The sequence below is a fragment of the Phoxinus phoxinus genome, assembly GCF_949152265.1.
Source record: "Phoxinus phoxinus genome assembly, chromosome: 5".
NCBI classification, from domain to species: Eukaryota; Metazoa; Chordata; class Actinopteri; order Cypriniformes; family Leuciscidae; genus Phoxinus; species Phoxinus phoxinus.
The window spans coordinates 9591651-9735829 of NC_136880.1; the positions used below are offsets into that span (position 1 = coordinate 9591651).

Consider the following 144179-nt stretch of genomic DNA (forward strand, 5'->3'; position numbering starts at 1 on the left):
CATGTGGTGTATTGGATTTGAAGGTAAACAACTTCTTTAAGAGGTCTGATTTTCAGAAATATAACCAAAACACAGACACATCAGAATCCATTAGCCTTTCATTGAAACATTTTTATTTGAAAAGTCTTTAGATTGGTCCTGTTAATGAGGTCTCTACTTGCAGTCTGGAAGTCAGTGAGGTTTTAACAGAAACTTTCAATATGTCAACTATTTCAACGACGACTTGGGTGAAACACTTCAGAACTGAATACCAAGTTGGAATGTATGTTTCTTCTGCTGTTGAAAATTAAATGCCTGTTTTTAATAAGATAGTTAGCATTTGCATGCATTTTGTATTGGGAAACTTGATGTTTTTACTGTCATTTGTGTAGCTGACCTGATATATTACAGATTGTATTTCATATGGCAATGATGAGAATCATTGTATTGTGCCATATTGTAGTTTTGTTTCAGAGTGCAATTACCTGCAAAAGTTTGACTTAAATCTTCAGTTTTAAGTGTGAATGTTTGAATTATTGAATGTGATTGAAAAATGTGGAGCTTAATAAAGTGTTTTTGAAACATTTTCTGCCATTTCTGCCAGTATGGTTTGAAGCAACCCCAGAGGTATTGGTATTAACACTGAATAGTGTTATTGCTAAAGTGTTTTAACACCTGTTGTATTAACACTTGTGTTGGTGACAATGTATTACTCATTAACTACGGTGGCCCAGTAGTGCACAACACAACGAAAATTTAAAAAGCAAACATAAGTTCACAACACAACAAATTCTCGATATGTGACCGATCACGGAAAGTAGGGACACAAGTCGGCATCGAAACTTTCGAGCAAAATGAGAAAGAAGCATTTTTTTTTTTTCAAAATTGGTGATTTTCACTTTTTTGCAGAATCTGTTAGTTGAGATCACGAAGAAGCCTTTCCATGTTTTAGATAGCAGTATTGGTATATTTAAAAGCTTACATTTTGAAGTTGAAATCGGCTTGTTTTTCTGAGATTCTAGCTCGCAGTAGGGGCGTGTCATTGTCTGTGTGTATTTCCATACTGGATAAGCCGGCTTTTGTTTCTTTTGTTATTGCCCCCCACCCTCCAAGGGAACAGCGTGGTAGGGCTGGGCGATATATCGATATAAAAAATAAGTTGATATATTTTTTAATGGGATATGGAATTAGACCATATCGCATATATCGATATAGTTCACATTTGCGCTGTGACCCTTGCTACAAGCAAGCTGCTGCGTGCTTTTGAAGCAGTCTGCGTCTCAACAGCCCAGTGTACAACGCGACAAATACTCACATTAAATGTTTACGCAGAGGAACAGGACACTGCAGTTCTCAAAAGTTCATTATTTGCATGTGCTTTAAAGCCTTGTCGGTTAAACATGTCATTCGCTGCTGAAGCGCTGTTCTAACATCCGCTTAGAACACCCGACGCGCGCATGCACTAAAAGCCTGTCTAACAGCGCTGGACTAAGTTATCTTTCAAGTCTTTTTGAGCTAATACTGTCAAATACACTCAAGGTTTACATAAAGAAAGTTGGTTATGTCTAAACTGAAAGCAAACCGAGAAATTTGAGCGAAATCTGCTTGTCATATGCGTACATATTAGACGCGTTGCTTTCAGGTCTTAAAGAGACAGTAGCCCTAATAGTAAACATGATGCCGCTTGTCCTTAAAGGGATTGTTCACCCAAAAATAAACATTTTGTCATTCTTTACTCACTCTGTTGTTCCAAACCTGTATTCATTTATTTCTTGTGCTGAACACAAAAGAAGATATTTGGAAGAATGTGGGTAACCAAACAGTTGCTGGCCCCCATTGACTTCCATAGGAAATAAATATAGAAGTCACTGGGGTACATCAACTGTTTGGTTACCCACATTCTTCCAAATAAATTCAACTGAAGAAAGAAACGTATTCAGGTTTAAAACAACTTGAGAGAGTAAAATGATGACAATTACAAATTTGGGGAGAACTATCCATTTAATGTTAATAAAACAACAAAACACAGAGGACATCACACACTGCTCTTGACTGAGAACTTTAATAGTAACTTTAATAAGAATCAATGTATAATTTATACAGTGAAGTCCATATTTGGCTTTGACTTTGACTGAACATTTGCTCTCACTTTGCGGAAAAAATATCGGGATATATATCATATATCGATATTCAGCCTAAATATATCGGGATATGACTTTTGGTCCATATCGCCCAGCCCTACAGCGTGGCTTCTTATTATGCAGCGCTCTAGCCGGCTCTATCTGATATCAAAATAGTTACTGTCATGACCGGCTTTGCCGTGTTGCTGGGCAGCTTGTTGTTTGTCTGTGTTTTATGGTTGCCGTCCGTCTGTCTGTCTTAGTCCTACAGGTGGAGCTGTAGGCTGGCCGTGAAGGTTAATGGATGACTGGTTAAAAGAGGCTTTCCGGGAGCTGGCGAGTCTCTCTCTCTCTTTCCTCTTCGGGCCGTCGGTCTGTGCGGCCGGTGGTTGCCTCGCTCGTCGCACTTACCTCCTCTCCCCACCCGTTTCATTCTACTGATGTACACTACACTTTTGGTTAACCATTACATTTACTGATACACTTCTATTTTCTTGTTAAATAAACATTCTTTGTTAAATGTAGCGATCAGTGTGGTATCCCCTTTCATGTTGCGATCACTGTATGAGCCCAGTGGTCGTAACATTACCTATACATTTTTATCGGTAGATGCTAAGAGACATTTATTTATATATTACCTGTTTGCAAACTTTTTTTTTCTTTGATGGCACATTTTCCTGACATTTTTGCTCCCCCTGTGCTTTACAGCTTTACATAGCCTTTACATGGGGTATGGCTTATCTAAATGAGATGTAAATGAGCCCTATTGTCACTCCCAGCAGCAGAGAGAGGTGAGAACTGCACAATCTTGAGAGGCCATTTTCTCCACTTTGAACTTTTTTGAGTGCCTACCTTCAAATGGCCACAACTTCTCCAAATATTATCAGATTTCCATGTGTTACACATCGTTGGAAAGCTTGGAGACTACACTTTCATAATAACTCAAAATGCCCCAGAACCGACTTGTGTCCCTACTTTCCGTGATCGGTCACATATACCTCGATATCTTTACAGGAAAAATAACCCCCCAAAAACTACTGCAAAAACAAATATGCCAAATACCACAAAGTATTTTTTTTTTTTGAAGTGCAAAGAGGTAGGCAGTTCATGTAGGAACAAAGTGCTTCTGCGACATTTAAAAAAAAAATCCCTGTATACAAAAATAATAATTTAACTGTAAAATAAAGGAAGAAATAATACATATTGCCTTTTCATTCAAAAATAAATAATCTCAAGGTAGGCAGTGCAGGGTTTCCCGCAGAAAATGTGATAGTTATGGTGGTGGGGTTTGTCAGAATTATTATTATTTTTTTCTGTACCTCCATGAAATACCTTCAAGTTAGCCTACGTGTGGCCACTATACACATCAGCATAAATGCTCCTGATAAATTATTTGTTATTAAAGCATTAACATTCACAAACCACTGTTAATTTAACTTAAAAGCAAGCAGGCTGCGTGCATGGTTTGCCATGACTTAATGCGCGCAAAGTGCACTTCCTTAATAATTCCTAAAAAGCTGACATCGCAATCTCTTACATCTCTGTTATTATCAATGATGCTGACTGCACAATGAATCTTTCATAAAATCTACACTTTGTTTGTTACAATCAGAGGATTTGCCAGCAAGCAGAATTCAGCACTGAACAAAAAGTCAGTTTTGAGCGGTGAGGGGATTCTATCTTAAATGCTTCTGATTGGCCATTGGATTCAAGAAATCAACACATACACTGTAAACCCGAATGTTCAAAATAATTAATTGTAATAAGTAGTGTAAACTTAAAATGTTCTTAAAGTTATACTTACTTAAAAATGTTGAGTGCCAGTAACAATTTCCTTCTTTTTGAGTTTATTAAACTTGTAATTTTTGAGTAATATGAACATTTTTGTATTTTATGTAACTGTTACTTAAAATTATTAACTCAGAGTTACTTAAAACTATATGGATTTATGTCTTATTTTGAAAAAACAAATAAATAAATCAAATCAAGAACGAATTAAGAATAAATCAATTGCATCAGATAAATTTGTATATATATAAAATATCACACACACACACGCACGGGCCTATATACATTTATAAAGAATTCATTGTTAGTTCGCATGTTACAAGGTTTAATAAATTACATTTAAAAAAAATATTTTGTAGTATTTTGTAGTATTTGCGTGCACTTCCTCTTCAAACAGCAGAGAGCAGACCGGAGCCGAGGAGAAGAGCGGGAAACTTGACCGGAGAGGAGCACTCAGCTCTGGCCAGATGAGTTGTGAATGTAAGTAGTCAACATAAAACTTTCTTGAATGTTTGTTTCTGGAGGTTCAACGTGTTTCTAAGACGGACAATGTGAGTCACGTTAGCAATGTAAAACGATTAACCGTTAGGTCAGCAAGCTAACATGCAAAGCCATCCCTCCAGTTACCTGTATAGGCTAACGTTACATGGCTAGCTAGGCTAATGTAATTGTAAAAAACTGGTTGAGCCCAACGTGCAGCAGTGGATAGTAAGGTATCATGTACTGCTCAATAAAAACTCGAAATCTGTGCTGGAGCTGTGCCAGTGTTGTGAGTGAAAGCAGAAGCTAACTCCATGTGTTCCTTATGCTAACTGAAAGCTATTCTCTGCAAGTTGATTTAGCTTTTCTTTTTTTTTCTTTTTTATATGATAAGAATTTTATGGATGCTACCAGCCCAATTTGACCTAACTTTGACTTATTTGTGTAATAAAATATTTTGAATAGTCAAACAGGCATCTTACACATCTACTTTGTTTTAATCAATGTTGTTGTATATTGTTGTATAATTTTAGTATGATTATGACTGCAGTTTTTGATAGTTCTGATAGAGGTTTAAACTTCATGACAGGTGTCCTGTAAAATATTTTTTGTGTGTGTGTTTTCAGGTTGGTGCAACAAATATGACTTGGCACTGTAAGTTGTGTTCAGCTTCTTTTACCACTAGAACCTATTTATTTAAACACTGCAGACTGCTGCACAGCCACTTTTCAAAAATTAGCCCACTCCCATGCCTCCATGATGATTGCATGTGCACATTTCAGACACTTAGTGCACTGAAAACTCATCTGTCAAGATATCATACTCAAGATCATAACAGCAATGCAAAGGGGATTCAGGAACTTGTGACTTTCAACTGTCCTTTATGCACATTTCAGCAACCTTTTTCTGAGTCTGTACTCCTTTGTCACATAAGATCACACTTAAAAAAGCATGAGACAGTGCTATGCCCATACAAAGGTTGTAACTATAGCACAAATGTATACTCTTCTTTTAATTCCCATAAAAGTAGAGTGCATCAAGCGAGTCTTGCATCAGACTTTGGTAGTAACATTGTCTTTGAGCATACTCAGAATCTCCAAGACACAAACTCTAACGTCACTATTGATGTGGATGAAGAGTGTCCAGTTCAGAGCACAGAAATGCCGGTGTTATGGATCAACTGGGGATCATGTTAACTGGGGAAACGCGCGTGCACGCAGTTAGTTTTACCTGGAATTCCAGCAGATGTTAGACGGCTACAGATTTGTCACAGCAATTTTCCCACTGAGCAGATTTAAAAGCTTTCCATATAATTGGTAAATTAAATTTTCCTTTCAATGTTTATCATGTCAGTGCTCTGATGTTTCTTCTGTCGCTGCTCCGCTGTATGTTTCAGATGTTGTTTGGGAAGTTCTCAATTTCGCGACACGCAGATCACGCCCACATCATTTTGTTACATTCGTTTCAATTAAATTTGTAGCTAAATGACAACTGTAAGTAGCAATATTAAATAAAGTATTTACATTGTGTCTTTGCAGTGCGTGTGTATTCGCAGATTATTTGTGATTCGTGGTTTGTGCCTTAATTTAAATGGTGCAGCAATGCACTGTGGTTAAAGGAGCATGCTATTTTTGTGGTTAAGTTATTTATTTATACTGAGGAATGAGTTAAAGCATACAGGAACATGACACTCCATAATGTTCCTTAAGAGTGGTGAAAAGTGATAAGCAACCTATACAAATATAATTGTATAATTAATGACATACAAGTAGGATACAGTGAATTACCCACAGCATTTATTTAGGGGAATGTTCAAGGCAAGGCAAGTTAATTTAGGCCTATATAGCACATTTCATACACAATGGTAATTCAAAGTGCTTTACATACAATTAAAATAATCAAAAGAAATAGGAATATAAAACAGTTAAAAATAAAGAAATGAGAATAATCAAAATAACTAAAAATAATTAAAACAGTTTAGAATAAAGAGTAAATAAGATGCAGTATAAACAGTCGGACAAAACTAAAAATCAACAAAAATATACTGAAGCAACAATAACAAATTCACATGCATGCAGGACAGCTGTATTTGCCAACTGTGGACGGATTACCCACACAGTCCCAATGGTACCACCTTCCACATTCTGTACATTCAATCTAAGGAAGGAAGAACAAACATTACAATAAGTTACACGTTAAGTGTGGTGTGTGTTTTGCAATATTGATAAATTGTTCTTACCCATTGCACGGTTTGGCCTTTATGCTTATGATGCTCTCCACATGAACGACAGAGCTGTGAAAGGTCATCTATAATATGTAGAGGGAGTCATGTCATGCCCAGAAAACTTTATATCTAAAAAAAAGGTAGTCAAGGCTCTCACCAGTTTCTCTCAAAAGCCTTTTTGCAATTTCCAGGCGCAGTAAAATAACACCTTCCTTGTTTGAAAACTTCATTTCTTCCTCCATAAGAAGCAGCTCTGCTAGCTGATGTGAGCAGTTATCCATACATTAATATCAATACAGACTATAAAAATGCATACATAAAAAGTACATAAAGCTTACTTTACAAACAAATGCACCACATGATGTGGAATCCAGTTGGGTAGGATGCACAACTGAGTGGCATCCCCACCTGGAAATGTTTAGACCTTTCATCCGAAGGAAAGATCTAAAGAAGTGTGTACAAGTGCACTCATTAAGCCGCAATACATAATATACAATAGATACATCAATGTTAAGAAACTTTGCAGACAATACTTGCCGTGTGGCATCCTTGCATTTGGAAATGGCTGCTTCAGTCGCACCAAAAGGGTCAATATATACCGATTTGGACAATTTTGGGAACATTGCCTAAAACAAATGTGGTGGCGATTTTATGATATTCATTGTCTTTAGTAAAATATAGATGATTCAACAGAATGTCACATGTGTGACTCTCACTTGTAGTGAGAGAAGATTCTTTTTATGTACCTGGGGAGGCAGAAGGGAGAGACACTCCAGAGAACAGACGAACAAGGACCTCTGACCTAGATGTCAGAAGGCCATTTGGTGAAGGGGGGGCTTAGTGACGAATCTAAACTAGTGTTATGGCTTCCTTGTCTATGGAAAACCACTGGATGGAAAACTACTGTGGGAGGAAGGCTCTGCGGAGAAGGCCTTGAAACTTATAGATAAAAGGTGGTTCAGTCTGTCTGGGGGTGTGTCACTCTTCTGCACAGGGTAACAACTGTGTATTAGACTGCTCCTATTCTTGCAAGAATAGATACTTCTATTTTATAATTTGACTCTGAGTCTCCCTTACGCAGTGATGTTTGTTTGATGAATTTTTGCCACAACACAAACATTAACTCATTAGATAATTAATCTTAAGTATGCATTACCATCTATTCATGCATCTACTTCTGTGTCAGTTTATAAAGTTACTTACTATAAAGGTCCAATGGTTTTTGTTGATACAAACAGCCCCGAAAAGAACATCATAACTGGATGGATCAAGCTACAAACAAATACAAGCAGATTTAAAAACTGTGTGTTTAAATGCAAAAACCTTTTTCAAGCCCTTTTGGCTTCCATTCCAGATTGCAGTCATCTGGTATGAATCAATTAAATATGCCCGTTTCATTCCTGACACATTTAATCGGGTTTTAAGATTGTGTAGGAATCCATTCACAACCTATTAACAAAAATAAAGGCTATTGAATTGGTCAAATTCAAATTCGAAATCAAGGAACCAAAACAAAAAAGGTAACCACACAATTTGAGAATGCAACCTTACCTCACTTTCTAAACAATGGCCTGGTGCCAGCCCATCAGGTTCTCGGTATACAATTTGTAGGGGCCCATTTTACTCCACAGCACTTTTTGTTTCTTGCCCTCCCATATATAATGTATCACTAAAATAAGCAAAATAAATACAAAGTTAAATTCTGAGCTATGGGACAGAGACATAACTAAACCACTTTTTTCACCTTGTTCTTCAGAATATTGTGTTTGTGCTATTGTTGGAGGAACAGGAGGACTGACCGGAAGAGCAAGAGGACTGACCGGAGGAGCAGGAGGACTGACTGGAAGAGCAGTTGATGGGATCCATTTTTTTGGAATGTGAGGCTCGGGCTCCACATACTTTATTAAGTGATCGATGTTAAATTTGAACTTTTTCTTTCCTTTTGCAGAAATCACATCAACATTTTTCTCTTCTATATTAATGATTGTAAATGGACCAAGCATGTCTGGGTCCATTTTTCCACCCTTTCTGTTCTCCTGTCTCACATTCCTAAATCAACACTTTATCCCCAGCCATGAAGTTGTCCTCCTGCCCCTTTTCCAGCTTTCGCTTCCGTATTTTCTCCTGACTCTTTGCAATGTTCTCTTTAACAACTTCCATTGTCTCCTTCCTATCGCTCGACCCCTCATAGAGCTGCTCACTTGCAACCATGGCTTCCACCTTTCCATGACAGATCTAAGACATTCACAATAATTATTCACATCTTTTAAGATTAAGTGTCATTAGAAAAAAAAACATTACATAAATCACTAACCTCATAGTCATTTGGTACCTGACATGGATACCGTGCCTCTCTTCCAAACATTAAAAAGTATGGGGAAAACTTTGTACTTAATTGTTTTTTTGTTCGTAGTGCGAACATTGTTGCATTCAGATGCAGGTGCCATGTGGATGGATTTTCCCCAACCATTTTTGTCAGGCTTCTGGAGATTAACAATAATAAAAAAAATTATGAAATGTTTAAAAACTACAGAACATGTGCCTGGACATATATGTGATTTACCTTTGAATTGTGCCATTCATTTTCTCAACAAGGCCATTTGTCTGGGGATGATATGGAGAACACAGACTCCTGGTGATGCCCAGTCTCTCACACAGGCTAAAATTGACCTTAAAAATAAATAAAAACACTTCAGATATTTCTTATGGTCATATACATTTATTATGACTTGATTTGTGTTGAACCAACCTTGTTGACAAACTCTCTTCCCTGATCTGTTAGAAGACGCTGCGGTGCTCCAAATGTATAAAAAAAATCTAGGATGCACCCAGTGACCTCTTCTGCTTTTTTGGTTTTGAGAGGATAGGCTTCAGACCACTTAGTAAAATAATCAACCATCACACAAATATATTGGTGGCCATTTTCCGTTGGATTCAACTTGCCAATCAGATCCATCCCAATTAATTCCAGTGGTTCTGTGACCTGAGAAGAAAATCAATGTTTTAAACATTCAGAACTAAGTCCATTACAAAAGTTTGTTATATTTGCAATTTTTTTTACATACAACTATAGGATTGTAAGCCTTCTTCTCCTTTATTGACTTTTTCCTAGCCTGACACTGAGGACACTGAGCTATCTGAAAGAAGAGAGGTTGGGCCATGATCATTTTAATTGATTTAGTGTATAGTAAATGCTTTTTTAACATTTAACTTACCCACTTACGGATGTCCTGTTCCATGCCAGGCCAGTACAATCTAAGAATTATGGCATTGTGGGTTTTCTCAACTCCACAATGTCCACCAAGAGGGCCTGAGTGGAATTCCATAAATACATTGTGTGCCTCCTCGGGTGAAAGGACAACTTTTGCTAAATGTTGACTCTTGTCCTTTTTTCTCCTGCAGATGTAATGCAGCTCTCCATCTAATATAATAATATTATATTAGTAAATAAAGGTCACAGTTGTACTACCTTATTTTGGTGAGACCAACTTCATACACCATACCTTTCAGTGTGAAATTTTCACATCTTCTCTTTATATAATAGCGCTCCTTTGCTGAGCAGCTATCAGGAAATTGGTTATCCTGCAATTTTTTTAGTATTTCTGTAACTTTAACTGGATCCATTTGCTATGGCTATGGCATAACAACAACGACATCAGCTACAATAATCACACCTAATTTATAGACCTTTTCATCTGCTCCTAATTGTTAGCAGACGACAACAAAGCAAATGATAAAATGAATTAGAGAAGTTAATTTGTTAATGAGTTTCATGGCACCAGTCAAATTAAGAGAACTGACATAATACAAATTTTATTACATAAAAAGAGGCCCACAACCATTATATTGTTGTTATAAAACTGATAGACCATTATATCTATCTATATATCTATTAGGGCTGTCAAAAGATTAATCGTGATTAATCGCATCCAAAATAAAAGTTTGTGTTTACATAATATGTGTGTTTACTGTGTATAATTATTTAGATATATAAAAAAAACACACAATCATGTATATATTTCAGAAAAATTGGTTATATTTATATATAAAATATTTATATATAATATAAATTATATAAATGTATTTACAGTATACAAATGCAATTATTTCTTAAATATATACATGAATGTGTGTGTATTTATACATAATAATTATACACAGTACACACACATATATTATGTAAACACAAACTTTTATTTTGGATGCAATTAATCACGATTAATCTTTTGACAGCCCTAATATCTATCTATATATCGATATATCTATCTATCTATTTATCTATCTAAAAAGAGGACACAAAAAAGTAAACAATTAATTGATGTAATTGATGTTTGGGAGAGGTATACTTGTATTCCAACCCAGTCTCACGGCAGTTCGTGAAATAGTCACGAAATTTAATCTATTGATTCGTGTTCATGGACACGAATTGCCCCATTTTTTCGTGTCACTCGGCACGACTTTCAATCTAATGTATTTCAATGGGACGTATTTTTCGTGCCTGCACCACGTTTTTCTTTCGAGAGCACAGTATTGTTTTTTCTCAATTGTTATTCATTTTGCAAACTTTAAGAGCACTCTAATCAAGAGATTTTAATCCTCGTTTTTATTGCTTTATATTCGTTAGGCTACTCAACATTAATCTATTTATTCGTGTCCAAGGGTACAAATATCCTTCTTCTTTTTTCGTGTCACTCCGCACGACTTTCAATGTATTTCAATGGGACACGTATTTTTCGTGCCTGCACCATGTCTTTCTTCCGAGAGCATACTATTTTGTTTTACAATTGTTATTAATTTTGTAAACTTTAAGGGCTACATTACTCACTCAACATTTAATCAGGAGATTTTAATCCTTGCTTTCTAATCGGTAAGCTACTCAACACGAATTGATTCGTGTCCTAGGCACGAATTTCCTTCTTTTTTTTTCGTGCCACACAACACGACTTTCAATATAATGTATTTCAAATGGGACGTATTTTCCGTGCCTGCACCACGTTTTTCTTTGCAACATAGGCTATGCCGTTTGGTCATTTCCCCCCTCACGTCCAAAGCCGACGTTGAGGGTACCCCCATTCGTCACTTGACAACGGAGAGGGTCGTCCGATAGATTTGAGAAATCCCTCATCTTTGAATTTTGAACTTTAATTATTTAACACTAACTCTTTTTCCTTTTCTTTTTTATATAATTTAATACATTAAAATTACATAATTACAGGACGGTAAATTTTCTATATGCTTAAAACATTCATTAATTTAGGAGGGATATTTGATAATTTTCGATCACATATTGTCATTTCCCCCTCAAGTCCATAACGTTGAGGGTAGCTAGCTGAAACCCTTTTCTAATTCGGTAATATCACGATTTTTCCTCTCTTTTTAATATAATTTTGGACTACATTAAAACGACATAATTGCAGGACTGCATATTTGCTGTAGGCTTAAAACATGCCTTAATTTATTGTGGGATATTTTATAATTGTCGATGGTATTTCAATTCGCAATGGCTTATAGTGAGCCTACTTAGTTTTGTTTTTTTTTGTTTTTTTTTTGCGCCAAAAAAATGAAAAAAAGAATAGCCTACTTTTATAGAACTTTCATCTCAATACTGATTATGAAGTTGTAATAAATTAATTATAGCCTATAGCCTACTGCAGAAATGTTTATATTACTTTATATGGACATCCTTTGGCAAAGAGATGGATGCATTCTGGGAAGTGATATGTGTTTAAATGTAATGGCTACATACTCGTGTTTCCTTCACTTGGACATTTGCTGACCCCTTTAAAATTTTGAGCACGGATATAAAATATTAAGACTGTACTTTTTAATTATGATTGATATTTTGGCGCAATATTGTGCAACACGTTACTGTGTGTGCGACCATCGCAGGAAACCATTGCCCAGCGCGATTCCACCACGGTAAGTCGCTTACAACAGTCTAATAAGCAAGATGAATTCATAAGCATTATTTACACATCCAAAATTAGTACAATTACGATTTTATTAAAAAAAAACATGTTCTAGTCCTAGATATAGGTTCTATATATATATATATATATATATATATATATATATATATATATATTAATAAAAATGAATTTAAAAAAAAATGTTACGCGACTTTTAACAGTAGCACAGGAAATAGAAACAACGTGATATGTATTTATTTATCCTAAGCATTTATAAGAAAATGGGAATCACTCACTATTAGGGTACACTTTTTAAATCTTATATCAACATAACACTACATAATTAACATTTTCTGTTGTTCTCCCTGCAGATCCTGTCAAACATATCACCTGTCGAACCTATCCGAACCTGATTGTCAAAAACCCAAATGCACTTTTAAGAGCCAACCTCTATCTCTTCATTTTCTATATCTTACATCCTCTCTGTTCTCACTGTATCTATATTTCTGTCCATCTCTTCAATCTTTATCTATCTCACGGTCTTTATCTATTGCTCTTTCTTTCCTCCCTGTCTGTCTTTGTCTACTTGTCTGTCTTACCCATCTTTGTCAGCCTGTCTGTTTGTATCTGACTGTCTGTCTGTCTGTCTGTCTGTCTGTCTGTCTGTATTTGACTGTTTGCTATAATGCCAGGGGGGTCTACAAAAAAGATCTGCCCCTTTTGTCAGGGAATAATATTTTGCGCTCAAAGAATCTGCTCTCATTGTAAAAAGGAGCAGCCTCTCAAGCAGCGCCTCAAGAAGAAGCTTCAGAGGTTTGATGAGAAGCGAGAGGAATGGGTGGTTGGTCGTAAGAAAAACCACAACACTGCATCCATCAAGGATGAAGCCACTATCATGGTACGTACAATTTCATACATGACAGTAAACGATCATCTAGGAAGTACATTCAGTGGTACCATTTGTTATTGAGCATGCCAGCGCAAGATCAGAAAGGCATTATTTTTTGCCAATATAGATCAATTTGAATATTTTTTTTCCCAATGATACTTTGTCCTCCCTGTGTCATCAGAATCAATTTAAAAGTATAATTTAACTATCAACTTTGAAGGCACACGTAATTGTGATTTGTAGTTTTTATTTTAGTGGTGGTAATACAACCATAAAGTTATCACATCTTCACCGTAATACATCACATACCTAAATGATCTACCAGAGCAAAATTTTAACACACAGCAAATATAATTGAAACTCAGGAATTCTTGAGTTCATAACATATACAGGCATGCATTATGAAGGAATTACAGGTGCAATTTAATAATCAAACTTTCTTATCGAGTGGATGAGAAATAACACATGAACTGCATTCATACTGTAATTTAAATTAATATTCTTAGTTATTTTTTATGTTGTTTTTCTATTACTTTAAACAGCAAGCACACAATTTTGTCATTGCAGCTTGAGAAACTCCATGCCATTGGCTACAAACCTGTTCTGCTACTCGGAAAGGGGAACAAAAAAAATGAAATTAAGTGCGAAATATTAACGCGCATTCATGTAAAAATGAATTCATAAGCATTATTTACACATCCAAAATTAATACAATTACGATTTTATTAAAAAAAAACATGTTCTAGTCCTAGATATAGGTTCTATATATATATATATATATATATATATATATATATATATATATATTAATAAAAATGAATTAAAAAAAAAATGTTACGCGACTTTTAACAGTAGCACAGGAAATAGGAACAACATGATATGTATTTATTTATCCTAAGCATTTATAAGTAAATGGGAATCACTCACTATTAGGGTACACTTTTTAAATCTTATATCAACATAACACTACATAATTAACATTTTCTGTTGTTCTCCCTGCAGATCCTGTCAAACATATCACCTTCTAACCTATCCGAACCTGATTGTCAAAAACCCAAAGGCACTTTTAAGAGCCAACCTCTATCTCTTCATTTTCTATATCTTACATCCTCTCTGTTCTCACTGTATCTATATTTCTGTCCATCTCTTCAATCTTTATCTATCTCACGGTCTTTATCTATTGCTCTTTCTTTCCTCCCTGTCTGTCTTTGTCTACTTGTCTGTCTTACCCATCTTTGTCAGCCTGTCTGTTTGTATCTGACTGTCTGTCTGTATCTGACTGTCTGTCTGTGTCTGACTGTCTGTCTGTGTCTGACTGTCTGTCTGTCTGTATCTGACTGTCTGTCTGTGTCTGACTGCATTGCAATGGCCACCAAGCATAAACTTGATTCAAAGGATCCCCACTACCAAGAGGGGAGACGCATGGCTCTGGAGCTGAAACATGAACACATTCTAGCTGAAGCCAAGGTTAAAGTTTTTGTACACCTCAATCATTTTATAACAAACATAACAAATTAAAGTAAAACGTGATGAGGAATATGTAAGAATGATGAGTGCAGAAGATTTAATACAGGTATATTGCATGATGCATCCTACCATGCTCTGTGACATGTGTTAATAAGGGAATATAATAATAATAGTATATGCAGTTCCATCCCTCTGAGTTACAGAGACTTGGAGAATCTATTCCAAGGCTCATTTAAGCTGTTCAACACCTTACTAACACACTATGTTGTGTTTTCCTTTCACAAGTTACCTGCCTTTTGGTTACCGTACTTTTATCAACATCAGTCTTACAAGAAATATTCACTCCAATACACAGAAAGCAGCTGATGAGAGGAAACGTGTACGAGACCCTCCACACACCTCTAAAAGAGACTCTGTAGGACGTGGTAAGCCGAGGGGGAGGCGAGGAGGGCGACGCCAAGCCTCCGCTACAGGTTATATCTGGATTATTTGACATTTGTAGGAATTTACTATGACAATGTTGGACCAACTCAAATTAGAACAATGTAATTGTTTATTTAGAGTTTAAAATATTAAAATATCTAAAAAGACATTAAAAAGTAGATAAACCTTTCAGTGACACTATTGTAGAAGACACTACCAACTACCTAACAAAAATATGTCTGATTTCATAAATTGTTTAGTATATAGTTTGAAAAGAAGAACAAGAATAGAGTGTGATAGCCTAACTTGTTCTTATTCTTCTATGTGCTGTTTTACAGCCACATACCCCACGGTTGAGTGCTCCCTGTCATCCAGTGTGGAGGTTCCACTTACTGCAACCTCAACAAAACTAAATCATCAAGAGGAATTTGGTAATTCACAGTGATGAATTAATTTATGCATGTACAGTATAAAAAAAGTGTTCATTCTAATACTGATCAGTTGACTTTTAATTGTTCCTTATCTACAGTAAATGATCCCTTACCGCTTTATTTTTGGATTTTCTTTACAGAAAAAAATATGGAGAGGCTCTCTGATATTTTGGCGTCATGTTCTTCTGCTGCTCAGCCTCAAAGTAGCTCTGCATCATCATGGTCTTTTCGGCAGCAGAAAGCCTCTGAGCGCTGGAAAGAAGCAAGACCATACCACCTAAAATGCCTTATTTCAAAAGAGGCTGTTGGTCATCCCTTGTGTTGCCTTTGCAACGAGCCTGCTGTTATTAGGTTGGTTTTCATTAATACCAAACTTCAATTACCCAGGGTAGGTTTGCTGAGTGCCCTGCTTTATAGGCTAAGATGCATGTCTTTTGGGATGGGAGAAGACTTAGATACCCAGATGAAAAACACATTAATAAGAAAAGTACATCTAGGACCTTCTTGCTGTGAGGTTACAGTGCTAAACACTGAGGCACTATGCAATCCTATACAATAAAATCAAACCTAGTAAAACTGAAATAGCTTAAATATAGTGTACAGTACTTTATATGAGTTATTCACCTGTAATAATGTATTATATTATAATATTGTTTTATTTTCTCCTTAGGTGCAGAGTGTCTTCCTGAGGAGTGGTTCTGTGGGGACTGTGATGTATTGCATCACAAAAAACAGCCACTCCACAACAGGGAATGCGTGATTCGTGGTTTTTTTGAAGCCATTCCTCCGACCACATGCATCATTAAAGGGGAAGATGGATATTGCACCCATGAGCAAGGTACGTTCTCATGAAAGCTTTAATTTTGCTGCTCAATGTGTGTCTGCAGACAGTTATAGATAATCTAAATAATTGGTTTTCCTTCTTTTTGCCAGCTTGCATTTTGCCAACTGTGAAGGTGCCAGACTGCTCCTGTGGAGGCACAAACTTTACTGTGTTACCAGGCAAACCAGTGATTTTAATTACCATCAATGGTAAAATATATATATATTGTAGATTTTATGTTTTTCACACTTGTGTACTGTGGAACTTGTGCAATGTCTCTCAACCATTCACAATGTGCATAATGAGCTAAGTGTTGTAAAATTAAGTATGTGGTAAATGTGTATTATATTTTTAATGATTTTTTTGGTTCCAAGGGCGTTTTGACTTGCATCAGCCACTGTATGAATGTCAAACATGCCAGCAGCAGTGGACCCCTGACTTTAAAGACCTCCTAAGAAGTGGATATTGGCCAGCCTCCATCACCAATTCCACACTTTATACACTGGACCTCTTGAGCTCCCTCCAGGAACTCAAGATCATCTCTCCGGGATTCTCCAGACAAGCCTTCGCAAAGCTGCTTGAACATCGCACTAAGTGTGGAGGAAGAGTAAGTGTAAATGTTATTACCATTTTATAAAAAAAAATTCCATAAGCAGACAATATCAAAATACTATTTCATTCTATATATTTTCCAGTCTGGACCTATCAACGGCGATGCACTGCACGCAGCTTCTTAGAGCTTTCGTATGCATCATTTGAGGAAGACCAGCTCTGCTGTAGTGCTCCTTTCACTTGCCCAGCCTGCACGCCGGAAATGTTGGCTGTTTCAGCAGATGGAAACAGAAAGCTATATCGCTTTTGCCGAAACGGAAGGTGATCTTTCTTCCAGTCTTTTTATTGATTTATTTTCTTACTTCATATATTTCATGAATGGATTTTCTATTTTTCTTTCTTCCTCAGCTCTGATGATCCTGGCTTTTTTGAGGGGCTCTTTGTGGCTGAAGACAGTGCGGTGTCTAGATTTGTTGACACCATACAGAAAGCAGTGAAAAATGCAAGTTGACAAAATAGTTGTTACAATAATAAACGTAACCCCCACTTCAATTACTCTTGCCTACCAATTACAAAATCAAATTGAGAGAATAAATGCCATATATTGAATGCCGCCATTGCTTTTATTTGATTTGTCGTGTTTGTTATGTGTGTCATAGACACAGGGAAGAGGCACATGTGGGGACTCCCAGTGGACAGCAGCGAGGGAAACTTCAAGGAGGGCTTCAAAATTGGATGAAGAGGGGATGGAGGTTGCTGTATGTCGCCATGGGTTCCTTTTGAAAGACCTTAATATGTACAGGGGGGAGATATTTGCCTACCCTCTGTACCTTCAAAGGGAGCTCATGCCAGCCAAGGCACAATTCTTCGCTATGGACGTGGCATGCAAATACTGGCCATACCTGGAGAAAGTTGCTAGTGTCCTTCCTGCTCTTCAGGAATTGACCACTATGAAACCCTTTCTCAGTGTAATGCATGCTCGAGCCCATGCTACTAAGTGTGAGGTGTGTATAATATTTTGGCATCATATGTACATTTGTAATATTTACAAGCACATTAATGATATGAAATATAAGTTAAGCTACACTATATTATCTTGTCTTTTTGCATAACCATTTCTTGCATGGAATGTAATGCCCTTTGATCCAAATTTTGGTTTGTGATATTGGGCTGTATAAATTAAATTAAATTGAATTTCTTCCACCCTTTACTAACAGATTAATTGGAGTGGCAGGAACCAGGAAGGAGCAGGGACAACTGCTGGTGAGGAGGTGGAGCAAGTGAACAGCTACCTCTCACGTTGTGCCCTGACGACCAAATATATGTCCAAAGCAGGTGATCGAGTTTGCAATATTCGTGTATACTTTTTTTTAGATTGATCATCATAACCTCATTATTTGCTTTCAACAGCACGGGTGGACATGCTTACATTGCATGCAATGGGGTGGAACGAGAAAAAAAAATCTATCTTTACATCAGGCACTTTCCACAAGATATGTGAAGGTAAGTCTCATATTAATTGTTTTGTGTGTCATTTTGTTGTGTTTACTTGGCCTGTTGTTAATCATACAAAGTTTTAATCCTGATTATTGTATAACACTGTTCATCAGACTTGTCAGAGACTCCATGATGAGACTGCAAGGCTAGCTGACCAAAAAAACAGAGCTAGATTGCACAGATGAAGTGGTGTCACAGTGGCTATCTGATGTAAAGGAATGGGCAGCTGGTGGTAAGCATGACCAGATAAAAGAAACAACAAACATCCCTTTCTACAATCTAAATTTTATGTTTGATATTAAAGAGCAGCAAAAAATAGTAGGCGGATCATCATCTAATGTGATTCCACATTTATGTCAGGTTTATTAGTATATTCCAGTTCCCTGCAGGAAGTGCACATACAAAGTTTAAATAAGTTGGATTAAAATTCAAACAGAGAAACGGTTCTGTGTTGTTTTAACAGTGAATTTGCTTTCACTATATCTTCTACAGAGACACCTGATACATCTCATGCCAGTCAAGGCACAACACACAGAGGAATGCAGCAATCGATTGAGGGGCTCTACCTTAGTGTGAGGCACCGGAAGCAAACCCTCTACCGTCAGAATGGTATAACTATATAATATATTAGGTTTTAAATTCAGGCTACTGTATGCATCCTACTCCTCCAACATGGAATTAGCAAATAATGTAGTAGCACAGTTCAGCTCAATCATTGAATTCTGTTCTTTAAATGACCAGTCTGTAGGATTTAGTCGTATCTATCAGTAAGGTTTGACGATTGCAACCAGCTTCCCTCACCTCTATCTTTCCAAGCTACGGTAGCCGACGAGAAAATGTGAGAGGTACTATCTAAACCCAGTGTTTTTTTTGTCCGTTGTGGGCTACTGTAGGAACATGGAGGTGCAACATAGCAGCCTCCGTGGAAGGGGAGTGTATTTAGATAAAAAACTGCCCATTCTAAATGAATTAATGCACAATTATTATTTTCAGGCAATCATGAAAAGTGTGTGTTAGTTATTCCTGCAAATAGATTCCCCCAAAAATGCTACACACTGGACAATTTGTTTCGTATGTCAGTTTACATTATAATTTTCACATACTTCAATAACTGCAGCTTTGCTTTTCAATTTTTTGGTGCTATAATTTTTTTCTTGTTGAAGAGTTCTGTCAAAAACATCTGCCTCTGTACGTCATGTCTTTCTAGACAGCAGCAAGTTTCGCCATCGCCTTCGAAGGAAGCTGGCAGAAGACAAAAAACTCCTTCTTCAGGAGATACAGAAATACAATGATCTTGTACTGGACTCTGCAACAACCATTGACGTAGCTGTGGTGGAGCATTCCCTAACTGGAGAGAGCACTGTGTCTCAAATATGGCCGTGGGAGGTTCATGGCAGTGGTATGTCTGTTTTTAGATGCTTCACAGGAATTTATTTACAGTTCTGCTTTATAGAGCATACTGAACTAAGGCATGCATGTTACATATTGAGTGTTGTAATATTAATTTAGTTTAATGGTGTATTTTCAGTTTTCTTATGTATCAATTTGATAAAAAAAAGTCAATGTTTGTAGTGATTATGCAAGATTGTCTCATGTATGCATATAACTGTTATTGATTCTTAGCAAACATTTCAATCAAGAAACGAGTGCACGACCAAGTGATGTTAACAAGGCGACTGCATGAGGAAACAAGAGTTTTGGTTTTGGAGATGGCACAACACTGCACGTGGTTGCAGAGCCTGGCAATGGTTCTCAAGAACAAGTTGGCTGAGGAGGGTAAGTTGAATTAAAACCCTGTCCATCTAATGTGTTAAAAACATACAACAAAACACATCAGTCACAGAACTTGGATGGAGTAGTACGGTTATGGCTCTCTTTGCCGTGGTCCTTTGGGATATACATAAAATGGGGATTAAAGTTGTTACTGTAGCTGTGGTAACAAGTCAGTAAGGCTATAAAGATTCACATTTGCTTGAAAGATGTGCAGATTTGTTATACTATGTCTGTTACTGGAAAGCGGAAATGAACAAAAGAATTTGAACATTGGAATTTGTGTCCTGATGTGTTACATGGGGTTAGCATAACATCAAGATTAATCTTATTATTATCTCCTCCAGTCAACATAGAAAACTTTGCTGGTCAGCAAGTAACAAAATGTGTTACTTCAGCACAACTGTAGTGAAGAAGAAAACTGTTAACTTAAAACAGCTATCAGACATATATATGCTGCTTTGGGCCTCCCTCCATAAAGTCACCTCAGTGAGCCATGTTGCCTTAAGTTGTTTTATACAGAAGCTAGCCTGGTCCCATGTCAGCGATACACATAAAAATGCCAATCATCCTGCTATGTAGATTTGAATTGGTGATATCTTTTTACTCCATTTAAGTTATTTGGCCTTATGAAGCAATCTTAAAGGTTGTATCAGTGATTTCAGGCCCAAACATAAATTATCACATTCATCTAATCTTTCCTAACGATCCGCTAGCTGACCGCCCCATAAGCAAGCCGTCAAAAAAACGCGTCTCTGTAGGCAGCCTAGGCTCTGAGATCTGCACACAAAAACAATTGCGCTTACCACAACTCAAAACCAAAATACATAGTGTTCCAACCAATCATGGCGGGTGTTGTGAGGTTTTGCGCTCGTGAACGGCTGCCTATGACGGCTGCACGCGAAAACCTCACAACATCCACCCCTGTCGGTGATTGGTTGGAACACTTTATTTTGGTTTTGAGTTGTGGTAAGCGCAATTGTTTTTGTGTGCAGATCTCAGAGCCTAGGCTGCCTACAGAGACACGTTTTTTGACGGCTTACTTATGGGGCGGTCAGCTAGCGGATCGTTAGGAAAGATTAGATGAATGTGATAATTTATGTTTGGGCCTGAAATCACTGATACAACCTTTAATATAGTTTGTCTTTAATGTAATCTCGTTTGTATTTTGAGACGTAGACCAGGGAAATGAGGGACTTTGCTGTCTCTTAATAAGAAGACTGTCAGAGGTGTCAGAAAGGTTCCAAGTGGTCCTCCAACAGTACAAGACTGCCTTAGGTCCTGAGGCCTCTGTCCTTCTACATGTTGAAGAGGAAGATCAAAGTGGCCTCAGTAGTCCAGACACCAGTGAGGATGAAGAGGAAAACACAATTTAGGTAATTTATTTATTATTATGTATCTTTGTTTCTTGGAATAACCCCCTGTTACTGTTATTCTTAATAATTCATTTGTGTATTTTATTAATGCTTTACACACCTTACTTATTCTAAAACAGCTGAAATTCATCCTCTTGTCCTAATTCTTGCTTTCTTGTTTTTCTGTATTTCCCCAGATGGAAGCTGCACGAAGGACTATGTTGAAGGAAATGGACTTGCCCTATATCTGTGTATTATTAGTATGCTGATTGATTAAAAGGCTTGTTTAATCTGAAACAGAACAGATTAATAAAAAAATTGTAGCAAAAAAAAAAAGTTTAAGTAAATAAATAATGAATGCATTAATTCATAAAGCAGAAGAACAGAATAAGACATACCATACTGGACAGGGCTCCCAGTCAACCAGCATTTCTGCTTTGCCCTAATGTAAGAAAAGACAAAAAATAAAATCCATTCTTAGCATAAGGCTATTATGTCTGATTATAGGCATTGAGTTTCACTGATTTTCAGAAGACACTCCTTCATTAACTGTAATTCAAAAAGACTGAACACATAAAAAGTATCAACCTAACAATTATGGTATGTATAATATGTATTTGCCAAAACACACGGAAGTTTCTAAATCCTATATTACACTGCATACTGCCTACACTCTGCAGTTCCTTTATGACTGTCTAACCTTTCTCACTCTTTCTCTTAATACACTCCTGATGGGGAAAGCCTCTAGGCGAGTATGGTAGGAGCAATCTGTGAACATCAAAAACACATTTCAAATATTTTTTAGATAGTTAGATTAGAAACAAAATAAACACAACTATGAATACTTAAGTAGTGACCAGACTTGCAAGGATGACAAGTGATGTTTATCACTAATCAAAACATGTATCATGGAACCAAATTACTCTCGGTTCCAATGTGGTATGCTTGCTTGAATAACCATACTACTGCTAAGCCACAGCTCACAACTAAGAACACTGCTGCTACTTCTACTACTTAGCAATGCATTTTGGTCAAATTTGACTAATTAAGCCTGTTGGATTTTATAGCTTGTCAATTGTAATAATCTCAATAATACTAATTCCTATTCTATATCTATTATGAATAATCATGGTTACGTGTGCTACGCTGGACTAGCTGGACTGGTCACGACATTTACATACAGTATTGTTGCCCTGTTGTTGATTTGACTGTTTGTATTGTAAATATTGTATTTATTTGTAAGTCACTTTGGATAAAAGCGTTTGCTAAATAATTAATTAAATAAATAAAATTGTGACTACCGGAAATTGTCTGTTGTAGTAGTTAAAAAAAATAAGCAATTGAACTAAAGCGAATTAACAGGGGTTAAGTTGCAATGTTTAGCAAAGTATGAATCATTGCATTTACATGCACTTACTCTTTTGTGGCCTTTTCCTTTCAGGCATATGCCTTGGTCCCCCTGTGGGATATAAGATTACAGTCCAGTCATATATCCACTCAGAAAAAGAAAAAAAACACATTTACAATAATTAGACAGAATGCACTTTTTAATGTCTTTTCAACATAAATATGTGTCCCTGGTGTGTCTAGACACCCCTGAAATATGAGAAAAGACCATCCTCTCAGTTAATGTGTGTGCAAACACGCTGTTTAATTTGGCTCCAGATTTTACATCACATGCAGGCTCATTGGAAAATAGTAATCATAGTAGGCTTTTAGAATACTCCATCTAAAATGACCTGTTTCAGATAGGGTCTGCATAAAGGACCAGTTTAAGATAAATAAGGACTTTTTTAGGATCATGCAAAGCTACTCTAGTGGAGTATCAGAATAAAAATATAGAACTGGAAATTAGTATAATAGGTCCCCTTTAAATTCTATTTAAGTAATTAATTTACTTATTAGAGAATCTGCTTGACTAATGAGTTTCATTGAGTTTCATAGTTACCAAGCTATGGCAACAGTTATCAGAACCACCAATAATTACCCTAATAATAATAATAATAATTCATTACATTTATATAGCGCTTTTCTGGGTACTCAAAGCGCTTTACATTGAAGGGGGGATCTCCTCAACCACCAACAATGTGCAGCATCCACCACACACCAGCTTACTGGTGGAGAGGAGACAGTGATGAAGCCAATCAGTGTATGGGGATGATTAGGGGGCCATGATGGACAGGGGCCAATGGGCAAATTTGGCCAGGATGCTGGGGTTATAACCCTACACCCCACCGCACCCTACTTTTTCGAAGGACACCCATTTTTAATGACCACAGAGAGTCAGGACCTCAGTTTAACGTCTCATCCGAAGGACGGACAAACATTATTTACATACCTGACTTTTTTTTTTTTCGACTTGCGACTGTGCCCCTGGCTGAGTCTGTGAAGACGTCTCAGGTTACGTATGTAACCCTGGTTCCCTGAGAGGGAACGAGACGCTGCGTTGAGACGCGGTGGGAACGCCTTGCGTGATTGCGTCGTGAAGCACATCTAAAATCAGTCCAATGGAAACGGGAGACGTCATGGGCGGGTGACGTCACCGACCAGGAAGCTATAAAGCACTCCCGCGATCAGAGAACACTAGCTTTGAAAAAGCCTGAAGCAAGATGATCACATGCAGGGAGTATGGCAAAGCAACGCAGCGTCTCGTTCCCTCTCAGGGAACCAGGGTTACATACGTAACCTGAGACGTTCCCTTTCAAGGGAACTCGAGCTGCGTTGAGACGCGGTGGGAACCCTGTACCCACGACGCCATATGACAAATGCCTGTACTGTATGAAGACCATGCGCACACTATAAACAAGCCCCCTAGACCCTGGAGTGGAGTCTAGGTCCAAGTCATAAAAAATAGACAACTGTATGCGGTAAGGACATCCTGCCGCATTACAGATGTCGTGGAGAGAAACTCCTGAATTTAAAGCCATACTCCTAGTAGAGTGGGCCCGGACAGCCAAAGGTGAAGGCTGTCCAGCCGCTACATAAGCAAGTGAGATAGCCTCAACTACTCGCTTGCTCAATATCTGTCTTTAGCTTTTCCTGATTAAGGTGGAGGACAGAAGACCTGCAGCACAATTGACCCGCAAATTGAGTAGGGACCTAGGAATACAACCCGGCCTGGGGTGAAGAAAGACTACCACCATACCAGGTGCAAATCCAAGTACGTGCAGGCCTCATTCTCATGTACCACGGAGAAGATGAAATAAGGATCTCTCCTCAGAGATAACCCAGCAAAGAAACATACATTGCAGAAATCAAGTACTGTACCATAGGGCAGATAGCAAGATTCAGAAGGTGTTCTGAACACCAGGCAGAGAACAGTATACATTTCAATTTTCAGTCTTCTCGTGGAGGGAGCTCTAGACTGGAGTAAGGTCTCCACGACCTCAGTCGAGAGACCTGAATCTATGAGCTGGGCCCCCTCAGAGGCCGAGCCCACAGTATCCATGACTCCAGATGAGGGTAACTCCCGGGAGCAGAGATATCGGGAGATGCGTACAGGTGTAGCCTCGACCACACCTAATACATCGCATCCAGTCCAAGCGGAGCTGGATGCGTCAGGGATAACCACAAAGGCAAAGTTTTAACCGAAGTTCTCCCAAAGAAGCTCCACCACCTCGGGGTGAAGTCTCCATTCCTCAGCCCCTGCCTCAACAGGATATCTGCTCTGATATACGAGACCATCAGTGTGTTGTCCGGAAGGACAGGTGACCTCTCGGTTCTGACAGGAAGTATTGAGATTCTCGGAATACCGCCATCACTTCTAGCCAATTATGTGCCAAAAGGAGATGGTCCTGCCAAAGACCCTTCGCCGAATGACCACTCATGATCACCCCCCACTTGTGAGGGAAGCATCCGTCGATAGCATAAGCGTCAACAAGAAGCCCCCAACACTGGGCCTGGGCGAGAAACCAAGGTTCTTTCACATGACCGAGGCACGTAGGCATAGCCGCGTGACCTTGATCATGCGAAAACGGATTTCCCCTCGGAGAAAACCCCTTGGTCCTGAGCCACCACTGCAGGGGTCTCATGTACAGAAGGCCAAAAGTAATTACGTTGGACGCAGCTGCCACAAGACCCAACAGTCTGAAACTGTTCCACAGTGAGTGACTGGCCTAGTTTTACCCCATTTACGGCGAATCATTTATAACACCTGGAAAAGTGGTCCTCTGAGCTGGGAGGAGCACACTCTTCTTGGCGTTGAGTCGCAACCCCAACATCTTAAATGAGACAGAACGACATCTCGATGCCGAACTGCTATCTGCTCAAATTGAGCTAGGATCAACCAATCGTCGATAGTATAATACGCAAATGCGCTGGAGTCTCAGAGGAGCCAGAGCTGCATCCACGCATATTGTAAAGGTGTGGGGTGATAAACCTAGGCCGCACGGAAGAACCCGATATTGGTATGCTTCGCCCCCGAAAGCAAACCTCAGGAACCTCCTGTGATGAGGATGGATAGATAAGCGTCCTTCACGTCTATTGTGACAGACCAGTCCTCGGGCTGAATCTGTGACACAATCATATTAGCGTAAGCATACTATGAACATGAGATTCTGAAACCTGCCGTTTAATTGACGCAGGTCTAGAATAGGACGCAACCCCTCATCCTCATTCGGAACAATGAAGAAGCGGCTGTAAAACCCTGACTGTCTGCTGGGAGGAGGAACCCCTTCTATAGCTCCTTTTTGCAAAAGTGTCAGCACTTCCTGCTCCATAACCAGAGCCTGCTCGAGGTCCACCAATGTGGGGAGGACCCCTAGAAATCTGGGCGGACGAGAACCGAACTGAATTCTGAACCCTTTTCTATAGTGTGCAGGACCCACTGAGAAATATGTGGCAGTAGTTTCCACGCTGCCAGAAATTCTGCTAAGGGCACCAGTCTCTCGAGACTGGCCTCTGGATTTGGTTGAACAGTCACTTCAGTGCCCTGAAGCGGCGAACCGGCAGGGAACAACCGAACTGACCGTTCTACGACCCTCCTCGGAGGATCGTTTGGGGACGCTGACACCTCGGTGCCCTGAACGGAGGACCGGCAGGGAACAACCGAACTGGCAGCGCTGCGACCCTCCTCAAAGAGTCGCACCCCATAGGTCGCCGAGGAGAAGCGATTTCTTAAAACCTTCCCTGCCCCGGAGGAACCTTCAGAAGCCTGATAGCCTCAGGACTTCTTGTCTAAGTTTTATTAGAGATAACGACAGTCCTCAGATCTTGCCTACCTCTAACTATCTTAGCTCCAACGACCCTCCTCGGAGGATCGTTGGAAAGAGCAGGCACCTCGGTGCCCCGAAACGGCGAACCGGCCGGGAAACCGAACTGACTGCTCTACGACCCTCCTCGGAGGATCGTTTGGGGACGCTGACACCTCGGTGTCCTGAAACGGTGAACCGGCAGGAGAACCGAACTGGCAGCGTTGCGACCCAGAGGGCGCCGAGGAGAAACGATTTCTCAAAACCGTCCCTACCCCGGAGGGGACCACCCTCAGAAGCCTGCAGCCTCGGCGTCAGGGCTTCTTCTTCCAAGCTAAATTAGAGATAAAACAGTTCTCAGATCTTGCATATCTCTAACTGGCTAGACAGCGACCGCCACCCAGGTCCCTCTCGATTGTGGATGAGCCCGAATGGCGACGCTCTAATTTGCAGCACTTTAAGCTGCGAGGAGCTTTAGTAGGCTGAGACTGCTCCCGCCCAGCAGTCTCAGGAACATTAGATCGGTGAGGAAGACACCTCTGGAACGCCGCTGGATAGAATATATCTTCATTTTGTTGAAAGCGAAGCGTTCAGAGAACAGACATATATATATTATTATTAGTTTATTTTTTCCTTTATTTTTCTTTACATCAGAAAAACTTATATATATATATACATCACTCCGTGGCCACCAGCAGGAAAACAACCGAACTGGCAGCGCTGCGACCCTCCTCAGAGAGTCGCCCCTCACATACATCCATGTCCTTATATAGTTTACCCACCAATGCTGCCTAATAATATTTATCTATTATTTATGATGGCTGGTGGATAACGTCGGGGAAATGATGACGCCGACTCGGGAGAGAGATAGCTAGTAAGCGTCTCTTTAACCCGAGGCACTGTCATATGACATTTAATACTCAAAACATTACTTTAGTAGAAGTTTTGGGGATAAACACATAAAATAGAAACCGGTTTATTCCACGATCTCAACTCCTCAGTGTAGAGATAGGAAAAAACGGCAATCCCCGACGAGGAGGCTGAGATATAGAGATTTAATTATATTCTCACTCTCATAATGTTCAGTTGGCCAGAAAACATTTAACTTGGCAATCAGCACAAAATAAAACCTTTTATAAGCTCCTCTTTATACAACAGAGTTATGAGCTGACTTATTTATTTATTCATTGAAAACTCACACACATCTGCTTTATTCATATAAATATATATATATATATAGGCTATACACATATATTGTTTTTAAACACTAACGATCACCAATTCCTCGGAACTGGAGATCGCAGCACGAGAGTCTCATCGCGGGGAAAAGAAAACGCAGCGCGTGCTTCTCCCCGAGATAAGCCACTGGATTTAACACGTGAAGGCAGAGATAGGGCGCGCCCGTCTCAAACCTCGCTGTTAGATCCATTTGCGCTCCCCAAGATGCGCGTCGCCGTTGTGCCTCGGCAGCAGCGGGACTCGCGCCTCGGGAAGCGCGCACCGAATCGTCCTCCTCGAAGAACGCCCGGCGGGAGCGAGGTGATTAACAGACAACCTCTCGCAACTCAGTCAGCCCCCTCGAGAACTGACTGGGTATGCTCTACTCCCAAACAAGCAACGCAAAGCTGATGCGCGTCCCCAACCGAGATAACACGAGGGTAGGGAACAACACAACGTTTTGAATTCTTGTTTCTTCATAATATATATCTAGATACTGAGACAGACAACAATAAATAGACATGGACAGACAGAGAGCGCTTGCTGAAGGCAACAAAGCTAGTGTTCTCTGATCGCGGGAGTGCTTTATAGCTTCCTGGTCGGTGACGTCACCCGCCCATGACGTCTCCCGTTTCCATTGGACTGATTTTAGATGTGCTTCACGACGCAATCACGCAAGGCGTTCCCACCGCGTCTCAACGCAGCTCGAGTTCCCTTGAAAGGGAACAGCTGTGGGTTTGGAGAAAGAAAATTACTCGTATACCAAATAAATATTTAACTTATTATTTAAAATTCTTGAAGATCACAACATCGCACAAGTGTGGCAGTACATGTATTAATAGGTGTAAAGTACATGCATTCTTATTGCGATTTAATTAAGGTTGCTCCATTAACTCCACGTGTTTCATTTTCTCATTTATGTCCATCCTGTTTGTGATAATCCTAATTTGTTTCAACAAGCGCTGATCCTGTTCATGGGAGACTGACATTCCCAATTATTTTGAATATTTGAATTATCCTAATATCTTTAATAATAAAATTTGGCCTAGTAATTTCAAGATTTGATTAGTAGTACTTATTTTACTTTTAGATTTATAATGGACTCACAAAATTACTTCCAACAGCCCTAGTACAGAAACAGATAGACCTATCATCTATCTAATTATGTAATATCAGATCAACTTTTCTAGCAGATTATACATTGAAAATGAGAACCCTTGTAGGTGATGAGACACAGGGCCCACAACCCATCTAAATTATCCAGATAGAAATGTGTTGCCCATTTTCAATGTGAAAGTGCCCAAGGAACAATCACTCGGCAAGATTGCCCAGCAACATTGCTCAAAAAGTTGCCCTGTGTATCATCACCTAGTGAGTTTTACTTTATCAAGCAGCAAAAAAGTTATAGCATGGTGTGTGAGTTCATTTCGTTGAAAAGAGCCCTGACCTGCATCAAGCTCTATGGGGGAAAAACAATGGAAGTTAAGTAAAGTTAAGGTAACCCATGGGTCAAACACTTTTGGCCTTTACAAATATAAACTGTAACTCTTTAAAAAATTTTCTAATTACCTTGCCCCTCTGTGGATTCTGGCTGCTCCACTTGCCCCTCCGTGGATTCTGGCTGCTCCACTTGCCCCTCCGTGGATTCTGGCTGCTCCACTTGCCCCTCAGTGGATTCTGGCTGCTCCACTTGCCCCTCCGTGGATTCTGGCTGCTCCACTTGCCCCTCAGTGGATTCTGGCTGCTCCACTTGCCCCTCAGTGGATTCTGGCTGCTCCACTTGCCCCTCAGTGGATTCTGGCTGCTCCACTTGCCCCTCCGTGGATTCCGCCTGCTCCACTTGCCCCTCCGTGAATTCCGGCTGCTCCACTTGCCCCTCCGTGAATTCCGGCTGCTCCACTTGCCCCCCCGTGGGGCTCGCCTCGCAGGGTGTGAGCTGCAGAGTAATCAGCTGATCCTCATTGCCACTGGAATCCTGGGTCCATCCTGTGCAAGTTAACAAGTATTGTGTTTTGCTTATTTAAGTTAGCCTGCAGCGCCACTTTTGAAAAATCCCGAGAAATGGCATACCCAAACTAAGAACAGATTCATTTCATGTACCCTTTGCACTAAAAGCACAAGTATAGTCTCATTTGAAAGCTGACACCTGGCACTTTATTGGAAATGTAGAATTAATTATTGTCATAATGAAAAAAAGTTTGTATGAATAGCTTCAAAGTTGTGTAAGTTATTAGAAATTTATTTTTATGAAACATCTTCATGAAAATTAAATTGAAGTTGGCACTGGAGCAATCTAGAATTGCACTCCAGCTAAAGCCACATGTCTGACCATGTTATATTTAAAATTTGAAGGTGATAAGTCTAAAACTCTGCATTTAGTTAAATGTTTTTTAAGATCTGATAATTTGATTAGAATTTAAAATGCAAACTTGTGTTTATTGTCATCTATAAGCATCTATTCAGTCTATTGTCTCTGTTGTTTTGTGGTGCAAACGAGCCCCATTCAGTGTCAAGTCTCTCCTGCTCACATTTCACACATCTCCAGCCTGGTTATGGCCCTAAATATGCTTTTCTTTTGTTTGCATTATAATGGCTAACGATCTGGCTATTTACGCTGTTTCACCCCCTAATTTGTTGTATCAAAGTTCTCACTTCACATTGAAACTGTATCAAATGCCTTTCTTGAATAAAGAAACAGTTCAGTAAGCATTCCTATTTAGAAAAATTCATAAAAATAACAGCTAACGTTAGATGGCAGGTGCACCTGAGCTAGCTAACGTTAGCATGTTAGCTTAGCACACCATCAATACACGACATTTATAAGATTAAAACCATGTTTGTGCTCCAAACTTACTTTACAGCTCAAGTCGAGTGTTTTAAATAACCTTCTGCGAGCTTATTTGGCTTCAGATAAAAAAATCAGACAGAAAATGTATTCTTTTATTAGTATTATTAGTATTCTGCACGATTATAAAGTCTATATCGATTACCATTACATTATAAATATAATCTATTATAATAAAAATACCTGACATGGCTCGAAGAACACAGGTAAATCAAATATCATTGCAATCATGTTTATTGTCTTCAAAACATCTTTATCTGCATGTTACAGCGATCTCTGATAGCTCTGTTTATGTGAGTGACGTCCTGGAATGTGCATCATTGGTTCTTCTTCGTGCTCCCATATTTGGACAAAACACATGTGCATAGAGCCATAGAGCGCCCTCCGGCTGCTGGTATGGATTGAAAACACAGTACATCAGAGTATCCAGCGCTCTTTATGATAAAATCGACGCATTTTGATATAAATTCAATAAATATTATTCCTGTCTATAGAAATCTGATGTGAACCTATGAGAATCTATCAATATTTCTCCAAATCTGCACATTTTTGAGCCAAAAGCCCTGAGGGACGTTGTTTTGTCACGCGCTGTCATGACAACACCACGGGAGTTTTTTTATGAATGGAGCAGCTGACGCTCATAGGCAGTGGGCCAAGTCTGTTTTTCTCCTTTAGTTTTCGATTTGATAGATCTCCTCCAGGGAACTGGTTAATTTTTTATAACTGGCTTTATAAATAGTTGTTGAGCACATTACTGCTTGTTTCCAACGTCAATTGTTGCACATTAAAAATATAACGTAGATATAATCTCGCTAGCTAACCACAAAATGTTAGCCGGAGTAAGAACCAATCAAAGCTCGTGTTGTTACCTTGTCAACTTGAGTTGACCAATCACGTCATTATTTGAACCTGTGCCCGAAGACCCGGATGTGAACTGAACTCGCGGGCGCGGCGGCCGGTCAGTGGCGAGTCCACCGTTTTTTGGCTACAGTGTATGGCTGCACCACACATCGTGGAAACGGTAGGTAACTGATTAGCACTAGCATTATCCGAAACATTGTAAAAAGTCTGAATGCATTGGTCTTGGCATATGGTCGCCGAATGCTACACACGTGGGTAATGCTAAGCTATTTGTCGTTTTAAATGTAGTATACGGCAAGTTGGCTAGTGTTAGCACCTGAAGTAACTTTGTATGGTAGGATCAGCTTTTTTCTCTGTGGATACCGCAAGCTAATTATTTTTTTAACTGTGTGTTGTAAAGAGTTTATCAAGGGCTTATTTGCATTTGTCTTTAAATGTTGACTATGACGCTGAAGTTTTTTTTCGTCCAGAAGAAGAAAGTTTTAAAGTTTTTTTCCATCGTTCAGCCCCTTCCGTGTAACTAGCTAACAGTTATATGAATTTATCTTATTTGAAGTGAAGCTTATGTACTGCGAGAGTATTTCCCAAACATCTCCAGGAGTAAGTTACACGATACACGTTGTCCTGCCTGTTTTAGACAACTCCCTGCTCCAACACAGATGATTTAAACAGCTTCCATAGTTCATAATGAGTTGACAGTTTGAATCAGCTATGTTGGGGCAGGGAGATGTCTAAAACACACACGGTTATATAGTTAGCTTACGTTATCTCCTGATTCCTGTCTAATCGCACATTGTATTTTGTATATTTTGCATGCGTTTCCTCTCCTGATGGTGAAGCCGACATCTGTAGGGCAGAAGGCAGACGCTCTTGGAACACCTCACTTGGGTGAAGTAGGCAACGTATTAACGGTATCTCCATGAGGCAACGTCCACGTTGGATTTATTTTGTATAGTTGGCTATACAATGGCTATGTATAGTTATGTTATAGTAAGGCAAACATCAGATAAGGGGTTTTCAAAGTCTGAGACTGCGTGCCTTCAAACAAAGTGTGGGAAACGACGTGCCCCCCACCACATTTTTAGTTTACTTGGTAAGTTTCGCTCAATTCCTGGATGCCTTTGGGATCATAATTATATATTTTTTTATCCCATAGGCACTCAACATTTGAGCCAAAATAGCCTAATATTGCTGAACATAACTTCTTACTGCACCAAACAGTTATAAACAAAGGTCTGTCCTAAGGCATTTATTAGTTTCAGCCTGATGAGGGGAAAACAGTTCCCAAAACTACTGTATCTGAACTCTCACACATGTGGGCTATTCTGTGTGATCTCCTTTTGATAACTAATGCAAGTAATGTAATAGTTTCACTTCCATTGATCCTCCCCTGAAACTGTTTGGAGGCCCGCCACACACCTTGAAAACCCCTGAGTTAGATTATCAACGGCTAACTAGGGCTATTTAGTGAATTTACAACACCAGACAAAAACGAACTTGAACCAGATTAACTTTTATTAGTGTCATGTTATTTAAAGATGTACTCAGGCCATGGCTGCATGCTCACAATGTTGTGTGTTTCATCCTTAGACAGCGTTGGTGCAGTTCCTACATATGGCGCTTTTCCACTGCATGGTACGGTACGGCTCGGTACGGCACAGCACGCTTTGGCGCTTTTCCACTGCATGGTACGGTACGGCTCGGTTCGGCTCACTTATGGCGCATTTCCACTGCATGGTACGGTACGGCTCGGTTCGGCTCACTTATGGCGCTTTTCCACTGCATGGTACGGTACGGTACGGCTCGCTTTAAATGGTACCACCTCTGTTGAGGTTCCAAGCGTACCATACCGATACTAAATGTGACGTGAAAACACTGCAGATCACTGATTGGTCAGACAGAATCGTCACTTCAGCGTCATTGTATTTGCGACACGAGACACTAAACCTGCTAGATGTAAATAGCCAGACAACAGCCAACGCGGTAGCACCTGTTTTTACCACCGGACCTACAAACTTAAAAATTAAAAAAAAAAAAAGTGACTACCGAGCCAGTAGAGGTGGCAACTATTAACGATCAGTCCCACCCACTTTGAAGCGGTACTAACTGCAGTGGAAAAGCAACCGAGCTAAAGCGAACCGAACCGTGCCGTACTGAGTCGAGTCGTACCACGCAGTGGAAAAGTGAAGCGAGCCGAACCGAGCCGTACCATGCAGTGGAAAAGCACCAATAGACACATGTCTGTGCATGGTAGCTGGTGCTTTCTACATGTGCAGTTCCCCCCCACACATTGTAATGCTTTGCACTGGCAATGCACAAGCTCCAAGACACTTTTTGGTGCTGGTGGAAATGTCATCCAATGAACTGCATAGAATTCCCCCTCGATCCTCCATCCATGCTGCATTAGGGGAGGTATGTCTGGCAGGCTTTGCAAACTTCTCCTGTAGAACAGAGGAATAGAAAATATTTTGGTATATATTCCAGTATGAATAGGATGAATTGTCAGGTAGACAAATATGACAAAGAATGTGTTTATCAAAGGTGGTTACTTTTAATCTAGTTATCTCAATGTTTAGATTTGTATGAATACCATGTAATGTCTTTGTTTCAAATAAAACATTCCTTTAAAAAAATGACTTTTGTGTTCAATTCATTGTCAACCTTACACTATTCACTGTAATCTTATATTGAATATGCTTTTTGCCCTTGTTAAATCTCCAGCTTTTCAATAAAATTAAGATAAAGTGTTCAAAAATATACATGAATAAAAAATCACTTTGTGTAGTTAAGATTCACTGGTAGTGTGAGGTTTATTTAACATACTTTCTTAAACTAACTACAATACACACATACATAGCCAAAGTTACACGATCAATACACAATTATTTTAATAGAAAATTTGCTAAATTTATGGATTTGATACATACCTTCAGTATCTTTGGCTGACATTTCTCTCCTCCTACATGCTCTTGCAATGTGATCTTTATTGGTGAAGAGCATGTAGCATTCCCTATGGAAGCCCACATTAACTGGCACATCTTAGGCTCTCCAGGTTTCTGTTAAATTGAATGTTGCTATGGCTTTTTCAGCTATTAAACTCTCAGCAGTGTTGAGGTTAACCCATTTCTGGGCACACTGAACAAATGATGCCCAACTTGTTTGAGAAAATAAGGTTATTGGGCTTTTTGCCCTAGAGGCAACATGTATACAGCACTTCATATTGTCGCACACCGGCTGTCAATCGCGTCCAGCTTTGTTGTTATGCGGTCTATGTAAATTTCTATGTATGTCACGGGTGATCAATAACCTTAGAGGTCTTCTGACGGTAAGTGCACAATGTATAGTATAGCTCGTGTAGACAAAAAGTATATAAAGACTATTTAAATCGCAGGATTTCGTTATAAAGAGAGCAAAGTTACTGTATCAAATATGTTGGTTGTCAGGGAGACGTGACAGGTTGTCAAGGAGACGGGTGATTTGTTTACGTTTTCTGGCGCTACGATTTAGTAGTTCTACAAATTTGCCCGTTTAAAAATGTAAGAGTTTAAATCGATATCTTCATAAAATGTGCACACATCAACGTTGGAAACAATGATTACACTACTTATAAGAATTTTTACATGCCATCTGTAAACAAATAACTTAGTTCCTTGGCAGGGATCTGTGAAATTCACAATTTCGGGGTCCGGCCCACGGCCTATCATAATTCATATTAAAGGTATCGACTCATTTTTTCATTACATAAATCCTGACACAAATTAAGACATAACTGTCACTATAAGTTTCTCAGAATACAATAGTGGTCAAATACTGAAACGTGAGACTTATATCTTTTTAATGATGTATAGTTTGTCAAGGTAATAACATTAAATCTGATAGTAACTTTGAACTATTAAAAAAAAAAACGCTTCAGTGCGTCCTCGCTCTGACTGACGGTTAACAGGTTTAAACAAGTGTAAAGCACACATCATTACCGAACATATAAGTATAACAGTTTCATTTTCCATCTATGAAGGACCACCACCATTAATGCATGCATGAAGGTGGTGGTCCTTCATAGACGGAAAATGAAACTTATACTTATAAAAGACATGTTCGGTAATGTTTTAAGTTTATTGGAAACCCCAACCAGTAACAGAAACAAAATCCCTTCTGTTTTTAGTGGTGAGCAGTGGGCCCATTCCTGGCAGCCAAAGGATTCACTCCAAAATAATGAAAATAAATAAAATGTATGTTTTGAACTCCATTTTGGTTTCAGCCTATTTATTAAATTGTTTCTGTGCTGCATTTGAAGTCATATCTCATCTTTCTGTAGTAATGAAAAGGGGAACATCTCCAAGAATATGACCTGGAGTTTAATCTCGAAAGGGAATGTACTAGAAATGTACTTAATCCAACTGAATTTTCTTTTTCAGATGTTATTCAAAAGCATGTTTCATATTTCATGATTATAAATTGCACTGTTATTTTATTACAGTTGACGTGTAATTTGATTTCATGTTCTGTTTTCTGTGCTTTTAAAAAAATAAGACTGTCCTTCTTTATACTCGCACATTATATCATATCTTTTACATTGTCTCTCTCACTCTCTTCTACTCCAAACTCATCAGCTAACTGGGTGTTTTATGTCTTAAACCAAATGTAATTTCATCTCAACCCTCTTGAACCAATCGTGTCATACAGTAGGTCCCTCCACTGTGGTCATCAGGAGAAGAGCTCCACATTCATCTAGATCTCAGCATTGCTACTCACCCCTTCACCACCACCAGTGTCGGCTCCATGTAGGGGATATCCCTTTTCATATCATGCATTTCTCTTAAAAGAATGTCTTGGTGTGGTCCAATTGCCAAAGACTATAGTTTCAATTTATGCACCTTGTCAATAAATTTGTTTGATCATTCTTTAAGTCTATAGTGAGTAATTAAGCAATAAATAAGCATTTGGAATATTTTCACTTATATTTTTGTGAAAGAACACAAATACACTACAATAACACTTGCAAAAGATGATCATTTTTGTTTTTACTTTTCCATACATAAATTAAATTCAAAACAATATGAGGATGAAGTGGTTGAGACAAAAGGAACAGACTACATTGAGCATATTTATATGTGAAATTTGTTTAACTTTACAAGTGGATTCTTTTTTAATTAAAATGTAGGTAAAATTTAGATATTCGAATTATCCATATATAATTTAATCAGGGCTCTCATGTTTTTATAAAAAAATTGGAGTGAGGTTACATTTGTTAGGAGAGGAGCCACTCACATATTTGAAACAGTGGCCCCAAGTTTTTGCTTGCAGTTCAATTTTATCTATTGTTCTTGACCAGCACAAACTATAGCAATTGGTCAATCTGATTAACAGACTAATTGATCCAAATAAAATATATGATTTTATCTTCTAGAACTGAACAGTTTTTGTCACTAGTTAAAAAGCCAAATATTGATTTATTGAGAAGGTCTTGATCTGGAGAGTAGCCTATTTCACACATTTTGTAATTCTTTAATATTATGATATTGTTTGTATACTTATTGCATCTAATGCTGACATATATAAGTGGCAGTTTATTACATTCATCAGTTGGTAAAACAAACATTTGCAGGCCATAATTAAATAAATAAACATAATGGTAAATAAAACTTTTTTTTTTAAGTCGCTCTTTGAAGGGTAGCATAACTCCCGCCGACAATCTTGAATTCATGTCTATTGTAGCCTACCAGCTAAAACCACAGATTTGAAGTCTTGGCGATTTATTTTTTCATCCTAATCATATATAAATATAGCATAATGTATGTTTCGGCTGTATAATGTATGTTTCTTAATATAGAATAGTAAAGACACATAACATTTATAACATTATTCCTGGTCGGGAAACCAGAAGAACTACAAGTATGGTGACTGATTTGTACACTTTTTAAGAAGTTCAATGGCGCGTCTCTCGTGGGAATTGTAGTTTATATAGTTTTTTTCCCCAACTGCTTACACACAAAATCTTTTTTATGTCACACGATTTTTTTAAACCTCTCACTCAAAGTGCAAAACTGCACACCACATCTACAAAAACAATAAACTATTTCTCAGCCTTTGACTTAGTTTTCAATTGCATAAAACACTTTTTTCAAAACACTAGGCTACACACAATTTTGTGTGTGCAGTTTTGGGAAAGTTTTGAAAAAAGGTGACATAGTTTTGAAAATGTGTGCAAGCAGTTGGAAAAAAACTGTAAATAGTGTACATTGGAGACGCCCCTGATGGTTGTTCTACAACTACAATAACAGTCAAATATACTTAATGACCTGATAGCCTCGCGATTTTTTTTTCATCTTGATCATTTAAATATAGTATAATGTATGTTTCAACTGTAGGAGATTGTTGATATAATACACTCACCTAAAGGATTATTAGGAACACCATAATACTGTGTTTGACCCCCTTTCGCCTTCAGAACTGCCTTAATTCTACGTGGCATTATTATTATTATTATGTCTTTATTTCAGACCCATGGGTCCATATAAACATACATCATAAATTAACAAACAAACACCAAATACAATTTAAAAGACATACAAGCTTTCTTTCCAATGCTTCCAAAAACAAGAACAATACCTTGTATCACTCAATGTAATGTCATTTAAGACCCTAATAATACTATTTTTTGAAACACTCAATCTACATATAAAATTATACATACATTTCCTTAAAACAGCATTCAACGTAGGCACATTATTACCCACAAACATTTGGCTTGCACTTGACCACCTTGGAAGCTTAAGCAAAAATCTAAGTGCATCATTAAATGCCACCTGAAGCTTTCTCATATTTGCTTTAGAGTATTTACACCAAAGGTGGGCTGTATATAAAGAAGTACAGTATGCCCTAAATAGAGTTATTTTAACCTCATCTGTACACATACAAAATTTACGAGCAAGCATATTAGCCTGCCCATAAAGTTTACAGCACTGACGCTGCACATCATCATCATCGTTTAAATCATTTTTAATGATGTGACCTAGGTATTTTACTTTATTCACTACATTTAAAACTTGGTCATCTAAATAAAAAGAAGGATAATTTAGTTTAAGGTCTTCTTTGGCTTTAACAATCATGATAACACTCTTTTTAACATTAAATTTTATGTCATGCTTCATACCATAGCTTGAACAAATTCGAAGCAACTGTTGTAAGCCGGCACTGTACGGAGACATAATGACAACATCGTCAGCATACATCAAATGATTAATGATACTATCACCTATCAGGCATCCAGTCTTACACTCATTTAATTCCACCGAAAGACCATCCACATATAGGTTAAAAAGAAGGGGTGACAATAACCCCCCCTGCCGAACCCCATTCGTCGTATAAAACGGCTCCGATACGTTATCACCCCATTGCACTTTTAGAGTTTGATGTATATACCAAAAATGTAAGATTCTTATCATATATGGGGAGACCCCTCTTTCCTGCAATTTTGTAAATAACTTAGTATGGTTAATTCGATCAAACGCCTTGGAAGCATCTAAGAAACACATGAAAACTGTGGAATTATGAGCATTGAACTTACTAGCTACCTCTTTTAACGAATATATGCATAAATCAGTGCCATGCTTACTTTTAAAGCCGAATTGATTATCCGTAGTTGTTAAGTATTCTTTGACCCTATCCATGAGGATTTGTTCAAATATTTTCGAGAGGACACTCGCCAAAGCAATTGGCCTATAGTTTTCTGTCCCGGTTATTTTACCTGTTTTATCTTTAATAACAGGCACTAGTAAGACTGTTATCATGGAATCAGGTAACACTCCATGAAATAAAAAACCTGTAAAACACAAAGCAAGTAACACTGAGATCCTAGAGCTAGCGTGTTTCAAATGTTCAGCTGTTATTCGGTCTGGACCACCAGCTTTATTATCGGCCAATTTCTCGATTGCGTACTTCACCTCATCAGGTGTAATAATCATACCTACATCATTTGATACATGACCAACTTTAAATTCCTTCCTCTCAACACAATTAAAAAGACCTTCATAATATTTCCTCCACAAGTTGACAATATCCTCAGCCCCAACTGCCCCATCCATGCTATTCGGCATAGGTATTTTCCTGTTATTTATAGCCTTAACTTCTTTCCAAAATTCATAAACATTATTTTGCTGAAGGTTCTTGGCCAATGAGTTTGCTCTCATGGACAGCTCGTTCCTTTTTATATATCGCAGAGCATATTTAAATTTAGCATTTGCCACTTTCTTATCCTCAAATTCTGGGCCATACCTAGCTTTACCTTTTAAGACCCAGTGTTTGAATGCAACTCTGGCCTGCAAATGCAGTTCAGAGACATAATCATTCCATCCGGCCTTAAAATTATATTTTTTAACCCTTTTTTGGCAAAAAGATCTACTGGCATCATCTAAGCAACCCACTATTTCATCATACATCTTACATAGATTGTACTTGTGCTTAGGATTCTTACAACCAGCATTATCACACACAATAGTCTCATTTGGGACTTCTATATTACTCAACCTCTTCTCTGTCAATAATTTATATCTCCAAAGATCATTTGCTGTGAGTCTTGCCCAGTCTAATTTGCTTTTTCGTTCGGAATGTTCACATTTAGTCAACTCAGGTAAACTTTCAACATTTAGCATAATTGCAATTGGTATGTGGTCTGTTGTAGCTAAGTTATATAATATTTCAAGTTTATCTAGGGAATCATGTGCATCTGCTGTACATATACAGTGATCCAGCCAGGATGTTGTATTCCATGCCTCACTTATATATGTAAAGCTTTCTGCTGGTAATAATGTTTGGCTGGAAAAAAACAACTTGCTATCCAGGCAAAACCTAATTAGCTGTTGGCCAAACAAAGAATTATTATCAGATATGTCAGCATTCATATCCCCCAATATAAATATACTAGTACATACATTTTCATTTATAAAAGCACTTATAAAAGCAAGCATATTCATATATTCATCTTCATTTTGGCTACATTCATATGGAGCATACACGTTCAAAATTACAAAGACCTTTTCATTATGCTCCACTTTGATTGCTATACACCAGTCTGCTAATCTAATCACAGTAATCAGAGGGTCGTATTTCTTATGCCAAAAAATGGCCACACCACCAGGTATTCTGCCACGCATTATTCTCTTACTTAAGTCAGTTGTGGATTCTCCAACTCCATGGAAATCCTCATGCATGGAATTAAGTTTATCTAGATCTTGTTTTGATAAAAATGTCTCTTGTAAACACAGAATGTCCGCATTCTCCAAGAGTGTGTCAACAACACTCTGTTGTGCTTTATCACTAACATTCCGACCCAAGCGCAACCCTCTGCAGTTATATGACACAACTCTAAGATTCATAGATCATATAGATACAATAGACGCAAGCGCCTCAGATGCCGACACTCTTCTCAGGCTACTAGGTGTTACTACATTCACAAGGCCAGCATTTGTCCTGGGTTTGCGAGCCTCATAAAATCGTTGTACAAATACTCCATGTGGCCAAATCTGTGGCTCATATGCATCTTCCACTTTATCACATTCGACAGTTACTTTAAAGGAACTGTATCTATTCTGAGCAGTATCCATCTTTTGGCAAATAACATCACGGTGGAGTTTATCCTTTAAATAGTTGGCCAATGTCTCAGAGTCTAGATCAGGCGAAAATTTAGTGGCAAAAACACTCACCCGCTTAGTCTTCACAACTTGTATATTCCCCTCAGGACAAGTTCCGACAATGCCATTTGGCTTCTTCCCTCTTGATTGATTTAGACGAGGCTTGGGCTGTACATCAGCGTTCTCACTCACATATTTTAGCCGGCATTGATTCAACAATGTGCTAAAGGAATTTTTTAGAAATGTTGGCCAATATTTGATAGGATAGCATATTGCAGTTGCTGCAGATTTGTCGGCTGCACATCCATGATGCGAATCTCCCGTTCCACCACATCCCAAAGGTGATCTGGATGGAGATCTGGTGACTGTGGAGGCTATTTGAGTACAGTGAACTCATTGTCATGTTCAAGAAACCAGTCTCAGATGATTCACACTTTATGACATGGTGCATTATCCTGCTGGAAGTAGCCATCCGAAGATTGGTACACTGTGGTCACAAAGGGATGGACATGGTCAGCAACAATACTCAGGTTGGCTGTGGCGTTGACACAATGCTCAATTGGTACTAATGGGCCCAAAGTGTGCCAAGAAAACATCCCCCACACCATTACACCACCACCACTACCACCAGCCTGCACAGTGGTAACAAGGCATGATGGATCCATGTTCTCATTCTGTTTACGCCAAATTCTGACTCTACCATCTGAATGTCTCAACAGAAATCGAGACTCATCAGACCAGGCAACATTTTTCCAGTATTCATCTGTCCAATTTTGGTGAGCTCGTGCAAATTGTAGCCTCTTTTTTCTATTTGTAGTGGAGATGAGTGGTACCCGGTGGGGTCTTCTGCTGTTGTAGTCCATCCGCCTCAAGGTTGTGCGTGTTGTGGCTTCACAAATGCTTTGCTGCATACCTCGGTTGTAAGCTAAAATTGTATAACCCTAAAACTAACCCTACTCTGGAAACTGGAAGAACTTCAAGTATGGAACCCTAACCCTAAACCTAACCCTAACTAGCTGTAGCATAACATAGCTGTAACATAGAGCTGTGGGAACAGAGGGATAACCCCAACTAGGGAGCTGGCACAAATCTCATCTGAGACTGCTCGTCTCTTTGCCCTTTCCCTTTCTCCTCCCCCTCTCATCTTATCCGTTTCATCGATCTGTTGAAGGTTCTGATTGCTGTGTGATCAGTTTTGACTCTTTGTGTAGTGCTTTCTAAATTACAACATTGTGTAGGCAATGATAAATGGATAATGTGTAAAGTTTTGCAGTGAAAGTTTAACAAATCTGACTCATGTGTCAACACTGGGGAGTAGTGTTTATAGTTTGGGGAAAAGGGTGTGCTTTTTGATAAACACTGTTGTGTTTTTGAAATTTGAGTTCAAATCCATAGTTATAGTGTTTCAGCAATCGAGAAAAACTGTAACATATACACCTAACAGATAAACATTACTTATTATGATAGATCTTGTTTAATTACAAACAAGGTTGATTGTTTGAAAATAAGTAAAAAAACATGCATTAAAGTAATTAATTAATAATGCAGTTTGATGTTAAACAGTTTATCTGTAAACAAGATTCCAAAGTGTGATGTTTTTATCAACTATAAACATTTAAAATATTGTTTTTCAATAAAGTATGAAAAAGTAAAAACAAAATATTCATCTTTGGAAATACTTTATTTCTTGTCTTTCACAACAATACCAGTGAAAATACACCAAATTCATATTTGTCAAACAAGCCATAAGGCTGTATTTAAAAACATTGGACTGTGAGGTTAAGTTCACTTGCAAAAAGCTCCAGCAGAACAAAGAATTAAGTCATCTGTCAACTGTAATAATATACAATATAAATTATAATCGTAAAATAAAAAACGGTGTATGTTTCTGTTACATACTATAATGCATCTTTGCAGTAAATAATATAAAGTTACACAACAGTTATATACACTCAATCAAGTAGTGATCCATAGGCAGCCTCCTCTGGGGAAAAACAAAATGTCATAGACTGACACAGACACTGCTGCTGCACCACAGAATAAGTGAATATTAATAAATGCAATCAAGAATGAGTTTTTACATTAAGGCCTAAATGTGATGATAGATTATAGATAAATTGTCATGAGGTCACCAAGGTCATCATGTGCTTACAAGATTTCATGGCAATCTGCCCAATTAGACAATATTCAATTTTACATTCTCGTCTAATGATTGTGCTACAGGGAATGTCATAAGGTCAACATGACATGATTCATTGCTCAGCAAATTACAGAAATCGGTTCATAACATTTGTTGTATGCAAGTCAAAAGTTTGGCCTAACGTTGGTGCAAAAGGAAAGGTCACAGGGTCACCACAATTAAGGGGAGTCTCTCTTAAAAGAGTATACACTACCCTAATATCATTTGAGCCCAGTAATTACATCTGGAAATATCATACATGCAAAGTTTACATTTTTGGATAATATTGGTGCACCTATACTGAGAGGTTTGTGCATTTTCAATGAACTGTGCAATGTGCTTACTAAATTGCTTGTAAAATCTAAAGACACAGTTTGAATTTTCAACAAGATTTTGATGTGGTTAAAACATAGAGGTTAACCATAAGCTTGATCTGTACCTATTTTAACTGTTAGGTAAATGTGTACCAAATTTTCCCCAACCAGATTTGAAGGCACTTTTGATTGCAGGAGAACTATTGAGAGTCTACTGGATGTATTAGATATCTGTAATATATTTGATTGATTTTCTATGACGATAACCAATATATCTTTAAGTCAGGAAAATAAAACCCAGAGTGCTCATAATATCTATTGAAAAAAATGACAAGTATAATGTTTGTTTACAGTCTGGGTCAAACAATTCAGTTAAGACTAGACTGTGTGCGCTAAAAAACTTTGGGCTTTATGCCTCAAAGTTAGTAGCAGTGTAAGTTTGTGGTGTATCCAGCAAAAATTTGATGGTTTTCTTTTTCTCTGTGTTATTTCCGTTAATGATCTACATTTTAGCACTGTCCTCGATATTGTTTCAATGAGTATAGATTCATCGTCATTTAATTAATTGACCCAGTGACCAAAACGGGTCTTTGCAAATGTAATGTGTTCAATTAGTATGTCACTACAAAAAATGCTGTGGTCAGTGTGCCTAAACATTAAAAAATATGGTTGTATGTGGGCTGAAAACAGAAATGAAATATGGCTCCTACAAAAACATACCAAACATAATTCTAAAGTTGACAGTATATGCTTGAATGCACTTAACTCTGGGTGCCAAATCCCATTGTAGACCAGTGTGCTGCATGCTATTAATACAAACAGGGCTCAATACACTTAGAATCTACATGTCTACATCTGCAGTTGCAGGAAACTACTGTTTTAAAACAGTTTACTTCAATTCCCATAATCAATTGCCAGGTGTGAATTTTTATGTTTTTCTACCCATTTGCGTCTACATTAAATGTGTTGGTAGAGACGTCACATAGAGTAGACTATGATCATACAAGCATTCAGCAGCAGAGGTGAATTTTAGAGGTGAGCCATTCCTTTAAGATTTAAACATTAATAAAATATTTTGCGTTCTCAACACAAGTTGTGAACTGTGACTTTAAGATACAGTGCATGCATCTCACCTTCACAAAGGTATTCATAAAATGAACCTATCTTCTGTTGGTAGTCCTGGGCAAAGGTGGAGAGTGTGCAGCGAGGCGTTAATATTTCGCACTTAATTTCTTTTTTTTTGTTCTCCTTTCCGAGTAGCAGAACAGGTTTGTAGCCAATGGCATGGAGTTTCTCAAGCTGCAATGACAAAATTGTGTGTTTGCTGTTTAAAGTAATAGAAAAACAACATAAAAAATAACTAAGAATATTAATTTAAATTACAGTATGAATGCAGTTCATGTGTTATTTCTCATCCACTCGATAAGAAAGTTTGATTATTAAATTGCACCTGTAATTCCTTCATAATGCATGCCTGTATATGTTATGAACTCAAGAATTCCTGAGTTTCAATTATATTTGCTGTGTGTTAAAATTTTGCTCTGGTAGATCATTTAGGTATGTGATGTATTACGGTGAAGATGTGATAACTTTATGGTTGTATTACCACCACTAAAATAAAAACTACAAATCACAATTACGTGTGCCTTCAAAGTTGATAGTTAAATTATACTTTTAAATTGATTCTGATGACACAGGGAGGACAAAGTATCATTGGGAAAAAAAATATTCAAATTGATCTATATTGGCAAAAAATAATGCCTTTCTGATCTTGCGCTGGCATGCTCAATAACAAATGGTACCACTGAATGTACTTCCTAGATGATCGTTTACTGTCATGTATGAAATTGTACGTACCATGATAGTGGCTTCATCCTTGATGGATGCAGTGTTGTGGTTTTTCTTACGACCAACCACCCATTCCTCTCGCTTCTCATCAAACCTCTGAAGCTTCTTCTTGAGGCGCTGCTTGAGAGGCTGCTCCTTTTTACAATGAGAGCAGATTCTTTGAGCGCAAAATATTATTCCCTGACAAAAGGGGCAGATCTTTTTTGTAGACCCCCCTGGCATTATAGCAAACAGTCAAATACAGACAGACAGACAGACAGACAGACAGACAGACAGTCAGATACAAACAGACAGGCTGACAAAGATGGGTAAGACAGACAAGTAGACAAAGACAGACAGGGAGGAAAGAAAGAGCAATAGATAAAGACCGTGAGATAGATAAAGATTGAAGAGATGGACAGAAATATAGATACAGTGAGAACAGAGAGGATGTAAGATATAGAAAATGAAGAGATAGAGGTTGGCTCTTAAAAGTGCATTTGGGTTTTTGACAATCAGGTTCGGATAGGTTCGACAGGTGATATGTTTGACAGGATCTGCAGGGAGAACAACAGAAAATGTTAATTATGTAGTGTTATGTTGATATAAGATTTAAAAAGTGTACCCTAATAGTGAGTGATTCCCATTTTCTTATAAATGCTTAGGATAAATAAATACATATCACGTTGTTTCTATTTCCTGTGCTACTGTTAAAAGTCGCGTAACATTTTTTTTTAAATTCATTTTTATTAATATATATATATATATATATATATATATATATATATATATATATATAGAACCTATATCTAGGACTAGAACATGTTTTTTTTTAATAAAATCGTAATTGTACTAATTTTGGATGTGTAAATAATGCTTATGAATTCATCTTGCTTATTAGACTGTTGTAAGCGACTTACCGTGGTGGAATCGCGCTGGGCAATGGTTTCCTGCGATGGTCGCACACACAGTAACGTGTTGCACAATATTGCGCCAAAATATCAATCATAATTAAAAAGTACAGTCTTAATATTTTATATCCGTGCTCAAAATTTTAAAGGGGTCAGCAAATGTCCAAGTGAAGGAAACACGAGTATGTAGCCATTACATTTAAACACATATCACTTCCCAGAATGCATCCATCTCTTTGCCAAAGGATGTCCATATAAAGTAATATAAACATTTCTGCAGTAGGCTATAGGCTATAATTAATTTATTGCAACTTCATAATCAGTATTGAGATGAAAGTTCTATAAAAGTAGGCTATTCTTTTTTTCATTTTTTTGGCGCAAAAAAAAACAAAAAAAACAAAACTAAGTAGGCTCACTATAAGCCATTGCGAATTGAAATACCATCGACAATTATAAAATATCCCACAATAAATTAAGGCATGTTTTAAGCCTACAGCAAATATGCAGTCCTGCAATTATGTCGTTTTAATGTAGTCCAAAATTATATTAAAAAGAGAGGAAAAATCGTGATATTACCGAATTAGAAAAGGGTTTCAGCTAGCTACCCTCAACGTTATGGACTTGAGGGGGAAATGACAATATGTGATCGAAAATTATCAAATATCCCTCCTAAATTAATGAATGTTTTAAGCATATAGAAAATTTACCGTCCTGTAATTATGTAATTTTAATGTATTAAATTATATAAAAAAGAAAAGGAAAAAGAGTTAGTGTTAAATAATTAAAGTTCAAAATTCAAAGATGAGGGATTTCTCAAATCTATCGGACGACCCTCTCCGTTGTCAAGTGACGAATGGGGGTACCCTCAACGTCGGCTTTGGACGTGAGGGGGGAAATGACCAAACGGCATAGCCTATGTTGCAAAGAAAAACGTGGTGCAGGCACGGAAAATACGTCCCATTTGAAATACATTATATTGAAAGTCGTGTTGTGTGGCACGAAAAAAAAAGAAGGAAATTCGTGCCTAGGACACGAATCAATTCGTGTTGAGTAGCTTACCGATTAGAAAGCAAGGATTAAAATCTCCTGATTAAATGTTGAGTGAGTAATGTAGCCCTTAAAGTTTACAAAATTAATAACAATTGTAAAACAAAATAGTATGCTCTCGGAAGAAAGACATGGTGCAGGCACGAAAAATACGTGTCCCATTGAAATACATTGAAAGTCGTGCGGAGTGACACGAAAAAAGAAGAAGGATATTTGTACCCTTGGACACGAATAAATAGATTAATGTTGAGTAGCCTAACGAATATAAAGCAATAAAAACGAGGATTAAAATCTCTTGATTAGAGTGCTCTTAAAGTTTGCAAAATGAATAACAATTGAGAAAAAACAATACTGTGCTCTCGAAAGAAAAACGTGGTGCAGGCACGAAAAATACGTCCCATTGAAATACATTAGATTGAAAGTCGTGCCGAGTGACACGAAAAAATGGGGCAATTCGTGTCCATGAACACGAATCAATAGATTAAATTTCGTGACTATTTCACGAACTGCCGTGAGACTGGGTTGTGTATTCATGTTCATTCATGTGAAAAATTAAGAGGTTAGTGATGTATGTGAATACTAGCCATAAAGAATGTCTTTTTTCAATAATTTGAATATATTTTTGAATAATTCATCATACTGTATATCAGATGTTCTGCTTATTTCAGTAATATAATATGTGGTTGCCACTCAGTGTTTTTCACAGAACTTTAATACAAAAGACAGTGGAAGCTGGAAAAATAACCCAGAAGTCTGTAGGATCCAACAGCATAGTTTATTTATTAAAAACGTGTTAAACACTTTATTATGTCACATTGAAAATGAAAACGTGATTAAATAACACAACTCACATGAGTTGTGCTGTGTTGCAATACATTAGATTTACGACATTCAAGTTTATGCTCCTAACTGAGCATAATGTACAATACAAAGACAATATTACTATAAGCATTTATATTAAATTAACTTAATTAAAATTATTTTATAAGTCTAAGAAGATGCAGTATTACATAAAGAATTGTTCTCTTTTCCCATTTTAATCTTTTGTACAAAATAAAACATAATTTGAAACAATTTGATATTATATTTCAGCCAATAGCAAAATGTTGATTTCAGATCAGACAAAAATCCAGGAGGAAAATGCTCAACCAGAATTAAAGGAGAACTCCGGTCAATTTTAACATTGAGCTCAATTTTTAGTAAATTTGGAGTGCTGTCAATACAGAGAACAACGACAAAAATCGGTGTTGCCTACACCGTGTTATCCTATTTTTAAAATTTGCACCCTATTGACTTGAATGGGGCAAGTTTTAAACCTGCTTTTATCCTCTTAACATCTTTGATGTGTCATTACAAGTGCCCAGCCATGTGAGTGATTCCTTCAGAGTGAACACGAGTGAATCTGACTGCAGTAGATGTGAAAGATATGAATAAAAATGATGTTATATCAGCCAGCGCACATACCTGTATTTAGTTCCTGTTTTCGGTCGAAGTCCAAAGTAGTCGATTGTCGAGTTCACGCGCGTGATCATAGTAACTAAACCTATGCGCGTGAACTCGACAATCGACTACTTTGGACTTCGACCGAAAACAGGAACTAAATACAGGTATGTGCGCTGGCTGATATAACATCATTTTTATTCATATATTTCACATCTACTGCAGTCAGATTCACTCGTGTTCACTCTGAAGGAATCACTCAACATGGCTGGGCACTTGTAATGACACATCAAGGATGATAAGACTAAGAACTGGTTAAGTTTAAAACTTGCCCCATTCAAGTCAATAGGGTGTAAATTTTAAAAATAGGATAACACAGTGTAGGCAACACCGATTTTTGTCGTTGTTCTCTGTATTGACAGCACTCCAAATTTACTAAAAATTTAGCTCAATGTTAAAATTGACCGGAGTTCTCCTTTAACATTACTGGAGTTCACTGGCATAATCACACACCTTGTATAATTGCAAAGAAGCCCTGCAATCACAATATTAAAAGAACAAGAATAATACCCTCTTCAAGATTGAACTCTATCCAGACTTTTTGGCTTAATTCAACTGGAGTCTGGAACAAAAACGAGAAGAATAATTCCTTGAACCGTCATAGAGAGCAGAGTCAAAATTAGTTTTTATAAATAAATAAATTATAATTGTGTGAGTTACATATCAACATGTTGAAAGTGTTCCTGAGATAATTACCTGGGCTTCATGACACTATAAGCATATTATGTCCAGGGAAATGGATATATAATGGCGTCAGAGCTGGCTGTACAAGCAAGAGATCTAAGTACATAAAATCAGCAGAATAAAATTGGTATATTGACTACACAAGGACACAATATGATACAGTAATATGAGACGTTTACATTCTTACGTCTTCTTACGCGCGCTCATAAGTCTGCTCATCCAATGAAACTGAATGCCCCTGCCCATGTTAACATAGGCGCGCGTGGTTTCTGAGCTTGCCAATAAAATTTTGTTAAACTTCTTTGAAATTGAGTCAAATACGCAGAAACACACTACAAAAACAAATCGCTTTATTATGCATAACAGTGTAAACCACTGTGAAACATTCGTCTTTAATCAGTGATCCGTGAAAAATGACATGTGACGAATCTGTAGCCGTCTAACATCTGCTGTAATTCCAGGTAAAACTAACTGCGTGCACGCGCGTTTCCCCAGTTAACATGATCCCCAGTTGATCCGTAACACCGGATGATGAGCAGTGTGATACTTCAAAACTAAAACATCAACTCAAACTTAATGCAGCATCTTTATTTTTAAAGATGCACGCTATCCTTCATGTGTCAAACACAGCTACACAAGAAATAGTTGATCACTTGAATCAGATCTTTTCTTTATCTCAGCCATTGATCAAGGATGCAATTAATGATATATTGCAAAAACACAATGAAGTTGTCAGTGCTGTCATGGACTCGAATGTTGTATTTAGTGCAACCTCCAAAGGTGCAGAGTTGTCCTCTTATAAGCGAAGGAAGACATTTATAGAGCACAACTATCCAATGGTAATGCCAGTAGAGTACCATTTAGAAGAACCTGGGCATACCATCATGTTCCAATCCTTCAAATGAGTCAGGATCTGTTTAAAAACACAGATATCCTGAGCAAGATCAGAGAACAAAACACTGAGCCTGGTTATTATGTGTCATATTATGTGCGCTCTTTAAGATCGCTAAATTCGAGGCTTCTGGTCGTACCGAGGATAACTAAGTCCACTAAAGGAGGGCGGGCGTTTTCACATCTAGCTCCTAAACTCTGGAATAGCCTTCCTGATATTGTCCGAGGCTCAGACTCGCTCTCCCAGTTTAAAACTAGATTAAAGACGCATCTCTTTAGCCAAGCATTCACATAATGCATCTCATACCTTCACTCTAAGAAGAAAAGGTTCAAAAAGGAACCTTTTGAGGTTCCTGGAAATTGCAACTGTGGGGGAACCTTAAAGGTTCATTTTTGAACCTTTTTGAAAAGGTTCTAATTGGAACCTTAACTTAAAGGTGTATTAATGAACCGCATGGGTTCCATTTTGAACCTTTTTTGCGCTATCGGTATGTATGTATATATGTATGTATGTTTGTATTATTATTATTATTATTATTATTATACATTACAACTTTAATCCCATTTTACAACATAGATCACAGACACAACCTATTATTCTTCTTGAAATATGTATTTATTTCATATACAAATAAGGCATATACAAATTTTAACACAGGACAGAAAGTACAATTAAAGCTTATAGAATATTATATTTCATGAAAAAAACTAACAGAATGCAACTCAATATTCACAATAAATAGTATTAACCCATTAATGTATTTACATCATGTATTTACCCACCCATACACTCATACATTAGATTATTAATACATTAGACTCATATTATTATATTAGATATTTATATATTCAGAATATTTAGGGAAAAATATAATGTTCACAACAACCCATTACATTTACATCATGTATTTACACACACACACACACACACACATACACACACACACACACACACACATTCAGTCAAACAAAAAATTGGCCATTTTAATCACTGTGGGTGGTATTTTGGTTTCTGCGTTATGGCACATTAAAAACTTTTCAACAAATTTCAGGGTATTTTTCATCTTTGCAGCATACTCAATGTTAAAGATGAAGTGTATTGCCATCAGAACAGTAAGAGCCATGGTCAGATCATCCACTTCACAGACCTTCTCCCCTTCCATCAATATTTCTAGGAGAGACTCTTCAACCAAGGCACGTCCCTTTATGTACAGCACAGGGTTCGGTGTACGGGGTTCCTAAACAAAGAAAGGATAATGATATATAAGGTATAATGATATATAACAGTTAAAATACCATTTATGATTATAATTTTTTCACACATTTTCAAAAAGTAAAAAAAAAGAATTGGTCATTAAGAAATCTGTGACTTTGTAACATTATACCTGGTGAAATTTGCCGAATGTTGTTTTAGTCAGAATATAGTCATAAAACGAATTAATGTTTTGGTTTTAATAATACTATTACAAGTGGATTTCAGTGAGAAAAATTTTTGGTTTTGACGTCCTGCACCACTCTATAGTGGAACCTCCCACATTCAAAGAGATGGGGCATAAAAAAACAAATAATGGTACTGTACCTCATTGATAAGATATAGAGATCTTGGACTCTCCTTGAATAAAAGTGGAAGCAGCAGGACAGCAGCAGCCATTGAGAGACCTTAAATGTAAAAAAAAAAAAAATATGGGTATTATATGTTAGTGTTAATTGTGAATTGTATTTACTATCCATAAAAACAGATTAATTACATTTTCATTCATAAGCATTACCTTTGTGTGCCAAATCAATGTGGGTTTTTTTCGCTTCAGCCAACTCGGCACAAATATCCACTCCGACTTCTCTTCTGTGGCACTCATCAATAACTTTCTGTGCCACCAAGGCAAGATTATTCAGAATGTTCTTTTCAATGTTTGCATCAAGTATGCTTTCAAACTCCAAAACAAGCTATTAAGGAAAAAAATATTAACCAAAATGTTAAAATGTGCAAATGTTAATTGCTTTGAAGTCATAATTTGGAATATAATTCTACTCACAATTGCAGGGATTTTAAGGGCTGGATAACGTGAAAGTGTTTCTTTTGTGGAGTGATATTTCATATAGTCTGTCCTCTCATTCCTGGTCCGTGCCATGCAGTCTTGTAAAAGACGGATATTCGGTGTCCTCTTCATGCATTCCGTTCTCATTTTCTCCACGTGGATCCCTATGCTGTGTGCATCTTCTCCTGATTCACTCTTTCCACAAAAAACATACTTATAGGTATGCTATTATTAAATAACACACCGGTTCTTAAATCCTGAAGATTATTTGTGACTCTTACCTCTTCAGACCTTTGTCTCTTTTGGTGCATGTCTTGGACAACAGATAGATCCTCAGTCTAAAAAAATAAAATAAAGTCATTCATTACTGTAAATATCCATTAAGGTGTTGTATCATTTGGCATACCTCTTTATTAGTTACATTTTTGGTGATACATGTCTGTTGGGTGCTCTGAGAAATCATCTGGTTTTTTGCTTTCCCGAATCTGCTGCGAACTTTATTTATCTCCTCAATGTCAACCAAGGGTGATCTTTCTTTCTTGAATTTGTTCTTTAGAATCTCATGCCATGACTCCTTAAATTTAAAAATAACACTATTAATTAAACATGTATAAACTTCAAGATAACAATATGAAAGAATTTTAAAGGGTTTATGAAATTGAAAAACTCTTTTGTCATGTTCTTACATATCCCTTTCCTGTCCGGTCTCTCAAGAATTGGTATTTAGTAACAAGGGCTGAACACACCCTGTTGTACTGTTCACTTGTTGGATACCTGGGGAAAAAAAGAGAGAGAGAATAAAAATTGTCCTCCAAATTGTGCTCTAAATTTATGCTATTAATTATGCTATATAATTACCACGTATATGAGGACATCTGATCAAACAGCGTCTGAATTATTTTCGATCTCCATTTGCTCCGTCCTGTTGAAGAACAAAAATCACTGCTCTCCTCATCAAGTTTTTTTTGAATGGCCAAAGGGAATTTTGGCAGCTGATAATATGCTGGCCACACTGTTTGAGCAATGTTCTGTGAGATTGTTGCGATTGACCCATGTGAAATTCCAAACGAAGTCCTATAGAAAAAGATTTGAAATAAGTGTTATTTTGTATGTTTGTCACAACTCACAACACAGGAGACAATTTATTATTTATTTTTAGAAAGGAGACTCTGATAGGCTATTACATGTATGAGCGCGGCTGTATTTCCTTTGAGTCGTCAGTAGGTGGCACTGTGTGTTGCGTATGATACAATGCGTGTGCGTCATTTTGCCTCAGTCATTTTGAGAGACGTGTAGCGAGCAGTGTGAGAGAGATGCACACTCTCGTGAAATTGAGGATTTGAGTTCATCCATGGGTAAATATTTTGTGAATGTATTTTTGTTTAATACCATTTGTGAATGCATATTTTGTTGTGTTATTTCGGAGAACTGTCATATTTTGGAAAGTTATGTCGTGTGTAATGTCCGCGATGATATGACGTCACACCATGCGGTGTAGGCCTGGTTATTTAACATTATGCCAAATGTTATACACTTACTGTTCCGCCCTTCGGCGTTTAGTTCGTTTCCTAGTCGGACCCGTTTTAGTGACGGACCTAGTGTTCGTGCCGAGCAACAGCGCTGAAATCACCCACGAGTCTGCGTCATTACAGAGTTTGGTCAAATCTTTGTCTGTAAGTAATTTTTCGTCAGAATTGTGGTTATGAATGATGTATATGTTTACATTAAGTAATGTGTGTTATTACGTTCGTGACTCTATCAGTTTCATCGCATATGCTCAAGATTGAAGCCTTTTGTTTTCTGACTCACTAATTTATCTGCTCAGCAACGAGCCTCGGCGCTTCGCCTTAGTTTAATAAATTGATTTATTTACTTCTGTTGATTCATATAGATTAGACATGTGACAGTCTAGCAGATAGTTTGGTGTTACTGAGGATGTTTGTTTTAATTTCTATGCAGTAAGAACATCTGTAGTTTATTGTGTAAAGTGTTGACATAGAGAATAGCATACTGTTTAAACTTACTGAGTTACTGGGTAACTTTATATTTGATTGTGTAAAAAGACGTTACACTTTTGTAATGTTTATTTTCTGTTTACTCTTTCAGTCTTACAGACTTAAATGGGGAAAAACTTGAGAAATAAAACTGAGGAAGAAAAGAGAACAAAAGATAAAACATCAATCCTCAACAAGACTTCTGGAGTTTCTCTTCATTGCTGTTAACTATCTGTCTAGCTGTACAAATCAGACGTCGTACATGCGAGGGCAGAATAGTAAGAAGACAGTAATACGCCAAGTTCGACACGAAGCAGTTCAACACTCAACACTGATTCAGCGTTGCTGACCCTTCGTCATCCAAGCAACCAGGATGGATAAACGGAGTAACAACGAAGAAATGTGTCAGTCCTTGGTGACTAGATCCATCGCCCAATCAAGTAGAAAATCATCAACAACAAGCTCTGCTGCACTCAGAGCTCGAGCCAGAGCCGAAGCTGCCCGTATGCAGGTTTCATTCGCTCAGAAAGAAGCAGAGATGATGGTCGAAGAAGCATCATTAAAGGCAAAAATGCACATTCTGAAGATCGAAAAGGAGGCAGCTACAGCCACTGCAGAAGAAGCAGTGTTTGTGGATGCTATGGAAAATGCAGACATAGATTCTCGTCATGACATTGACTTACCACTCTCACCATCCAATGCTGAGCAACGGACAAGTGAGTACGTTTTGCAACACAGCAGTAGTGCATCAGAACCCATACCTATGCACACATCTTCACAACCTGCAGTAGAGACAGTCAAACAAGAAATGAGTAATCTCAGAATCGACAATGAAGATACTCACCTACAAATAACTCCTAAAAGTGTGAAATCTCAACCATCAGTGAGCACCACACAACATATTCCTGGAAATGTTCCTTCCGTGCAGACACAGAAAAAGAGACATTTTTATCCATGTGTAGATGCAACTTACCTGAGACAGCCTACTCAGCAGAGGTGGGACTCTGACAACTCTGTAAAGCATACAGCAACCATGCCAGATGTCGCAAAATACCTAATGAGAAGAGAAGTGGTTACATCTGGTTTAATGGAGTTCGATGACCACCCGGAAAGCTATTGGGCGTGGAAAACTTCCTTTCAAAGCGTCATTGAGGAACTCACCTTAACTCCAAGAGAAGAGTTAGACCTCCTGATTAAATGGCTCGGGCCAGCGTCTAAAGAACAAGCAAAAAGAATCCGAGCCATACACAGCCACAACTCAGCGGCAGGGCTAAACATGGTTTGGCAAAGACTAGAGGAGACCTATGGAACCCCAGAGGCAGTTGAACATGCACTCCTGAAGAGGATAGAGGAATTTCCCAGAATCACAAGCAGAGACAATGCGAGATTAAGAGAGCTTGGAGACCTTTTGCTTGAACTCGAATATGCAAAAGAAGGAGGATACCTCCCTGGTCTAGCTTATCTTGATACGTCACGTGGAGTGAACTCCATTTTAGAAAAGCTCCCATTTAGTCTCCAAGAAAAGTGGATTTCCCAAGGGTCAAAGTACAAAGAAAACTATCATGTCTCATATCCACCTTTCGCCTTCTTTTCACAATTCATTCGTTCTGAAGCCAAAACCAGAAACGACCCTAGCTTTATGATATCTCAAGCTCTCTACTCCGGTCCAACAAAGTCAGAGAGACCCACAAAATACAACAACAAAGTACCAGTGTCTGTGAGGAAGACTGGCGTGTTTCCTGAAGCCAAAGCAGCTCCTAACGGTTCTGTTGAAAAAGGAGCTACGGATCCAGATCGGCTATGCCCCTTGCATAACAAACCTCACGCACTCAGAAAATGCCGTACCTTCCGCAGCAAGCCAATAGAAGAGCGTAAAACCTACCTCAGGGAGAAGAACATCTGCTTCAGGTGCTGTGGTTCGACCAAACATAGAGCAAAAGAGTGTGATAAAGAAATAGTATGCAGAGAATGTGGTAGCAAGACTCACACATCAGCTTTACATCCTGGTCCAGCACCCTGGTTCTCAGAAGTTCCAGCAGATCAAGGCGAGGAGGAGGAGACCCAAAAGACTCCTCCTGGAACTCTCCCTGAAGTAACGTCAAAATGTACAGAGGTTTGTGGGGGAAACACCAATGCCAAATCCTGCTGTAAAATATGTTTGGTTAAAGTCTACCCAGAAGATCATCCAGGAAAAGTAATTCAGACCTATGCAGTGTTAGATGACCAGAGCAATCGCTCACTTGCTCGCCCTGAGTTCTTCAACCACTTTGGCCTCTATGAAAAAGCGTCTCCCTATACATTAAAGACTTGCTCTGGTGTTATGGAAACCTCAGGGAGGAGAGCAACAAACTTTGTGGTGGAATCCTATGATGGAAAGATCAAGATCAAGCTTCCGACTCTCATCGAGTGTGAAATGATTCCAGACGACCGAACCGAAATCCCCACACCCGAAATTGCTCGCTATTTCCCCCATCTGAGACATGTAGCAGATAAGATACCACCACTCAATGAAAATGCTCAGATCCTTATCCTGCTAGGAAGAGACATTTTGCAAGTGCATAAAGTTAGGCAGCAGTATAACGGAGACCATGAAGACCCCTACGCTCAACGTCTTGATCTAGGGTGGGTTATCGTAGGAGATGTTTGTCTAGACCGGGCTCACAAACCACCGAATGTCAGAGTGTACAAGACACACACACTGCCTAATGGACGGACATCCATGTTAAGTCCCTGTCCTAACAAAATTCAAGTGAAAGAGACACTTAACAGAAAAAACACTCACCAACCAAGAAGTCTGGACTGCGCATTCCAAGGTGAGGAGACAGAAAAACTTGGAGCCACAGTCTTCGACAGCCATCCTGATGATGAAAAAGTAGCTCTGTCAGTAGATGATCAAACATTCCTGGACATCATGGACAAAGAGGTTTATGTGGATCAGGCGAACAGCTGGGTAGCACCGCTGCCGTTCTGCAAACCCCGCCGTCGTCTTCCAAACAACAAAGAGATGGCTCTGCGACGACTCGTATCTCTCAGACGAACGCTAGACAGACGCACAGACATGAGAGAACACTTCCTGGAGTTCATGGAAAAGGTATTTGAGAATGACCACGCAGAACTAGCACCCGAACTCGAGGAACATCAAGAAAGGTGGTACTTGCCTCTGTTCGGGGTCTATCATCCTCAAAAACCAAATCAAATAAGAGTTGTTTTTGATTCAAGCGCCAAACATGACGGTGTGTCGCTGAATGACGTGCTGCTCAGTGGGCCAGACTTAAACAATGCCCTGCTGGGTGTCTTAATCCGCTTCAGGAAAGAGAACATCGCAGTCACCGCTGATATTCAGCAGATGTTCTACGCGTTTGTTGTTCGAGAGGATCATCGTGATTATTTGCGGTTCCTTTGGTACAAGGATAACGACTTGAACAATAACATCACTGAATACCGAATGAAGGTGCACATATTTGGCAACAGCCCCTCACCATCAGTTGCCATTTATGGTCTAAGGAGAGCTGCACAAGAGCATCAGGATGAGTACGGCACAGACAGCAAGGAGTTCGTCATGAGGAACTTCTACGTGGACGACGGATTGATGTCGGTTCCGACAGAAGAGGAAGCTATTGATCTTCTACAGAGGACTCAAAAAATGTTAGCAGCATCGAACTTAAAACTCCACAAAATCGCTTCCAATAGCAGCAAAGTCATGACAGCATTTGCCCCTGAGGACCTTGCAAAAGACTTAAAAGACCTCGACTTTAGTGCAGATCCTCTCCCACTTCAGCGGAGCCTTGGACTGATATGGAATCTGGAGAGTGACAGTTTCGGTTTCCAAGTATCCCACGAAGAGAAACCGTTCACAAAAAGAGGCATCTTGTCAACAGTTCAGAGCCTCTATGATCCATTGGGCTTCGTGGCTCCCATCACTGTTCAAGGAAAAGCTCTCGTCAGAGAACTGTCGTCCAAAGAATATGATTGGGATGATCCTCTCCCATCAGACAAGCAAGTGTCATGGAAGTTGTGGAAAGAGTCTCTTCTGGAACTAGAGAAGCTACACATTAAGAGAAGGTATGTGCCTATCCCTCTTGTCTCATCTCAAAGTCGAGAACTCTGTTTATTCTCTGATGCTTCCACTCAGGCTATCGCTGCAGTAGCCTACCTGCGTGTCACCAATGATGAAAACCAGTGCCACTTAGGATTCATTATGGGCAAAGCGAAGTTGGCGCCGCATCCAGCCCATACAGTTCCACGTTTAGAGTTGTGTGCCGCTGTCCTGGCAGCCGAAATGGCGGACACAATCTGCTGTGAGATGGACATTGAGATGCATGCCGTGAGATTTTTTACTGATAGCAGGATTGTTCTCGGGTACATCCATAACACCTCCAGAAGATTTCATGTGTATGTTGCCAACCGAGTCAATCGCATCAGGAAATCGAGTCATTCACAACAATGGCAGTATGTTGCCACTGAACTGAATCCAGCGGATCACGCCACCAGACCTACATCTGTAGACATCCTCAGAGCCTCGAACTGGTTCTCAGGCCCTGAATTCTTGAAAAGCAACAGTGAGCCTCCACAAAGCGAGAGCTTTGATCTTGTTGACCCAGAAATTGATGTTGAAGTTCGAGCCCAAGTTGCTGTCAACTACACCAAAGCTACAGAAGGTCAGTTCAGCTCAGCACGCTTTGAACGATTTTCTAGCTGGACGAGACTACTGCAAGCCATCACAAAACTTATTCAAGTAACAAGAACATACTCCAAGACTCAAAAAGTGGACGCAGTTGATGCACGTTGCCAAGCTAAAACAGTCATCATTCGTTGTGTCCAGCAAGAGTTCTATGGAGAAGAGTTAAAATGTTTGGGAGATGGGATTCAGCTCTCAAAAAAGAGTCCACTGAGAAAGTTAAATCCCTTCATCGATGAGGATGGACTCCTTCGGATTGGAGGACGCCTTACCATCGCTGACTTACCCAGAGACGAGAGACATCCTGTCATACTGCCCAAATCTCACATCGCAACTCTAATAGTGAGACATTACCATGAGGCTGTTTTCCATCAAGGTCGTCATTTTACTGAAGGTGCCGTCCGGTCAGCAGGAATGTGGATAGTGGGAGGTAAACGGCTGGTGTCAAGTGTCATCTATAACTGTGTGACCTGCAAAAAACTGAGAGGGAGGTTAATGGAGCAGAAAATGGCACCACTACCAGCTGACAGACTCACCTCAGAACCCCCTTTTACCCATGTCGGTCTGGACGTTTTCGGACCATGGAGCATTGTCACTCGGCGCACTCGTGGAGGTAGTGCGGAAAGTAAGCGATGGGCAGTGTTATTCACATGCATGAGCACAAGAGCGACACACATCGAAGTGTTAGAATCCATGTCCACTTCAAGTTTTATAAACGCTTTACGACGATTCTTTGCTATCCGTGGGTCATCCAAACAGCTTCGCTCTGACAGAGGCACAAACTTTATTGGAGCGTGCAAAGAGTTAAAATTCAACACCAGTGATCCAGAACTGACAAGTTTCCTTGACAAGCAGGGATGCTCGTGGACTTTCAACTCCCCCCATTCATCCCATATGGGAGGTTGTTGGGAAAGACTGATAGGAGTAGCACGTCGCATTCTGGAAGGGATGTTACTGCGGTCTGACACGAAACACCTCACACATGAAGTGTTGACGACACTGATGGCAGAAGTCATGGCCATTCTTAATGCAAGGCCATTGATTCCAGTGTCAACTGACCCTGGCAATCCTTCAATATTGACACCTGCAATGATTCTCACTCAAAAGATAACTCCAGTGACAGCGCCTCCAGGTGACTTTGATCATAAGGATCTTCACAAAAATCAGTGGAAACAAGTGCAATGTCTGGCAGAGAGCTTCTGGAAACGTTGGAGACAGGAGTATCTGGTGACTCTCCAGAAACGTCACAAGTGGACTGATGACAAGCCAAACATACAAGTAGATGATGTAGTTCTGATGAAAGACAGTCAGACTAAACGGAACGACTGGCCAATTGGACTTGTGGTAAAGACATTGCCTAGCAAAGACAACAAAGTCCGCAAGGTTGAAGTTAAAGTTGTGAGGCAAGGAACAACAAAAACTTACATCAGACCCATCTCAGAGCTTGTTTTTCTTATGTCTAAGGACTCATAAAGTGATGGACAGTCTGATACGTAATAATACTGTTCATAAATGTAATTAGTGATTGATTGTATATTTGTTTGGTTGATTAAGAAGTAATTAAGATGTTGATAGTGGTAAAATAATATACCAGGCGAGGAGTGTTCCGCCCTTCGGCGTTTAGTTCGTTTCCTAGTCGGACCCGTTTTAGTGACGGACCTAGTGTTCGTGCCGAGCAACAGCGCTGAAATCACCCACGAGTCTGCGTCATTACAGAGTTTGGTCAAATCTTTGTCTGTAAGTAATTTTTCGTCAGAATTGTGGTTATGAATGATGTATATGTTTACATTAAGTAATGTGTGTTATTACGTTCGTGACTCTATCAGTTTCATCGCATATGCTCAAGATTGAAGCCTTTTGTTTTCTGACTCACTAATTTATCTGCTCAGCAACGAGCCTCGGCGCTTCGCCTTAGTTTAATAAATTGATTTATTTACTTCTGTTGATTCATATAGATTAGACATGTGACAGTCTAGCAGATAGTTTGGTGTTACTGAGGATGTTTGTTTTAATTTCTATGCAGTAAGAACATCTGTAGTTTATTGTGTAAAGTGTTGACATAGAGAATAGCATACTGTTTAAACTTACTGAGTTACTGGGTAACTTTATATTTGATTGTGTAAAAAGACGTTACACTTTTGTAATGTTTATTTTCTGTTTACTCTTTCAGTCTTACAGACTTAAATGGGGAAAAACTTGAGAAATAAAACTGAGGAAGAAAAGAGAACAAAAGATAAAACATCAATCCTCAACAAGACTTCTGGAGTTTCTCTTCATTGCTGTTAACTATCTGTCTAGCTGTACAAATCAGACGTCGTACATGCGAGGGCAGAATACTTACATTTTTCAAATGTTTCATGTTTCATGGGATTATAATTGTATGTGATTATTTACACAGTGTACAACATAATGTTGGGGATTTCAGCCCTTGTGAAGTGAATGTGGTGGTCTTTAGGTGCTGATTGTTATGTGAGTATTATTTTCTCTCAAATGAATGCAAGTGGGTAATATAAAAAAATGTACTTATGTTGTTTTGTTCTCTTTGTACAGTATTCCCTGCCGTATTGTCTTGTAACGTCGAATTGTTACAGTATTCTTTATTTTTGATTTTCTTTATTTTTGCAGTTTAAACTGGTTGTATTCTTGTACTACTGTGTTTAAGAGTATTGTGTTCATTATACACAAAAACACTTTTTGGATAAAAAGTGGACTGTGATACTTAAGCGTACAGTGTATCACAGAAATAATTGTACCCTGATTAATGTAGAGCAGTGAGGTGGTTTGAATTGTATCACTAGCTCTGTGAACCTCATTTATTGAATTTTGTTTTCTGCTCTTTTCTGTTTCTTTTGTGAACACTTAAAAACTTTTCTTATCAATTAAATTGATAAACTGCATTTGAAAATAGTTGTCACAGACTATCGGTATGGAGGTACATAAATACCCACCACTAGTATGCACAGAAGACTAGGGTTGAGTTTAGCTTAGCATTGGTGGATAAGTTATGGGGAATCAAAGACAACGCACTGTACCTTGTTCATGTGGAAACATAAGTTTTAAAGGGGCGCTGTGTTTAGTGTCATTAGCAGATATTTTTTTTATTATTGGATTATTTTGGATTATTTTGTAAATGAAAAATTTAACCAACCCTGCGGATTTAGCCACAAGAGGTGTCAAAGTTCAGTTATTGTTAAAGACTGGTGCATGGCATTTTTCCAAAATGTTTGTAATTGCAGATTTAAATAAATTGTGTACGATTTGCATTGGTAGTAATATATTATAAAACTCCTTTTCACAGTGGTTGGTTGTATTTGAAACTGTCTACATACTTTTGGACATAAAATATTGACGTAACATACTTACTCATGATTGGTGTGTGTGGTCTTAGAAGGCATCTCAGTCTTTAGGCTTTGACGTAATCTTATAAATTTAACTTGATCCTTCATTTTCGGAAATATCTTTGATATCATAGTTTCAGTTAGGTTCACAAAAGTGTCCCCATCAATTTCATTCTCTGTAAAAACAACAAGAGTCAATAGGCATTTGACATTTTTCACCAAACTGCATTAGGAGTTGTGTATAAATGCACATACACATATTAATGTTTAGTAATCCAATGCCTCAAGGGGATCAAAAGAGTTCCTTCCAGGTTTTTATATGTATCCAGTCCATGGAAAGCTAACTCTTTCCCTACTTCAAGGGCACACCAAGATGTTTCGGTAACCTTGTATGCATGGAGATGACTGTCAAATTTGAATGGAGTGAGTAATTTTCCAAACATGTACCACGAACCACTGTGTCCATATATTGATTTGATCTTGAGAAATAATGGAATCTCTTCAGTGTGTACAGTGTCAATCACTTTGCATTCTCCAGTTTTATAGGCTGTGTTGTTAACTGTGATGGAATTTGTTTTTTGTAGGACTTCATTTGACAGAGGTCTTCCAATCTGGGATTCCAGTGTGGCCAAAACTAAAGAAGGCAGGGTGTTTGATGGGACATCACAAGCTCCTGAGGCATGGCACACTTCATATCCAATGCTTTTCTTCTGAGCTTGCTCCCAGCATTGTCTTAGCTGATGCCTTCTAGCAAGTGATTTGGTGATGTTCTTGAAGTTACAAACAACAGTAGACACTTTCTTGAAATATTGATGTTTTGCCTCAAAGCGCATACAAGACAAATGAATTAATGGCCCATATGTCAGCATAAGTGAAGGATAGTGCACTAAAAAATGCATTTTTGGAATGACACCATCAGGGAAAAGCTCATGAAATGTTGCCAAAAACTCTGTAATTTTCTCCTCAAGATAGGGTATCCACGATCTTCTAACCACTGGGGCCATGATCAAATCTACCACTTCACACAGCAAGATGTAGCAGTTCCAATACATGTTTGGAGGTACATAAGATCCGATCATTAGTGGTAGTAGTCGAAACAATGTCCAGGTTTCTGAAGCTTTACCAGAGATTTGACCTCTGCTTCGCAACATTCTTTCCGTCAAGATTTGTGGCTTAGATGTTTTATCATTTACAGAATATGAAAAATTTTCAATTTCAAAGTTCAGCTGATCTAGGGTGAAGTGTTTATCCTTGATTAACTGATGAAGAATCCATCTGAGAGCATTAGGAATAACTCCCTGCAAGATATCATGCATCACATCAGGTGGAAACAAGTGAGTTATCACTGAAGGAGCATAGTTAAGAGATGAGAAACAGCACTCTCTCTGAACACCATAAATGGACCCATTTTCAGGATTTTCACAGACAGCCTGCAGGTGGTATCTGTAGTTAGCACGGTCTCTTAGAGTAAAGTCCTCTTCTTTGAATTTGGTAGTGATGTCTTCTTTTGTGGCCATGCAAAAACGGCATATTCTCCCATGTGAAAAATTTCTTTTCAGCCCAATCAAAGAGTGCGCTGAAAGATTGTCTGCTGAGATGGTGACTACTGTACCATAGAATTTTCTGCTTTCCCCATTACATGACAGAGTCACTCCCTCTGTCTCAAGAGATCTCACTTCTTCAATCAAAGGCTGAAACAGATTGTTATAGTTGGTAAGATCTTCTTCAATAAACCGATGTCTGATTAATGATGAAAGGTAAATATTCTCAAGTTTTGATGTATATTTCTTATCAATGTTTCCGAGTTTAAAATACACAGCTGTCAGTTTATGTTTTCCCCTTTTTGAGCCTAAAGGGTTAACGATCTCAAATTCATCAATGTAGAAATGTAGACGTACATTGGGTACGGAAGAAAGCTCACAACTTTTGAACTGGTCTCCATCAGTGTAGTCCTCCATAACATCCGGATGTTTGGGTGTTTTCTCTTGGTTAAGCATTGCCCACACATCCTCATTATGAGCAATCTTTCTCAGCAGAGCCTTGAGAGGTATGTACTGAAAATGTGCACCATGTCGCTCTGTTTGATCCAGCGGAATTTGTACAGGTGCAATGTATTCAAGTTCATCTTCACAATAGTGCTCAAGCATCCATTCACTACTGATCTGTCTAAGGCATTCATCAAACATATTTTGCTGATCAAGTAGTTCAGATAAATTGTCATCAGCATCAGTGTCAATTTGATGTTGTTGTTGAAGATGAAACCTTATAATCTCAGCATAATGAGTGGTGAACTCCTGAAAGATGACTCGCAGGTTCTCCACAATACTGAACTGAACTGTGGCTGCAATACAATGCTTCTCTCTTAATTTCAAAATGAAGAGACAAAGATTGCGCTTGAGGTTTGGCAGTAAATCTTCTGTTCTGAACTCTCTGCAGTTATTAATGTCCTCCACATTTGTGTTAGGCAACTCCTCTTCAAAACCATGAAAGTCCTCCGTAAGTTCCTCTGAGTTACAATGCTCATTATCACAAGCTTCCTCTTCTTCACTGACCAATGAAAGAAGGTCTCTATGTTTGCGATAAATATGTGATCTATAGGAACTGAAGGTTTTGTTGGTTTTGCAACAACCATTCAATCCGCATGTGAATTCAAATTTTGGTTCATTTTGATGGTAAAGGCCAATATGTCGAATCTGTTTAATTAGGGAGAATGTTTGTTTGCTGCATAGTGGACAGTTAAAGAGAGTGGGCATTTTTGTCAGATTAACCTTGAAATATAGGGATGAATTCCTGGAAACTGTTTGCAGTCAACCAATTAGCCACATCTTGGATTGTCCACTGAATCACCTCTGTGCTCATCCTTGTTTTAGTCTGTATACAGAAAAAAATTTACAATTACAGTTACAATTTAGAAAGCATTGTGTTATCACATACATTTTCTTAATATGGGGATAAACAATTAATCATGACTAATCTAATATGGGTAGAAGAATGTCAATGAGATATTTAGCAGTGGTTCTGACTGCAAGCCTATTATGTTTGTACTGATTTTATTCTCTTTTGAGCTGATGATACATTTTCTTTTTTTAACCCTTATGTACTGTTGCGGGATAATTTTACCCATTTTGATTGAGTTATCGGAAATATAAGTTAACCTATGTTTTTTTCTTACAATTTTGTGACATATTAATATTTCAGTACAAAAAAAAATATTTTGTCAGCCACATAATGGTAAGAATTAGCTATCATTTATTTTCAATCTATCTGGAATACAATTCAATTTTGTAAAGTTTCAACACGCTGATTAGTGTTGTTAAATGTGCATACAGAAATTTTATACGATCTTGTTGTCCGTGGCTCAATTTGACCCTCAGGTATTCAAAAGCAACCGTACAAACCCAAAATACAAAAGATTTCTTTGTCAGATCTCTAGTCCTGAAGTGCCAGTGTTTTGCGGAGTTTAACAACTTTTTATTTTCAAAGTTTGTGAAAATAAAAAGCTGTTTTACCTGTTAACTGTCTGTCTCACTTATTGAGCATTAACTTAAAAATGACCTACTTAAATTGTTACAAATCTTGAATACTTCAGAGCACACTCAAGTTTGGCATTGTATCACAAATGAAGAATATATATAGCTATTTATCTATTGCTCTAATTTCTTTTGAAAATCAGTCCCCAAATGAAAACTAAAGTCTAAAAGCTTTAAAATTATATAGGCCTATCATTTGTCAAGATTATCAGGTTAGACTAAGATATTAATGTTATAAATGTAGTTAGTTCACCCAAATATATGTTTGACCATTTGAGTAACTGATGACAGAATGTTCATTTTTGGGTGAACTATCCCTAAACATTTTGTAATACAACCAATTGTGTACATATATAACGTTATGCCGTTTTTTGTGTTCAAAGCGGTTATGGTTGTACTTTAGATGGCGCTATGGGGTGTTTTTCCTTAGGAATTGCGCAAAAATAACACTAGGGAGTTTGATTAAAATCTTTAATTTAGTTTTATATATTTCTTTATTTTAACTAGAAATTTAAATGAAACTGAATAACGTTAATTAGCTAGTAATGAGTTTAGTTAAGAACCACTTATGTAAATAATTTAAAAGATTGTAGCTTAGGCCTTATATCCAGCCAACTAATAAATTTTATTACTATATATTGTTATTAAAATAAAAATGAGGGGGTAGAGGTAAAAAAAATCAAACAAATATAAACCTCAAATTGTTCTTGTTCTTACCTTTTTTCTGTGTTCTGAATCAATCAAATTTGCGATTATACTGTCGATAGAAGAGTCACATAATGAGCTCAAAGTTAAAGCTTATTATGACACACAACACTCATATTATTATCACAGATATGAATAAGGTTTATAGTTATTTTTCTATTTTATTTTTGTCTTACCGAAGATATTTCCGTCGATCCTCCGACTAGTCCATCAGCTGACGTCACGCGAGTCGCGCATCAAAGTAACGGTTTAAACGGTTTTTTTTTGTTGTTGTTGCAGTGGCATTGAAGACCATTGAAGATTTCGTGATTTACGTTTACATGCAGACAAAAAACTTTCACAATTGAATTCACACAATGAAAATAACATGAGTTTAATATGAATCACATTTAGGCCACTTAAATTAAATTAGGCCTACTAATTAATTGTTATTAGTTAGTATTGGCAGAATTAAAGTGGCTAAACAATAATGAAAATGTTATTGAGGTTTATGTGTTCTGATTTGTGGAAACAAATACATTGTTACAATGTTCAAAACTTTTAATAATGATATAGGTATACATGTCATTAGCCTACTATTAATATGAAAAAAAGAAAAATGTAACAATGCAGGCCAATTTTTGTTTCCACAAATAGGTTAATCAGAATATTATTGTTATGCATAATAAAAATGATGATAATAATAATAATTATTATTGATATTATTACTTTTTGGATGAAATTTTTGCTAGAGGAATCCAAGAGGAATTAATTAATAGCCGGATGTTTCAATATAATGTAGTCTAATATCTCTATCTATATCTTTATAAGAAAATAAATATAGGCTATGTAAAATAAGAGCAAAGGTCTGTAGTTCACTTTGCAATTTACAAAAAAAAAAAATATTTTTTGATTAATGTTTACTGAATTAAATTTATTGTACGTACTGAAATAATTTATTGACTTCTCTGTACATTTTGCATTTATCACCCTGAAAGCAGGGGTGTTTCAGGGCTGTAGTTTTGCTTATAATTGTACAAAGTCTTTTTAAACTAACAGGTGAACAACAATTATGGAGCATATTTAATGATCAAGTGCTTTGAATGTGTAAAAATGTAAAAGTTACATTCTTGTATGTTCAGAGATTAATAGCAAAGCAAGGGCCTCCGCTAATAACAAAATTGTTATTTTTAACTTAAGGTTCAAAAAGGAACCTTGACAACAGGCCTGGTTCTTATATGAACCCTTCTGCCACAACAAAGGTTCTAAAATGAACTTACAACATGTGGCAAATAATCAGTGGATCATTGTAGAACCTATAGGTTCAACTTTGAACCTTTTTTATAGTTAGAAGTTCATATTTGCACTTTAAAGTTCTTTTTTGAACCCCAAAGGTTCAATCTCTTCTAAGAGTGTTTTATACTACAGTTAAAGGAACACTTCACCTCTGGAAAGATGAATGTGTATTTAAAATGGGTCATTTATGAAGAAGAAATGTGAAATTATTTTTGAATTTGGAGCCTTCTAGACTGAGAAAAGCCAGAAAATGTATTTTTGGCTTATGGGGATGAAAGACAACAACTCCCAGAATGCACTTGCTTCGCTGCCCTAGGAGGCCACGCCTACCGGTAAGAGATTGCAGTAAACAACAAGGCTATGCTACAAGTGAGTCTGCCCAGTATTTTGATGTCACCCAAAATGTCCAGGATTCAGCTTTTGCGTTCTTCAGTCGCCATTCCTCATGTTTACTGTGACGAGCAGGAACGAGACTGACGGCCGCGGAGAACGATGCGAGCCCGGTGGCGTGATTACTGATGAGTGGCGCCTGTGAGACGCATCGGTCTCGTATCTCTCACGGAGGAGCGGGAATTTTCCTAGCAATGTTAAAACGCACATCAAACGATCACTTGTTTAGCGTTCATGTAAACACTACATTCAGATTCACCAATCGGAATGAATTCAGTTAGATTGAAACAAAAGGTGTGCATGTAAACTATGAATGCGACTGCAGAAAGCAAAAGCCGAATGCCGGACAATTTGGACGATCTCGACGGCCGGACATGTCCGGGAAAAAGAGGATGGTCACCGCTACTACTCAGCTTTCTCCACAGAATAAGAAACTGTTAGCTTAGCTTCCAAATAAAGAATGGCTGACACTACATTCTGTGAGTGAGATCCCTCTATGGGCGGGTTGAAAACATGCGGAACAGCGCCTTCGACTGGATAAATGATGAGCTAGTGTTTGAAGTCTTACCCTTATTCAAAGAAATTTGACTTCCTGCTTTTTATGACGCAAAATGACGATTTTTGCGTCATAAAAAGCAGGAAGTGGAACACTTAAATCCTTATTTCTCCCATCTCAGGGGAAAATAAGGGAATAAACCATGACCATTCGAAAATGTGACTGGGTTTCTAAAGATACAAAGTCTAATGCAAATGGGTGAAGTGTTCCTTTAAATCAGATCAAATGCATTCATATTATGAACAGCAGCTACGCTAATTATTTCCCATCTGCCTTTTTTGTTGTTATCATGGGACGCCTGTCCCGAGATAACTCAAATAGAGTTCGTCAGCTCCAGTTATGTATCCAGCCTCTCATGGAGACTTCAGATGCCCCAACGCCTGTGAAGAGACGACCCAACGCCTGTGAAGAGACGACCCAACGCCGGCGATATGTTATGCCCTAAATTTATACATGATTAACTAACTGTATTTTTGTATGTACATTTCTGAAATGCATTTTCTGTAAAGCTGCTTTGAAACAATATGTATTGTGAAAAGCGCTATACAAATAAATTTGAATTGAATTGAATATCGTGATGGCTCTCATTTCCAGGAAAATTAGTTACTCTCAACAGAAGATCTACACATAGCAATACAGCTATATATTGACGATCTTGAAATTGCTAACCCTCTCGGCACATCGCGTAAAGTTCACAAACTTTGTGCCGTATACTGGGTCCTAGCAAATGTGCCGCCCAAGTATAGATCAGCAATGCACACTATACAGTTGGCCATGCTAGCTAAAGTGACAGACATCCAGAAATATGGATATGCAGCTGTACTTGCTCCACTGGTTCATGATGTTCACACACTTGAACAGGATGGTGTTGTCATTGAATCTGTTGGTCAGAATGTGAAAGGCACCATATTCTGTGTTTCTGCTGACAATCTGGCTGCACATGGGTTAGGTGGCTTTGTGGAGTCATTCAGAGCAGATTATGTTTGCAGATTCTGTATGGCCACAAGTGAACAGTTTCAAACAACTGAGGTAAAAAAGGAGGAATTTGTCCAGAGAAGCAAAGCGAGTCATGACATTCATGTACAAAATGTCCTCCAAGATGAGAGTTCAAGCAGCCAATTTGGGGTTAAAGGTGATTGTGTCTTCCGTGAGTCACTTGAGCACTTCCACCCTATCACAGGTTTTCCTCCAGATCTACTACACGATCTTTTGGAAGGAATCGTTCCAGTTGAACTTGCACTTTGTATTAGAGAAATGATTCGGCTTAAGTACTTCACTTTAGAGTATTTGAACCAAAGGATCACTTCATTCCCATATCAGCACACTGATAAAGTAAATAAACCTCATCCAGTTCCCAAAACATTAATGACCCGGGGAACAATTGGTGGCAACGGGCATGAAAATGGCACCCTTCTCAGATTACTTCCGTTACTTGTAGGCAGTAAAGTACCAGAGGGTAATGATGCATGGGAGGTTTTGATGGACTTGAAAGAGTTGGTGGAATTAGCACTGTGCCCATCATTTTCTGATGAAACATTGGACTATTTTGTTTGCAAAATCAGTGACCACAGACAGATCCTACTAGTGTTGCTTTCGTCAACGAAAATTATGACTAAATATCGTCGTCAACGAACCTTTATCACGTGACGAAAACGAGACGAGACGTAAATGCTGGTCATGTGACGATGACTATAACTAAATGTATAATGCAATATTGTTGACGAATAAAAACGAGACTAAAAGTGGTTTACAAAATAAAAACTATGCTAAAATGTCTCCTCATTTTCATTGACCAAAACGAGACAAATGTTAGTCTCCTTGCACTGGGATTCGAGCAGCTGCAGCTTGCTTAAGGTAATGGCAAAAAAAAACTTTTAGAACAGCGGCGAAAATGTAAAATTAGGCTATATAAACTTTAATATATCCTTTTATTGAAACGGGTGCTTTGCTGTGCAAAGAGACACTTCGAAACATTTCAACCGCTGGTAATAGGCTACTTTCACTTTTGCCGCAGAGACAATTATGTCCTATAACGTGTCGCAGCTCAGTTTACGATACATACTGTTGAATGTTATTAATAACAAAACATGAATGAATGAGAAAGAAAATAGCAGGATGTGCTTTTTATATTGAAAATAAATATTAAAAGCCCGATAAGTCGCGAAAGAGAACTGAATTCTACTGATAGGATAGGAAGCTGTGTGCGCTTCAAGCGCAACACGCACACGCATAGTAGCCTGTCTTCGGTTGCGCGCCTAAACGGCCAAATAAACACAGAAATATATTTAAAAAAATGCCAAGTCGAGTATTAAATGGGTTAAATAGAACTGCATTGCATTACTAAAAAAGAGACTAAAATAGCCTACTATTTTCATTGACTAAAATTAGACTAAATGTCATTCGTTTTCGTCGACTAAAACTAGACTAAAATGCTCAGACTTTTCGTCGACTAAAACTAGACTAGACTAAAAAGAGTATGAATGTGACTAAAACTAATAAAAACTAAAATAACAGCTTGACAAAAAGACTAGACTAAAACTAAAATTAAAACAGGCCGCCAAAAACAACTATAGATCCTACAAGAGGCTTTTCCTGAGTTCAGGCTTCGTCCTAAACATCACTATGTGGAGCATTACCCCACCTTAGTTAAGTGCTTTGGGCCCCTGGTGCATGTTTGGACCATGCGATTTGAAGCTAAACATCGCTTCTTCAAGAGGGTGGTGTATGACGCTCAAAACTTCAAAAATGTCTTGAAGACACTGGCAATCAGACACCAACACATGATGGCATATCACCTTGGTTCACCATCGTTTTTCAAACCAAAAACGCAAACATCCAGGGTTGACTCTGTTTTGGTTTCAGCTCTACCAGAAGTAGCTCAGACTCACATTAGAGGACAAACAACTAGTGACAATGGCCCTCATTTATGAAAAGTGCGTACACCAAATTTCCAGCGTACACCCAAAACCACGGTGACTTTGCGATTTATCAATATGGACGTTGGCGTACGGCACGCTCAAATCCTACGCCAGCTCAGGAGGTGGTGTACATGTACGCACGTTTTGAGTTAGTGCTGAAATGCGCAGAAAAACAATTCCTAACACCACAAAACACACTGGCAAACTAAAGATATGATATATTATGACCCACTGTAAAAAAACAACAACATAGAAATTATAAACTTCAGTGTTTATTTTTGTGAGTTAAGCCCGGCAGGTGCGCACGGACTGGGTTCAGTAATGAAAGGCTTTCAATGACCAAAAAATTATTCAGACTGACAAAATAATTAAAATGACATTCTTCTTCTTTTAAATAATAATAATAATACAAATAATAATAATAACAACGACATTCTTCTTCTAAATAACAATAAGCGTCATTAATAATCAAAATCATTATACTATAAGAAGAATATTACAAATTGTCATGCAATTATTCACATCATCATCACTATTGTACACCTCATTACATGTGATGTCATGCGAAATTCAACGCTAATAGTTTCAAAACACGTGCTGTAAAATAATGCATTGTTGTGATAGGTAATTTGCGCAACCAACCAGCGATCTAAACTGGATTTCCACCGGAGAAGTTTCTCCTCTTTGCCGTCTTCCGTGTGTCCATGGCGTAAAATGAGGGCGTGGGGGGAGGCGGAGACGTGAATATATAGGGGCGTGTTAATCTGATGACGATCGTTTTCAGCCACGGCATTTATCAAGGGCAGGTATTGCGTACACCTGAATTTCAAAGGTACGCACAGCTTCATAATTCAGGCGGTGAGAGGAGTGTAAGCATAATCTTACGCCAACATATACGCCCGTTTCGACGCAAGATTGATAAATGAGGGCCACTGTCTATCGTACATCAAAGGGGTGACCATTGATGGCACAGACTATACCAGTGGCATGTTTGTGTCAGTTGGAATCAGTGGGGGACTGTCAAAATTTTGCAGACTAACAGAAATCTACCTTGTGAATCACAATGTTTCATTTCTCTGTTGTGATTATGACTCCTGGTATGTATAGCATCTTCGATCCTACGAGCTGTCAGCCACACAGGGAAGCCTGTCTATCCACCTGCAAACTGACTTCAATTATACAATCCCACTCTCTGCATAAAAGATTGATGGCTTGCTGCTGTTGACTCCCAAGAGGTTCATACAAGTGAGACAAAATGCAGCCATATCACCCTGTAGCCCAAGACTGGTTTCCCACTGAAGCTAAGCGGGGCTGAGCCTGGTTAGTACTTGGATGGGAGACGGGAACACCAGGTTGCTGCTGGAAGAGGTGTTAGTGAGGCCAGCAGGGGGCGCTCACCCTGTGGTCTGTGTGGGTCCTAACGCCCCAGTGTAGTGACGGGGACACTATACTGCCAAAAGAGCGCCGTCCTTCGGATGAGACGTTAAACCGAGGCCCTGACTCTCTGTGGTCACTAAAAATCCCAGGATGTCTTTCGAAAGAGTAGGGGTGTAACCCCGGCATCCTGGCCAAATTTGCCCAGTGGCCTCTGTCAATCATGGCCTCTTAATCATCCTCCTATATATACTAATTGGCTTCATCACTGTCTCCTCTCCACCAGTAAGCTGGTGTGTGGTGGGTGTTCTGGCGCAATATGGCTGCCGTCGCATCATCCAGGTGGATGCTGCACATTGGTGGTGGTTGAGGAGATTCCCCCCTTCTATGTAAAGCGCTTTGGGTGTCCAGAAAAGCGCTATATAAATGTAATGAATTATTATTATTATTATTATTATAAGACCACTCTATGGTAAGTAATTCTTCTTAAATCATTACTTGTTAATTTATTGGAAAATGTGCTCCGTATAATCAATCATTATATACATCCACATTAGGGCTGACCCCAAAAAAATCGAAGCTTTGAAGTTTTGTTAGATACCATGGTAATCGGTAATGAAGTCTGATCGATTTTTAACACCGGTTCTCATCGGCAATTGTTACATTGAAATGAGTAGGCTACTTGGCATCCCCGAAGCCTGCCTGATAAGTTTTGGAGACATGCAGCAGTTGTTTTTCCATACATTCATTATGTCCGCCAGTCAGCCGGCCGTCGGAGCTTCGATTAAGATCAATTTTGTCTGCGAATAATCAATTATCTAAACATGGTAATCGGGACAGCCCTAATCAGCATACATGACCTGAATTTTTGAATTGCACTCTGGTAACTCATTCTAAAGAACATGTCTATAATGCATTAAAAGCACAAATATAACTGGCTAATGTTATGGTAGTTATAATGTACTGTGGAACCCAGGTCTCAGGTTTTTCTTTCAAACACTGTCACTTTGGCTTGTAGGTATAAAGCATTATGAATGCCGAACACATTGGAGGTTGTCATTAATGATAATAAACATTTAGAAAGCCTTAAAAATGCACTATAATGTCTGTGTGCTGATGTGTTTTTAACCTCAAAATCTCTTCATTTATTAAAGTGATGGCAGCTGAAGCCCTACAAAACATGATCCTTCGTGTCATCCAGGCAGACCGTGTTAGAAAATTAAAACTTAGCTCCCGTCCAGCCTCTGTTGATGCACTGATTGAGATTTTGAAAGAACAACTGGAATTGGACTGTGACTTCAGTTTGCAATACGAAGATCCTGACTTTGATGGAAAACTCCCTTGCCTGGTTGACATCGAGGAGTTACCACAAAAAGCCTGTGTTCATATTTCACTTAAACAGGACTCAAGTTATCTTACATCAACTGATACCCTTTCAGATGTATCATCCCCAGAACGTCTGAGCAGATGGCCTCCAGGTCCTTTTCAAATTCCCACATTTGCATTGGATGTTGAGCTGACACTTAGAGATGGGAATGCTGAATTTGAAAAGAATGAAACACCTCTTCAGTTGTCAAGGGACCAAAAGCACAATATTTTAGACAAATTGGCATCTACCATATATGGTTTTAAGGCTTACCCCAGTGATAAAGAGATAGCAATGGTGGCTGAAGCTCTTGTGAGGAAACACCAATGTTTAAAAGAAGCAGGATCTGACAATGGATGGAACGGCTGGAAGAACAGCATCAAGTTTAAAATGGGAAATTACAGGACCAAGATGAGAAGGGCTGGATGTCAGGAAGTTGCTGTAAATGCTGGGAAAAGAAGCCGAAAAAACCCTGAGAATGAAGCTTCACACTCCAACATCAAAAGGCCTAAGCGTGCAGAGGTCAACTTTCTGCCTAACTTTCCTAAAGGAGAGGATCCCTCAAGTCTTGACCTTATGAGGCAGGCTATTGTTGACGAAGTAAAGAAGACTGAGAAAAACCTACCCCTTATTGGTAAGATGATGCAGAACACGTTTGCCTTGTGACGACCAGACTATTGTGATGTCCTGCCCACCGGTGAAAGAGCTAATGGACCTCAGGCCTGCTCTTCATATGCAGTCTGAGTTAATATGGGTCAACTCTATAATCTGTTTTTATCTTTGGTAAATATATGTAATAAAATCATTTTTTAGGTTCTTTTTTTCTATTTTTTTCTTTGTTACTGTATGTCACTTTGTGTGTAATGTTGCCAAATGTCATTCATCATAAAATAAATAATTGCTGTTACTGTCCTTTCCTCAATGCAGGTATATGCAGAGTTCCAACGGATAACTAACAAGAACCTACCTAACACTTTCTATGCCGAGCTTGATCGCCATACTCCTCGTTTGATGGCCTTATTTAGACAGAAAGCTTCCAAAACTGGAAAGACTGCAGATGCTTTGGCAGACATTTTCAAAGTCCATGATACACAGGTGATTATACATTTCACAGGTAGTCTTAGTATAATATTGGGAGTTTAATGCTTCAAATAAGCTATTCTACGTTGCACCAGTCAGCAGGTTATTAGTGGATTTATGTGCAGATATTGGTAATGAATTAATAATTAGTTGAGACTGTTTGGCATTGGTTTGATTAGTAAACTTGTCACAACACTATTTTAATCTTCTAGGAATTACATGATGTCCACACAAGGCGTACCACTGTTCTACATGGCCTTCCTTTGTATCTACGTGAGGAAGTCTCTGGATTTTTCAGAACATGTGTGGTAAGTCCCATTTAAGAGATATTAGGCCTATTGTACTGTAAAAAATGAAAGTATTTTCATTTCCAACACACTAGAATTTCTGTATTTGTACCAGTGTTTCAACTACAAACCTCTGGCAAGATGTTTATAAGTGTGAAGTGTCATTTTGAGCCCATTACGGCATCAAAAAAAAATCAACTGCAAAGAAAATAAAGTAGCAGTCATTAGCCTAACAGTGGAACATATAAAAGTCATCTTACTTTCTCAGCAACGAGAGCACAATGCAGCAGAATGAACAGGAGTCTTTCAGACTTGTGTATTTATTGTTATATATGACATCCAACTGTAATCAAAATTGTCACAGCCATAGTTTCATTGAATGTGATTAGTATGTGATCTCCCTTTCATTTTTTTAAGGATGATATGGATGAGCCAGACCTGGGGGATGCATCAGTGGTCCTCCTTACAACCGTCAGTGATGATGCCACAAGCCCAGTTCACTACCACCCAAGTGAGAGTCTCTGTCGTCCTAGAGGGTGATGTGGTTGTCAATCTCCCCAGGCTTGCTGATGCCTTCCTGGTAATGTTCGGCCTTATCTATGCACTACATCTGAGCTATCCCAAGGGACTGACAAACACTTTTGAGTTGACACAGAAAATCTTACTTGGTCTTGATGACTCTAAACTGTCACCCAAGCTGCAGACTCTTAAAAATGACCTGATGTTGTATGTGTAACTCAAGATCCAAAAAGGAGTGGTGGGTTCTGATGGCTCACTCTGTTAGAGCATAGTCCACAATGAGACTGTCATGTCAGGTCCATGATGACTACTGTTCAACTGTTGATGTTAATGTTGCTGCTCTACTCAGCTGATTTTCAGCCAAATGGCACAAAGTGTACACTGTTTTTGTACTTGTAAATGTAACTTTTATTGTTGTTTAAACTGAAATGCAAGGTTGAATACACTAAGTGTTTATACACTATGGCATTTTGTTTTTCAAAGGTGTACTATATAGTTTTGGGAAATATTTTTTTTATCAGAAAAGAAAGATCTTCATTGACACCATTTAACACCACAATAAATAAACAACTGTCCTCAAAGTTTCAGGCTGCTTCCTTTCTAGTTGAAAACAGTCTGGGACTTTATTTTCTTCTGAGGATGAGATGTTTATTCAGTTATGGAAATGGATCAAATAGTTTTAATTGTCTTATTAAACTAGTTATTTTGCTTTTCGAGTTTGAATTACTTTTCTAAAACTCTACAGTGCACCCTGATGTTGCTAGATTTGAACCAAACGAAGGCTACACACTGCCTTTACATGTTAATGTACAGTTTTGAACTTTTAGCAGTTTTAGTTGTGAAGAATTTACAAGCTTGTTTGTGCACTGCAAGTTTACAACCAGATGGAATGTGCAATTATTTTTTATTACTACTGATATTATTATATTATTACTATTGTCAAGTTACTTCTTGGATTTCTCACATCAGTTCTGCCTTTAACTTGAAAAAGGGCTTAGTCAACCACAGACACAGGAATCATCTCAAAAATGGCTTTTACTTTCTCTTCAATAAAAGTTGTTACAATCTTGATTTGCAGTATGTTGATTTCATTCATTTCACAATAGAATGGAACGGTTGAACTTTGTTTGCAATTAGATTAGTCTTGACACAGTCATTCCTTTAGTAGAAAAGTTCAGATTAGGTTGATAACCTTTAAAGAAGAAAAAAGAAGGATACAATTCCTAATTACAATCAAACATTTGACACACTATGCATTATCACAATATACTCATTTCCAACAGACTTTTAAATTCATATATGAATCGTATGTACCCTAATACAGCCTTATCATACTCAAATAAAAAATGTCTTAAAACATGTAAACATTATAAATAACACAAGATGGCATTTATCTGAATATAAGTTAATTGAGCTTCAAACAGTCATCCTACCAGCAGCGTCTCGGGTTGATTAATCACTGATGTGCATCCAATTCCTGTTGTACTCATTCACTCATACCTCAGCTTTTTCTAGTCAAAGTTCTTTCCTCAAAGGGAGATAAGCTGGATAAAACCGCAGGACAAGCGCTCTCACTGACGATTGTTTCTGCCCGTGTTCGGTGTTTAATGTGCTCTTAATTGCAAGCGCACCTGATAGAGATTCATCACGAGTTGAGTTCGGCTTTTCCAAACGGATGACGTCATCTGGATGACGACGCTCTTCATGGCTTTCCGTACCTCTGTAATCAGTTCGGCATACAAGTTTCCTCTTTTCTTCTTCTCTAAATAAATTAATGCGTTTACCTTCACAACTATTATTAATTAGGTTTCATTTTGTGCTAAAAGGCACAGGTGTGGGCAAATATTTCTAAACTCAAATTTTTGGTCACCACCCAAGACTTGCTGATGCCCCCCTGGTAATGTTCTATTACCAGTTTATAAGCTATTTGTGACAAATATATTTTCTTAATGTAATTTTAGCTTTTCAGAGTTTGAATATTTTCTACTAGTTCATCTTAAAGTATAAACAACATGGCCAGAAGTAGACTTGTTAATTGATATTTGTTTATGTATTTATTTATTTTTTATTTCATATATTTTTTTGCTAAAAGACTGGCCAAGGAAAGTTTCTACTAAACATCTGAATAGAAAAATATATATATATTTTCACTTTTAATTTGATGTTTGATCTGTAATAAATTTTTGAAAAAAAATTTATTTGACTTTTAAGTCAAGTGTACTTATTATTTTTAAGGCAATCGGTTGCCACACATATTTTATGTTTGGAGGTAAATGATTTTGAGTTGTAACAAGTCTATGTTTTTGAGTTATGGGTAATCAGAAGATTGATTGGAAAAACTAATAAATGTTATGTTCATGAAACATAATCATTTCAAGCATGAAAACTCAGAATTGTTAAGTTCTCTTGAATTATTGCAATGAGAAAGATGAATAAATATTCTGAGTAGCAGAAACTGAAAATGTTTGAGTTTGCTTAATCAGTAAATTTAAGTTAATTATAATTTAAAATTATATTTAAAATAAACTCCAAAAATATAAGTGATGATGTACTCAAATGTTTGAGTTTATGAACTTAAAAAAATTGTGGCAACTGATTGCCTCACTTTTTTTAAGTTGTGCTTACTTATTCGAGTTTACAGTGTGTGTCTGTGATTGGCTACATCGCTCAACGCTGCAAACATGTTACAAATAGAAACTCTGGCCTGTAAATCGTTTCTATTTTGTTTTAGTTGTTCTTGTTGATTTACTGCAACAGATGAATAACAATGTATTAGTTTTTATATGTTTTATTCATAGATATTTCTATTGAATCGTTTTATTCTCCCGCAGCCCGCACACACAGAGTGAGTGCATTACCGCCCGTGCTCGCACTCGGCCATCAAATCTAGTACCGCGCCGCACGTCTCTAGATCACGGGTCCGGCCCGAGAATAGCGGCGGGAAATATTGGGTTTGGGCAGAACAGGACAGAGTAACACAGCGGATATCACTCATATAATTTTTTTGACGACGTAGTTAAGCGGCATGCATGTGTTGCTTAGGCGGCCGCCTTAGTTCCAAAGTGCTGCGGGAAACCTTGCAGTGGATACAAAAAGTGCATAGGAACAAAGTGCTTCTGTGACATTTAAGATAAAAAAAATCCCTGATTAAATAAATAAGAATAATTTAACTGTAAAATAAAAGAAACAATACATATTGCCTTCTTTTCATTCAAAAATAAAACCTTTTGTGCCTTGTCTGTAAATGGTGGAAAAGTTTGTGGTGATAGAAGCTTTGGTTGGCACCAACTTTCGGCATTCATGGCAGTAGACATCTGTCTGCTGTTCGTCCGACGCCTTAAAACCGAAGTATCTCCATATAATGGAGACAGTTGTCCTTTTCATTACTGAGCTATTTTTTATACACATATAGCTCAGTAATGTCAGTTTTATGTATTTGCTGAGAGGGGGCAGGATTTTTGTTGGGAAAGTCGGGGAGACGCACACTTCGATTAGACTGGATAAACACATGCAGCATCTTAATTGTTAAGAAATTGAAACGAAATAAAGACAAAAGCCACACACCCCCGCACCCCTATGGCCCAATGACGCTAAGATGAGCATTTACTACTTTTAAAAAACGCGGGTCGGGTACAATTTTTTTTTTTGCGGTCCGAGTTGCGGGCGGGTTAGTTGAAAACGTCGGTCGAGTGTGGGTTGTTTATACATTGACCCGCGCATCACTGGCGGCTACCGTTGTTGAAGATTTTATTATTTAGGAAATAAGTAATTCAGCTATATATTTGTACACTATTATTTCCTCTCTGTGTGTCTTTGGTTTGACTTTTGGGGGGCTTACAGAATGGTCAGAATGCTGATGCAGCAGATGATTCTATTTAAGTTTGTCACATGGTGCAAGACCCTATCTATAGGATGTATGACCATTTTTGGAGGCACTGTATGCATATATGTGAAAAGCTAACCGATGTTCCGGAGTCTTCTCCTGCGGGGAGTCTTCTCCTGCAGGACCTCCCGCAGGGAGGTTGCTCGGCTTTGTTTTGTTAAATAAAGTCTACAATATTTCTGGCATCAAAGATCTCTGAGAAGTGATTTCATAAAAAGATTGAAACCACAACAAATGGCACCCCAGCGGGACTTGTTAGGAGCTGAAGAAACCACGAAGGGCATCTCTGATGACCGGCACAAACAACAGTGGCCACTGTACTTTGAGGTGAGCATTTTTGCTTTTGTGTAAAGTATGTGTTGGTCACCAGCTGCCCGGAAGTGGTAAGAAAAGCTTCTTCAAATTTAAAAGAACTAAAACAAAATTGAAAAAGGGGTCTTTGATTCCAGAAATGATTGCATGCAGTTTGATTTCTAATAAGAAGGCCTTGTAGATATCAAGTAGTTTGTAATAGCGCGGGGGAGCTCCCAGTAGTGTTTACCAGTGCTTATATGATCCTGTGTGGATTTTGTGAACACTGGTGTTGCTGATTTGGCGCTAAGGTTTTGTTGTACGTATACGCAAGAATCTGTGTTTGCTTTATTAAGAGGGCCTAGATGGATAATAAGCAAGAGCATGCATACAGAGGATTTGTATTTACTGATAAGGATATCAGTTGATTTATCTGTGTTTTTGTGTGTCAAGAGGGCCTTGATGGATGATTACGCAAAAAGCATGCACACAAAGGATTTATAAGGATTATTAGTGATCTGTGTTTTACTTGTAAGTGGGCCTTGAAGGATACAGTAAATAGCATGTGCACAGATGAAGATTAGCCTATGGTTACCGCCTTGTTAAGTTTAACAAGGGTCTGCTCAGGTAGGAGATCTTGTAGAATAGGATAGTTTTAGCCTATGGTTACCGTCTTGTTATGGGTTTAACAAGAGTCTGCTCGGATAGGCTAAATTTTATAGAATAGGATAGTTTTAGCCTATGGTTACCGCCTTGTTAGGATTAACAAGGGACTGCTCAGGTAGGCTAGAATAGGATAGTTAAAAGTGTCACTGTGGGAAGCGTAGGGATTTTTTTTTAATGTATTGCTTATAGAATAATTCAGATCTGACAGGGAATAGAGTACAGAATAGGGTGTGTGGGTGTGTGTGTCTATGGGATCCTGTGTCTTGCTTGACTGTGCCTGTGGGTAAAAATAGTGACCCCCTGACCCTGGTCACTTGAAAAGGGACAAAGAATGTGTGAATGAGATTTAGAGACATGAAATAAATGGTGTATTAACAAAAAGTAAAGGAAGACAATTGTTTCAAGATATTAACTCTGCAGATTATTGCAGTATGAAAAAAAGAAAGAAAAAAAAAGAAGTATTTAATCAATAAATGTAGCCTAATAATATATATATATATATATGAATAGATCAATATAAATAAGATTGCACGTGCTTAATATGTTATATCTGAAGACGTCTAAAATTTGTATCTCATTATCCCTGAAGACAGAGTGGAAAATTATTCCATTGCGAATTATTAAGTTTGTGTTAAGAAAAAATAAGTTGTGCAGTGTTAGGTGATCAAGATTGGGTGACTAAGTTTCATAAACATTAGGAATCTTAGAATTGTTAGTAAATATTGTTGATTCAATAATTAAAAAGAAAAGATAAGAGGAATGCCTTGATGTTGGGTGAGAAAAATGTTATTCACCATGCTAGATTATTTGAACGCAGCATGCAAATATAGAAGAAAGATTGAAAGCTGATCTTATGATAGGGACAATTATTTAATTGACACTTAGATAATCAAAGTTAGATTATTGCTGATATTGAAAAACAGAAATAGCTTGCTTTTTCCTGCATTGAAGAACTTGCTTTACTAAAAATAGAATGGAAGAACTGCTGTTGTCAACCAGTGAGATTTTTATATAGAAGAACTAGTAAAAAGGATGGTTAAAAAGTGAAATTTAGATAAAGAGCTGACAGCTCAGGCACAATTGGGCCTAGTATTTTCAAAGTTAAATTTGATTCATGCAGATCTCTGAGTGTTCAAATTTCAGATGGCTTCACTGACAGTTTCAATGAAAGCAACAAGAGGCCAAAGGTCAAAGAGACTGCAGAAAGAAGAAGACAGAAGTGGGTGAGGGGCTTTCAGCTCCCCTCCTGAAATTGACTTTCTGGAAAGCTCAGCAAGGAGAAAGACTGATTTAATGCTGGAAAAGGTGAAACTTTCACTTGAGACTTTTCCTAAGGACAAAGAGAAAATCCTGAGATGCAAAACTCAGGCAGGATCAACTTCAAAGCCCAAAACTGAGAAGAGGCAGAGAAACAGCAGAGCCTAACACCAGGCCTTTGAGTGACAGCGTCGGCTGACAACACATGCAGAGTGACAGCCAAGAAGCTTCAACAGACTGATGATCTAAAAACAGAAGAACTGCAATTGTACGGGCACCACAGGTGTGGCAACTAATGATCACTCTAGAGACTGCTTCAAAGTTGGTTAATTATTATATTAACTTTATTCATTTTAATTATTCACTGGTCTAAGAGCAATTCTTTATATTCTCTGCTAAACTAACCCTCTCTGCTTTTTCAGTAGGTACAAGTCCAGCCCTATAAGAAAAAGAAAATATGTTGACAGACAGAAGTGGGTGCTCAAACTCACCAAATAATTAGAACGGAGGCTGGATTTGGTATAGTGAGGGCTATTAGATTAAACAACTATAGGGCTAAAAGCATGATAGAATTATTCTCTGGCAAAGAAAAAGATAGACAAAATGTCAAAGCATGATTATTATTGTAAAAGCATGATTATTATTGATTATTATTGTTGACAAAGCAATGATACTGGTCACTCCATCTTGTTTTGGTAAATTCTAGAGATAGATTGGAGGGAAAAGTTACTCCAAAAGTCCAAAATTATGAAATCACAAACGTCAAAACTGGGATAATGAGTTGGAAATGTAATTGGCCAAGGATCCAAGATTATGCAGAGATCTCCAAATTTCTTCTTAAAAGCAGCTCATGAGCAAAGACAAAAATAATATGAAAGAAAAATTAGACCAACTAGGCCTATTATTCTAAAATATAGAGGATATTCGAGTTTATAAAAAGAAAAAAGGTTTTGTACAACCGGTGTTAAATGGAAACCTTATGATCATGGAAACTTCTCAATAGTGATTGGACATAGTTGTGTTGACCTGATCAGACCTTGTGGCATTCCACAGCTAAAATTATAAGTTCTGCATTTAGAGCAGAACCTGCTGCAGCAGCCACAGGAGTGTGTGTGATGGCCAATGTGTGTGACTGAGTATGAATGGAGTGAGAGATTGAGTTTGAAGAGACACTGAGGCAAATCAATTATTTTGCCAATACAGCTGTATTTAAAATTTAAAATGTGGGCCCACAGGGCAAATTCTGCCCAATAAAATAATGACCATGGATGAATTTGATTAAATTTCCTGGTTGAAACTGTAGTGGCAATAGAAAAAAAAGGGGAAAAAACAGTGCCACATTTTGCGCAGCGTATAACACATCTGACTTTCCTTTCAGAATATCATGATGGAGCATAACAAATCTGACTTTCTTTTCAGCATATTGTGATATCATGATGAAGCATAACACATCTGACTTTCTTTTCAGCATATTCTGATGGAGCTGATTATTTGTCAAAAGTATGAAATAATGTCTTGTAACTTTTTTCTTGTAGCAAAGTGGGTTGAGTGTTGTCCAAGATGAATAGTGTGCTGATAGTGGGACTCAAAACAATGAGATACGTTTTGAATTGACGAATTGTAAAAAGTGCATTTGAAATTGAATGTGAGAAAAATGTAAAGAGGGTGCAAATATGAAGATAAAAAGCCAAATTTATGAAAAATAAAGGGAATATATGGGTTCAAGCCCTGCTGATAATGAAAGGAAACCACTCAGCCCACATGACCATTCTACAGGTAACACCGAGGAGGACAATGGGCCAGATGAGCAGATGATTTAATATATGTTGTTGTCACTAACAGAAATAATTAAGATTTCATTCACAGATGACAGTAAGCTCACTTCCAGGAAGGTTTCTGGGACTGGGATGGTTCTAACAAAGAACCAGTGACTTCGCATTGTAATCTCAGAAGAGGCTCAAAAGAGGCTTGTGCATTGATCAAAGTGACATTTGAGTCCATGTCTCAACTTAAAATACACCAACAAGCCTCAACCCCCTCCACAACAGAAAGTGAGGGATCAATGATCTTCCCTTGCAAATGAGAGGAAACAACCCATTGCAGCAACTCAAAAAGATCAACATGAATGGAAAAAGGAGACAAACTTGACCAAATTCACAGGAATGAAAAGTTGCAGAAAGTGGGAGATTCACAAGGAGTTGTGCAAAGAAGAGAAGCAACAGAGTGAAAGAGATGAGTACAAGTTCAAACAATACTCAACATCAACCAAACTTTTCAAAAAAAAAAAAATTAATGTTAAAGCCCTTGAATATTTAGTAGCAACCTAATAATAACCCCACCAGAAAAAAATGATTGAAGAGAGAAAATATGGTATGATGATAGAATGAATGTTAACGACTAATTCAAGAAATTTACATAGAATAATGGGAATTAAGACAATTCATAAAGGAAAAAAAAAGAACTAAAAGACATTTTAAAAAAAGATCCAAAAGGGTACTCAGATGCAACTTGTCAATACAGGGGTATACCTAATTAGTTTAAGGCTACAGTTGAAATTAAAACAAGTATTAAGACGGGCTATTAACAAATATTCGATTTCAACTTTAATTCATAAGATTATGTTATGATTTAATATGCTATTGACTAAATAAAATATTAAGTAGTGCTAATAGAATGACAAATTCAATTGGAAGTTATTCGAATTCAATAACAAACAGGCTCTTAAGAACAATTTATGGTACCAGAGGAGGGTCAAAAAGATATTTGACATTCACATGAAGGATAGATTGTTACACCAACATCACTTTTGAATATTTTCAATCCAGATGCGCCTGGTTTTGACCAGTACGCAAGGGGGGAATTAGGAGAGATTAAGGAAAAGAAGAGATTAAGAATGTGAAATTTGTAAAGAGAGATTACGAATGTGAAATTTGTGAAATTTGTGCCAAAAAACAAAGTTAAGAAAGGAACAGCGACACAAATAGGCGAGAAGGACTATTAAAACGCTTGATAATGGATTATGTGGACATGATATAGACGGGTAAAGGCAATGATATTGGCAGAGGAAGGGCAGATGCAGAAATGAGATTTCTAACAGAGAAGTATTCCTTAGATTTGAAATGCTATCAGAAATAAATTCAGATAATGGGTTAGCAAGTTATTCCAAGAATATTGAAGATTAAAATTAATTGTATACGAACACTTAAATTGCACACAAGGAAGTTTTAATAATAATTAAGTTATAATGCTTTATGTTTTAAATGGTTGATATAAAAATTATGGATTTAGATTTACAGAAAAAAAAAAGAAATGTAGGCCTACATATAATCAATATGTAAGGTAGTAGAAAAGTTATTTTCTAGAGTTATTTGTTCTAATTGTCTAATGAGTTTATTGAATGACTTTTATGAGGTAAATGTAACATTGCTCTAAAGCTTTCTTAGTTTGAGTGATTACATGGGACATAACTAGTTTATTCATGATAGTTTATTTAGAAATCAGTAGAAAGGAAGAAAAGGTATTCAGTTAAGAACCGCTTGAACTGAGGAGCTCCAATGAGGAGCTATAACGCAAGATTAAAAATGTCTAAATAGGTATTTATTGTTGAATTTGGTAGTAAAAGACAGAATTTAAAATATGAAACTTTATAACAAAGCACAAAGCGATTTAAAGGATATAAGGTGCACTAAAATGTTCTCAACTAAAAATGATTGACTAAAAGATGGATTCTTCCAATTTAAGAATTTATATTCCTTCATAAAAAGAAGCAATTGAAAATGAGAAAAATAGGTATTTAACCCAGCCCTATTTTAAATCAAAATTCATATGGATCACGAAAAATAAAAACGCAGAATGAATAAATTATTTATTATAAATCAGCCGAGATTTACTGTAATGCTTTGTCTGTATCAGGAGGAAAACAATTACATGAGAAAAGTAGAAGGACTTATGTTTGAAGATAAGTGTTGCACGTTTACCAAATAATACTGCGCAGGGAGGAACATTTAGCGAATACAGGATTAAGTAAAAAAAATGTTTAAGAGCAAAAAGTTAAGAAAAACTTGATTTGAAGTTTGGAGAAGTATGAACATGGTTTGCTAAATTAGGAATGTTTTCTGAAGTTGCAATATTGAAAGGTGGTTATTATTCTGTTGTGTACTTCCCATAGTAAGATCATTAGTTGGTAAAATCACTGTTAAACAAATGGAAATGCTGAAATATCAAGATAATGAAAATTAATTTTAAAGGGCAACCAATATTATTAAGATTGGGCTTATAAACCAAATTAAAATGTACAAACATTAGATGTTGATTCAAGTACCTCAAATAAAGATGAAGAAGATGATTGATGAGCCAGACCCTGGGAGTCTGGGTTGAAGAGGATATCTACACCGCAAGAATACTTTGAAATGTATAAGGGATTTTTATGTTTGACATACTCTACTGTGACAATAACAGGCAATGCTGAACCAATTTTATCCACACACTTATAACAATGTTTTTTGTTTTATTAGGGAGAATTCGAAGTCTTTTACTTTCTCCATTGAATGAAAGAAAGAAAAATGTATGGAGAGAGATGTTTGGCTCGAATGCTCCTCCCGAGTGTGGTGCGCATAATCTAGTCATTGGAAAAGAGACTGGGTGACTTGATTTAGTCACTAGGTAGCATAAGTGAGGGGGCTGGATTTTGAAACTACACTCTGGAAAAGGATACTAAAAGTGGGGCTTAGATAAGCCCCAGAGGAGGGAATGTTGAAGATTTTATTATTTAGGAAATAAGTAATTCAGCTATATATTTGTACACTATTATTTACTCTCTGTGTGTCTTTGGTTTGACTTTTGGGGGGCTTACAGAATGGTCAGAATGCTGATGCAGCAGATGATTCTATTTAAGTTTGTCACATGGTGCAAGACCCTATCTATAGGATGTATGACCATTTTTGGAGGCACTGTATGCATATATGTGAAAAGCTAACCGATGTTCGGGAGTCATCTCCTGCGGGGAGTCATGTCCTGCAGGACCGCCCTGCAGGAGGTTGCTCGGCTTTGTTTTGTTAAATAAAGTCTAAAATATTTCTGGCATCAAAGATCTCTGAGAAGTGATTTCACAGAAAGATTGAAACCACAACACAGTCGGATCATCAGGTTGGAATGAGAGGTAGAGTTGTGTGTCATCAGCATAGCAGTGATAGGAGAAGCCATGTTTCAGAATCACAGATCCTAGTAATGTCATGTAGATGGAGAAGAGAAGTGGTCCAAGCACTGAGCACTGAGGCACACCAGTAGCTAGATGTAGGGTCTTAGACACCTCACCCCTCCACGACACCCTAAAGGACCTACCTGAGAGGTAAGACTTGAATCACAGGAGTGCAGTTCCCGAGATGCCCTTCATCTTTAGGATTGACAGGAGGATCTGGTGGGGGACCAAGGTGTTTTTGGGGCCCTTGGGATGTTTTGAAATGCCCTGACATTTGTGCTTTTTTCAGTTATTTATAAACATGTTAATGGCAAAGGTGTAAATTCTGTCTATATAGCACAAACGGGGCTACCATAATATGTGAGCAACATGTATGTACATTATTGTATTTTTAAGAGAATAATGTTTATGCGTGGTTATAAAAAAATAAAATAAAAAAAAGTTACTGAAATGAGACCACAAAACGCATACTAAATATGTGTTCCGAAGACTTTTGACTAATGGATGTTGTCGCTTCGAGTTCTGGCTTCAAAATGATGTGAAAAATATCCTGCCTAATCGTTCACATAAAACAATACATTGATTTAAACTTTGTAAGACCGTTTTTTTGTAGGACGAAGGTTTATGCATGGGTGTGGTAATGAACCATCAATATTAATGAGATTCAGACCCAGGGTGTGACAGACACTCCCCCCAATGGCCCATCATGAGGCAAGCCTAAACAAAGAGATTTCGCAAAACTGCAATGGAAACAGTTTTTGCGCATTTACAGTCACCTGACTTAGAAGACGCGGTGTGTTTGGGATCCGTGTACGCAAATAATAATAACAATTATCATCATTATTATAACATTTATTAGGCTACATATTTAGACATGCTTTTATCCAAAAAAGGAACAAAGCAATTCGTCAAATGTCATTCATAATACAGGTTAACACTTGCATTTTCCTATCAACAGTGGAAATAACTTAAAATACTCTTATCATTTCTGGTCATAGATAAAATAATAATACATTATTCGCAACTACTTTTATTTGTGTAAACTCACAATAACAAGAAAGCGTTGTGCTTTTGTAAAATAAAATAAAATAATCAGGCGCGCTTTCATGATCTCCGTGAACTGGAGCGCGAGAACTGAAACAAAATATAGCCTATGTAGGCTAAAGCTTGTTAATATAGAGGATGATTTTGCAATTAAACTGCCTTGATTAATGCTTGATTTGCTTTGAAGTGATGTAACCTAAATAGTAATAATGCTTTTGCTAAGATAGATGTATGTAACCCTGTTATTGATGTTGAACAAGATATGTATTGTGTGATTTCACTATTATTAAGAAAAAATTACTTACTTGCATGAAATGTATGTGTTGACTGATTTAGAGTAGAAAGTACTTATGTATTAGAAATAGTTTTATGATAAATGAAAATGTACTAGATAAAGTATATATTGCAGACGATTAAGAGAAGAAAGCAGAGGAAGAGAAGTCGGAGGCGCCGTGAAGGGATACGCCGCAAACAACTAAGGCCCCGTTTACACGATGGGAAAACGCAGATATTTCTCTGCGTTTTGGCCTGTCATTTACACGAAAACGCTGTTTTTATCCCAGAAAACGATTATTTCTAAAAACTCCGGCCAAAGTGGAGATTTCTGAAAACGCCGGTTTGTTGTCGTGTCAACTGGGCGAAACGGGGTTTTAGGTTCTCTCTTGTTGATTCTGAGGATTCTGATTGGCTTGCATGGCTTTATCCTTCTCCCTACACTGCCGCCCATAGGTTTAGCATAGTTATAAAGGCGCTCGACGGCGTATTTATGCGGGTTGTGTGCACGATGTTATTATTGAAAACGGAGGGGGAGAAATATTCGTTTCTCTAAATACCTGGCTATGTGTAAATGTGGCCTAAGGCCCAATCCCAATTCTACCCCTTCACTTTCCCCTTCCCCTCTGTTTTGCTCGTGCACGTGAAGGGGTAGGGCTGTCTCGATTCTCTTTTGGTTGGAGGGGGAGGGCTAAGGGGAAGGGCCAGATAGCCCTTCAAACGAAGATTTTTCGGGACCACACTTCAAACGAAGGGGTATGAGAAGTGTCACTGCATACACCGGCTACAGAAGCAAAATGCAAAAAAGGAGACCCATAAATGTAAGAATTGTTAGCTTTAATAAGTATTTTAACGACAAATAATGATTTGCTTTGTTACATTCAATCTTGTGTTCATATTTACGGTCAGTTCCTTTAAAGAAACGTTTGTAAAAAAAATCTCCTCTCCCCCGAACAAAGCACACAAGCTATTGGTGCGTTCAAGTCATCTCGTAAAGATCGTATTTATGAGTTGAACGCACATGAACGCCACACAATGTCGTATTTCACACAGTTTCACACAGTAAATAAATAAATAGGTCAAAATAGGACAAACATAGGTCTGTACCTCCAACGTGTTAATACAAAACCACATAATACAAGTCCTGTGTACAAGTCCTGTGCATCTTGGAAGTTTGTGATAAACATCGGCGCATCTCCTGTGACGTAAGCGATGACGTATAATGACGTGTAACGGTGTAGTAGTGGTGTCCCATTTCTTAGGGGAAAATTTTCACCCCTACGCCTTGCCACTCTGTTTCAAGGGTCAAGGGGAAGGGGAAGGCGAAGGGTTAGGGGTAGACGAAGGGGAAAGGGGTAGAATTGGGATTGGGCCTAAGTTGGCAGAACTCCACTTGATGACGTCAGGAGAGAGTCTGGAACCGGCATTTCAAAGCCTGCATATAAAAGGCTGAGAGAGAGACTGAAGACTTCGGAGACTGAATAGCGCAGTGTCCCTCGACGCCTGTAAAACCAGCTGATTGTTGAAACTTATTATTATTGTAACCTAACTTTAACTTTGATATAACGTTTGTTAACTTTAATAAAAATTATATTATATTATTGGCAAGATATTGTCTACCTGAGTAATAATTTAAGAACCTTAAGCAAGAACTGACCACAGGGAAGTCTGCTGAACTAATTGTAAGTGTTTTGAATGCTTATAGTATTGTCCAGATTCGACTTTCCTTACCTACCTGAGAATAATGAATAAATAGGTAAAAGGTGTAAAGGTTATTTGAGACACCATAAAACAAGCTTGAAATGTCCACTTTAAAAAGAACAAATTTGAATCGAAAGCTAATACATTCTGATTATGTAATGCGTATGAAAGGAGCATTTCTCTCTAAAAGCGCATCTGCTTAACAGCGGAGATGGAGATGTTTTTAGCCGACTTAGAAAACAATAGTTTATTAATAATATGAATGGCTCTTCTCATTCAGCACTGCGGGAAAAATATAAATTCCAGGTTCTAATTTGGCCTTAGAAAACCAGTAAAATCAACATGTTTTCCATATTAATTTGTGAAAATATCTGTAAAATATCTGTAATAATAGTGGGTAAATATGTAGCCTACTTGTGCCTACTTTCTGATTTCTGAATGTGTTGCTAAGCGCACTCCGAGTTGCAGGCATAGGTAGTGATGAAGCTCAATTCCTTTTAAAAAAGTTGAAGAATATTATTGTATCACCTTCCCAATGCGCAGGTGACTGAATGATTAAACTTAAAGCATTTGCTTGGGGGCGTTTACCTGTTTTGCATAGATGGCTTAACACATTATCTTGTGAATAGCGCGCTCCGTGAGTAGGTGTGAACGAATTAAAGTCAATGAGCTCGTAATGAGCTCGACTGGAATCGCTCTCTTTACATACAGATTACAGAAACTGAGAATATTTGTTTTTTATATAAATTACTTCATTTGAAAGATGCGATCTCAAGCTTTATGCCCGTGGGTATGTTTGCCTGTTTGACTGAATTTTCGCGGAGTTACAGATCATTTTCTAACACGTTTCAAATTGGAGTTCATTGACAGAAAGAGTGCAGAACTCGGATCATGTTAATTTTTCTTTATTTGGCAAAAAGCAAAACACTTTATTTTTATTGTGAAAAAAAATAGAAACTGAACAGGATCGATTGATGTATAACACGAAAATGAAAGATCAAAATTAACAGAGCATTTTGAGTATTTTGCATTGCTAAAAAAAAACACGACCAAAACGCGACGGCGCTTTTTTGGTCCCCAGAGGGTTAACTGTGTCAAAGGCAGCAGACAGATCCAGCAGGATGAGAACTGAGGATTTGGAAGCGGCTCTTGCCAGTTTCAGTGCTTCGATTACTGAGAGCAGAGGAGTCTCAGTTGAGTGTCCGCTTTTGAAGCCAGACTGATTGTTGTCCAAGAGGTTGTTCTGCGTGAGAAAAGAGGAGATCTGGTTGAAAACGACTCGTTCAAGTGTCTTTGCGACAACTGGAACGAGGGATACCGGTCTGTAATTTTCTACATGTGCTGGATTTAGAGTGGATTTCTTAAGCAGTGGGGTTACCCGAGCCTGCTTGAATCCTGTGGGAAATGTGCCAGTGTGAAGAGAGGTGTTTATGATGTGTGTGAGTGCAGGTACAACAGAGGAAGAAGTAGGTTAGTGGGAATAGGGTCGAGCGAACAGGTAGTAGGTCGACTGGAAAGGAGGAGTTTTGAGACTTCTGTCTCTGGAAGCAAGGAGAATGAGGGTAGAGTTGTGTGTGTTAGCTGGTAGAATGTGTGTGTTAGTTTGTGAATTGGTAAATTGACCGCTGATGGTGGTTTTATTTATGAAGAATAATGCAAAATCGTCAGCTGTTAGGGTTGACGAAGGAGGAGGAGGAGGAGGGTTAACCCTCTGGAGTCTAAGGTGTTTTGATATGACCTGATATTTGTATTTTTTTCAGTTGCTTATAAACATATTAATGGCAAGGTGTAATTACTCTATTTAGCACGAACATGTCTATCATAATATGTGAGCAACATGCATGTACATGTTTGCATTTTTGAGAGAATATTATTTATGCGTGGTTATTCAAAAAACTCAAACTTAAATTGTCTGATATAAGACCACAAACGACAAACTTCACATATTCCCACAATACTTTTGATTAATGGATGTTGTCGGCTAAAGTGTTTACTTTAAAATGATCTGAAAATCATCCGGGCTAATCGTTCACATTAAACAATAGATTGATTTAAATTTTGTAAGACACTTTTTGTTTGGAAAGGCAATATGCAGGCATATGAATGATCCAACAAGGTCATGAATAATGTCCTCATTCCCACCTGAAGACAAAGACCTGCTAATGCTGCATACTAATGAGCAATTCATAGGTGTCACTGAGCCACAAGATGCAAAGACAACACACACACACATATACACACATATATATATATATATATATATACACACATACACATACATATATATATATTAGGGGTGGAGCCGAACCCGAATACGGTATTCGGAAAGGCACAAATAACGTGTTTTTTACAAATACTTATTTTGAACAAATACTTTAAAAAATATTTGTATTCGGGAACAAAAAAAACTTTATATCAAAAAGCTGTGTTTCCTTATGAGACCGCAGTGCACGCCCGGATGAGTGAGTGAGTGACAGGCTGCTCCACACAGCAACAGAGAGCGAAAAAACTCTTAAATCCATCACTATTTTTGTTGAATAGATTTCTGTACCTTAACTGGGTTCCTGAGGCAGTTTATAACTTTCGGGAAGCGGAGTTTGATCGGGGGATTATTCCATTACGCTGCATTATTGACGTCTGCAGTCGGGTGCTCTCATCCTCGCTCTGTTTACGTAACGTCAGCTGTTTAGCGCGGTAATTTAGACAATAGGCTGTTGACAGAGTAACGTTAACGTTCGGTTAAAAAGTTTAAAAATGCTTGTGTATTTGTGTCGAATTGTATGCACATGTGGGAGTTATATGGTGCGTTTAAGTTACTCTGTCTTTTGCAGACAGCAAGGTGTAGGCTGTATGCTTCATAATGTTCACAATGGTATTTTATATTGGTTTAACCACGGATGAGGTAATGGCTGTTATGTTATTTTCTTTTCAATGACGTTCATTGTTTCATTGCTGGATTTATGGAAAAACATCAACCAATATTGCATATACATAATTATTATAATGGATATAATTAAAGAATACTTACACTATAACGTAAATTAGAAGGGTAACGCAAAAAAAAATTTTTTTTACGCCTATTTTGAATTTTATCCGAATACAAATACAAATACTTTTCCCCCCTCAACAAATACAAATACAGATACAAATAGCGGCTGCTTTGCACACCCCTAATATATATATATATATATATATATATATATATATATATATATAACTACAGAATTGGTTCAGAGTTGGAAACATCTTGAAAAAAGTGTATTTTTCCACAAACTGTGTATGCTTGCAAATTGTATAATATCCAAGGTAAACATTTCTAGTAATTGTGCAGTTAATTCTCATTCGTATTTTCAGAAAGTTTTGGATGTAGGCTATCCTCTCCCCAAATTTGTCACTAATAAAACACAAAAATAATTTAAAGACAAGGCTTATATTGATATTTTAAGATTTTGTTTGCACCTTGTAAATTAGGTTTTGATGTGGCAGTAAAAACTTTATAATCTATCCAAAACGAAATGTTGTCTTTCATATTTAGTCTGTAACATATTGTCTTTTATAGGCTAATATATATTAGGGCATAAATGTTAATTTGCAGTTGAATATGTTGCTTATCCAAAGACATTTTATTTCAACGTATTCAGTCGATTTTTACTCATCTCAGTAGGCAATATAGATAGTTTCATTCACACACAGACACGCGCGAGCTGTAGTAGCTAAACAACAACATGCATCTGTGCCGTTCATTCATTCAAACACAGAAACGCGATTCAAATTTAAACAGTCTTTTGCGGTTTACAGACACCATTTTATATCGCGATTAGAACAAAGCACTTACTGATGATCTGCAGCTGGATCCATTGTTAGGCTACTCCAGCACGTTTGAGGTAAAATTTCCAGGATTATCACGATATTATTATTCCTCACATCGAGTGTGTTGTCCAGCTGTTGTGGGCGTTGACTGGTTTGCATGTGTTGCTTCAGATCTGCGTCTGAATAGCGGCGCGCTCTCGATGGGCGTGTCACATTAGCAGAGTAATGAGCTGCCAGAACGATAATGAGACCGGCTGATCTCTCGCTCTTTATATATAGATTACATAAACATAGAATATTTATTTTAGTTTTGAATTAGATAATTTAAAACTACACACTTAAATGATTACAGAGATATATAGCTCATGTCTGAGTGAATAGTATTCGCTGAGTTTTGTTTGAGTTAAGAGAAGTGCTTCAGAAAAAAAGTTCACGGAGACGGAGAGGCAGAAAACACTCCCTTACTTTCTTTATTTTACAAAAGCACAATGTTTTATTTCGATAGTAAGTGGACACATAAAAAAGTAGACATTTAACAGCTTATTTTTTCATATTTCTTAAGGCTGTATGACCAAAACTGACGGAGTATTTTAGGTCTATTTTGCTGCTATGTAAAAAAAAAACGAGCAAAACGCGCCCGCGCGTTTGCCGACCTCAGGGGATTAAGAAGAGAGGAGAAGGTTTTGAAGAGCATGCGAGAGTCAGAATAATTGTTCATTTTGTTGTGATAGTAAATAGTTTTAGCAGTACATATGTTAGCAGAGAAGGAAGAGAGGAGGGATTGATAAAGACCAAGGTCAGTAGGATCTTTGGATTTGCGCCACTTCCTCTCTGCACCCCTGAGTTTCAAACGATGTTCACGGAGAACGTCAGATAACCAGGGGGCAGAGGGTGTGGCGCGGGCTGGTCTGGTGAAGAGAGGGCAGAAGTTGTCCAAGCAGGATGTTAAAATGGAGAAAAGAGTATCAGTTGCATTGTTAGTATCGAGTGCTGAGAGCTGGTAAGGAGGAGGAAGTGTGGATGAGACCAAAGAGGATAGACGAGCGGGTGAGAGTGAGCGTAGGTTCTGCCGAAAGGGGACCTGTGGAGGAGTGCGTGTTGTGTTCTGAGGCAGGTTGAGGTTGAGAGTGAGGAGGAAGTGATCTGAGGTGTCCAGTGGAGTGACTAGAGTATGGTCAGTGGAGCAGTAGCGTGTGTAAATAAGGGTCCAGTTTGTTGCCTGATTTATGAGTAGCCGTAGTAGATACTTGTTTGAGGTCGAATGAGGCAAGCAGAGTGTGGAAATCAGCAGCTTGAGGTTTTTCAAGGTGGATGTTGAAGTCTCCAAGAACTATGAGAGGAGTACCATCCTCGGGGAAGGATGAGAGTAGTACATCGAGCTCTTCTAAGAAACTGCCAAGCTGACCTGGGGGACGATATACAACTACAATGAATTTTAATAGGACTAGTGATGGTAATAGAATGTGATTCAAATGAGCTGTTACACATAGGTGGCAAATGATTAAATTTCCAATCGTTTGAGATGAGCAGACCAGTACCTCCACCCCTTCCAGTCAGGCTAGGGGTGTGTGAGAAAGTGAATTTAGTGGAGAGGGCAGCCAATGTGGCAGTGTCCTCTGGTCTGATCCAGGTCTCAGTCAGGGCCAGAAGGGTGAGACCTAAATGACTAGAAATAGATGTAATGAAATCAGCTTTATTTACTGCAGATTGGCAATTCCAGAGAGCAATAGGAAAAGAGAAAATAGTACTAGTAGACATCGGAAGGGTACGCAGTTGTTAGGATTGGAATGCCTCTGTCGTGTGGCATTGGATTTACGCATGTTAGTAATAGTAGGGATTAGAAGACACATGGTGTAAGAGCTCACAAATAGAAAGATCAGGTGAAAGTTGATTAGAAAAGAGAGGAAACGATAAAACAAATAACAAGAAATTACTACTCAAGTGCCTTGCCGGTGTCCTTGCTCGGTGGAGTCGCACAGGTAGAGTTGTTGGTCTTTACACTCTTCGGTCTTCACACGATGAGGGCTTCACACCGCCGCTGCCGCGGAGCACTAAACCTATTTATACACATCTAATACCTGATTGTTGAATACAGCTGGCCACGCCCCACTGTTTATCCAAGCGAAACTCCAAAGTCACGACACAAACAAAGGCCACGTGCGCTTGCGTTTTACCAGAGTAAAACACAGTACACAACACAAAGTTTCCTAGCAACAAAGAACCGTGCTAAAATCGACTGAGAAAAGTAAACACTCACATACTGATGTTCTCTCTTGCTGTTCGACTGCTTCTTCTGACAACTTCTATTGACTAGCTGGTTTAAATGCTTAACTGGCTTATGGCCACGCCCCACTGTTTATCCAAGCGAAACTCCAAAGTCACGACACAAACTAAGGCCACGTGCGCTTGCGTTTTACCAGAGTAAAACACAGTAAACAACACAGTTTCCTAGCAACAAAGAACCGCGCTAAAATCGACAGAATAGTAAACACTCACATACTGATGTTCTCTCTTGCTGTTCGACTGCTTCTTCTGACAACTTCTATTGACTAGCTGGTTAAAATGCTTAACTGGCTTATGGCCACGCCCACTGTTTAGCCAAGCTAAACTCCAAAGTCACGACACAAACAAAGGCCACGTGCGCTTGCATTTTACCAGAGTAAAACACAGTAAACAACACAAAGTTTCCTAGCAACAAAGAACCGCACTAAAATCGACTAAGAAAAGTAAACACTCACACACTGACGTTCTCTCTTGCTGTTCGACTGCTGCTTCTTCCTAACCCTAACCCTGGAAAACAGGCCTGGGGGTTCCCCTCTTGGATTGGAGTTGAGGAACAAGTTTCAGACCTGTATAGCTGAAATACATGCAGCCTTTTCCACACACAATCTAAATGGCAGTTTGAGTTTCCAACCCAATTTTGAACTCAACCTGTCGGAGGACTTTAATATAGGGGGTACAAGTGAAGGGGAGGAAGTTTTACCTGGTGTAAGGGAGGAAATGGTTCCACAGTCCAACGTGGTGGTGATTCTCTCAGAGTTGGAGACCCAGAAGAAGATTCGGGAAAAGAAGAGAATAACAGCTAAACAGAAATATTATCTCTTCGGGGAAGACCCCCCACAGCCCAGGAAATTTTATCTCCTACCCAAGATTCATAAGTCTCCGGAGGTTTGGACGATTCCGAACCAGGTCCCTTCTGGACGACCGATTGTATCGGACTGTGGTAGCGAATCATACAGGATTGCGGCTTTTATTGATTCCTTCCTGAACCCCTTATCACAAAAACATGACAGTTATGTCAAGGACGCCTTCGACTTTGTAGCTAAGATAAAACGGATAACAGTGCCACCTGGCGGGATGCTTTTCACTATTGATATTGATTCGCTCTATACCAATATAGATACCCGTTTGGGCCTAAAGGCAGTCCAGGAGATCTTTGTGAATTATCCCGACCCTACCAGACCGGATGAGGCTCTCCTTACCTTATAGGAACTGGGTCTTGAAATGGGAACTAGAAATGACTTCCAATTTGATTCCAAACAGTATCTCCAAATTTCGGGTACAGCAATTGGGAAGAAATTCGCCCCTGCGTATGCCAATATATATATGGCAAATTGGGAGACAAGGGTGTTCTCTAAATGCCTTAAATTACCCATGGTGTACATACGATATGTTTTATTACGATTCTGAACGAACATCACGCCTCGATCTCAGTCAAATACAACTTACAACGGGATAAAATCGAGTTCCTGGATACGGAAGTATATATTACTAGGGGAGATAGTGGGGAGGGTACTCTGGGAACAAGGGTTCATTTTAAACCCACCGATACCCACGCGCTGCTGCATAAGACCAGCTATCACCCGAAACACACCTACAAGGGAATTGTGAAATCACAATTAATGAGATACAATAGAATTTGCACAGTAGCGGAGGATGTTAGGTTGGCAACTCAGACCCTCTTCCAAGCCCTTAGACATCGGGGTTACAGTAGAGCTGTAGAACCTTCCTTAGAACTATAAAGGTGGAGGTACAACAACTTTTCCAACAAGGTTTGAAATTTGGAGAAGAAAATCGTGAGGACCATTTGGTCCCCTTCATCTCGACCTTTTCCTCTGCCTCTCTAGCATTAAATTCCAAATTAAAAACTAATTTCCAGAGAATACAGGATCGTTGGGAACCACTTACCTCTTTCAAAAGTATAGCAGCTTTCAGACGAAATAAAAATTTGAAAGATTTATTGGTACATTCCTCTTTGGGTGGTAGACCTAAAAAGACAAATACAAGGGTTTCTTAAATGCACCAATTTTATTGAAAATAAACGTACTCACCAGTCACGAGTGCAGTCATCCAACCTGGTTTACTGTATCGAGTGTAAAGTCTGTAACAGATTATATGTTGGTCAAACCAAAAACACACTGTTGGAAAGACTAAAACAACATCTGCGCTCGATCAATGGGACCGGGAGGGGGACTCACCTTTATGAGCATTTTAGAACTCATGGGAGCACCAACTTGTCCATCATGGGGATAGAAGCGGGATGGGTTAGGGTTCTTGCAGCACATCTTCGCAAAATCCTAATTATTAACATTGTATCATATGATGCTCATAAGTTTCTTCATATTGCGTTAGTAGCGGATAACACCAAATCAGTAAAATAATAAAAATTGCACAACAAAAGATCTCCATAAATTGCCTGTTTTTGCACTTCCTGCTTTTCCCTGCTTGAGAATGTCTGTCCAATGAATGGATGATTTTAGCACACATGTGGTTTTGTTTACAAATTTTGGTTCACTTGCAAAAAGGGCAGTGTGAAAGCGAACCACACCAAACAAAAAAAATTCAACATTGTATTTGGTCCGGACCAAAGCAAGTGAACTAGCGGACTTTCCTGGTGTGAAAACACCTTAAGCGTGCTATTGATTGCGGCGATGTGTGTTATGCTTAAAGACAGCGATCTCCGGCTTTCAAAAATGTTAACACTAGCTGAATTTAACGTGGTATTTGGGGTTTACAGAGATGTCATATGCGAAATCTATCCGTCTCGTAGAGCCAAGCTGGACACTTATTATTATTTACATTATTATTTACAGGGATTATTTCTGACTTGGCTTTGAATTATGTAGGGGCTCTCTTCTATGACTATCAAATCATTCTCTGCAAAAGCTGCTATGTTTATACAACATTTTAATCAGAGATTGGACTGGTCTGTAGTCGACTTAACCCTCATAAGCAGACATTTCACTGGTCATCAAAGCTCTCTCCTGCTCGATCTGTGGCTCTAATTCTCACACTCTCAATCTATGCCCAAAATCTGTGTCTCCGCCACCCTCTAAGCCTGGCTTTCAAACTGTTGAATAAGGTAACACCATTTGCTACACCATTGTGCTATAATTTTAATGAAAATGTTTGGAAATTCTAAGATTGTAAATATATTAATGCTTGTAGTTACTGTGGGGACAGTCACCCAAAATCTGTGTGCCCAAGACGAACTCGCTTTATGAAAAAGGAGAAAAAGAAATAAAGCCATCAACCCCAATCAATATTCCAAAGCAGGGACAGGCACTGAGAAATCATCCCAACCGCTGCTTCGTCAATTAATTAATAACAGGACTTATCCAAGGTTTTTTTGCAGGATTGTTATGGTTGCCTAATCATTATTTTTCCTGTAATAAATTGTTTTCTGCTCTAAAGGAACCTAAAATTGTTGATTTTTTGTTGGAAAAGGAAGTTAAGAAAGGATTTCTGATTGGGCCTTTTGTTAAGTCTCCTTTCTCAATTTGTCGGATTAATCCTATAGGAATCGCTACTCGGAAATATTCAGGGAAGAAGCGCTTAATTTTTTACTTGTCTGCCCCTCATAATGACGCTGCTCAAATTATCAACAGTCCGCAACCGTTGACGACGCAATTAAATTAATAAAAATAGCAGGTAGGGGTGCATGGCTTGCAAAGGCAGATATTTCTCATGTTATTAAAGTAATGCCTTTACATCCATCGCAGTGGCATTTATTTGGCATTAAATGGAGGAATTTCTTTTTTTTTCTCTGTCAGGCTCACTTTCGGCTGTCGCAGTAGTAAAATATTTGATACACTATCAGAGGCGCTATGTTGGATTATCCTTAACTGCAAAATACTCTGTTGATTTTGATCTTACATAATCATGTTACACATCATTCAAAACTGTTAAATGTTTTTTTATTTGTGTACACATAATAAAAACAAAATGTTATGTTTTTCGTAAAATATAGAAAATAAATATGATGTGCGTTCTGCCGCCTCGCTCAATGTGAAGTTCATTCTGAAATGTGACAGAAAAATTAACTGTAACTCAGTGAATACTTGCTACACACATGTGAGAGTTATGTCTTTACAAAACTTGGAGTCTTCTTTATTCTCTCTTTAAAGGGATAGTTCACTTTAAAATTAAAATTCTGTCATCATTTACTCACCCTCAAGTTGTTTCAAACCTGTATTAATTTATTTCTTCTGCTGAACACAAAGAAATATATTTTGAAGAATGTCAGTAACCAAACAGTAGTCTGTACCCATTGACTTCCATAGTATTTTTTTTTCTACTATGGAAGTCAATGGGTACAGACTACTGTTTGGTTACTGACATTCTTCAAAATATCTTTCTTTGTGTTCAGCAGAAGAAATAAATTAATACAGGTTTGAAACAACTTGAGGGTGAGTAAATGATGACAGAATTTTAATTTTAAAGTGAACTATCCCTTTAAGTAATCCGTATGAAAGCAAGGAGAGGTACAGTTTCTCAAATGAGTGCTAATTATCTCTAATGTGACCACACCCACGTGCGCTTGAGCATTTGACATGCAAATCGTCCACACAGACCTGTAAACGCCCTCATTACCTCTAAACAAAGCACGAAGAGCGAAGAGAAACTTCATAATTTTTCTGCTTTTTGTCAAGTTTGGAAGAGTTAACACAGGATTTACCTCAGAAGAAGAAGAACGCGATTTGAAGATTTTTAAGGTAAGACATGTAACGTAGACTCGTCACGGTATTCCGGACACTTGACCTTTTCCCGCAAATTCTATAAATAAACGACATAAATGACACTGTCAGGGGCCTGTTTCAGAAAGGAGGTTAAGTGAAAACTCTGAGTATGTTAACCCTGAAATGAGGGAAACTCTGGGTTTTCCGTTTCAGAATGGGAGGTATATCAAACCCGAGAAAGCAGAGTAAGTCAAGCCCGTTTCTGAAAGAGGGGTAACTTATACTCAAAGTCAGTTACCATGGTAACTTACTCTGTGAACCTAACCTGGTGGGGAGCAGGTTTTCTTTGGTAAACCCAGAGTTTCGTGCGGTCTCCTCCCCTTGTTTAAAGAGGAAGCGGTGTTTAAACACCTCATTCATTCTTTCTGTACATTTATTCATTGCTGTTTTTACTGTTGTTTTTTCAAAAAAATAAATAAGATGAATATAACTCCTTAACTGGCAACTGAAAATACAGTAGATTAGAGTTACATCATGTAGTTCTAAACAAATTCAGAATTAAACTGTGGAATTTACTGAAAATCACTGCAGTGTGTTCATCTGTGCACCAGAAGTTGATGGACCCTGGGGGGGGGGGGGGGGGGGGGTATATATTATAAATATATTATATTAATAATGTTATTATTAATAATGTTATATTAATAAACATTATATTAATATTTAACATTACCTCTGGCCTCTCTGTGGCAGCAGAAACTGTTTCTTCATCCCCATCATCCTGTGAAGATGAGCATTTGGTTGAGAGCACTTTATAATAGGCCTACTATTTGTCATAATTTCTGGTGTGTTGAGTCGGCTACTTACAACTGTCTGGGGTTCTGTTGGGACAGGAGGCTCCAAAAGACAGATATTAGATATTATTATCAGAATCTGTTGGGACCAACGAAAAACCCAACCCAAAGTAAAATAAATGAAAATATCAAAAATACCCCATATAAAAAATAACATGTCAAATGTTTGTAAAGTCAGGTAGCCTACACCCATGATATGCTCAAGCCTTACCTGATTGAATTATGTTTTTATATTTCATTTTCAGCTGCTGCCACATTCTTTTAATGCCTGCAGGATTGCACATAGCCTACATGTAAATTAAAATTAGGTAGAATAACTGTTCTTCCAGTTTCACCTCTGATATTATAACAGTTACTCTAAAATAGTTATTAATTACTACTACAAATGACATCTTCAACAGTATAATTAGATTAATGTAATAATTACTATCTTTAGAAAGTATTGGTCTACTTATTATTAATTACTAAGTCCCATATCAACCTCAACCACTTGAACAATACAACGAGGAGAGACATGAAACTGCACTTCTAATGCTTTCAAATTAACAATATACAAATGCATGAATTATTCTTGAATTGACCAAAGTGTGTAGAGGGAGAAGGTTACATTCAAAATATACCTTTTAAAAATGTATGTTAAATCCACTATTGTTTTATACAGAATTGTTCTATAGTCTATGCAGTAGCCTATTTAATGTAGGCTAATTATAATACATCAGATTTTATTTTAAATTACAGAAGAATTAAGAGTAATCCCTTTAATTAAATTACAATATTTAGATTACTTGGTAATTACTTACACCCAACACTGTATAACAGTAATTCCTCTTTGTGTCTGGTGCTGTTGCTATGGTGACTCATGATATCTGCGCTCCATTGATAATGGCTTTTTATAGTTGTGGTGCACACGCTCAACTCAGAGTCAGTCAACTTAGAGTTGATTGAACTAACTAATTTCAGCTGATCTGAAACCGAAAACTCAGAGTTTCCCATCTCAGGGTAAGTCAACTCAGAGTTCAAGTTTTAACCCAGAGTTGGTTGAACCTCCTTATTGAAACAGGCCCCTGGTCTCTCAAAACCCACATTAAAACATATCTTTTTGTAATTTGTTTCCCCGACCCCTGGCTCTATGTTCTGATTCTATATGTACAATGTTCCCTCTAATTTTTTTTCTTGCTGAGCAAAACTTTTTTCTATTGGGCGGACATTTTTCGCCACCTGAGCAAAAATATTCTTAATACCTGACCTGTACAGCATCCATAGAAAAACAATGGTTTCAACATTCAGTTGTAACGTTTAACTTGAATGTGCCATTTCTATTTTATTTGACCCTTGATGTAATTTATTGGTATTAAATCATATTTTTGAAAAACAAGCAGTTACTTTAAAGGAGAACTCCGGTCAATATTAACATTGAGCTCAATTTTTAGTAAATTTGGAGTGCTGTCAATACAGAGAACAACGACAAAAATCGGTGTTGCCTACACGTGTTATTCTCTTATTAAAATGTGCACCCTATTGACTTGAATGGGGTCCTATTTTAAACCTGCTTTTATTTCTCTTATCATCTTGATGTGTCATACAAGTGCCCAGCCATGTTGAGTGATTCCTTCAGAGTGAACACGAGTGAATCTGACTGCAGTAGATGTGAAAGATATGAATAAAAATGATGTTATTTCAGCCAGCGCACATACCTGTATTTAGTTCCTGTTTTCGGTCGAAGTCCAAAGTATTCGATTGTCGAGTTCACGCGCATAGGTTTAGTTACCTATGATCACGCGAGCGTCAATATTGTGCAAATTTTAAAAAGAGGATAACACGGTGTAGGCAACACCGATTTTTGTCGTTGTTCTCTGTATTGACAGCACTCCAAATTTACTAAAAATTTAGCTCAATGTTAAAATTGACCGGACTTCTCCTTTAAAGTAACTAACTAAATGAAGCACATTTTAGGTTACCTAAGTTGTTGTTTTTTTTTTTTAGTGCTTTTAACTGTACCAGTCTTTACCAAGAAATCCTATGAAAAATCATTTACAAAATCTTCTGCAGGACAGTTCAATTCTTTACAATAATATAATATAATATGAAAGAAAATTAAGCTGTTACACTGAGATGGTTTGGGAAAACCATAGTGTTTTTGTACAGTCAATTAATTGTGTACAGGCAGCATTAAACCCTTTAAAGTTAAATGATTGTTTATTGCTTATGAATTTCCAATATTTTCTTTATCTGGGGGTTTCAAACTTTTTAATGGCGAGGAGGCCTAAACAATACCCTTGTGAGATTCTTTATTTAGGCTTATAATATAATAAAATATAGGCCTAATATAATATAATATAAAAAAACTAATTGAAGTATTTGAAGTGATATAATATATCAGCTTATTATTATTGTTATTAAAACAAACTGAAGCATTTAAATAGAATAGCTAAATATTTTTAAGAAAAGTGAATATGTGAACTCTTTTATAGTAATCTTTTTTTTTTTTTTAGAATATGCAGGATGTACATAAATTGGGATCACAAACAGGGAAAACAAATAAACAAACAAACGAACAAACAAACAAAACCAATACCGTCAGAAACTGTCAGATGTGTGCGTTTTAGTAAGTGCATGTGTGCATGTAAAGGTAACTGAATGGATGTGTCACAGTACATACTTTGAGAGAAAAAAAAAAAACCTATAGTGTCTACTACTACAACTACTACTACTACAATCTCAACTTCTACAATAACTACTACAACCACAGCTACTACTACAATCTCCACTACTACTACATCAGCAACTTGAATAAAGACAATGGTATAAATAATTGATAGTAATGATAATAAGATAACAATGGACAAATCAAAACAGTAATAATAGTAATGAAAACAAAAGTATAAGTAATAATATTAATGATAGTAATGATATTAATGATAGTAACGAAGTGGTGAGGGGAAGTTGGGAAATCAGGGAGAGGACAAATAATAATAATAATAATAATAATAAATGAGGAAAAGGAAAGAGCACCAAAAAAAAAAAAATATATATATATATATACATATACATACATACATACATACATATATACATGTACATACACACACATAAAAATATATATACATAATAATAAATCAAAATAATTAAAAATAATAATAATAATAATACATAAATAAATATAAATAAAAATAAATAAGGAGTATATACATATATATATATATATATGTATACACACCCATATACATACACAAACATACATTGTAACAATAATAATAATAGTAGTAGTAATAATAAGACTGAAAGAGGTAAATAATGATAATTATAATATACTCATATTGATAATAATAATATTAAAATAACAACATTAACAATTATATGAGGAGGTGGAGGTTATGATCAGCCTTGAAGTGCATAGTGTGTCAGTTGCCTTGTGATGCATTAAAAAGGTATGACGCTCAGCATGGATCACTCCAGTGCAGTGCCCAGGTTGCCATGCCCACGTCACCCTTACCCTCTGAATGAAGCTTTTTTTTTTTTTTCCTTTCCTCCTCTTCCTCTTCCTTCCCCTTCTTTTTCTTTTCTCTTTTTTTCCCCTTTCCTTTCCCCCTCTTCCCTCCTCTATATAAAATATACTATTTGATATATGTCTATATATGCATATATACATACATACACAAAAAAAAAAAAAATAAAGAAATAAAAAAAAAAAAATACAAAGGTTGGGAAACCCGTAGTACGTTAACTCTTTTCTTTTCCTCTTTTCTTCTTCTCTCTTTTCCCTTTCCTCTTCCCCCCTTCCCCCATCCTTCCTTCCTCTTCCCTTCTCCCTCCTCTCCCTTCCCTTAGATATTTACTTTAAGTATTAGACACAGTTTCTGTCTCTTCCTAACCCCGGCTCCCCCCACCTCTTGTTTAAGTACTGATCAAGGTGTTATTGGGGAATGACTCCAGACAAAGAGGATCTTCAATAGAGATGTATTCTGTTAATACGTTTTTCCACAATGAAATGTAAATAGTATTTCTTGATTTCCAGTTCATAAGGATAGTTTTCTTGGCGATAGTTAGGAACACCAATAGTAATTGACCATTTGAATTATTTATATCTATTGTGGATATGTCACCTAGTATGCACAGGGAGGGAGACAGTGGGATGTGACATCCCATAAAGTTGGAGAGTAAGTCGGTAACCTTTTCCCAAAATGTTTTAATTGCGGTGCAATGCCATAAGGCGTGAAGATAAGTGTCAGGAGTGTTTTGTGTGCAATGCGAACATGTCTCTGAGGTGAAACCCATTTTAAATAATTTCTGCCCAGTTAGATGAGTTCTGTGAAGTACTTTATACTGTATGAGTTGTAAGTTAGCATTTTTAGTCATGGAGTATATGTTTTTGCAAATTTGAGTCCAAAAATCAGTATTAAGAGTAATGGATAAGTCTGATTCCCATTTGGTGGTTGGTAGAGCTAATGTATTGTCTGATTTTGATATCATTTTGTATATTTTGGAGAGTAATTTTTTGGAGGAGGATATATTAATAAACTCTGAGATTTGGGGGGAGAGGTCTAGATTGATTGGTTGGTTAAGTAATTTTGATTTAATTGACGATTTGATTTGTAAATACTCCAAGAAGCAATTACTCCCGATGCTGTATGTCTGGACTATATGGGAAAATGGTGCCAGGTTATTATTATTAATAATATGCTGTAATTGTGTGATTCCCTTATCTGCCTGTGAGGTACCGAGTGTCACCCCAAGTACTGGGATGTGTAGGCTCACTGGCGTTAGATGGTGGAGGTGGAAAAAGACGCTTACCAGAGCTCAATTGTTCCAAAAAAATAGAATAAAGTTTATTTATATATTTAACTCCAAAAGTCAAGAAAACAAAATAAAGAAATAAATTAAAGAAGTACAACGTTTCTAGCTTTCTCCCAAAAATACAGCAAACACTTAGTACATAGCCTCACAGCAAGCTAGTACCTACCCTCACTCTCCTGTAATGCACAATGAGACCCTCTTAAGTAGGCCAAAGCATCCTGGGCTAATTGGACCATACCAACCATCAGGGTATTATCTTTAGCCTAAGGCCATAAATAAGCTATAAACTAAGTAGAAAATAAACATAATATCAGGTTCTTATGAAATCATCATATCACAAATTACATATATAACATTTCCACCACCTATTCACACCATACTTAAACATACAAGACATTACTACAAACAAACTCCCCTGTGAACCATGCTCTGCACCCTCTGCCGTGGGACGCGGAGAAATACTGCCCCTATAGCGGCGCGCGCATCCGTATACGAGCAGTTGAACCGGACCGGGAAGCAGGAAATGCGTGAGTGGCGATATGTATGAAGTAAACAGGTATTTTAGACAGAAATAGGGAGTAAAATGGAACATGAAATAGTGGGTACCGCACTATATCATGCAGGTGGTAAAGTATGAAGTCATAAGCAGTGACAAATGAGTTTTTCCTGTTGTGAATCATATCACGGACTAACCGCGCTACATACAAATGAACGCGAATGCGTTAATGGCGCCTAGCCCCGCGCCAGCCTTCCCTTAAACACAATTAACCTACACAATGTATAATTTCTTTTTATCAAGGAGCGTATAGGTGTATGTGCATTTGTACAAAAGTCCAGAGTCTCTCCCGCTCTCGCGGGTAACGCCATTCACAGTCACTGCGGGGGTGCGCAACAGTGAGAAGTGAAGTTCACTTTCTCACATTTCCCTCCCCCTCTGGAGTCTCGCCAACCGGGTGGCGAGACAGAAAATCTGCAACAGTATTTTGCTTGCCCGCTCTGTACTGCACCGTGAACCTGTACGGCTGCAGTGCTAAAAACCAGCGGGTGATTCTAGCATTGGAGTCCTTCATGCGCCCTAGCCACTGCAAGGCGCGGTGGTCAGTCTCTAGAGTGAAGTCTCGACCAAGCAGGTAATATTTCAAAGAGTCTAGCGCCCACTTCATGGCCAGGCACTCAAGTTCTATTGCAGCATATCTGGTCTCCCTCGGGAACAGCTTCCGGCTAATATAAGCCACAGGTTTCTTGTCGTCCCCCTCTCCTTGGAGCAGCACCGCCCCAAGACCAACACCAGACGCGTCAGTCTGGACAGTGAAGTGTTCTCCAAAGTCAGGGCTCTGGAGAACTGGATCTTTGCAGAGGGTCTCTTTTAGATCCAAAAAGGCTTTCTCTTGCTCTTTCCCCCATTGAAGCTGGGTGGAGCTTGACTTCCGTGTCAAGTCCGACAAGGGCGCTGCTCGTCGGGCAAAGTCCGGCACAAATCGGCGATACCAGCCCACGAGCCCCAGAAATGACCTGACGTCCTTCTTTGTCTGGGGCCTTGGACAGTTCTGTACTGCCTCGACTTTGTCCTTTTGCGGCCGGATCACACCACGACCCAGAACATGGCCAAGGTATTTGACCTCCTCCTGGGCTATGGAACACTTTTTTGGGTGGATGGTCAACCCCGCTCGCTGAATGCGCTGCAATACCTCACCTAGATGACGTTGATGCTCCCCCCAGGTGGCACTGTACACCACTATGTCATCCAGGTATGCAGCAGCAAAAGAATCTGTCCCTGCCAACACAATATCCATAAGTCTTTGAAAAGTGGCTGGCGCCCCCTGCAGGCCAAATGGCATCACCACAAACTGGAACAGACCCTGCGGGGTCCGGAATGCAGTGTATGCCCGGTCTGTCCTGGCCAAAGGTACCTGCCAATATCCCTTGCATAAATCCAAGGTAGTGATGAAGGACGCTTTGCCGAGGCGTTCGATCAAGTCCTCGAGCCTAGGCATGGGGTAAGCGTCAAAGTGGGACTGGGCGTTCACCCGCCGAAAGTCAATACAAAAGCGCATAGAGCCATCCTTTTTGGGCACCAGCACCACAGGATTACTCCACTCACTGGAAGAGCGTTCAATCACCCCCAAGGCCAACATCTCCTCCACCTCGGCTTTGAGAGACGGTACAAGACGCTCAGGAACTCGGTACATCCTTTGGCGTATTGGGGTAGGGTCTTTGAGTGGAATGGAGTGTTCCACCACAGAAGTACATCCCGGCTTTTCCTGAAATAGGTCAGGAGGGATGATTCCTTCTAGCTCCCTCTGCTGGTGGGAGGTCAAGTGGGATACCTCCAGGGTAGATGCTGGCTGACTGGTGGGGAAGAATTGTTCTGAACTCTCCTCCTCCTCCATCACCGCCTGCACCCGGAGTTGTAATCCTGGCTCTACGGCCCTCTCATGCCATTCCTTCAGGAGGTTGACATGAAAGGTCTGTCTGGGTTTTCTTCTCCCAGGAAGGTCAATTTCATAGGTGGCCGGGCCCATTTTCCGCACCACCTCGTACGGACCCTGCCACCTAGCAAGCAGTTTGTTTTCCGAGGTGGGTAGAAGAAGCAAAACTTTCTGCCCCGGGTTGAGAATCCTTTTCCTGGCAGCCTTGTCATACCAGGCCTTCTGGTGCGTTTGGGCCTGCTCCAGGTTAGCCCGTACAAGCTCGGTCATTTCCTCCATCTTGTCCCTCATTTTGAGGATATGCATGAGGACGCTGTGGGACTTGGGGGTCTGAGGTCCCTCCCAGGCTTCTCTCAGGACATCCAAAGGCCCCCTCACCTGTCTCCCATACAGAAGTTCAAACGGCGAGAAGCCGGTGGAGGCCTGGGGGACCTCCCGGTAGGCAAAGAGCAAGTAAGGCAACCAGCGGTCCCAGTCTTTACCATTGGCCGCTACAAACTTCCTCAACATGCCCTTTAAAGTCTGGTTATAGCGTTCAACCAGCCCGTCTGTCTGAGGGTGATATGGGGTGGTCCGGATGCCCTTGATGCCCAGCAAGCTATACACCTGTTTTAATGTCTTTGACAGGAAGGCTGTGCCCTGATCGGTAAGGACTTCCTGGGGAATGCCTACCCTAGAAAATAGCTGCAACAGGGCCTGTGCAATTGGACCAGCCGTCACCTTGCGCAAAGGAAACCCCTCAGGGTAGCGGGTGGCATAATCACAAATGACTAAAATGTACTTGAACCCTGTCTGGGTTTTCCCCGGGGGCCCTACAATGTCCATGGCTATGCGAGAGAAGGGAACTTCTATGATCGGCAGTGGCTGAAGGGGGTAAGGGCTAGTCTTCCTCTTGCTGGTGAACTGGCACTCGGGACAGGATTTACAGTATTGCTGCACCTCACTATAAATCCCTGGCCAATAAAACCTGGCTGCCATACGCTCATAGCTTTTGGTATTGCTCAAGTGACCTGCCCAAGGGATGCTATGCCCCATGGCTAACACCCTTTCCCTCAACTGCTTAGGGACCACCAGCTGCTCTGCCCTGCCCTCTCCTGGCTCATGGTAAAGCAATCCCTCCTTCACTACATAGCTCTCTCCCGACAATGAAGTGTGCACCCCCGTTGACATACCATCTATTTGTGTGACCCTGTCATACGCTTTCTGCAAAGTGGGGTCCTCTCTCTGCAGCTGCTCAAAATTATCTGGGACCTCACCCCAATCATCCACTGGCTGGGTGAGTTGTAGGTCTTCCTTTCTCACCATGGTGCCCACTAATCTAGCCTGCCTCCGCTGTCTTCTGGTCTTCCTGCACCTTGTTTCGGCCACAGGGTTAATCTCCCCCTCTGAAAAAGGCAACTCTGACAGGCTATTTGACTCAGTTGACTCCTCGGTCTCCCCTTTCTCAGGGTCCTGTGCTCGGCTCTGGGATCGAGTAAGGACCATATTCACTGGCCTGCTGGACTGCACTAATTCTGGTAGCACAATAATGTCCTGGCCTATTACAACAGGATGGCTCAGCCTTTCCACCACCCCAACCATCATCTGGTATGTCTGGCCCCTAATATCCATGTATACTTCGGCTGTCGGATACTCATGTTCATCCCCATTGACACACAAAACCTTAAGCTTCCTACCCTGCACAAAGTCCCTCTTCTCCACTAGGTGGGGCTGCACAAGTGTTTGGGTACTTCCCGTATCTAGCAGGGCAGTAGCATCTTTCCCATTAACTAGGACCGGCATTGTCTGTAGTCTTCCCTCAAAACTTATATCGCCCTCTTCTGGACGAGGAATACAGCTATGGCTGGAGTGCTTGGGCTTCCTGTTCGGGCATTCAGGCTTTATATGTCCTTCCTGACCACAAAAATAGCATACCACCGGACCTCCGATTCTTGGCTCTAGGCTATCTCTGGGCTTGGCTGGGACAAAATAGTTCCGGGAAGGCATCCTGCTGGACTCACTAGCCTTTGCACCCCTTCCCTGACCAAAGCCCTCAGACCTACCATGGGCTATTAGTCTGGGCTGTGACTCCAACCGGAAGTGCTTGTGGCCCTGCCGGGCAGACATGAAGTTCTCCACTAGCTCTGCCGCCCTCTGACCATTCTGGGGATTGTGCTCCTTCACCCAGACTCGAATATCCGGTGTCAGAGTGCGGAGGTACTGTTCCATGATGAGGATCTCGGCGATCTCTTCGACCGACTTATTTGCCGGCCTAATCCATTTCTGGAATAAATCCCTGAGGCGGGTGTACAGCTCACGAGGGGTCTCTCCTGGCCTGACATCCGGTTCACGGAACCTCCTCCGGTACACCTCCTCGTTAATTTCATACTTGTGCAGTATTGCCTCCTTCACCCTGTCGTACTCCATTGACTGGTCCACACCCATGGCCACATAGGCGTTGCGGGCTTTCCCAGTGAGGTATGGCACCAGAAACACTGCCCAGTCCTCTCTGGGCCAGCGATAAGCTGTAGCCAGCCGCTCGAACGTGGTGAGGTACTGTTCGATGTCGTCCCCCTCCTCGAACCTTGGTATGGCCGATCTGGCCCAGGCCGCTGGGGCTGCTGGTGCTGGTGCTACTGGCACCGCTGGTACTGGTGCTGCCGGCTGAACTTGCGCTCCTGGTGGAGGCCCTGGTGGAGCTGTAGGCGGATGCCTCCTCTCTGCGTCCACATCATCCCTCAACTGGTTCAGCTGTATCGGCACACTCCTCCAGCGCTGCTCCTGCTTATACGCCTCCCTCTCATGTGTCTGCAGAGACTTCTCAAGGAGATGACGCAGGGTCGCTAGATCAGCCCCCTCTGTTTGGTCTCCGCCCAATGCTTGGGCCCCAGCATCGACATCTGGGAGTTCATCAGTCTCCTTCTCAACCTCCCTTGGGTCACCTTTGGCTACCCGCCGGTATGCCATTCTTCCCCGGGACTGGCGCCGTTTTCCTCCTCTATTAGCCAGTGTCGGTCAGCGTACCATCCCACCGCTGCCACCATATGTGAGGTACCGAGTGTCACCCCAAGTACTGGGATGTGTAGGCTCACTGGCGTTAGATGGTGGAGGTGGAAAAAGACGCTTACCAGAGCTCAATTGTTCCAAAAAAATAGAATAAAGTTTATTTATATATTTAACTCCAAAAGTCAAGAAAACAAAATAAAGAAATAAATTAAAGAAGTACAACGTTTCTAGCTTTCTCCCAAAAATACAGCAAACACTTAGTACATAGCCTCACAGCAAGCTAGTACCTACCCTCACTCTCCTGTAATGCACAATGAGACCCTCTTAAGTAGGCCAAAGCATCCTGGGCTAATTGGACCATACCAACCATCAGGGTATTATCTTTAGCCTAAGGCCATAAATAAGCTATAAACTAAGTAGAAAATAAACATAATATCAGGTTCTTATGAAATCATCATATCACAAATTACATATATAACATTTCCACCACCTATTCACACCATACTTAAACATACAAGACATTACTACAAACAAACTCCCCTGTGAACCATGCTCTGCACCCTCTGCCGTGGGACGCGGAGAAATACTGCCCCTATAGCGGCGCGCGCATCCGTATACGAGCAGTTGAACCGGACCGGGAAGCAGGAAATGCGTGAGTGGCGATATGTATGAAGTAAACAGGTATTTTAGACAGAAATAGGGAGTAAAATGGAACATGAAATAGTGGGTACCGCACTATATCATGCAGGTGGTAAAGTATGAAGTCATAAGCAGTGACAAATGAGTTTTTCCTGTTGTGAATCATATCACGGACTAACCGCGCTACATACAAATGAACGCGAATGCGTTAATGGCGCCTAGCCCCGCGCCAGCCTTCCCTTAAACACAATTAACCTACACAATGTATAATTTCTTTTTATCAAGGAGCGTATAGGTGTATGTGCATTTGTACAAAAGTCCAGAGTCTCTCCCGCTCTCGCGGGTAACGCCATTCACAGTCACTGCGGGGGTGCGCAACAGTGAGAAGTGAAGTTCACTTTCTCACACTGCCCATGTGCGAAAGTTTAGTGTCTTCTTGTTAGCTAAAAAATCTGGGTTATTCCAAATTGGGGTATACTTACATGGTGTGAGTGGGGAGTTTGTGATCTGATGGAACTTCCACCAGGCTGTCAGAGTTGCTCCTATTGTTGGCATTTTAAAACAGTGATGTTTTTTGATTGTTTGACTGTGAAAAGGTAATTCTGAGATGCTAAAGTCTTCGCAGATTGATTGTTCAATATCTTGCCATGTGTATTCTGAAGAGTTAGGTTGAATCCATTTGTATATGTTTTGGAGTTGATTTGCCAGAAAATAATTATAAAAATGTGGTGCCTCTAATCCACCTTGTGATTTTGGTTTCTGTAGAGTTGTTAATTTAATTCTTGGGGTCTTGTTTTTCCAGTAGAATTTTGTAATGATTGAATCTAAAGATTTGAACCAGATACGAGTGGGCTGTGTTGAAATCATTGAAAATAAGTAGTTTATTTTTGGGAGTATAGACATTTTTATTACTGATATGCTGCCCATGATTGATAATGGTAATTTCATCCAACGTTGAAGATCGTCATCTATTTTTTTAAGTAATGGGGTATAGTTGAGTGCAAACAACTCTGACAGCCTGGCGGAAACATTGATTCCCAAATATGTGATATAATTGGTGCACAAAAGGATTTGTGATGTTTGGGATGTCACATCTACACTGGCGGAGTTTAATGGAAGTATAGCCGACTTATTCCAGTTAATTGAGTATTCAGAAATGTTTGAAAAGGTATCAATGAGTTTTATTGCTTCTTGTAATGATTTTTGGGGGTTTTGTTAGTATAATAATATATCATCAGCGTAAAGACTTATTTTATGGTGTATGTTTAATGTTTGAATTCCTTTGATGCAGTTATTTTGACGGATAGCTGCTGCAAGCGGTTCGATGAATATAGTGAATAGAGATGGAGAGAGTGGGCATCCTTATCTAGTTCCCCGGTGCAGAGTGAAGCTGTGTGATGTTAGTCCGTTAGTAATGACAGTGGCTGAGGGTGATGTGTAGAGAATTTTAACCCAATTGATGAATGACTCCCCAATACCAAACCTCTCTAATGTGGAAAACAGGAATTTCCAGTTTACTTTATCAAATGCTTTTTCCGCATCGAGAGTGACTATGACAGATTTATTTTTGTTTATTGATGAATGATGAATTAGGTTTATGAGTCTGCGGGTATTGTTTGATGCTTGTCTACCTTTAATGAAACCGGCTTGGTCAGGATGGATTATAGTTGGCATGATTTTTTCTATTCTATGGGAAAGCGCTTTAGCAATTATTTTAGTGTCTACGTTAATTAGTGAGATTGGGCGGTAACTTGACGGTAATGTTGGATCTTTATCGGGTTTGAGGAGGAGTGCAATTGTGGCTTTTATAGTATTTTATAGTAATCTAACCATGCCTGAAACTCCCCCACACACAAAAACATCTATTTAAACTAATGATGTATTTTTGCACGCGGGTGGGTGTGTAATTGTTACCGTTCTGTGTCCATCATCCGTTATTTCCACCACTTTAATCAAACCACTCTTCTTTAAAGGGTAACTAAACCCCTGGTCAGAGCCTGACTCCACCCACTGGCAATATTTGAAAAATGCTGGAAAAGTGGGCAGAGCCCAACGGACGAACCGAGGGCGGGGCTGAGCGGGTGATTGACAGACCTGCAGTGATTGACAGCTGCTGTCAGACTCGCTAAGATGGAGAGTGACGCAAGTAGCTTTGCAACAGAGCGGTCATTTAAAGTTGAGGACTTTTCTCACCTGAAGTGGAGGAATTGTCTGTGGACACAGAGCTAAAACCATATCAATTCGAGCCGCGAGCTCAAACTGCGGTGTCGCATCGCATTAACTCCCGCCTCGCGATCGGCATCCGACGATGCTAGCGAAGCAGCCGCGCTAGAGAGAATGGGGCCAGTATCTGAGTGGATTATTATTACTATTGACCTACGTTAAGCATATTTTGCCGCTATGTGAAAAAAAATATCCAGCAAAACGCGCCGGCGGTGGTGGAGTCCATGCAGGAAGAGCAGCGTTTGGCACACAAGTGCATGTAAACACTGGCGCCTAATTTCCAAGTCTGGTGGAAAGTTATGCAGTCCAGCAGTGCTGTTGCAACCGGCAACACTACACCTACCATCCTAACCACTGTACTAAACACAGATAAAGCTAATGCTAAAAATCTACACTATCCTAACTGATGCAATACTATGCTACTAACTAACTATGCTTCTAACAACACTAACAACTATGCTAAATAACTACCTAGGCTACACGAAATAATCTAAATAACTATAAATGCTATGCTAACTAGATGCTAAAATACGCTATCCTGATCGTTTCCAATACTCGTAATTCCAGTTTCCAACTCCTGACTCGCTACAGTGGTTTTGACGGAACCAGATGCTTTTATACCAGCGGCTGCCAGGGGCGTGGTGAGCTCGCAGCGTCACAGAGTACCCTACGTCAGAGAGTACCCCTACTTCAGGAGATTCCGTTTAACCTGAAGAGGGCAGCACTCAGACGTTTTTACACCATATATTTGAAAATTAAAACACTTTATACTCAAATGTTAAAAAAAGTACTCGAATCAATGAACAGCATTTATGAAGCTCCATTCGTACAGATCATTAACTAAAAAAAGTTGGTTTAGTGTTTAGTTACCCTTTAAAACATGATGATGTGATTTTATTTCATGTCTTTGCGTTTATCGTTGCCTACCTATTTGGTCCGCACACACGACTCACTGCCAATCACACGCGCTCACATCATTCTCTTTCTATGAAACCTGTAAACTGGACTCACCAGTTTTCACTCTATAGCGGTTGACCAGAGCACGCAGCTTAGAGGGAACATTGTATATGTACCTTCACAGTTTCTATGTCATGTGTTTTTGTAATTTATTGTAAAGCGACTTCAGAAAGGCGCTATATAAAATAAACATTATTATTATTATAATTAAATACAATTCAAGTTAGGTTTCCCCCTTTCCCTGGTGTGTCCTGGCATCTCTCCCAGCCTGTTAAAAAGAAAAACATTAATGCTTTAAAAACACTTAAAGCCATAAGTATAAGAACTCACAACAGTATTAAGAATTACAATTTTAACATTAAGTTACAGAAAAGCTTACAAATGCATGTCTTCTTTTGGTAATGCTATGTTAGGGAAGAATGTGAGGGAAAAAGAGATCCAGCAGGGAAATGCTAGACGCAGCATTAAATGCTGTAAAGTCAGGAGAAAGTGTGAGGAGCGTCTCACAGAAATTTGGGATTACGAAGTCTACCCTGTCAGACCACAAGCTGGGGAAATCTAAATGTGGGCCTCATCCAAATAGGGCCCTTACCCTGGAGGAAGAATAATCTTTGGTAAATTATATTGTTTGGATGGCGAATCATGGTTTTCCCCTAACAAGAACCATTGTCAAGAGTCTAGCCCTGGAAATAATTAAAGAAAGCAGCCGGAAGACTCTGGTCAACCTGGAGACGGGGTTGAGTGACAACTGGTGGGTCCGCTTCAAAGCTCGCCACCCAGAGCTGACAACCGGACACCGGACTCCCTTGATAGGGCCAGAGTCCTTGCTGCAACACCTGAGGGAATAGATCATTTTTTCATGTTACTTGTAAAAATGATTAACCTCCACAGTCTGCATGACAAACCACATCAGCTGTGGAACTGTGATGAGACAGGCTTCGGAGATAAGTCGAAGGAGAAGGTGATCTGCCAGAAGGGAAAGCGCCACATCTATCGACAGCAGACGACCACCAGGGAGCACATCACTGTGCATGTAGCAGTTAGTGCAGCTGGTGAAAGTGTCCCTCCCTTCATAATATATCCCCGCTGCCTTCCCAGTGTAGCGTATGCCTTGGGTGGGCCAGAAAATAGCCTTTACGGTTATGCGGACAAAGGCTACATGACGGCAGAGCCGTTTTTGAAATGGTTGGACCATTCCATTAAAGGGGGGGTAAAATACTTAGTTTCAGTCAATCTCATGTTAATCTTGAGTACCTATAGAGTAATAGTGCGTCCTTCATATCTCCAAAAAGTCTTTAGTTTCATCATATTTATAAAATAAAAATACAGCTTTCCGATTCTAACCGGAAAAAGCCGAGGTCCTTGATTCTGGGCGTGGGCGGAGCTATAGAGTCAAACGGGAGCGCCCGGGAAGGTTGTGGTGCGGTAGGTCATATTACTATATAGTATTTGGTTTGCAAATCCAGCGACGACCTCGGCCTTGTTAATAAAACATTCGTCACTGAAATGACCAGAACACAAAACCGCACTTGCCACACTCCTTTGCTGTCCCGGAAATACAAACTGCATCCACTGTTCCAGTAACACTGGGTTCTTTGGGAAGCTGAACAAGGTAAACTTTCCCTCACATCCCAAAACACACTTTTTTGGAGACATTCTTGACATCAACCATTCCTATTTAGCGCTGCTGATGATGATTTCCGGTAGTAGCGCGTCGATGCATAGATATTATATAGAGATATATGATGTCTATGCGCCGATGAGCGCGGTCTTTCTCTCCTCTGGTCGACGTGTGCGTGAACGCGCTTTTCCGAGAGCAATGCTCATATAAGGAGTTCCACTCTGGTCTACGTCATTAGATCTACGATAGAAAAAAAACAGCCGAAACGTGTTGCAATCCGGAAGTATGATTTTCAGCACAGAAATTATCTGTTATTCGTTCAAAATAACTTTTCAAACTTTGGCCATTATTAGCATGAGAATCCATCTCTTTAACACTGTAAACAACTCTGAATACATGAAACACCATTGTACCCCCCCTTTAAGTATGCCCCTCCGGCGCGCCTTCTAGTCCTTATAATGGACCAGCACGAAGCCCACTGTGGCCGTCAAATATTAGACGTCTGCAGGGAAAACTAAATTGAAATTCTCCTCCTACCCCCCCACACAACCCCCTGAAGGGAGTGTTCAGCACCCTGGCCAGTCACATGGGCCTGGTGAGAGGAGACATGGTAGTGGGCAAGAAGCACTTTTCCTCTGTGCTGAAACATGCCTAAGAAAAGGCCGTCACTGCAGCCAACATCAAGGCAGGATTCCGGAAGGCAGGCATCTATCCTCTATCAAGAGAAGCAATGGACATGACACAGGTTAGGTTCTTCATTGTATTCCCTAAAAATATTCCAGTTAATTGTGTTATGCAACTTAAATCTAACATAATGTGAAGAATACCAGTTTTTAACTAGATTGTAACGCTCATGCCCACTGCAGCCGATGCGCCCACCTCCTCCACGGCAGCTGCTGCGCCCACCTCCTCCACGGCAGCTGCTGCTCCCTCATCTGACCATTCATGTTGTCAAGGTGTGCCCAGCTCCACCACAGCAGTGGCTTCTTCCTCTTCTGCTGTGCCCACATGCTCCTCTTCACCTGTCTGTCCTACTTGCAACAGAAAAACCAAAAATCACTTGGAAACTGGCCTCATTCCACAATATTTAGCAGACAACCTGGTCACACGGAATGGATACGGCGTCGGGTGCCACTGCAAGCCCGGGTCCTAACAAGTGAGGATTATGTGGCACACCTTGACAACCTGGAGGCCAAAGAAAAAGAAGAACAGAAGAAGAAAAGGAAGCAGGAACAGGAGACACTGTCCCTGACGGAGAGTGGCTGTGTCACAAGTGTGGTGTCACTATGTAAATAGATCATACATTCACACAACACTATAATTTCTATATGTACAAATCAGTCATCAGTTCAGTCATCATATTAGTTATTGTTAAAATTAAGTTATGTGTTAATGGGTTAATTTAATGTTATTTGTGTTTATTCTGTTTTTGTTTTTTTAACGTTAATGATCAATTTTATGTGGGGAAATTAGTTCTCTTTTGTAATAATTAAATGCGTTCAATAATTCACCAAATTGGCAGAATTGTGTTTATTTACGGTAAATTAATCCTCCACATGGCTTTACATGAGCAGTATTTCTAGCTATAACCAGGGCCGAAGCTAGAGGATTCGGGGACCCCTGAAAAAAATATTGATGTGGGCCCCCACCACCCTCCACCAACATCATAATTGTACAATTGATGAGCATGGATGCCCACATGTAACAGAAGATGGTGATGTATAAAACTAAAAATTACAACTACTAAAAACTATCAATAAGCAAGAAATTGTTAAATAATAATAAAACCAATTTTAAAAAAGTAACAGCAAAATAATGTGTCCCCCCCATCAGTCTGTTATAATTCATAAATCAAAAAGTAAACATTTAGAAATGAACAAGAATGCAGTCAAATTAAAAAAATCTAATCATTTATTGTCTTATTTTTTAATAAAGATAATATGGAACTGGTAATATTATTAAATAAAGCTAATAAATGTATTCATCCAAGTGCAGTGGATTTACGTGTTTTCTTTCAATAAATACATCATCAGCCGGCAGGTGCATAATGCAATGCGTCATGACTTGTCGAATTTTTTTAACTCTATTTACAATAGTGTAAAAGACAGGGATTTTGCAACACGATCTCATGAAAGTGTGTATCTACAGATGGTACTCAACCAGAATGCCTATTACCGCCGCGCTAGCCACCGCGGCAAAACTACCGCGGTAAAAATAATCCAGTCGCTTTTCAAAGTCATTCGCAAAATGACCGCCAGGTGGCGCAGAGGGACATTGTGCAAAACAGCAGCTATTGCCGTATTTTGAAATGTAAGCGTCAATTAACAGATGAAATAGGCTACTATAGAACATTGTTTAGGACAGAAAAATAGAATCATAATTTAAAAATAGAGACGAGAACAATATAGCCTTTATTTCATATTGTAGCCTACGTCTAGACGTCGGTGGGCGACATAAGCCTATTGCCCGTTGGGAGCAGCATGATAATAAAATAAAAATAATAATAATAATAACAAAAATAACAAACAAAAATAAATTAGGTGCAATGAAGCTGATTATTTGTTTACTATTCTATTGAGGAATGAGACGAATGATGAGCGCTTCTCTGGAGAAGACTGGAGAAACCGGGCGTTTCTCAGTGAGTAAATTCATGGCCGAGTGGTAAAACTTACGTATCGATCATTTGGATGACACAGGTTCGAATCCCAAACAAACATAGACTATTGTACATTTTATATTAGCCTATTAATGCATGTCATAGCCTATTATTAATGCAGATAATCAAACAAACAAAACATTTTTTTTATACAGGATAGCCTTTTTTTTTTTGGTTCCTAGCCTATAGAGTTTGTAAAAACATGGTTTTAAGCAAGGTGCGATTTGCCAGGGGGGACGGGGATTTCCTTCTGGTCTAAACATCCCTGCTTCTGCTGAATTATTTTAATCCCCCCTCCCTCCACAGTAATCAATGCTATAAATTACTTCACCAATAGACCATTTAAAATATATAAAATAAAGATATGCAACAGGCACGTTTAAACGACAAACAATAAAATCAGAACCAGTTTCAGTTACGTTCATGGTTCCAGTGGCCTTAATGCATGCACGGCTTTCAAAATGTCACAAAGCGTTTTGAGATTATTTTGAATGAAATATTGAAGTTTATAAATAAGTATTTTGGCACACCACGCCGAGTGGCGCTATCCATTGTTCTAAAGTCGGGTTTTATTCTGGCATGTTTAATTAGTGTTCGACAGACGCGGCAGCGCGTTCATTTGGGTTTATTTTTCTCATAACAGACAGCTAAAATAACTTAGGCCCTGATAGGCTACTCCGTAGTTTTTTAGTCATACAGATCAGAGTAGAGTAGCCTACATCGTTCAAAACTGTAAACTTTTATTCATATTAAGCCCCGTTCACACCGCCAGCGACACGCAGCGACAAAGCGACAAGATCCCATTCATTTCAATGGAGCGCTGGCGACTTCCGGCGACACGAGCGACAGTGACCGTTGGCGACAGAATGTGGGCGTGTCAAGCGACAGGAGACAAGCGACAAAAGTTCAGAAATGTCAACTTTATGCAAATGAGAAGCGATTTTCGCGAGCGACAACCAATAGGAAAGAAGACTTTCAGTGGAGCTCACGTTACGTCACCGTCTCGGAGTGCAGGCAAGACAGAGTTCGAGGGCGATTTCACTGTTTTATATGATTTGACTAACCACATTCATGGATATAATAAAATGATGCATGGAAAAGAAACTGTCGACAGTCTCAGTGAGTTTAATTCATTTATATATAGTTCGAGTGTTGTAAGTTTTTGATGCAAGTTTAGCACTGCTGCAGTTCACTTTACAGTTTCCCCTGCATTGTGTTGACTACTAGAGACAAGAAACTGTATTATTTGTCAAATACGAATGACGTTTTAGTAATTTATGACCGTATGAGTGAGTTTAATTTGTTGCTTGATCGATCGTTAATCTAGTAAATGATTTAATCCACTGAATACTGCTATGGGAATATAAAAACACTCTCCCAACAGCATACCGTTTCTTTTGAGCCTATAATTTCTAGTCAAATTCAAAATAATATAAAGTTAGTTATCACTTGTGATGGTATTTAGTATAGATATGGCCAGACGTCCAGTCAACCAATAACATTAGAGCGACAGCACTACCAACGCCCACAAGCGACTTCACAGTACAGAGACTAGCGACACACAGCGACAAAATCGCTGGCGGTGTGAACGGGGCTTTAGGCTAACGACAAAAGTTTATCTGTCATCTCTGTCTCCGGGAACTGCGCGTCACAAAAATGAACCGAAAGCCACTTGCCTCCGCTCAGTCACGATAAGAAATCGGCTATGTCTAAAGCCTTTAAATGTCTAAATATTTAATAAATGTTATCTGATTAGGTAATCCGTATGAAACCGAGAGGTGCAGAGGATCTACTCAAACATGTTTAGCTATTATGTTAGTGCTTCCCAATGATGAACGGACAAGGGTGAAAATCTCGCTATAATTAAATGTAGGCCTAGTCTAGGCTAAATCGCCCTGAATTAAATTGTAAAAACAGATCAGATAATTTATTTGTCGAAATGATGCGATATTGTTTCATTTAAGTTCATAATTATTCTATAAATGTTCTTTAGTTTAGCAGCAGCACGAAGCACTTTGGTTCGGAAAAAATAATTATAATTCCCAAATCGCATGCACCCTGGTTGAAAGGATCCAAAGATCCCCGTGGAATTTAACATTGAGTTGAACATTGTATTCATGACAACAAATGAACATGCGTTTGTATTTAGGTTTGCTTGGAAAAAGCTGGCCCAAACCGAAGTAGCGTTTTATTTCTTCAATTATTTAAATAATTAAATGTTTAGTAATAAACTTATATGACAGAAATATTAGCCTACTAGCCTACATGTTGCCTAAATAATTAAATTATTTCATTATCAACACTTTACTAGCCTAATAATGTCTAGAATTAAGTGTGAATTGCGACTTCTCTTTGTTTTAAGTCTGTCTCAAACTCGGAGAGCCTGTGGGGGGTTGGGGGTTCAGGAGGTGTTAATGTTCTGTCTTTCATATGCAGAGTAAGCCTGATGACCAGGCAAAATACTTTTAAAGATAAATCTCTCGATGTGTCCAAATGTAGGCCCTTAAATTATAAATATTGTAGTTTTATGTATTGTATTTAAATGGGTTTCACACACACTTTCAGTTGAAGTGTTCAATCCATTTGTTTCAACTGGTTTTGTAGAATTTTTAACATGTTTGAGCAGTGTGTTTGTCAACAATCTGGCATTATCTAAACATGAACTATCGACGAAACATGTTCTTGCCAACTAAACGAATGCAAGTGAGCAGCAGATACAGAGCTCTTTTATTCGCGATCCACCTCGTTTTATTGTACGATGAATTCAACCAGGCGTTCTGTTTCTTTGAAGCAATTAAGGCTCAATCATCTGTTACAGTTTTTTTTCGTGATTTGTATGGATGACACACAGCGACATACTATTATCAGCTGTATGATGGGGTTTTACCCTGAAGTGTTTAATTTCGAGAGAGACCCGGCGCGCGCAGTGCAGGGAGACTAAATAAACTAAAATAAAAGAGATCCAGCGCGAGAGAGAAGCAAAGAAAAACGCATGATCTTAATTTATGTTGCTTTGAACTATTTTCGTTTTGTAGACTAGCCTACTGTTTTAATTGTTTATTTAGCTGCAATTTCTTTGGCAATACAAATTTAAAATGTCGCAAGAATAAGATTCTGTTTCTTACTGTTTCTTAAAACTCTAACTCGATGCAACCCTTAAATAAATAAACTGCCCTGACACTTTATTTAAACCTTGAAATGTCCAGGATCTGTTTTTAAAAATTTCTTCCTTTGCTATGGCGGGTATCAATGTCAGTCATCTCAATTTCGTGAATGATTCACAAAACAATAATTTAGCAGATTAAAGATAGTTTCATCATTTTGATTTTCTGACGCGATCGGCTGATAATCTTCCTTCATCAGTTTTGTCGTCTGTGCAGCGGCTCTACTGGAATGTAGCAAATTTATGTTGTGTAATGTGCCATTGATAATTAAACAAAACGCTTGACTTCAATATACAGTTACCTATCTAAGCATCAAGAATGGTAAAACATTTAATGCTGTCAGCTAAGGCTATGAGATTCGATCTCGCATCGCTTGAAGCTCCGTGATGCTCATGCTGTTGCGTTGTCCACAGAGTTATCATCGGACCGCTGTTAAAGGAGAACTCCGGTCAATTTTAACATTGAGCTCAATTTTTAGTAAATTTGGAGTGCTGTCAATACAGAGAACAACGACAAAAATCGGTGTTGCCTACACTGTGTTATCCTATTTTTAAAATTTGCACCCTATTGACTTGAATGGGGCAAGTTTTAAACCTGCTTTTATCCTCTTAACATATTTGATGTGTCATTACAAGTGCCCAGCCATGTTGAGTGATTCCTTAAGAGTGAACACGAGTGAATCTGACTGCAGTAGATGTGAAAGATATGAATAAAAATGATGTTATATCAGCCAGCGCAAATACCTGTATTTAGTTCCTGTTTTCGGTGGAAGTCCAAAGTAGTCGATTGTCGAGTTCACGCGCATAGGTTTAGTTACTATGATCACGCGCGTGAACTCGACAATCGACTACTTTGGACTTCCACCGAAAACAGGAACTAAATACAGGTATTTGCGCTGGCTGATATAACATCATTTTTATTCATATCTTTCACATCTACTGCAGTCAGATTCACTCGTGTTCACTCTTAAATAATCACTCAACATGGCTGGGCACTTGTAATGACACATCAAATATGTTAAGAGGATAAAAGCAGGTTTAAAACTTGCCCCATTCAAGTCAATAGGGTGCAAATTTTAAAAATAGGATAACACAGTGTAGGCAACACCGATTTTTGTCGTTGTTCTCTGTATTGACAGCACTCCAAATTTACTAAAAATTGAGCTCAATGTTAAAATTGACCGGAGTTCTCCTTTAAGATCACGTCTTATGCTCTTGCAAAGCCTCATTGATGTAGCCTAATATTTTTCTATTGCAATGTTTTGTGTTGAAATGTTTTCATTATTTATTAAATGTATTACATTTAATTTCAGTCTTGTGATTATATGAATTCGTTTAACTACATGTTTCACTTGAATTGATCTGCTTGTACCACATTTCAATCACTCTCAATGAGCCGTGGCGCGGCGGCAGATCACGCAATAGAGAGAATAAACTGACACTTTTCAAAGTCTGCGATTGTAGCGCCTCTTAGCGGTCAAAGGCAGCAAATACACACCCGCAATTTTACCACGGCGGGAACGGCGGCGGTAAAAGTATTATTCTGGTTGAGTACCATCTGTATAAAACGTATTTTATTTCTCGTGCCATTTATACACCAAAAATGTTTTTTACGCGGTGTAAATTAAGGATGCAGAGTGCGTGCCTATTACACGCCATAAAGTGTGTGCACTTTAAGTGTGTATCATATGCACGCGAAAACTGCTCATCATATGCACGCAAAAAAAATATATGTGGCTTTGAAAAGCAAAACGCACCAAACATTAGGCTTCATGTTTTTACTCCAATCTCATTTCATAACGTCTAAGGACTGCTGACTTAAACCATGAACATCAAAACATGGTAAAATGAAATATCAAAAAACATGGATGTACAGGTATGTACTATGTTTCAGGAATGGCACAAAGGTGTGATCAGTGTGTTCAATAATGTGCTTTTTTTGTCCTTTATTGTGTATCTTTGGATTATGTTAGGTTGTAAATAAATCCAAAAAATCAAAAAGCCATTTTTTAAATTCACTCTTCATTCTTTGTGCAAGGTTCCTCATAATGATAGGCCTTGCATACAGCTTTCTTACACAAAACATGTCTTACACATTTTGAATCAATATATTGTTTTATCTGAATGAGTATGCAGGATGATTTTCACATAGTTTTGAAGAAAATATTCTAGGCTACGTGATACAATTTTCAAAAGTCTTGTGAAGAAATAATCAGTATGGGTTTCATGATCTTATTTCAGTGACTTTTTTTTTTTTCACAAACCACGCATAAACGTCATTATCTCAAAACTACAAACTGTCACATACAACCAGAATAATACTTATAATACCCTCCTTACAGATCAATTCAAGTGAAACAATGTAGTTAAAGAATTCATAAATCACAATACTGAAATAAAATGTAATACATTTAATAAATAATGAAAACATTTCAACATAAAACATTGCAATAGAAAAATATTAGGCTACATCAGTGGTTCCCAAATATTATATATATATATATATATTTATTATATATATATACATATTAGGGGTGGAGCCAAACCCGAATACGGTATTCGGAAAGGCACAAATAACGTGTTTTTTACAAATACTTATTTCGAACAAATACTTAAAAAATATTTGTATTCGGGAACAAGAAAAACTTTATATAAAAAAGCTGCGTTTCCTCATGAGACCGCAGTGCAGGCCCGGATGAGTGAGAGAGTGACGGACACAGGCTGCTCCACACAGCAACAGAGAGCGAAAAAACACTTAACTCCATCACTATTTTTGTTGAATAGATTTTTGTACCTTAACTGGGTTCCTGAGGCAGTTTATAACTTTCGAGAAGTATAAAGTTTGATCGGGAGATTATTCCATTACGCTGCATTATTGACGTCTGCAGTCGGGTGCTCTCATGTTCGCTCTGTTTACGCAGCTGTTTAGCGCGGTAATTTAGACAATAAGCTGTTGACAGAGTAACGTTAACGTTCGGTTAAAAAGGCTTGTGTAGTTGTGTCGAATTGTATACACGTGTGGGAGTTATATGGTACGTTTAAGTTACTCTGTCTTTTGCAGACAGCAAGATGTAGGCTGTAGGCATCATAATGTTCACAATGGAATTTTATTAGTTGTTGGTTTAACCATGGATGCGGTAATGGCTGTTATGTTATTTTCTTTTCAATGACGTTCCTTATTTCATTGCTGGATTTATGGAAAAACATCAACCAATATTGCATATCCATAATTATTATAATGGATATAATTAAAAAAATACTTACACTATAACGTAAATTAGAGTGTAACGCAATTGTTTTTAGATTTTTACGCCTATTTTGAATTTTACTCAAATACAAATACTTTTACCCCCTCAACAAATACAAATACAGATACAAATATCGGCTGCTTTGTACACATAACATAAATAATATTAATGCTATGCACATAAACACACACACACACACACACACACACAATACAGTAACTAAATTTAGTTTTAAGTTTTTAATGACATTTTATTACATGAATACACAGGAAATGTTCCTTTCAACTTCAAATGTTTCCTTTTAGCTTAATATTTTCATTTTTACACAAATAGCAAAACGCAGTAGTTTCTCTATTTTTAGGATTTTGTGTATAAACATAGAATACTGAATGTTATGAACGTAATGTTAAATATGAACGGTAGAATGCTGTATGTACCGGTACTTAAGTTACATGCATGCACAGATCCTTATTTATTACAAGGCTAATCATAACGTCAGCGTAAACACATAACGCTAATGTCCACCTTGGGCTTGCATGCCTTTGACTAGTGATGGAATGTCAGGTGTAATGCCAGTGACAGCCAGTTTAAAATCGCTGTGGACTTCCAGTCTGTTGCGTGACTTTGTTTTTATAGCCACAAGGGCACTGAAGGCTGTCTCGGAGAGGTAGGTGGTACTGAAAGGAAGAATGATCGTTGTAATGGCATAGTTTGCGAGTTTAGGTGCGACAACAGGTCCCCTGGCTATCCAAAGCCGTTTGAATCCATTCTCCTGGAAGTAGAGTGAATCAGTTTGTAGTTCAGCGAGCTCAGAAAATGCGAGCTTAGAAAATGCGTCAACATCCGCGAATGCGGGACTTTAATTCCTCCTGTAGCGAAGTCATGTGACGGCAAAACTCGGCGCGCAAAGATGCACTCACGGTACGCCCAGAATGTTGAAGCAGCAGTGGAAAGTGTTGTAAATGCCCCTGTGACATTTTTCCAGCCCTGTACTCCAGCTTGCGCATAAAAGCATCGATTGCTTCTTTGCACATCAAGATGTTTGACTCAGAGCCCTGCAGTCTCTTGTTGGTCTCATTATAAAGAGTGAATATGTCAGCAAGGTATGAGGTTTTGATCCAGAACACATCAGTCAGCTGCTCCAACAGTGTGTTTTGATTTCGCAGAAATTCCAGGATTTTATCCTGCAGTTTGTTGTGGTTTCAATCTTTTTATGAAATCACTTCTCAGAGATCTTTGATGCCAGAAATATTGTAGACTTTATTTAACAAAACAAAGCCGAGCAACCTCCTGCAGGAGATGACTCCCCGCAGGAGATGACTCCGGAACATCGGTTAGCTTTTCACATATATACATACATCGCCTCCAAAAATGGTCATACATCCTATAGATAGGGTCTTGCACCATGTGACACACTTAAATAGAATCATCTGCTGCATCAGCATTTTGACCTTTCCCAAAAGTCAAACCAAAGACACACAGAGAGGAAATAATGGTGTACAAATATATAGCTAAATTACTGATCTTCTAAATAATAAAATCTTCAACAAGTTCTAGAAAGCGCACAAGCACTTTGCCACGCGAAAGCCAGCGCACCTCCGTGTGTAGCAGTAGAGTTTGGTGCGCTTCATCCTCACACAGTTGTGCAAATAATCTCTGGTTGGTAGGGCGAGCTTTAATGAAGTTTACTACTTTTACAACTGTTGCCAATGTGTCAGCAAGGTCTTTGGGCAGTTTTTTACTGGCGAGTGCCTGGCGATGTATCATACAGTGGAAAATTACACAGTCTGGAGCATTTTCCATCAAACGGCTGTTAAATCCCTTATTTCTACCCATCATCGCGGCAGCTCCATCCGTGCAGAAAGCAACAATATTTGTGTAGGGCAGATTGTACGATGTGAGGTAAGAATCAACAGCCATAATAATATCCTGACCTGTAGTCGTTGTGGGTAAATTAGTAGACATAAGTATGTCCCGTTTCAACTCATCTCCGTCCACATACTGTACATATACGATAAGCACAGACTCTCCCGCTACTGTGATCGTTTCATCCAGCTGTATGGCAAATTGGACTTCTCTAAGCTTTTCGTGCAACTGTTTTTTGCAGTTTTCTGCCATTTTATCAATTCTGTCTTTAACAGTGTTGTTAGAAAGTGGGACAGATTTAACCTTTTCAGCTGCTTGCGGGCCACATAGTCCCTCCACTATTTTAATGCAGGCGGGTTTGATTAACTCCTCTCCAATAGTATGCGGCTTTTTTGCCTTGGCAATCAACAACGAACACTCAAAGGAAACTTTAGTGGCCTTCTGTAAATCACTACCTGCTCTTTCGAAAACTTTTCTGATGTCTGTTGATCTTTTTGACAGAGCCATCTCTTTTTTTCTCTCTAAGAATTCCTCATCTTTGTCGATTGTCTCTGGATGCTTCGTTTCCTGGTGTCTTTTCTTTTTGCTTGGTTTCATGTTATCGTTTGCCAGTTTTTCACCACAAAAGACACATTCTGGCTGAGACTTGTCTTGGCCTTCAATAAAACCAAAATTTATGTAGGTTTTGTCATAGTGTCTTAAAGGATTAGTTCACTTTTAAAATGAAAATTCTGTCATCATATACTCACCCTTAAGTTGTTTCAAACCTGTATGAATTTCTTTGCTCTGCTGAATACAAAGGAAGATATTTAGAAGAATGTCGGTAACCAGACAATTTTTGGTTCCCAATGACTGCCATAGTATATTTTTTTCCTACTATGGCAGTCATTGGGAACCAAAAACTGTCTGGTTACTGACATTCTTCTAAATATCTTCCTTTGTATTCAGCAGAGCAAAGAAATTCATACAGGTTTGAAACAACTTAAGGGTGAGTATATGATGACAGAATTTTCACTTTAAAAGTGAACTAATCCTTTAACTTTTTCTTCGCCTCTGATGAAGAATCACCGCATTTACGTTTCTCTGACATTTTCCTTTTTGATTTTGCCGTTACGATGACAACAAGCACATTGAGCAAGTGACGGTGTGAAAATTGAAATAATTATTTTATATAAGAGATAATTTTTGACTGCCTTATATTGGCATTGTAAGCATGTGATTTTTTAAAAAACTTTGAAAAAAATATTTGTATATAAAAAAATTTGTGGAACATTTTTAATGCATCTTTATTCATCTAAAAGCATATCTGCTCCCGCAGGGGGGCGCGGACCCTAGGTTGGGAAACATTGGGCTACATCAATGAGGCTTTGCAAGAGCATAAGACATAGACTAATCTTAACAGCGGTCCGTCAATAGCTCTGCGGTCAACGCAACAGCATGAGCTTCACAGAGCTTCTAGCGATCCGAGATCGAATCTCATTGTAGCCTAAATGCTGTTTGCCGATAGCGTTTATGTTTTACCGTTCTTGATGCTTAGATAGGTAACTGTTTATTAAAGTCAAGCGTTTTGTTTAATTATCAATGGCACATTACAACATAAATTTGCTACATTCCAGTAGAGCCGCTGGATGAAGCTATCTTTAATCTGCTAAATTCGCCTTTGGCTAAGCCACGCCCTAGAATGTAGATTGACCAATCACAGCGCAGCCAAGAACGAGCTCCCACAGAGGCTCCGACACTTTTTCACGGCGCTCCATTGACTTCAACGCAGGCGGCTCATATTTTTGGTGTCGGCAGGCTATTACGTCGTCGTTTTATAAAAAATATGATTAAACGTTGTGTCTGGGGCGTTTGTAACACAGTTACGCGTTTCCCAGAGAGGTTGGAGGGGGGTCCGTTTTTCCCCCTTCCCAAAACCGAAGTTAAATACTGACAAGTGTCGTCTTTGGATTAAACTGTGTGGACGTCCTCACAGTCAGCGAAACCCCTCAAGGATCAACAAGCACACTTTTGTGCTCTAAGATACATTTAGCTTTTAACCTTACTGTGAAGTTATACTAGTTAGACAGTTTTATGCTGGTTTAGGTTATGATTTCGGTTCTCTGCCCTAATTGTTGATACGCTAGCACACGCTGCTAATAAATACAACTTTATACTCGCGTAGTCCGTTTGCTTTGTAAATAATAACGATTATAGAAGTGAATAGAGACCTACCCAGCTTTGCATGACAGTGTTTCTCCTGATATTGTGAGTCACAGCCTCCGTCTCCATTAGGATATGCGGTGGGTCATGTTTTGACTGTGACCGTTATGCTTTTGCCTGTATTTGGATGCCTTGTTGTTGCTTGCGTTTCACCGTTTGTCTTGAATAAAGCCTTCAAACGCACACTGCAGACACTTTTGCCTACTTCTATCGGACACTTTATTTGCTGCTTTATAAAAGTTTGATAAAATTTCAGCAGGAAGAGCTGTCACAGCATAAGCCATGTTGATACCACACCAGAGCCCAGATGAAGTTGTCGGAGGTAGCAACAGTAACTAAGGGGGGCGGGGCGGGGCTTAGCCAAAGGTGAATTATTGTTTTGTGAATCATTTACGAAATTGGAGATGACTGACATTGATACCCGCCATAGCAAATGAAGAAATTTTTTAAAACAGATCCATGCATTGATTGAACAAATCAGACAAAGACTGATTTTGTTGACTTGGCTACACAAAATAACAGACTAATTAAGTTCAAACATTTCAAGGTTTAAATAAAGTGTCAGGGCAGTTTATTTATTTAAAACAGGGTTGCATCGAGTTAGAGTTTATTTTCTAAGTAAGAAACACAGAATCTTATTCTTGCAACTTTTTAATAAGTATTGCCAAAGAAATTGCAGCTAAATTAAACAATTAAAACAGTAGACTACAACACGAAAATAGTTCAAAGCAACATCAATTAAGATCATGCGTTATTCTTTGCCTCTCTCTCACGCTGGATCTCTTTTTCAGCAAGTTTATTTAGCCTCCCTGCACTGCGCGCACTGGGTCTCTCTCGAAATTAAACTTTTCAGGGTTAAAACACATCATACATCATACAGTTGATAATACTGTATGTGTCGCTGTGTGTCATCCATACAAATTACGGAAAAAAACTGTAACAAATGATTTAGCCTTTGTTGCTTCAAAGACACAGAATACCTTGTTGAATTCACCTTAAAGTAAAACGAGGTGGATTGCGAATAAAAGAGCTCTGCATCTGCTGCTCACTCGCATTCGTTTAGTTGGCAAACGAATTTCGTCAATAGTTCATGTTTAGATAGTGCCAGATTGTTGGCAAACACACTGCTCAAACATGTTAAAACTCTACAAAACTAGTTGAAACTAATGGATTGAACACTTCAACTGAAATTGTGTGTGAAAAACCTTCAAATACAATACATAAAACTGCAATATTTATAATTTAATAGGATATAGGGCCTACATTTTGACACATCGAGAGATTTATCCTTAAAGTTATTTTGCCTTTGCCTGCTCATCAGGCTCACTCTCCATATGAAAGACAGAACATTAAACACCTATTGTCCCCAACCCCCCACAGGCTATCTGAGTTTGAGACCGACTTAAAACAAAGAGAAGTCGCAATTCACACTTAATTCTAGACATTAGCATTAGGCTATTAAAGTGTTGATAATGAAGGAATTTAATTATTTAGGCTACATGTAGTAATATTTCTGTCATAAAAGTTTATTACTAAACATTTTATTATTTCAATAATTGAAGAAATAAGGAACTCCCGCACACTATCGTTACTTGTAATTTAAAATTAATGTTTATTAACACACAACGTTTTGGTCACACAACCTTCATCAGGGGCCTGTTGCACAAAAGTAGGATAAGGGATTAAGCCAGGATATCTTGGTGATCCTGGCTCAATTGATCCGTAATCCGGTTGCACTAAAGCTGGATAAGGGGCAGGAGGATATGTTATGGTATAAATTACCATGGAGATTTATTCTGTGGAGCTAGCCTGCTCCAGACCAGGCTAAATTCCAGGATCTATTTAATCTCATCCCTAATGTCAGTCAGCAGTCCCCACAAATGGAAACCAATAGTTATTTCACTGCTCACTATACATTGTTATCACATATAACTAGACCCACTGTCATTATTTAAACGTTTGTGATCATTAATTTCAATGATTTTGGATAAATAATGATTTTTAGATGATGTTGCTATCATTAGATAATTTACAGTTTCCCATAGACTATAAGGCTATATATAAAATGATAGAATATTAGGGCCACAGAGGAAAAAAAAGACAAGTCATAATATTGTAACCAGTTGTTTTAAAGGAGGACAGTTGTTAAAACGACAGATGTGGGGCATTTCGTGAAATTGTACTTCAGTATGGTTTCATAAACAAAGACATTCTGATGTGCCAGAATATTAAGTATCACATTGTCATAAGTATCAAAACTGTAAAAATAATATGTAGCTTTTCTGCAGAAAGAACCAGCCTCATAAATGTATGACTTTATCCTTTTTCTTCAGTGTGGCCCTAGTACTCAGTCATATAAACCAATACACATTCCATATGAATATAAAAACACAATGTGTAACATTATGTTCCTTTATTGAATAAGGACAAAACAAAGCAGGTAAACCATCAGCTCCTTTCAAAACTGAAGTCACAGTCTACAAGATGGAATGCACAGAATCAAAGCATATTATACAAAATGATACATACACATTCAAAGGTCTGTATATAACACACCCTGCATGTCTGCACACTAAAATAAATGCAGGACAAATCCATACACATCAACTGAACAGACAAATGAATGGATGCAGTAGCCTCCCTGCAGCCTTGTATTACACACAGTATACCGCACAAGCATCATAAGAGGCCAAATTCGTAAAAAAAACGAACCCAAAAAAACCCAAATTCCTCTGCCACCGCAGGACATATTTAACCAAAATTGAAAGCACACATACTAACTAAAATAATTCAACACATATTGGTCCCTCAGCAGCCGACCACTGTCGTCATCAGGGAAGATTGCCGGATTCTCCCAGTCCATGGGTGGTGGCACTCTGGGGGCCCTCTCCTTTTCACAATTGTTTCATTCTGTCAAAGCAGCTTTACATTAATAAAAGCAGGAGAAACACACACAAAAAAAACGGTGGACAACATAAGAAGCAGAGTACAACGGCTAAGATTAAACCGTACTGAGCGTAGTAACGTTAAATAATAATGTAAGGCTTTAATAATAATTTATCATAGCTTTATACAGTGTGATGGAGTTACTTTACACAATTTAACTCATATCTGCAGTGTATTTCAATTAAAAATTTAACCGTTTCATAATTACAGTACAAATGCATTTTTGGAGATGTGAATTCAATATTTGAATTGTAATTGTGATGTTTCAGCGGAGCGGTGAGTGTGTAATTGTGCACTACTTGCCACGCTTTTTCTCTTTGCTTTATCAATGTGGCGGTGTTGCCTTTCTTCTTAATTATATCTTTTACCTCCTCGTATGCCTCCATGAGGATTTGCGCTTCCGACGGGGAAAAGTACGCGGCTCTAGTTGCCATGGTAAATCAGTTAATCTGTGATCTGTGGCGGGGTCTATTTGAGTGAGCCGTGAGCGCGCACCTATCCAGGATTGGTTTACCTGGCTTAATGAATCCGTGTCTGCTCATCCTGGCTTGGTCTTTGTGCAACCAATTAAGCCTGGACGCACATGTTTTGGCTTCATTGAGCTCAGCTGAGTCATTTATCCCGGATGTCTTAATTCTACTTTTGTGCAACAGGCCTCAGGAGTATACAAATGTTCAAAATCATCTCTTTTCAAATAAACACATGACCAATTAACAGAGCTCCATCTGTAAACAATTAAGCCCATTAGAAGTACATAATTCCACGTCACAAAGTTACAAATTGTGATAGTTACAACAATCAGTAAAGATCCCCCTGTAGGTTAACAAGATCATCTAAATTAAAACACATAATCAACACGTCGTCTAAACCAGTGTTTCCCAAACCTGTCCTGAAGGACCCCCAACACTGCACGTTTTCTTTGTCTCCCTAATCAAACACACCTGATTCAACTCATCAGCTCATTAACCCATGTGATAATGAGCTGATGAGTTGAATCAGGCGTCTCTGACAGTTTATGTAGCAACCAGTGATGCGTGGGTTGATCCAAAATGAGCGTGTGCATGTGGTCACCCGCGGTTACGAGTTATCCAAAAATATTTTTAATGATATTCAGGTCGCGGTCAGTCGGGTCATTTGAAATAAAGATGCCAATTAAACCTTTGTAATTTATATAGTACTAGACACAATTTTCTATGAAATACATAGGTCTACACTTTATTGGCTGAATAACTGGCGCGAAATGACGCACGAGCTCAGTCTGCAGCAGAGATGAAAGTGGGAAATCCTATTTACCTTTTTAATGTTGAGCGCGTTATTATCTTTTGTATAAAAGCTGACGCGGGACAAAATGCCCTATTTCCCAACACGTTGAACTGAGCAATGCCTTTGTGCCATTTTAACAGGCTACTTTTTAACGCATATAGCTCAGGAATGTCAGTTTTATGTATTTTCTGAGAGGGGGAGAGACGCGCACTTCGATTAGACTGGATAAACTCATGCAGCATCTTAATTGTTAAGAAAATGAAACGAAATAAATGAATAAATCAATCCTTTATTACAAAACACTATATCATACAGCATTCAGAAAAATGCGCACCCCTATTTCCTACGTCTATGGCCCAATGACGCTACGGGTCAGGAAGCGGGTCGGGTACAATATTTTCTTTCTTTTTTTTTGCGGTCCGAGTTGCGGGCGGGTTAGTTGAAAACATCGGTCGGGTGCGGGTTGTTTGTACATTGACCCACGCATCACTGGTCCAATTACATTGTGTAATTGTTTCTGGTTCCCATTGACTTCCATGGTATATTTTTTTCCTACTATGGAAGTCAATGGGAACCAGAAACTGTCTGCTTACTGACATTCTTCTAAATATCTTCCTTTGTGTTCAGCAGAGGAAAGAAATTCATACAGGTTTGAAACAACTGAAGGGTGAGTATATGATGACAGAATTTTCATTTTAAAAGTGAACTAATCCTTTAATTGAGTAGTCAGTTGGTAGTGAGATTTGTTTTGTATTAAACAACATATAATAAGACTTATTTTTGTTTAGCAAAAGTTTGTTATAAGTAAACCAGTTTTGAACTACGTCAAAATCAGACTGCAGTGATCACTGAATATGTGAAATATCAGAGCTAGCTAAATAAATAGCAGTATCATCCGCATATAACTGAATTTGACAATAAGAACAAACCTGTGGTAGATTATTTATAAAAATAGAAAACAATAACGGTCCAAGAGATGAACCCTGAGGTACTCCTCTATCAATAGTTTAAAATCCGAGCAACTTCCCTGATACAAAACATATTGTTGTCTATGATGTAAGTATGAATTAAACCAAAGTAAAGAAGATCTTGAAAGGCCAATATCATACAGTTTATCTAAAAGAAGATAATGGTCAACTAAATCAAAAGCATTGGTTAAATCAATAAATATGGCACCAGTTAATTTATTAGAATCAAAAGAAGATGTAATATCATTGGTAATTTTTAGAAGAGCACTTGATGTAGAAAAATTTGGCCGGAAGCCGGACTGAAAAGGATATATAATATTGGAATCATTACAATATTTGGATAATTGATTGAAAATTATTTTTTCAAATATTTTCACCACGCTATTAATTATTGAGGTTGGTCTATAATTATTAATGTCATGTTGATCACCGTTTTTATACAATGGAGTAACTCTAGTACGTTTCCAAGATAATGGGGTAGTGCATGTTGTCAATGATAAATTGAATAAATCAAACAAAGGATAAGCCAGGACATGTGAGGCCATTTTCAGAAACTTGATTTCCAGCCCATCTGGGCCTGCACTGCTGTCTGAATCTAAATTGTCGATAACTTGCTGAACTTCTATCAGACTGATGAGTCTAAAGGAGAAGGAGTTTTCACAAATACAATTAGGAGTATTAAAATTAGAGTTGAGATGGGAAAAATCACAGGGTATAGGACTATCTTTGGTAAAGTACTGATTAAATGCATCTGCAATTTCAAAGTTAGTTTGTTTTTAAAGCTACACTGTGTAACTTTTTTAGTTTATTCTTAGCTAAAAACACTTAGTTCTTTCAAAAATATATGTGCTCAATAATGTATATTTACTTCGTTCAAGTAATAAAGTATTCTCGTGAGTGTATAATATGCCATTGAAAATACATACGGGTGAGGGGTTCGAATGCCGGTCGCCATGTTGCCCCTCCATCTTGAAAGTACATTAGCCAAAGAGGGACATACCCGTTAATTCAAGCTTCGCCTTTCGCGTTTTAACACGCGATGGGTGCCACGGTGCGTGTCGAATGTGAAGAGAGGGATTGTTTGAGACTGCTATATAAAAAGCTGAAAGCCTTTTTGAAAGTCTGTTGCTGATGGAGGATCACTCTTATTCTTGAGGATATGTATCAGAGTCGCAAAGGAAGCGAAAAAGAGAATTAAGACGGCAACGCAACAGGCAAATCAACAAGACAAATGAGACGCGAGCACACACACACACACACACACACACAAACTCTCCGAGCACATATTCATATGAGACGCGAGCACACACACATAATACCTTAAAGATGTGGAAAAGTCGATCAAAAGTGTGGGTACATTTCTCCAGGCTCGATGCCAACAGCGATGCAGTATTTGCGGTAAAATAATTGCTGCAAAGACCGGTACCACGACAAACATGATGAAGACCTTGGTAGTGCACGGAGTAAACATAAGAGCAGAAAGTTGCTCCGTCTTCGACTGGTAAATGAAGAGATACCTTGTTGATCACCCTGACAGTGTTTATATTGCAATAGGCTACACAGGGATGTAGTGGAGGCTAAACGCACGTAAACGCCGTTTAGGCACCTGCCAAAATTCTGAAATAGCGTTTATCCACCTCCAAATTGCGTTTATCCACCTCTAAATAGCATATAGTTCCTAAGCCATTTTAAATTAAGCAGGCTATGTCGTTTTAGTTTCATATTGTTCATAGGTTGTTAAACCTAGACGAATTCTTTCATATTGCGCTGCATTACTGTCAGTAGCCGCGCGGGTTAGACCATAATAATACAGGGCTAGCCTAAGATTATCACAAATAAACACAAGATTTCGACGCATATCCAAGCGTTTGTGGAGCGGAGTGTGAGCGCGCACTGCATGGCACGGACGCGCGGGCGCGAACATTTCCCTATCAACAGTGAAACAATTTAAAATACTCTATCATTTCTGGTCATACAGAAAATAATAATACATTATTCGCAACTACTTTTATTTGTGTAAACTCGCAATAACAAGAAAACGTTGTGCTTTTATTAAATAAAATAAAACAATCAGGCGCGCTTTCATGATCTACGTGAACTGGAGCGCGAGAACTGAAATAACCTATATAGGCTAAAGCTCGAAATGTCCACTTTAAAACGAACAAATTCGAATCGAAAGCTAATACCTTCTGATTTTGTAATGCGTATGAAAGGTGCATTTCTCTCTAAAGGCGCATCCGCTTAACAGCGGAGATGGAGATATGTTTTTAGCCGACACTGATTTAGAAAACAATAGTTTATTAATAAACAATTAAAATGCTTCGTTATTTTTTCAGACACATTATTATCATTAGCCTATAAATCACCTTTCTGTAGGCTGTGGTTCAGAGATATATGGCTCTTCTCATTCAGCACTGCGGGAATAATATCATTTCCAGGTTCTAATTTTGTCTTAGAAAAATAAATCAACAACAACAAAATCCATATTTATTTGTGAATATTTTAAATGTTTAATTAAGGGGCAAAAGGGTACATTAGTAGGCTAATAAACAAAAATTCGTCAATATTTATTTTTTTTGCGCAGCATTTGGTGTAGCCTACAGTTCAAATTAAAATTTTGGTGTTCAATTTTGCCTTTTAATAATACAACAAACGTTTTCGTTTTGTAATTACGGGTTAAAAATATTTTTGTTCTCTCTGTTTTGTCATTTAGTAAACTTTATAGATTTCAACCATATTATTCCTTCTTGAGTCTTTTTAACAAAAACTTAATTAATGTATGACTTGAATAGTGATTGTGTGACCTATGATGAGGGAACAACCAGTGATACCCCTTGGTACACCGGTAGGCAGTGGCCCACCTTACCAGGTGACAACGCCGTGGTCCACCAGAATTTATAGTTTACCCACCTCTTTTTTTTACCACTACACCAATAACCTACTGAATGTACACTGCCGTTCAAAAATGTGTTGGTTAGTCAGAATTTTTTTTCAGTAAGGATGCATTAAAGTTATCAAAGGTGACATTAAAATGTGTGTAATGTTACAAAATATTTCGTTTTTAAATAAATGCTTTTCTTTTAAATGTTTTATTCATCAAACAATCATGAAAAATTGTATCATAGTTACATGCTGATGTTAGCAATGAAATGGTAAAAAAATAACGAAAACATAAAACTATTATTCATTTTACACAGATGTCATAACCTATATGTTAACTGACAAATAAATTACTGCAAATTATAATAGTTTTCTAAAGTAACCTCATCACTTGAAGGAATAGGCCTACTCATGGACGAGGTCGAACTGGAAGCCATGTTAATCTTGGACTACATTGGCCACCGTAGGAGTTAAAACGAAATCGGAATTGAGAGGAACAGAAACTAATATTCACTGGATGGTCATACACCTTTTCACCGCTAGATGGGGGTAAAAATCACACAGTGTAGCTTTAAGATGAAAAATTGGTTAAATTATTAATTCTGTCCCAGAATACTTTGGGATTGTTATAATTTGTTGCTAGACAGTCCTTAAAATAATTTGCTTTTGCATTTCGTGTTTTTGTCGTACATATATTCCGCAACTTCTTATAAGTATCCCATTCTGTAGAATTCATTGTTAAGCGGTATTTTCTCCAACCTCTATCTCTGAAAAGATTTATTAAATCACCATTTTTCCAAGGCAAGTGTCTTCCCTTAACTTTGATTATTTTCCAAGGTGCATGTTTATCAATAATTTTGGTAACTTCTAAATAAAAGTCGTTCCATGCATCTTCAACAAATGGGATTAAGTGAAATCTATCCCAGTTAATATTAGTCATGTCTTGGATAAAGTATTCGGAATGAATGTCTTTTGATTGTCTGACCCTAATTAATTTGGTAGGTAGTCGAGGTATGTTTATTTTCCAGACACAGTAGATCATAGAATGATCACTAAATGAGTCTGACAAAACTCCAGATTAAATAATAGTAGTCTATATGGGGTAGCTTATGTCAAAAATTATCTATGGCTCTGGTTTATGTTTTTTTATGACATGTTTATGACAGGAAATGTCCATGTATGGGGGTTTTATGAGACCAGGTGGGTTTGTAACCTTTGGCCATGTGTGTTTCCGGAGTGTGTGTGTGTGTGTTTGTTTATGACCACTAATCTGCTTGTGTGACTGATAAGAATGTTTTTCAGGGGTTATTTTTTATTATAGCAGGATAATGGCCACAGAATGATGATATTATGAACATGAAGAGATATTTCATCATGGATATTTTTTTCAGATGGAGCTGCATCGCCCATAATATCTGCGGGAGAGAATGAAAATGAGTTTAAAGAAATAGCATTGATGACAAATAAAGCATATAAAATAATATATATGTGAAATAAAAATACAATTATCAAGCATAAGTATTTTGAAGTAAGTTAAAGTACTGGTTAAAGTCACAGATCCTTAAATCTTTCTGAGCAGATGAAATAAACATAAAAATAAATCATTGCGGTTAAATAAAACACATAAAATAGTGAATAAATGATATAAGATGTTAATTTTATTTTGTATAAGTATTTTAATCTAATACATCTGCGATATTGGATCATCATGTGGACGACACAATATACTGTCTTACACAGATAAATAAAACATATAAAACAATGAATACTATATCATATTATTTGAAATAAGATGTTAAATTATCCACAATATACTGTCTTACGCAGTTAAATAAAACATAAAATAGTGAATAGCTCATATTATTTGAAATAAGATGCTAAATTATCAAGCAATTTAATAATACACCGCAATATACTGTCTTACACAGATAAATAAAACATAAAATAGTGAATAATAGTACATATTTTTTGAAATAAGATGCTAAATTATCCAGTATAAGCAATTTAATCTAATACACTGCAATATACCGTCTTACACAGATAAATAAAACATAAAATAGTGAATAGCTCATATTATTTCAAATAAGATGCTACATTTTCCAGTAAAATCCTTTTGATCTAATACACCGCAATACCCAGCTAACAGGGGACGTCCGCCGGACTTTTCGAACGTCCCCTTGGGTCCGCATTAGGTGCGCTTTGTAACGTTCCCGAGCGGACAGTTTGCGAACGTCCCTATTTCGTCCCTCACCTGCCATTTCCATGACAACACTTGGAGAATCCAGTCACCCATGCCTTTGATTTTTATCATTAGACCGGCAACTCAGACAAACGAATAATTAAACTAAAATATAAACCCATATTGGATTTAAAAGGGGATTTGTTTATTCCTTAATATCCATTAAATTAACTGTGATAATGGATTTTATCTAAAAACCATGGTTTTTGTTTTGCAGATTAATGTTATTTTAGTATAACTGTAAATAAATTATAGTAAAAAATATTATTTGAATTCATTGTAAAATGTAGTTAATGTTAAAAATATTAGTGTTTTCATTTTGATGTTAAGATAATAACTTCCATGTTACTTATAACTTCTGTCACTAATTAAAGATGTAATCAAATCATGAGTCTGTTTTCAGCCAATATAATTTAAACATCAAAAACATGATAATTGAATATAGGCTACAATTTGTAGGCTATTCCACATGAAGAAGAAAGTATGAAGAAAATAAGGTTTAATCTCAGGAGCTCTAAAAGAATGCATTGACTTCAAATGATGAATTATATTTCATCTCGTTATATTTCTCGTTATATTTCACATATGGATATATAGACATATAAAATCATAACACTACTGAATGTGTTTATTTTGTTGTTTTAGGTAGATGCCAGGGGGAAGAATTGCCAACGGACTAACCCCACAGCTGACCGACACACACACACACACACACAGCTGCCAGCGCGTTTGAAGACACACACACACACACACCACACAGAAAGAGCACAACACCTTTACAATTGTTCAAATAAATATTTTGTTCCTTACAACGTGTCTGTTTTCTTTGGTTAGCCAGAAGTAAAATTAAATTATATTCATGGGACTAAACGCGAAAGTCCCCTAAATGTCCCGAATGGCCACTGGTGGTCCTGTGAACGTCCTCTTGAACGTACGGAGAACGTCCGCGGGACATCAAGCAGACCCTACGCGGGAACGTTCGGGGGGGCGTTCGCACAGGCCATTTAGGGGACGTTCGGGGGACCTTTTTTTGTTAGCTGGGTATGCTGTCTTACGCAGTTAAAACAGAGTATAGAAGTAACAAGAGGCGAAACTCCGTTGCAGTTTTGACAACAATCGCTAGATGGCGCTGCGGTCACGCTGCCGCCATTTTGGACTGAACCAACGGCTTTACCGTTAGAACAACTATACAACTATAGATAACTATAACTGTACATATGTCTGGAAATTATTGGAACCTTAGAAAACAGTGTGCTGCCATCAACTGCAACAACTATCAGTGTACAACCAATAACTTAGCATTTCATAGATTCCCCAAAGATACAGAGAGGTAAAGTAGAAAAGGGTTTTATTAACGTTAAAGTGAGCTAACGTCAACGATCACAGGTGCTGTAATGTTAATGTAAGCTATCCCATAACCAGTAAACCCTATAACAGTTTGCTAACGTTATGTATTTGGTCAATATTGAGTCAAGACTCGAAATGGGCTTTTTAAATCGCATATTTTCAGAGGATGAACACCTAACCTGGCAAATGACTGCTTTATTAAAGCTGCCGTCTGCAACATTTTTTTTTGGATCAAATTCAGAGAAATTGACACTATAATCCGACAGAACAACATAAATAAGGTGGTTTTAGAAAAAAAACAGAGCTTCTAACTTCACCTGGAGTGTGTTATTTTGTTTTGCAAAAATCCACCGTCCCGGATCATCGGGTCTAATCAGTGCAGGGGGGTGTGAGATCTGACTGTCAATCACAGGTCGTGCACAAATCACAGATCCCCCTCCCTTGCGCAGACGCAGACGCGGACGTTACAATATCACATGCACACGACAGGCCTGAAGTTCGCCTGAAGATTGTACGAAGCGTGATGGCAGAGAGAAAATCTAATAACAAGCTTCCAATTCCTCGGTTATTGCTATCTATGGATAGATTAGCCAGGGCAGCCTACCTCCGAGTCTATGGTGTTGATCGATGCTGAAGAGACGGACGCGTTCACAGAAAATCAGGTACACACGCACTGACGATGGGCGGGTGCTCGTTGGTAGTGGGGAGGGGCATGAGAGTTGTAAACATTCAAAATTTTGTCTAAGTCCACTCAGGCCACATTTACACATAGCCGGGTATTTAGAGAAACGAATATTTCCCCCCCTCCGTTTTCAATAATAACGTCGTGCACACAACCCGCATAAATAACGCCGTCGAGCGCCATCATAACTATGCCAAACCTATGGGCGGCAGTGTAGGGAGAAGGATAAAGCCATGCAAGCCAATCAGAATCCTCAGAATCGACAAGACAGAACCTAAAACCCCGTTTCTC

General features: G+C 38.5%; 4 protein-coding genes and 8 long non-coding RNA genes across 16 annotated transcripts; 6 read left to right on the forward strand and 6 right to left on the reverse strand.

Annotated features, from left to right (window-relative positions):
* Positions 1 to 6179: 6179 nt before the first annotated feature.
* LOC306999030 lies at positions 6180 to 7895 on the reverse strand. Its single transcript, XR_013797703.1, has 4 exons — positions 7795 to 7895; positions 6930 to 7217; positions 6607 to 6720; positions 6180 to 6524 (listed from the first exon to the last, which is right to left on the reverse strand). It is a non-coding gene; the product is annotated as an uncharacterized lncRNA (long non-coding RNA).
* A 186-nt stretch (positions 7896 to 8081) lies between these two features.
* On the reverse strand, positions 8082 to 10478 carry LOC306999031. Its single transcript, XR_013797704.1, has 3 exons — positions 9155 to 10478; positions 8906 to 9074; positions 8082 to 8826 (listed from the first exon to the last, which is right to left on the reverse strand). It is a non-coding gene; the product is annotated as an uncharacterized lncRNA (long non-coding RNA).
* A 1821-nt stretch (positions 10479 to 12299) lies between these two features.
* Positions 12300 to 14002, forward strand: LOC306999037. Its single transcript, XR_013797708.1, has 3 exons — positions 12300 to 12510; positions 12872 to 13398; positions 13957 to 14002. It is a non-coding gene; the product is annotated as an uncharacterized lncRNA (long non-coding RNA).
* A 382-nt stretch (positions 14003 to 14384) lies between these two features.
* Positions 14385 to 16237, forward strand: LOC306998930 (uncharacterized protein; the record flags this gene model as incomplete). The annotated part of the gene is made up of 6 exons (XM_079613328.1): positions 14385 to 14658; positions 14705 to 14856; positions 15212 to 15329; positions 15618 to 15710; positions 15851 to 16098; positions 16232 to 16237. The coding sequence occupies exons 2-6, from the start codon at positions 14755 to 14757 to the stop codon at positions 16235 to 16237; spliced, it is 567 nt and encodes a 188-aa protein (XP_079469454.1). The 5' UTR covers positions 14385 to 14658; positions 14705 to 14754.
* A 156-nt stretch (positions 16238 to 16393) lies between these two features.
* Positions 16394 to 17041, forward strand: LOC306999403. The gene is made up of 3 exons (XR_013797842.1): positions 16394 to 16548; positions 16644 to 16742; positions 16908 to 17041. It is a non-coding gene; the product is annotated as an uncharacterized lncRNA (long non-coding RNA).
* A 1466-nt stretch (positions 17042 to 18507) lies between these two features.
* Positions 18508 to 21083, forward strand: LOC306999255 (uncharacterized protein). Its single transcript, XM_079613780.1, has 5 exons — positions 18508 to 18588; positions 18696 to 18814; positions 19075 to 19191; positions 19790 to 19981; positions 20206 to 21083. Exons 3-5 carry the CDS (start codon positions 19122 to 19124, stop codon positions 20370 to 20372), a joined length of 429 nt encoding a protein of 142 aa, XP_079469906.1. The 5' UTR covers positions 18508 to 18588; positions 18696 to 18814; positions 19075 to 19121; the 3' UTR covers positions 20373 to 21083.
* An 899-nt stretch (positions 21084 to 21982) lies between these two features.
* Positions 21983 to 23169, reverse strand: LOC306998580. The gene is made up of 3 exons (XR_013797600.1): positions 23125 to 23169; positions 22408 to 22475; positions 21983 to 22149 (listed from the first exon to the last, which is right to left on the reverse strand). It is a non-coding gene; the product is annotated as an uncharacterized lncRNA (long non-coding RNA).
* A 6506-nt stretch (positions 23170 to 29675) lies between these two features.
* On the reverse strand, positions 29676 to 46902 carry LOC306998931 (uncharacterized protein; the record flags this gene model as incomplete). Its single annotated transcript, XM_079613329.1, has 4 exons — positions 46690 to 46902; positions 45800 to 46326; positions 45076 to 45241; positions 29676 to 30100 (listed from the first exon to the last, which is right to left on the reverse strand). The coding sequence occupies exons 2-4, from the start codon at positions 46010 to 46012 to the stop codon at positions 29676 to 29678; spliced, it is 804 nt and encodes a 267-aa protein (XP_079469455.1). The 5' UTR covers positions 46013 to 46326; positions 46690 to 46902.
* A 4248-nt stretch (positions 46903 to 51150) lies between these two features.
* Positions 51151 to 68471, reverse strand: LOC306999020 (sterile alpha motif domain-containing protein 3-like). 5 transcript variants are annotated; one of them, XM_079613416.1, is made up of 12 exons: positions 67260 to 67331; positions 67096 to 67135; positions 65617 to 65719; positions 62874 to 63024; positions 53697 to 53912; positions 53525 to 53612; positions 53245 to 53412; positions 53120 to 53176; positions 52836 to 53033; positions 52572 to 52746; positions 52382 to 52461; positions 51151 to 52040 (listed from the first exon to the last, which is right to left on the reverse strand). In XM_079613416.1, exons 3-12 carry the CDS (start codon positions 65705 to 65707, stop codon positions 51762 to 51764), a joined length of 1503 nt encoding a protein of 500 aa, XP_079469542.1. In that variant the 5' UTR covers positions 65708 to 65719; positions 67096 to 67135; positions 67260 to 67331; the 3' UTR covers positions 51151 to 51761. The 5 variants fall into 5 exon arrangements, with proteins under 5 accessions (XP_079469542.1, XP_079469543.1, XP_079469541.1 ...); XM_079613417.1 differs by having other exon boundaries at positions 53260 to 53412; positions 67096 to 68471; XM_079613415.1 differs by having other exon boundaries at positions 67096 to 68471.
* Positions 53923 to 63559, forward strand: LOC306999021. The gene is made up of 3 exons (XR_013797700.1): positions 53923 to 54193; positions 61909 to 61979; positions 63433 to 63559. It is a non-coding gene; the product is annotated as an uncharacterized lncRNA (long non-coding RNA).
* Positions 68472 to 75837: 7366 nt separating the features above from the next.
* LOC306998554 lies at positions 75838 to 77154 on the forward strand. Its single transcript, XR_013797585.1, has 3 exons — positions 75838 to 76057; positions 76255 to 76350; positions 76747 to 77154. It is a non-coding gene; the product is annotated as an uncharacterized lncRNA (long non-coding RNA).
* A 15118-nt stretch (positions 77155 to 92272) lies between these two features.
* LOC306998821 lies at positions 92273 to 97910 on the reverse strand. The gene is made up of 3 exons (XR_013797671.1): positions 96509 to 97910; positions 96190 to 96375; positions 92273 to 92403 (listed from the first exon to the last, which is right to left on the reverse strand). It is a non-coding gene; the product is annotated as an uncharacterized lncRNA (long non-coding RNA).
* Between the last annotated feature and the right edge of the window lie 46269 nt (positions 97911 to 144179).

Bases quoted from the DNA above. Each gene is read 5' to 3' on its own strand.
- LOC306999255 (XM_079613780.1), top strand. From the start codon at position 19,122: ATGCAGCAATCGATTGAGGGGCTCTACCTTAGTGTGAGGCACCGGAAG. The intron at 19,192-19,789 runs GTATAACTATAT...ATGTCTTTCTAG, and splicing joins AACCCTCTACCGTCAGAATG to ACAGCAGCAAGTTTCGCCAT. The intron at 19,982-20,205 runs GTATGTCTGTTT...ATTGATTCTTAG, and splicing joins GTGGGAGGTTCATGGCAGTG to CAAACATTTCAATCAAGAAA.
- LOC306999020 (XM_079613415.1), bottom strand. From the start codon at position 65,707: ATGAGCACAGAGGTGATTCAGTGGACAATCCAAGATGTGGCTAATTGG. The intron at 63,025-65,616 runs GTTAATCTGACA...TTGTTTTTACAG, and splicing joins ATTCATCCCTATATTTCAAG to AGAATGAAATTGATGGGGAC. The intron at 53,913-62,873 runs GTAAGTATGTTA...CTTTTTCTATAG, and splicing joins ACCACACACACCAATCATGA to GACTTCGTTTGGAATTTCAC.